The sequence below is a fragment of the Adiantum capillus-veneris genome, chromosome 21 (assembly GCF_014529385.1).
Source record: "Adiantum capillus-veneris isolate H3 chromosome 21, ASM1452938v2, whole genome shotgun sequence".
Classification (NCBI taxonomy): Eukaryota; Viridiplantae; Streptophyta; class Polypodiopsida; order Polypodiales; family Pteridaceae; genus Adiantum; species Adiantum capillus-veneris.
In genome coordinates this window covers 19388894-19533072 of record NC_140951.1, presented here as the reverse complement: position 1 = coordinate 19533072, position 144179 = coordinate 19388894, and the positions used below count along the sequence as shown (strand labels likewise).

General features: G+C 42.4%; 1 protein-coding gene across 2 annotated transcripts; it reads right to left on the bottom strand.

Moving 5' to 3' along the window:
- Positions 1-23838: 23838 nt before the first annotated feature.
- Positions 23839-83888, bottom strand: LOC147430621 (cytoplasmic 60S subunit biogenesis factor REI1 homolog 1-like). 2 transcript variants are annotated; one of them, XM_086493213.1, is made up of 5 exons: positions 83625-83888; positions 32507-33091; positions 32242-32405; positions 24387-24608; positions 23839-24286 (listed from the first exon to the last, which is right to left on the bottom strand). In XM_086493213.1, the coding sequence occupies exons 1-5, from the start codon at positions 83727-83729 to the stop codon at positions 24127-24129; spliced, it is 1236 nt and encodes a 411-aa protein (XP_086349339.1). In that variant the 5' UTR covers positions 83730-83888; the 3' UTR covers positions 23839-24126. The 2 variants fall into 2 exon arrangements, with proteins under 2 accessions (XP_086349339.1, XP_086349340.1); XM_086493214.1 differs by lacking the exon at positions 83625-83888 and having other exon boundaries at positions 32507-33109.
- Between the last annotated feature and the right edge of the window lie 60291 nt (positions 83889-144179).

Below are 144179 nucleotides of genomic sequence, written 5' to 3'. Positions count from 1 at the left end.
TGAATGCATATATTCAATGTGCAAAAAGATTGGGATACACCACAGGCAGATACATCGGAACGGGCCCTTCCATAGAAGCAATGATGGCCAGTTCCAAACGTAGAGAATCTCCAAATCCAAATCATTTTACAAGTACATTAAAAGGCTTGGTTGCTGGTAGTCCTTTGTATGAGGAGCCTATGATGGAAGGTGACAAAGAGACAGTACAACGGAAGAAGAAAACATGTGAAGTCGGTACAAGCTCACATAAACCTGGATATGTAATGGAAGCAAGACAACGAAAAACCAGAGGGAGACCACGGAGTATACATTTTGATAGAGAGGATAATGAAGAAGTATATATTGTCACTGACAGTGAAGTAGGAGATAGCATTCCAGTGCACCCTGGGGAGAATTCAACAAGGTGTATTCAAGAGGTGGGCTTTACGAAGGATGCTAGCCAATTGCATGAGGAAATGTTTTGGAATGGTAGGGAAGAAAAGTTGTGGTAACAAATTACAAAGCCGTAATGTGGGAATGGTTGCTCCTTGTTTTTGGTCAGAGAGAACTTTTAAAGACAAGACAATTGCATAGTGGATATGGTTCTGCAATTTTGAAGTAGGCCACACACAAAAAGTACAGAGGCAAGTTAAATTCTCACCTATCGTTCCTACTTTCTGGCAAGTGGATATTGGAACCAATTTATCAAAGGAAGAGAGTGACAGCTTGGTACAAAGTGGATTTCAATTTGCAGATTTTGCAACACCACTACGATGCATGAACAATACAAATGCTACTCTTACACAAGGAGGCTCCAATAGTAGCAGGAAGCGTAAGTGGAGACATGGTATTTCCAAAGAAGCGCAAAAGAGATTGGAGTCAGCTACAAGCATGGTTGCAACGTTCTTGGACGAGAAATTAGAAAGTGAACAACTTCGAATATTGACAGAGAGTTGTTATGATGTACACATTAAGGTAGAACCTAGTTGCACCTGTCCCGATTTTCAGAAGAGAGAATCTACACATAAAGCATTTTTGGCATGTAAGCACATGTACTATGTGTATGTACATATTCTAGGGCTTCAACCAAAAGAGCACATGGTCATTCATCAGCCTGCACTAACTCCCACAGACCTTGCATTTGTATTAGGGCAAAACCTCAAGATAAATCCTGTGGTGTAGTGAGCCTAAATCTTAGAGATTGCCCTGTAGAGGTATGCATTGAAGTAGATTTCTCTTTTGTATTAGATGTGGAGTAGCTTTTCTAGACATATGAGACTTTATTTCTCCTTTTAGTAAGAGAAGCATGCTTTGTGGTATCTATCTAGACAATTGTACAAGCTCAAAATTAGGGCTTTTGGAATCTTGTACATGTTTTTGGTGTGTATCGTTAAAAGGGACTCAAAATCTTAAGCCAATTTTTTGTTAGATTATAGATCTTTTTGGTCGTGTATAATATTTTGATGTCTTTGTTTTGGATTAATTTTTTGTGTCATTAGAAAAGGCTCTAAATCTAAAATCAAAAAGCTCGCAAAATTGGGTTTGATTGCAAAAGCTCGCAAATAAAACGCACTCGATTTTGTTTTAGCTTGTTTTCCATGAGTTTTGGTCTTTTTCAGGAGTTTTGGTATTTTCACATTCACATGCCTCCTTGAGGTATAGTGCTTTGTTGCTTGATATTTTTGTGTAGAATTATATGGATCTTCATCGACATGGCTGAGGACATCTGGTTTGACAAAATGAGCAACTCCATACCTCCAGGTTTACTACTTTCCATCATTCATGCTGGTGGATATTTATACTTGTTGATTGTGTTTTTCCATGGTTTGATTAAGTGAATTTAGTCATGTTTTGTTATCTGTCATTATAGCTATACAAATTTTTCTTTGCTTAGGTTGATGAACTAGAGTTTAGTCTTATGGATGATCCTTGAGGTTAGGAGGCCGTGACTTTAGGTTAACTCATTTACTTGACCACTAGTCCTAGTTGGTAAAATTATCTCGGTGTTTAAGACCTTAGGAGTGTTTAGGCATAGAGAAGCTTTCTCTCTTCAACAAAGAAAGACACTAGTGAGAATACAAAGGAAATGGAAGCAAAAAGAAAAAGTACCACAAAGGTAAAATCTCAAGCTAGAAGAGAAATCCCAGCTTGATTTGGTATTTCACTCACATGTATTGTCTATGGTACTAGAGCTCTTGAGTTATCCAGTGTGGGTGCTTTTTAAAAAAAAATAAAAAAGGCCCGGCACACACAGCAAATAATTTTGAATTAAAAAGAAAGAAAAAAGGCATTAAAAAGACTTCCATTAAGCTTAAAGTGGAAAATTCAAGCTCTTGTTTGGAGTTGTGAGAGTTAGTTGGCTGATCAAAGCTGAAAGGCACACTTAGGGACTCTTGCATTTAGATAATCTTCCCAACTTTTCTACTACTAGAGTAGTTGTTTTAACCCTAGCCATACCTACCTAATTGATAGATTCATCCATAAGTCGAAAACTCTTGATTGATTAATTTCATCAAAGTGAAATTTATTCGTCCTTAATGGCAGTGTAGAATTTCATAATTCTTTGCAATTACTCATGTCCTCATGTACTTTATATTTCCCTCATGCTTTATTGCCATATAGTTCTTCTTGCATACTCTCACTGTGAATTTGTTGTGCATACAATATGTCGAAGATGCTCTACTACATCGATGAACGAGCTTCACCTCACTAGCTTACAAGAATGAAATCTAGATAAGGAATGGGGACATGTTAACTTATGACAAAGACTCGTGTGATGATGTTTTTATGTGTCATGCGGTGGAGTCAGCACCGGGCAAATATGAGGCTCGATGTCGACCCAGTTAACATCCACAAATATCACATCGTTTTGAGTCAAGGACCGGGCTTGTAGCTCCTATAGGTGATTGCGAGATTGTCAATGAGAGGCGCACCGCAGATCTCAATGTACAATAATTTTTACTTTGGCTGACCAATGTGGACGCCTATGTGTGAATGGGCCAAACCTATGTAAAAGGGTCATTGTGACCTAAATCCCTCATTTTGAGAGGTACATGCTAAAGAGAGTGCTCTTGCCTTATCTCTATCTCCTTCTCCATTGTATGCTCACAAGTGTGTGTGTGTGTGTGTGTGTGTGTGTGTGTGTGTGTGTGTGTGTGTGTGTGTGTGTGTGTGTGTGTGTGTGTGTGAGAGAGAGGAGAGAGAGAGAGAGTGTGTGTGTGTGTGTGTGATTGAGCCTTGCGGAAGCATTGGCGGTGGCGAGATGGTTGAGCAGAAATGTCGGAGGGCTCCCTCTTCACGGGGGTAGCGCCAGATTCCTGCAATGACAGAAAAACAGAGGTGAGTGACACACTGTTTGCATTCCCAAGCTTCCCCGCTCACTAGTTGCGTATCTATAGCCTTAGTGGTTCACACGGCACAATAAGTCCCCAGCGATACAACACGGTCCAAAGGGAATCAATGATCAAATCATTAAGGAGAAGCAGCCTCAAGTTGCCACTACAATCTCGCAAGAATGACATCAGACGTCCTATACATAATCGAAAGTGTCGAGTTGCAGAATACTATGCTAGGTTCATACTCTTTTTGAATGTTAATCTACACAATCATCGGGACACATCAGAGGAGGCAGGTGTTCACCTGCCAGAGGGAGATTTGCCAACAAATGTTCTCCCTACCATCCCCATCGGTGATCATCATTATGTAATGCTCAATGACATCATAAAACTGTTTGACTTGAGAGAGGACTATTGCCTTGCTATAGTCACTCCAAATCTACAAGAGAATGGTAGTATAATTGACCCTGCTGATGACAAGTATTATGTCATGGATGCTCATGTAACAGCGGGTGAGTTTATCGAACCAACAGAGGCCCTGCAAGGATGCAGCCGCATGTGCCACGACGCTTCCAATGGAGTCAGAGTTTAGGGCCGTACAAGAAAGGCTTGGAATCACAGAGATGGGGAGAAGTGCTCCATCAATGACATTGACACCGTCCTCATCCTCTACAAACGAGAGTACACTTGACTTATGGAATGCTGCATTACTCAAAGAAGAAAAAAATTAGAAGGTATACTCCTGTATAAATATTTTTTTTGCTTCCCTGTATGAGAGTTTCATGTGTATATACCAACGATTGGCTTTTATTTCTCGTAGCTCATAGTCTCTGATGATAAGTTCATTCCTCGTCCACGGTAAAGGAGACTTGGGAAAGGATTCCTCTCTTGGTCAGTACTTGGAGAGTTTCAACGCTCCAAATTTCCTCTGCTTCCATTCCAACTTCTTCGAAGACAAGGCTGAATTTTCCATTTTTGTATTAAAAACACTCTCAAGATGTCTAGCACGGCCATCAGATGGAACGCAGACAAGGTGATGTTGCTAGACAAGCAAGCAACGGTCTCAAATTTTGGTATAGGGCCTGGCATGTATGGCCTGCGCAGTCGCTACTTTTTAACACATGTTGTGTATGGTCTAGCTTGTGGAATCACATACCCACACTAGTTACCACAATATGGAAAACATGATTTCTTGAAACAAAAGCAGCCAATCACGCAGGTTGAGGCAACTGAGGAGACCCAATTGCTTGACCTCAACGTGCTTCCGACGGATGCTGATGACGAAACACGTCATTCAAAGAGACCAAGGAATGAGGAAGAGGGTCCTTCAGATAAGGACAAGAGGCCAAAATATTTTGTATCATTTCCAAATGACTAGAAATAAATAGAATGTATTTGTTTTATGCATCAAAGCTAGATTGATTTTGTAACAATGTCTTGCAATGTATATTTTTTGTTGCAACCATCATTCACAATATGAAAAATTAAAACTATATCAATTCTTCTAGATACATTAAGTTTGATATTTGGATCTTGCTATGGCTGAGAGTTATGGCATAACTTGCAACTCTATTGTCCAAACCCTTCCAACGTGTTGTTTTTGTAGCCGCTAATCAGCATGTTGCCTAGCCTTAGACGATAACTCCCATATCTCCTTTCTTCACCATTTTTTGGCTAATCTCATCGCATGGCCAATCTGACTTTGTTTGACTTGTTCCTTGCGATGTGACATGTGCATTAGTTTTTGATACGTCCATTGGTGTAGCTCCTCTAAGCTATTTGCTTTGTCCGCACCACCTCCATGTTGAGTGTGACTGAAATAACCAGAACGAGCTTGGTAGTGTGTTTTTTCCATGCCTTGTGTAGACCAAACACCCAAGCTACCATATTGCCTTGCAAAACAAGGCATTGTGGTTACAGATAATGTGTTGCACACAAAGCATGCAGACATTATAAGAATGCGTATTTTCATTTCAAAATATTATCATGTCCTCAAACAAATTACAGTACCATGTAGTGAGTAATATGTTGAATTGTCCATGCACTTATGAATGTTTTGCGATAGGTCTCCACGGCTTCTTGGAAATTTGTATAGTCACCATCAATCCATGAATTCAATTTGTAGAACCTAAATATTGCATCCAAAGTTTTCCATACCTTCGCTTTGCGAGTCCTTGCTGCACCATTGTCTGCATGGTCAACTACAACATTGTGCAAATATTTCCACATGTTGTATCTTAATGCTTGTCTTTCTTGTGCACTTTGTCTTTTGCGTTGTCGTCAAGTTGTGGGCACTAAAAGGAAGAGTTGGGCTTTCACACCACCAATGGACAGCTTCTTTGGAACATCCCGGCCATTTTTTGATCTCTTCTAATCTTGCTCTATCTTAACATGTCCTCCGTGCAAACCCATTTCTGAGAAGGCCGTCTCTAAGGTTGAGATTGCTTTTTGCTTTGCAGAGAGAGGTTGAGTGGTCCAAGCAAGAGAAACATAAGTTTTTCTATTATTCTACAAAGTGCATGCATTGTGCATATGTGTACTCTACATAGTGGGATATCCAAAATGGGTCGAAAGTTAAGGTCGTGCAGATGCCTATCGGGAGCTCTCCTCCAAAATGTTTTGTGAAGCATGTGAACCCCTCCTATGCAATACAAGCAAGGGCTTTTACTTGTTTCTCCTTTGGAAACATTGTACATGCATTCCAAGGTTTTTAGGTCTCCAGCCATGTGCCACTAAACATTTAGGATCCCATGCCCTCCACATCCAATTTCTTTCCACTTCTCTGATCGCTTATTGTTTCTGGTATGTTTGTTTGATGAAAAATTCAATTCAATATATAAAGTTCTCAGTGGGCACCTGAAAGGATAATTTTAAACTTTTTACAATGCACATTCCAAAGCATTCAACTGAAACATAACTTCTATGAACCTTGAACGTTGCAAGAAGGAAAATGTTGTGCTCAGATTGCACACTAAAGTTTCGAGGATCATCTGGTCCAATGCTTGCATCCAAATCTCTATTCATAAGTGTGATGTAACTCGCTCAACCTTTGTCTCCTTTACAAGCTCGCACTCATCTAGCTTGATGACAAATTTCAGGACGCCGTTGCACTCTTTAGTAGTGACATCGAACAATTGCACAATGTATGACTGTAGCGCGATGATATCATAAAAAATATTGTTATAATTTTCATAGACCATTTCTTCTCCTTTTGGCGATCTGTATGTTGATTCAATGTGGAAAGGACTTCCTAGATTTTGAAGCACTTCCTCATTGACTTCCCATCTTGGTTTTTGAATAGAGAAAGGGTTTGGAAAAAGCGTGTGCTTTATGCGAAAATTGTTTACCTATCTTTGCACAAACCTGAGTAAGAGGAGTTAAGAATCAAAACCCTTTTCTAGTGGAACGGCATTGCAAATGATGCAAAACCCTTTTCTAGTGGAACAGCGCTGCAGATGATGCTACATACTTGAAAATGGCAGCATATCCCTTATTGGATATACTAGCTTCATCCAAAATTGATTGAACATCCCGTGCAGCGAGTTGGTTCTCCTTTAAAAGGTTTTCAACGATCTTACTATAACTCTTATCATCCAAGAGGCTAGCTATGTTTTTGCGATTCAATATGAGCCCTCAATGGGGGGAGGAGATGGTTGTACTATGCTCCACTTCCTTGTCAGGGTGAAGCAAAGATCTTTGCAAGCATGTTAGCAGTAAGAGATGTGAGAGTTTATGAATATAAACCTAAGAAGGATAGATGCACTCACTTGATGGCTTGCACTCTTTTCTTGATTCCTCCCAAGCCAACTTTCAAGTCCTCGATGTCTCTTAGTTTTCTTTCTCTTTGGCGAAGACCTAACGCTGTTTTTTTTTCTATGAGTTTTTGTCCAAGCTCCTTGATGGTCTCCTTGCTTCCTTCAACCTGCTAAGCATATTGCACAACTTTCTCATGTAAGCGAACATTCTTGTTGTATACAATATCTCTCTCTTGTTGCAAAACGTCATTTCTTATAGCCAACTGCTTAGTGTAGCCATACAAGCCATGGTGGCCATCTCTGACATAGTTCACTAAGGATGTAATATCCTTAAAAGGTGGAGTGGAGTTTGTGACGGGATGCTTTGGATACATTCTGTCATCCAGCCAAAGGTCCACATTTTTCATGTCCTGTGACCTTAAGTTCTCCTTCAAAGCTTCAAAAAGCGTCTGCTTTTTTTTTCTTGCAGAGGGGTTCATACTCTCGTGAGAGCTCTATGTGCATGTGATATAAATCTCTCCTATTCCTCGTAGAAGTTCTTTGTGGAGAAGCTACAAGTGTCGAGTGACACATGACTAATCAAAATCGTGTGCAGAAGGAGGTGGGGGCGATTCAAGAATGGCAATTTGAATATCGCGCGTGTGAGAGAGAACGCAGGAGGGAATGGGGGGAAGGAGGAGGCAAGGAAATAGAGCTTAGTTTTCAAAAATGCTGAAGATTGAGATATTCGGCATTGAATTCAATAGTCGTCGCGCATAGTGAAGTGTTATCATGACTAGAATACTTTTTGGGTTTTTTAATAAACGTACCTTGCATGAATAAGATATCCAAATTTTAGAAAACAGGTATGAAAAAGGGTTAAAATGAATTTTCTATTATCTCTCTCTACGCTGACATGGCATTTCTTACAAGGCCCAAATTTTACTCCAAACTTTTCCTAATGTCAAAGCAGAACTAGTCACAGCTAAAGCTGAGACTCGGCAAGCTCAGAGGGAACTTGCTGACCAAGCTCTTTGCCATTGAATTGAAGAAGCCTAGACAGCTCGGGCCATCAGTGCTTTGGAGACTAAACTTCTTAGGTTGGAATCTAAAAATAGCTAATTTTTGAAGCAAAGAAAAAAGCCCAAACTGATGCTGACAGATTTTAAAACCTGCTAAGCATGAGGCAATCTGATTATAAAGATCTACTTAAAACGCACACCATATTAAATAAATATGTACTAGAGAAGTATATTTACTAAAATATTGCTGATATAATCAATCATGAGGGTCGTCTTAGATTGAATCTTAAAGACCTTCAAGCAGTGATTGACTCCATTCAAAGTGATTTGCAGGACAAAGTAAATGATTACAACACAACACTGCAAATCAGTCCAAAACTAATTATATCAATACTCAGAATAATCCTGAAGAAGGTTTGACGAAGAGGAGGAGGAGGAAGATATAGGGGACAATCCAGATAACAATCTAGATAAACCAGATGACCATGATGATGATACTCACCCTACCCCACTATCAGGCTTGGGAGCTAGAGGGTCGGCTAAGGCTGGGGGCAATGACATTGATAAAGGCAATACTGGTGTTGCTGAAGACCAGAATCAGATTGCTACCCAGCACCATCCTAATGGAACCCAGCAAAACACTACATCTGGAGACCAACAAGAACTACATCATCAAAAAGCACTACACTCAATAAAAGAGTAAGGCATCAAGCAGCACCCATCACAAGGAGGGTTTTGGAATATGAAACTATTTTCTTTGATTTAGAATGCTTCTAGATGCTTTATGTTGGGGCTAGGCAAATGGTACAAAACTAGAAATCAGCCAATTTCCATGATCAAGAAGTTTGTTAGTTACCCCCTCATCCTAGTAGTATTCAACTGCTAGATAGAGTCCCTGAATGGACACTGACTACAAATAATAAGGTTGTTAATACATTTTTGCAAAGGAATTTAATAGTTGATTTGAAAGCTTTGGGTCTAGAACTTGATCTATTGTTAGGCAATTGGCCTACATACAAATGTATGAAAGAGATCAAAACTCGGCTCAAACAACTTTTCACTCAAATGTAGAGTACAAGGGGAATCCTGGAACAAGAGTGCAAGCTATGATTGGGGATCAGGCTACCACTAGCAAAGGACACCACACTCAGATGTCTGTAGGATCTCATGCAACTCTCTCAGAAATGTCTTCCAACTTGTAAGGATTACTAGAAAGATGATGCAACAAGAGAATCAGGTCATTCTCAATTTCCTTGAGTTTGTACATGACTCTCCAACCCTTTTATATGTTTTACGTGCTAAGGAATCAAAGCTGCCAAAAATTTTCCTAGCAATGTATCCTCAGTATCCGAAAATATTGACCAGTTCACATATCTAACAATTATAGATGAGATCCGTGACTGGTATGTCAGAGCCACTGTTGACTGGAGAGCTTGGCAATCAGTAGTAGAGATAGCACTTCAGAAAGACATTGTACCTGATTTACAAGCTTCCATCCAGCACTGCAAGCTTTGAATGGGTCAATGGCGGGTCCGGCTCCGAGGACTAACAAAGATCACAAATCAACTCCTTCAGTTAACAGTGGAATCTTCCAAAATTCAAAAAATGACATCATTGTTAGGGAAGCCTTAGGCCCCCAGTACAGAAAGATGGTTGACATCCTTTTTGAAGCCAGAGTTCAAGACTAATCATTCACTCCACAAGGATGGATACACATTGCCTCGCATTGTCATAAGCTAGCCAGAGCCCATCTCACTAAAGGCAAATGAACCTTGCATGACCCTGAAACCAAAACATACAACGCTCTCACGCCCTAAGAACATGAGATGACTACACCAAGAAAGGATCAGCTTGAACAAGAGGCCATTTACAGACTCATCTAGAAGGAAAATGTTGGTACTGGTCCTTCTGAGGCACCAAAGAGGAAAGGCAAGAGGAAGCGGGTTCACTGGAGGGATACTAGGTAGTCCACTTCTTGATATCAAAATCCAAAGGCGGGTTTTCTTGATACACACATCAAGAATGACCCTATACTTTTGAAGGTAGAAGACTTCTTTTGGCTCGTCGATGATAAATTTTGGTTCATACCAAAATTCAAGAAAGAAGGGAAGGATGTAGATGTAGCAGGCGAGAACAGTTCCTTAGGAATTACCAACGATAACTTTGAGAAGTATCCGAAGGGCAATAACTACAGTAGTTACTATAGTAACTCTACAGAATCCTATAAATAGGACCCATTACACATTCTACAAGGTTGGTTGGTTGGTTGCGTGTTGGTTGTCATGTACTGTTGTTAGCCTTTGTAATTATCTCTAAAGTTCTTGTATTAATACTGTGAACCTTTTGGGCTTGGAGACATTTGTACTTTAATGCTTAGCTTGTACTTTTTGTATTATGCATACGGATATGAATATACTATCATTTCCAGTGTTCCGATCTTCAATCTTTCCATTTCAATACTCTATCTTAGTTCAATTCTCTGTTCCAGCTCAATACTTCGGTTCCAATTGTCAGATTTGATATGCACCATCTAAATTCTTTGAACTCACAACTAGCTCTGAACTCCAACATTGGAATAGCTACCTAAGAGACCAGCTCATTCCACCTTTGCACATTCACATGCCAAACATCACTGCTTGCAACAACTCCTGGAGATTATGAAAACATGACACCGACCTACATCAAGAGTGAATATGTTGTCCATTCTTTCCTTTCCTATCAACCATCCATTCTCCTTGTATTTCTACCTTCTTTCCTTTTTCTATCAGCCATCCATTCTTCTTGTATTTCTCTACATATAGACAATTAGAATTGACTATGTCCTGCAAATACTGCTCAAACCTATGGCCAACAAAAACCAGGTTCTTTGTAATGTTAGGTACATGAAGTGTGCCAGTTTAATACTTTTATTTTTCCTCTCTCAAGGACAATCACACATTTTTTATATGCTTCGGGTAAGATTTAGTTTCGTTTGGAGCCTAATTCACCCCTTAACTATTAGTCTCAAAAATGCACGTTTGTAAGGCCCCCGTTATGAGGAGAATCCATTGTGTGTAGTTAAAATCACTCGTTGAAAACCTAAAAATTCATGTCCATCGGAATATTCCCTTTTGTCAAAATATTATGGCCTGACAGGGGTCGGAAAGTGATTGGAAAACGGCCGTTCGGTTGGTCGGTGTCCAGTAGTCAATGGCTGGTGGTTGGTGGTTGGAAATCTTTGGCCGGTGGCCAAATTCAATGGCTGGTGTTGGATGAGTTTCAGTCATACTTGTCTATGGTTGCACATGGGCAAATGGGAAATTTCTGGGTGGACTTGTCTTCTCAAGGGCAACCACACATGGGCGCATGGAAGATTTCAACTTGGACTTGTCTACACAAGGGCGGCTACACACGGCTGTCTCTCATGAGAAAGGGCATCCCTTTTGGCATATAAAAGGAGGCCTCTTCTACACACAAAGTGCATTGTGAAGTTGATAAAACAAGGTGAGTGTGAGGTGGTGAGAGGAGTGAAGCAACGCGGGACTTACATTAAGAGTATAGTCCCTTTGTAACCTACTTCTATTTTGAAGTACTAAAGCCATTGAGTAGCTTCTTTCCCCTGGACATAGCCCACATTGGGTGAACCACTTATATCATGTGCTCTCTCTCTCTCTCTCTCTCTCTCTCTCTCTCTCTCTCTCTCTCTCTCTCTCTCTCTCTCTCTCTCTCTCTCTCTCTCTCTCATCCATCTTGTGTGTGAAAATTATCTCTCTCCATTAAGTAAACTATTCTAATATCTCCTTAGCTATACCCTATTTTCTAACAAGTTTCATGAAGCATTAGAAGGTGTTGCTAGTGCATCTTCTAAAAAGTGCAACTCGAATTGTTATCATACTCTACTCTCACTCTCTATCTCTTTCAAACTATATATGGATTTGATCATGTGGATTCCTCGCATGTGATTGTTTGTAGTGATATCAAAGCACTTGAATGCAATTGCTTCCTTAATAGAGAGGTATGTAATGAGATTTGATTATGACGTATTTATACTTATTTGAGGTGGCTAACATGTGGAAAAATACATTTGGTTTATGGGTTGAGGAATAGCCTACAAATATTTTATTATTTGAGAACTGTCATTTTATGTATGAGCGGGCAATTATAATAATTTTGAGCATTGAATGAAACCTATAAATTTAAATATATGCAAGAGTAATGTCACTCGGTGCTCTGTGCCTCCCTTTGTCCTCTCTTCTCCCTCATGCATAGGTTAGCAGTCTATTCTAGGAGCCTTCCCATGCACACATTCTCATAATATTCTCCCTTTCTTTCTTGCTCTCTATCTCTTTCAGATTCTCTATCAATTTGATCATGTGGACTCCTCGCTCCCCGACTATTGTAGTAGATGCCTATAAAATCCAAATATGATTTCATAGAAGAATCTCTTTCTTATGTAGCAATTTCTTGTCCCTTGTGCACTAGTCTTGATTAGATTGATATTAAGTATATTATTAGTAATTAGGTTTTTGATCCTTAATTGGTCTTTTGCTTAGTTATTCTTAGCATTTTCATTGTCTTCCTAATAAGAGGACCTTTTGATCCTAGTTGGTTTAGTTCTCTAATTTTTATCATGGTATTAGAGCCAATATCTAATTAGCACACAAATTAGCATGTGGGAATATTCTTGAGCCATTAATATCATTGGGTGGCTACCAAGCCTCACTCTATCTTATTGTAAACATAGCAAGAACCATGAGCATAATTATCAATCCGTGGGCAGAAGCTAACATGATTAGTGCATTGAGGCTACAAGAGATTGGCAATATTTTGGAGCACTCAATCCCATTCTACTTTAGCTGCTATGATCAGTTGTATGTTAGACAACAAAAGCTAATCATCAGACAGGCAAGCAAATCATGACAATTCACTAAGATTTTGAGATCCAATACTCACCAAATGTATTGTTCCAAATTGCACTTGGGAGCTTAGTTTTGATACCCTAATACCTCTCTTGTAACCAAAATGCAATTCCAAAGTCTATTTTATGAGACATGAACTAACTAGCAAGAGGATGATTGAAAAAAATTCATACAATCATCATGAGAAACTTACGTTGTTGCAAAGAGTTTTCACATGTGGGTATGTAGAAACTAATCGTACGCCAAACAAACAATCCACGAGGGAGACATAGCATCAGAAGCAAGCAATAGAGTAATCAGAGCTTGGATATAGCAACGTGTTCTTTATTATCCAAAACTTAAAATATTTGTTTACAAAAATTGGCTTTATACCTTAGCCAAAAGGTTTATTGATTAAAAAATTAAGTAATCTCATATCTCATATATGGCTAGAGTTAGCACGTCGAAACAACTTGGAAGCAATTAGCCCCGAAACATTCAGCTCATAATTACATAAATAGACTTGAGAATTAACAAATTACATCCAAATCTCACTCTACTTCTCTTCATCAACTAATAAAGCTTTTAGTGCTACTACTTTATCATTGCTTGATTTGTTTATCATTTTTAGTTGGCATTGCCTTGGAGCCTGCCTCTAGCAAGCAAATTTATAAAAGTATTATAAGAGATTCCAAACATTGAGCTTTAAACTATTTTTTATCCATAAATTTTTCTACGAGATGAAAAAACTTTGGATTTTTTTTTTGGCTATGGATTAAACCTTTCACCTTACGCTTGTAAAAGACTTTTCAACCTAAAATTCTTTGAAAAATGAGTGCTCTTTTTGGTCCATTTCATAATATTGACACTAACACCTTTATAAAGTCATATTAGTTAGCTTTAAAGTACTATAGGACTAGATATGATGGTTTCAATATATCTTCATGCTTGTAAGGGGTTAGGGATGCTTGTATCTAAAGTTTAGGTTGGTATATGAATATATGCTATTGCTACAAATTTTGCACTTTTAAACTTTTACGAGCACATCAGATACAATACAGTTGCAAGTTTTCTTGTTCATATGGCTTTCATATCGTAAGATCAATTTTTCTAGGTTTTTATAGAACCTAATATCCCCATATAGGTAACAATACAACATTGGGATTTTTTTTTATATCAGGTTTGTTTTGAGATACAACTATAATCTCTTCGATATTGATGAACTAATTGGAGAATGTTAACTATTTATCTCATTGTAAAATGTCATGATCCTTTAAAATTTGGCTATGTATTTGGCAACTTTTAAAAGAATTGTAGAGGCTACGTTGTAGAAGCCAAGTTTTTTATGGGTGTAGTTTTAGTGCTTCATGATTGTGCTCAAAATTGTCCTAGTGTAATGTTTTACGGTGTTACAAAAACCATGATTTTTTATCAACAACCCATCTAGATTTTTGTGAAAAAGAGATCAATGATTTAGAATACATTCTATAGTATAGAGTATTGGCTTCACCTTTAAAAATTGTTATTGTTGATGGATATATGGTTGCAAGAATTCACACAAAGATGGAGAAGGTGAAGGAGAAGCTCAAAAACACACAACATAGGAAGAAGTATCATTGAGTGTTCCATTACAAAGATAAAGCTTTCCCTAGAGTGATGGGCATATATACAAAACGGGGGGGGGGGGGGGGAACTTAAAAAGGAAAAAAATGTCTCTTTCAATGGCCCTAAGTGTGTAACAAAACCCCCTAGGAGTGATGTAGTAAACATGAATTGGCACTCATGTATAGAAAAGTACTACACCCTATATGATCAATCCACAAAGGAGAGTAAACCCAAAGCTTTGTGAAAATTTTTGAGCTTCTCACAAGATAAAACCATTGTGAAAAGATTATTTGTGTAGGGACATAAGCCACGTTGATCTCTCCTGAAGAGAATCTCTCCCTAACCTAATGATAAAGTACCTTGAGCAATGTTCTTTTTGCGAGCATGGAACACTGGTTCCTCACAACTTCTAAAGCACTATGACTATTAGTGTAGATCATCATGATAGAATGATATCCAGCACCCAAGTCAATCAAAAGGCGTTTGAGTCAAATTCACTCAACCATAGATTTGAAAGCTTCCATGTACTCAGCTTCACAACCAAAAGTGGCCATTGTAAGCTTCTTCTTCTCCACCAAGCTATGCATGAGTTGTCAAGCAAGAAACAAAAACCACGAAGCTTCCCTGTACTCAGCCTCACAACCAAAAGTGGCCATTGTAGGCTGCTTCTTTCTCCACCAAGCTATGTATGAGCTATCAAGCAAGAAACAAAAACCACGAGTGGGGGACATTTGCATGTCATAGAAACTAGCCCAATTGGAGTATGAAAATGCATGTAAATTTGTCAACGATGATCCCTCCTTGGGATAAATAAACCCAAGACATATAGTGCCAATAAATTAGCAACAGATAAGCCTAATTTCCTTCCAATGCATAGAACCTAGGCTATGCATAATACTAGTCACCTATGAGAGTGCATATTGAACATCTAGCCTTGTAATACATACAGTAATGAGACAACCAAGAGCATGTTGAAAGCTTGTGACACCAAAGTAATGTCAAACATCATGAAGAATAAGGTTCAAACCTATCTCCATGGGAGTAGAAATAGACTTGTAATACTCAAGGCTAAATCTATGCAACAATGTCTCAATATACTTTGTTTGACACAAAACAACACCTTCATCAACTTGCTTAAACTATATGCCCAAATAATAATACAAAAGCCCCAAATCTGACAACTCAAAAGAGGCATTTAGGTCAACCTTAAGATCAACAATATGTCCCGCATTTCGTCTAGTGAAAAAAATATTATCCACATAGAGAAACATTATCAAAAATACATCATCCACACACCTGACATACAAAGCACATTAAGTTTGACTAATCTAAAAACCATGTGTAACAAACTAAGCATGAATCCTCCCATACCAAGCATGTGGGGCTTTCTTCAAACCATACAATGACTTTTAAAGCATGCACATGTTGTCTTCTTGCTTTTTTTAAACGAAACCATGTGGTATGCAACATTATGAGTTGCCAATGCAAAAAAGCTACTAATGATACATACAATAAGTGGAAGTAAAAGTCTCATAAAAATCAATACTCTTGTCTTGAGCATACCCTTTTGCCACAAGTCTATCCTTATAGAGAATAACACTACCATCAAGCTTAAGTTTTTAACTTGAATACCCACTTATACTAATCAACTTTTTGCGAAGAGACGAGTCACATAGAGACTGTGTGCCATTCTTTACAATAGCATAATACTTAAATTGTAATGCAGTTGTAATGTAGCCAACCAAAATTTGAAATTTTATGCTTCATCAAATGGCAGAGACTCTTTCTCATTCTACATACTAGACATAGCCAAAACATAACAATCTGATGCATAAGAGGTGTGCTAAAACTTGAGCGATTATGACCAGAAAAAGGTGCATTCAATTTACTTTCATGCAAGGTTTGCACTAGCCATCTTGGCATACCTCTAGCTTGTTCATTTTCAGCCCTATCCACATCAGTTACATTTTGCAAATCTGCATCAAAAACTAAGTTTCATTCTACGTTATACAAGGTACGTATAATACTCTCTGATCGAGCGTATTATACAACAACCCAAATTAAACGAACATTTTATATGATGCCACATTAGCAAAATCATCATTCTGTATAGTTTTTTAGCAATTTGATCAAAATAAATTGTTCTATATTAGAGTCACCTGCAAGCCCTTTACCATTGTGGCATCTTTTTTGAAAGGTTTGCCTTGAGTTCACCCCAAAGGTGAATTCTGAAACCCAAAAAATAAATAAATCCTTTTGTTCATTGAGCTCTATATTAGAAATAAATTTTGCTATAGTAAATACAAATGTTCAAAATTCAATTTAAAGTGTGATATTTAGAAATAGTGTACCTAATAGAAAATTTGGCTAATAGATCCCGTATAGAGTTTTACTCACACTTGGAAGTAAGAGTAAATTTAGTGATTGCTTACCATGCATATAAAAAATTCACACTTGGAAGTGATCTAATCTAACTTAAATTAGTAGTTAGTTCTTTGTGTAGAGCCATGCTCGCACTTAAAAGTAACTTACGTAACTTAGTTCGTGGTTGCCTGCCAAGTATAGAGCAATGCTCACACTGGAGCGATTTAGGTAGATAGAATACCAATCGCTTGCCTTGTGTAGAGTTTGACTCACATTTGGAAGTGATTTAAGTAGATTAAAGAGAAATTACCTTTAATGTATACACCTTGACTCACACTTGAAGGTCATTTAAGTAAATTTAGAAGATTGCTTGCAATTTGTAGAGTTTAGTCACACTTGAAGTCTATATAAATAAAAATTAGGTGATTCCTCGTCGTGTTAGAGTGAAAGCTCACATTGAAGATGAATTTTTAAGATTTAAATAACAATATATTATGAAATGAATTTCAAGAACAAAGATTTAAAATTTAAGAAGTTATGGAATTGTTAATTCTTATGTTTGTGGATGTTGTAAATGGTTGTTGACTTTTGAATAAGTAATGGTGATTTGATTTTTTAAAATAAGCAGCCATGATTTTGTAGAGACTAAAACTAATCTAAGCTATAATGTTGATTTTGTTGATGTTCATAGACACCTTTACAATATGGGGAAAGGATATGAGTGGAGCTACTTAGATGAATTGATAGCAGGAAAGACCTCATCGAGGTTGAGGTGTAAATCTTGTGGCCATAAATTTAGCCAAAATGCATAGGATAAAAAAACACGCGTTCAAAATACCTAGAAATGTGCTAGCTTGCAAAATTCCTCCCGAAGGTATTTAGGAGAGAAATTTCATGAATAGGTGCTCAAGGCGAAGAGAATACTTGCCAAGGAAAAAAGAAGGTTGGTCCAAAAGTATTTAGTTTCCTGATTGAGAGGGATGTGGAGATGACTTTTGAAGATAAAGTAAGCCAGCTTGCATGTGCACAAGGGGGTGAAGTATGCTCCCCCATTACTAATGCATACAATCGAGCGTCTAATGGCTCAAACCCTGCATCTGCCACTCATCATATAAAAGGATGCAGTGTAGTATCAGTTGATGGTCAACATGCACATAGTGGTTCTACTTTGCATCAAGCATTTGACAAGCAATGGATTCTTGAGCTACATCTCAAGCGGACCCAAGATTTTGTCGCTTGCAAAATCCCCTTTTTGTAATCCATAATCCTATCTTCAATGAGCGCACCGAAGAAAGGATTTGTGGCATTTGATTACAAAAAGAAGTATACATAATATCTAGATAAAGTGAAAGCTTCATTAGGGAGCATTCTAAAGAACAAAGTTCTTGAGTACTTGAGAGAGTATCGATATACAATTGATCTTGATGGATGAACGGATTGTCAAAAAAAGTCCTTGATAAATGTGATACTAATCTTTTCAAGGGGATTCATTTCCATTAGCAATGATACAAATTTGAAAGAAAAAACAAGAAATTTTCTAGCAGCATATATGAGTGTGCAATTCAAAAAGCTGGTGGGCCCAAAAATGTTATTGCTATCATCACAGACAATGCATCTAACTACAAAGGTGCAGGGAGTGCAATTGAAAACAGTATCCTGAACTTACATGGGTTCCATGTGCTACCCATACTTTGAATTTTCTTCTCAATTACTTTGGAAAAGTTTCATCAGTGAGGCAGACTATAATAGATGCTAATCATGTCGTCAAGTTCATTAGAGAGCATACTTTTACTTATGCTCTATTTAGAACTAAATCACTAGGCAAGAATCTATAGATCTTGCGTGAGATGTGGTTTGCAATTGCGTACTACATTCTTGAATTGCTGCAGTAGGTTAAGCCAGCCCTTTTTGAAACAATCGCATACAAAAGATGGGATATTGGGATTAATGAGTATCGCCACTATGAGCTTGCAACCACCAAGTGCTTTTAGTTTGTGAACTCTCTGGTGTTTTGGAGAAATGTGAAAAAAATTGTTATTTTTACACAACCTTTTGTGCATATAGTGCGCTTGGTTGATAAAGATGCGTTCATATTTGGGTGGGTCTATAGGTACATGCATGAGGATGTTTGCAAACTGAAGGAGAGTACATCCTTTGCAGCACAAGAGAAAAGATGATGGTGTCCTTTGTTGAGATACGTTGGAATCAATTACACACCCCTTTACATGGGGTAGGCTTTATGTTGGATCCAAAGTTTCAAATGCACAATCAATATGTTAATAATGATATCATCAATAATTTTAAGAAAGTGTGTGCATGATTATTAGGTGATGTAGATGACAAGGTAGCTTACAGAGAGAAGACGACCTATACCAATAGAGAAGGAATGTTCAAGGATCCATGGCACATCTATGGGATCAAGACATCGAGTGCACATGTTTGGTGGAAGGAACATGGTGGTGGGGAGAAAGTGGACCTACAACATTTGGTTGTTAGAGTCTTGACAATGACCACCTCTCGTGGAAGTTGGGAGCAAAATTGGTCATCTTTTGCTTTTGTTGACACTAAGAAAAGAAATCGATTGACTCCTAAATGGGTTGCAAATTTAGTGTACATCCTTTGCTATATGTGACCAATGCACAAGCTGGCAAGGATAGCTACACGAGCTACAAAGCAAAGCTTCGGATTTTTTTAGACGTGCAAAGCAATTACAAGTGAAGCCCAATCTGTCGATGAAATTGAGTGGGATCTGGAAGATGTGGATCTAGACTATTCAGATGTGGAGGAAGTGGATGATATGATATCTATGATTGAGTGGGTGAGAAATACAACATATTGTTAATCAATTAAAGTCCTTGGGTGTCAGACATCTCCCTCTCTCTCTCTCTCTCTCTCTCTCTCTCTCTCTCTCTCTCTCTCTCTCTCTCTCTCTCTCTCTCTCTCTCTCTCTCTCTCAGGCATCAAGCAATTTCAATAATTTGCCTATTACAAAGTGCAGGCTTTGATAGGTGAAACTAATATGTTCCCATGGACCCGCTTATCCCTACTTCCAATATATCCTCTTCCAAGGAACCAAACTTTGCCTCGTATCTTGCTAGTTTTTGCTTCAATTCCACATTCTCACCTTCTAGAGCCTTGCAATGATTGTGAAGTCTCTCCTTGGCTAGCCAATTCTATGTGTTGAGTAGCCAATTACTCAAGGATTGATGTCTCCTCGGGGAGATAGGGGAAGCCCTTCTTGCAAGAAGGATCTCCTTCATTTGTTTCTTGAGCATGAGTTCATTTTGTTGGGCGTCCCTTGCCAACCCCTCCCATGCTAGGTCGATCATTCCAATCTACTTTGCACCCCAAAACATGATAGCAATAGCATTTTTGCACAAAGTAAATGGATATCTAGTTGTTGTTTGGGTTTTTCATGTACACTTGTAAGAACCTGGCATGCATATGTTGTGTCAATATCATGTGTTGCAGATAGATATCTTTAAATGAGGGGATCCCTTTGCATTTCTAAGTGGCTTTGAAAAGTGTGTTCCACGTAAAATGGTTTGGGTACAACTTTTTGCATTCCATAAAGCTCAAAGGCTCTCCATTGTGGTCTGACTCGTCCTGTTGGAACCTTGCCAAACCTCTTAAATTTCCTTTAGCAGCACAAATCTCCTCCTGTATGTAGATTTGTTGCGCTAGGGATCTTCATTTACTTTTTGATCATGCTGAGGTGATATATCATCGTGCTCAATGGTATGTCATCATGCTGAGGTACGTTTTCCATTGGTACATAGCAAGAAGCACACACTTTAGCAACATGAAGTGCACATGCCTTCAAATCTTTGAAAGCAACCTTCACCAAGTTGGGGAGCTTGTAGGTGAAACTGAAATTTCACCAAGCAAGTGAAGGACTCAGGGGTTAGGCTTTCATTGAAAGCAATTTCCTCTGTGATAGAGGCACATGTAGAAGCTGCAATGCTACTGGAATTTGGGCTACGGATTGAACAATCGTTTCATGAACAATTGGTCCTTCCTCTTCAATTCTTCAATGTTTGGAGGAGTCTTCTTGTCCAATTTTTCCCTTGAGTCTGAATGGAGCTATGAAATAAGCTGCATTCTAGAATCTGTGGGGCAGTCTTGATCTCTAGACATTGGAGGATCTTAAATGTCTTGACAATCTCTCTCTAGAGCTACTTGATCACTATATGCATGGCTCCATCTGTCTGAGTGATTTGATCAAATTGCGTCAAAGAAAATGAGGTTTCTAGCTTGGTAAAATAGTGTCTCACAAGCTCTGTAATGAAGTCCTCAAACTTTGATGCAAGCGGATTAAATGCTCGTCGTACATGATCCTATGTAACATGATATAGATAGAGTACAAAAGCATCAATAACGAATTCACGATGAGCACACAATAATTTTGTCTCTACCATGGCTAGAATTTTGAAACGAAATTAGAGAAGCAAATCTAAATGTTAATTCATGAAAATGTCGTGATAAATATTAGTGAATAGTAAGAACAACACACTATTTAGCCCTATTTGTTTTGGATTGGGCCTCTTGGAGCAATACAAAGACAGGACCATCAAACTTCACATCATGTTCACCCTCTATCACAAGCCTAAAGGTGGAGACAAAATTCTGATAAGAATTTGAAGAGTTATGTCGAAAATAATAGTACCAATGGCAATTAACTGTTGATTCAAATCTTTGGTCCCTATCATACTTTTCAAAACTAGGCATTTAAAGTGCCTTTGATCGGCACACTGACTTCAAAATTCAACCACACGGATGTGACTTGATTTAGAAGATGACCTCATATTACACATTTCTCCATCAATCATCAAGTATACCGTACTGCTCCATTCATCATCATCAAGTACACACTACTTTTTAAAACCACGCATTTGAAGTGCCTTTGATTAGCACATTGACTTCAAAATTCAACCATACGGATGTGACTTGATCTAGAAGATGACTCATAATACACATTGCTCCATTAATCATCATTGAGTGTAGGCATAACCAGTGAATCTGAAGATCTTTGATGTTTGATCAACAGCATTCATTATTTTTAGTTTTTCTTGTTTAAAATCTCTTGAAGTTCTTCCTCCTAGAATACTCTCTTTGAATCGTAATGATTACTTGAGGATTGAGATGGAATGGTATAGACACCTAACCTTAAAACCTAATGTCAAGTGACCATAGCACCACTTGATCTTTAAAGGCTCGAAATCCCAGAGGCCAATGCAACATGTTGGCTCTCATAGCGGTACACAAATAAAAGGCTTGCCTACATAGGACATTTACATGGAGAGATCCATGTAACATCCTAGTGTGGGCACATGCTTCTGCACATACACAATCACTTAAAGCATACTTTTCCAAATAAGCATGACACTTGTGCGCAATCACAAAACCACCAGGTAGATACACCTATCCATGCATGAATCTCACACTTAAAAGCCACGAATCACTCCCAATTACACACACCATCCAGCTCCATTGTTGTAAAGCCCATAGTAATTCAAAAAAAGACACTCTCACTATTGGAATTTATGACTAAAATAGGCAATTTTCAAACATGGAAGTGAAGGGTCAACTTAACAAATATTGAGGCTTTTCATTTTCAACCAAGAAATTTACACTACAAGCTGGTTTATGTCAGCATTGGAGGTAGGTATTGGCTCAAATGTTGCACCAAAGAAAATGCAGACATAAGTTAATTACTAGGATAATTGATGAAAGCTACACACGTGAGGGGGAAAGGGATAGGGTAACCATATTAAAAGAAATTTAGGGGTACGACCAAAGTAATTGGAAAGGGCAACAATGAGTTTGGCTTTCACTTTTTGTAAATGAAAATCAATTTTCATTTTTGAGGCATATTAATCTCACAATTGGGATTCATATTATCAAAGAAACTTTAATTATCTACCATGACTCATAACTACAATGCAACATTTTTACCCTTGAAATTGAAATGCTTGTGTCCAAAATATGCCTCATAAGCATCAATCCAAGTTAAGACAATCACTAGTAGTGTTCCATTGTACACCAAGGCAAGAGAGATACACCTTGTTTAAATTCTAGCAACAAGGTCCACTAAACTCACTCGTGAGTCTTTCAATTATGTACCTCTTTGATATCAAAACTATTAGATATTTCGGAACTACATTCACAAAGGCAAGAAAAAACCATGCAGATAATAGGATATGTGAGCTAGTAAAGAGGTAGACATCAATGGCCAAGTGTGTGAGGCCTCTCATTAAGCAGTCCTTGATTCAATAAGAGCAAAATCCTGAAAGGTGATTGGTTGAGGGCCTATTTTTTTTAACCTTCTTTTGGAACAAAAATGTCTTTCTAGAGCCATAGGGTAGATGAGCTTGTAAAGAGGCACGCATCAATGGCCAAGCGTGTGAGGCCCCTCATTAAGCACTCCTTGTTCCAATAAGAGCAAAATCATAAAAGGTGATTGATTGAGAGCTTAATTTTTTTTACCTTTTGGAACAAAAATGCTTTTCTAGAGGTAGTTTTCAAAATTTTGAGACTTACACAAATTTCTTAAAAATATCAATATTGGTCTTTAAAAAAGGCCAATATTGATATGTCAATATTGGCCCATATCAATATTGGCCTTTTTTAATATGTCAAATTTTTCTTCATTTGTCAAATTTGCACTAAATGGCAAAATCTCCCCCACCCCCACCCCAAAAAAAAAAAAATTACCTTTTGTTGGTTAGGTGCACTTAAGAGTGGTCGTATAGAGGAGGTGTGTGTGTGTGTGTGTGTGTGTGTGTGTGTGTGTGTGTGTGTGTGTGTGTGTGTGCGCGCGCAAGTGAGAGAGAGAGAGAGAGAGAGAGAGAGAGAGAAAGAGAGAGTGTGTGTGTGTGAAGGCATCGTCATCAATGAAAAAGCAATTTTGGGAGATCATATGAAAGTTTGAAACCTGTGCAAATTAAATACAAAATGTGATTTACAATTTAGTGGCCTTTAACGATGTACAATGTGATTTACAATTTAGTGGCCTTTAACGATGTACAAAGTCGCTTAGTGCTGGCACAATTTGAGACAAGCTGGCAGGCTGAATGTCTAGGGGTTTTATTGTCCTAACTTATTGTCATGATACACCTTGATGATAATTTTTGCAGTGAATTTGCTGCGCCTCCCCAAAGCCAAGCAACCTGCAATTCAAACTTGCCAGCACTGCAAAGCACAGATATTATCAATACAGGACATTCCTCGGCAGGTTCTTCAAGATGTTGTTTTTTATCCCGAGCTTCATCCGCATCATGTGAGCCTGATAATGAGCAGCCTTCTTCGTCTCTTTGCGATTGCAAAACCCGTCTCGTGTTTGCTTGGTCGATAAACCCATTCTCCGATACCTGCACATCAATAGAACAACATCCATACGTTCATGCAACGCAATGTCCCAACCAAACGCAATGAAAATGTCCTTAGCAAATAAATTGTCATGATGAATACCTAGAAACCAGTGAATTGACCAGAGTACCATCATACATATCTGACGGCCGAGGCTTCTGCTTATAGTATTTTAGAAACTCTCGAGCGCCGACTGTTTTGATGCCCTGCTTTCTTCCTGCAGCATGCTTGATAATGAGCTCTTCACCGCTTGCACTCAAAGAGACAAGAGAGGCAGTAAATTCTTCCTCGGAAACAAGCTGTGCATCCTCTTCAGGAAGGTAACTGTTTCACAAAGACCATCCACTCAGCAAGATATCATAGCAGACATGACGATTCGCTAAATTTTAAAACCATTCTATTTCCTCTTTCAAAAATAGATTTAGATTCTTTTGTTTCACGAATGGGCCCTTTAACTATGCTTGCAACAGATATTTTTTCTGGGACTAACAGTAGCTACATACAAATGCATGTACTGCAAGGGGGTGACTCCTTCAGTTCCAATACTGGCTACGTCTAAGAGTAAGGCCTTAGGGCCCACCATAACCGGAGGGCATCGCATGGCAACAGGAAAGACCGACTGGAACAGACTTTAATACAACCGGAATGAATCTATAGCACTCCAAATACTTGAACTGAAAGAGAACTTAACACTTGGGACGAGACAAAATCAGGCAGACTTGCACACTTAAATGCACTGGCACCTACTAACATTTGGACTATTTTTTTTTCTTGAAGTTGAATGTACAACTGCTGATGTGAGTGGCTCACACGGGCCCTTGGCCATCTAAAGCAACTAACTGACTCCCAAAAGCTCGAGGCTTTCAATAACTGGCGCTCAAAAGTCAAAAAGTCAACTGCTTTCAGAAAATGTCACAAAAAGCTCTAGCATCCAACTGCCATGTCAGCGGCCTGCATTTTGCACCGCAAAACACGCCTCCTGTAAGAGTTAGTTTCATGTCCGGTGGTAGCTCCAGTATCTCCCACGAGCAGATTAGGGAGTGTGGGCTGTTTTGTGGCTGTGCCCAGCCGTACTTGAGGTACACGTACCTGTTTACGGCGGTGCACTTCACGATGTTGCTCACCCAGTAGGCTAGCATGAGGCAGGACCCCCGTTCATAGGGTTTCCCGGGGTCAGTCTCGAGTCTTCTGCAGTTCTGCTACTAAATATGTGTGTCAGATCATTTTTTATGAGTTAACATATTTATTAGCATTTATTAGGCCATTTATGGGATCGTGGGGTTTTCCTGCAGGTAGGGCAAATCAGAGATTTGCCAATATATGCGAAACCCCCCCCCCCCCCCCCCCCCCCCCTTCCCCCTTTTTACTTTTGGCATGTGTTATCATTGCAAAGATCCAACGTTTGGGCACACTCTCAGTGTGTGGCTACTTTCTCTTTATAGCATTTTCTCTCTTCACCATCGATCTCTCTCCCTGGCATTTTTCATCAGCCGCGCACGAAGCTTTGGTTGTTCGATTCGTTGGTCACCCCGGCATTGTTGTATGGATCCATGGTGTGGGGGCCTAGCCTCAGTACAGAGGAGTGGAGGCGTATGGAGAGACCACTAGTTACGATGATTGCACAGATGATCCGGTGCAAGGCATCAATACCACATGCTATTGTCAGAGCTGAGATGGAAACATCCTCCATAGTGACAGAGGCCATATTTCAGAGTGTGACAGGCCTACATCGCATATGGGAGCTCCCCCCAGAGAGATATTCGAGATTGGCACTAGATTCCTCCAGACAGTTAGCAGAAGATAGGGTTCATGATTGTTGGTATGCACAGATGCAGACATGGTTTGGGAGACATGGACTACAGATGGATGCGCTTCCACCCTTCCAGTATAGCTTGGACTGCCCGCACCTCCAGCTTACGCGCACTGAGCGCAACCGGGTGATCAGATCAGATATTGTGCAGCTGGAGACAAAAAGGACCTGGCAACGACCTCCAAAGCCATTAGGCACGAAGATGGCCCATTACAGGGACCACTTCTTGCATGTTTCGTTGGAGGGTTTTGTGATTCGGCCAGCATACATGGATATACATCTCTCACATGGGTTGCGCAGTGCCATTGGACAGATTCGTACCTCCTCCCATCAACTACGCATCGAGACAGGCAGATACATGCAGATGGCCCGGACAGATAGGACATGTCAGCTATGCCACCAAGAGGTGGAATCTGAGGAGCATTACATTTGCCGCTGCACAGTCTATTACGAGATCAGGGGGAGATACCATTGCCTTTTCAGAGAGGGCTTTGGACCATTACGACGGGTGATGGATTATGAGGACCAGAGATGCCTCAGACTCTTTTTACTAGAGCTGAGGAGGCACAGGGACAAACTATTACAAGACAGTTCTCCACCAACAGATCGACAACGCACTATGCGTAACTTCTTCAGTAGAGAGGGAGAGGACCTTGGCACGCAGACTCCATCTATGGATACAACCACAACCCCCAGGACCACGTCCATCGAGGCCTAGAGCAGTCCGTCTTGATCAGGCCACTGCACAGGGTCGTACTCGCCGTCCTCGACCACCCGGGCCTCGACCCGGACCCCACCATTTGCACCAAATCAGAGGCATCATCGCTCGACATCGGAGACGAGTGCCACCTTTCAGCGGCCTCTCTATACTGGATCTACCCATCTGGGATATCCTGGGATAGAGGACAGGGAGATAGAAGTTGATGGTCAGATTTGGATGGGATCAGTCATGTATTTGTACATATTCTCAGTTTTAGCTTAGTTTTAGCTTTGTAGACTCAAACATCACTATGATGTTGAGTAGATCTTTTTTCTGTTTCAGTAGACGAGAGATGTATTACCAGATGTATAGTTTCTTGTCTCATGGGCCATTTTGGCCCTTTCAAGACGTTAATATCTCTCTCTCTCTCTCTCTCTCTCTCTCTCTCTCTCTCTCTCTCTCTCTCTCTCTCTCTCTCTCTCTCTCTCTCTCTCTCTCTCTCTCTCTCTCTCATCGACCGAGCATTGGAGCTACAGAGATACAGACGACCGCGACTGAGGAGAGGATCTACACAGCATCGACGGAGACTACAACAGAAGATTCGAGCCATACTCTCTCGACATCCAGAGTGCAGATGAGGATGGATCCTCACCATTTCTTCCATCTTTGTTTCACACACTGTTACATCCAGTTTACCGGGTACCTATTGTATCAGCTGCTACACCCACGTAGTTTTAGATTGTAGTAGTAGTAGTAGTATTTTGTTCCACTTCTAGTTCTTTTCTAGTTCTTTTGTACCCAGACATGGTATTAGATTCACTATTTTGTAACTGATTGGTCTCATAGGTCATTTTGGCCTTTTGAAGACGTTAATATAACATTTCATTTCATTTCATTTCTCTCTCTCTCTCTCTCTCTCTCTCTCTCTCTCTCTCTCTCTCTCTCTCTCTCTCTCTCTCTCTCTCTCTCTCTCTCTCTCTCTCTCTCTCTCTCTCTCTCTCTCTCTCTCTCTCTCTCTCTCTCTCTCCGCCATATGCACACCTTCTCAGTGTGGCATCGCCTACAATGAGGTCCCGTGCCCGTTTGGTGGGCAATACGTGCTAGAAGCTTGATAACAAGGAGAACCATCGGGATGGATCCAAGATCTATTGGCTGCCTAGTACGGAGAGGTGGTTTGCTAGCAGTTGCAGACAAAAGTTAATCACCCGATTCACCCTTTTCCGTTGCACCTTTGACATGGTATCAGAGCCACGGCATGCTCTTGAATCGGATTAGTGATATGTGCGAGTTTTTCGTGCTCATTTTTCGCGACGAAAAGAGACAGTTTGCTGTTTTTTATGCATTTTTCAATCTTTTGGGGCTGATTTTGGCTATAGTGAGCAGATTTGTAAGGTGCAGCGGGTTGAATGTTTGCGCTTTGCTCAAGATGAGTGCTCCGAACTGTGCTCAAGGTTCCTTTTGTTCTTATGGAAGGTAGAGCCTTCCGTTCTTAGTGAGATAATGCTATGATCACAAACAAAGTTCATGGACACTGTGCGTGCAAGTGTATGAGACTGAGAGATAGAGAGAGAAGAGAGATACGACACCAGAGACGTTGTAAAACCCTCCTCCGAAGGCCCCACTCTCGTCGACGAGAGTGGTCTACATATGATTGCACAATCTGGTCCAAATGGTATGCATGAGACTGATGCAAGTCTAGGCTATGTCGACGATGACGACGGTGATGGCGACGATGCGACGACGACGCCTGAAAACGCAGATGCTGAAATCTGCGTTTTCCGGGCTGAAACTGTAAACCTTGGGGAAACTGACCGTGCGGCGAGGAATTGCTGCGGGAAGGTGAGATCTGCGAGGTTCGGGACTTGATCTGCGGTGTCTAAGTGCTGAAAACTGAAAACGCTGATGATTCTTGAGTTTCCGTCGCGGAGAATGTGCAAAACGCTAGGGTGTGAAGCAGATGCAAAAACGCTAGGGCTGAAAATCTGTACTTCTGCAAAAACGCTAGGCTTCTGCTGGGTCTTGCTGTCGCCGGGTTGGTCTGCAATGCAAAACGCTGGGGCTAATCTACAATGGAGAAAAACGCTGGCTGTCCTTGGCTGAAAACGCTAAGTCTCCTGCCCGGGGGGGGGGGGATCTTGCTGAGAAGTTGCCTGTTGAGCAAGGTGCTCCTGCTGCCTCTTCTGCCAATTAGTGCTAACTTTGGTTTGCTTATATATTTTCTTACCCAAATTGCCCTACCTACTTTTGTTGGAAAGTCACTTAAATTAATAAGTGAAAAATGCCAAAAATAGGTAAAATAGGCTAAATGCACTGGAAAATTCCCATGATGGAATCTGATGGATTCTGATGGGTATACTGATGATCATGCTGTGTGCAGCCAGAGGATATGCATCTACACTAAGTGACTGGGCATGCACGGTCTACGAATAGACTCACAAAAGTGCCCGATCACTTCTAAATCTAGATTGACTGGACTGACTGAACCTTGATCATGTTGTAGCTTGTCCACGGGCACATAGGGTTGGATGTGTCACGTGACAAGATTTGTAGATTTTCTCTTCTACCTCAACCTAGCCTTATCACATGCCTAAGTTCTCCAACACCATGGAGAAGACTGATGATTCTGAAACAAGTTCAGCTCGTGATGACGAAGTACATGAAGAAGAGACCAGCGGTGGTGAACCCGCCATCACAACGAGGAATGGGGAGATTGGTCCCAATTTTACTCCGGTGTAGGTGATCAACCAATCAAGATATCTACCCTCCCTACCTTTCCCTCGGATCGGCAGAAGATGAGCCTAATAAAAAATAAAAAGATCTAAGCTCCACATCCCCCGATTTAAGCAAAGCCCCAAGTCATCAACCCTTTTATTTAAGACTAAGCGATGTAGGCGGCCTAATCTTATATCGTCGCGTGATCAAGAAGTGATTACCGGTGATCGAAAGACTTCTTGCTTTACCGCAAGAAAGCGGTGATGAGAGTTACGTAGAGAATTTCGCCATGAAGTTGATGTAGAGCGCGTACATCGTGAAAAGAGAAGAGAATATAGTAAGCAAGTAAAGAGACATGATTCTTCTTCTTCCCACGAACGGATTCTTATGAAGATGGTGATGGAGAGCTTGCACACTCCATATAGTACGTACATAGAGTTTCATTGTAATCTATACAGCTAACGGCACTGAAAACTTAGTAATGCTCCTTTTATAACTCACCGGCAGGCTAGAGTGTTGCCCAAGGCAAAACTTGGCACCCCCTCTTTTGCCAAGAATAGCCTCTACTTTTTGGATTTTTAGCTAAAAACATAGCATAGCTTTTGGAAGTCAACACTAGCCAAAACCATTTAATTTTTCTTGTAGAAATTAACTCCGTAAACAACGTTTAGGAGACTAATGAGACCGTGAGTAAACTAAACTACAAATGTCACGTGATACATCCAACCCTAGGTGTCCGTGGACAAGCTACAGCATGACCAAGGTTCAGTTCAGTCAAGTCAATCTAGGACACTGTTGTGAGTCTGTTCGCAGACCGTGCATGTCCAGACACTTAGATTCAATGCATATCCTCTGGTTGAACAAAGCATGATCATTAGATTTCCATCAGAACCCATCAGGAGCATTTTTACAGTGCATAGACCTATTTTCCCTATTTTTGACATTTTTCACTTATTATTTTTAAGTGACTTTTGTTGGGAACTAGGTAGGGCAATTTTGCTAAGTTTGTATATAAGAAACCTAGCGCTAGCACTTTCTGGCAAAAGAGGCAGCAGGAGCACCTTACTCAATAGGCAACTTCTCAGCAAGACCGACCCCCGCGACAACGGCCTCACGCCATCTTGAGTGAATCTCATCAATCGGGCAATCCTTCAGGTGTTTCGCAAATCTCAGGTCTCTGGAGTACTTGATTAGTCTTTTCACACACGTGTCAACCTGCAATTGGCGCATGTACTCCGCTCTACCAAACTTCCCCACCGAAAATTTGCCCAATTCTTCATTCTTTTCTTCAATTCCCACGCACGCTTTCAACTTTTCTTTGCCTTCCCGCTGAGAGGTGTTATCTCTGTCGAATTCTTCGTGAGAACCCATATGTACTCTTGGGTTCTTTATGGCTTATGCCCTTTAAGATAGAGCGATGAAGACGGGAGCGTGCCCAATGCGCGATGGACGAAGGGTGGGAGTGGCTAATAAGTCCAGGGTCGGGACACAGATTCTTTCACAAAACTCTTGTTTGCTCTGTCAGATTCTCCTCCAGAACCTCTGTGTGCTACAGAAGGGATCGGATCCTCCGTAGAAGAAGAATCTTTCTGAGCTCTGATACCACTGTTACATGCATGGACACTCCAAGCGAGAAATAAATAGCAACACACGAGCAGAAACTTCAAAATCATTGAACTTAGAGAGAGAGAGAGAGAGAGAGAGAGAGAGAGTCGACACGACATGGCGGAGTTCTGCGCCAAGAAGCACTGGCCCCAAAGACTGGCGCCCCTTTCAGTGTTTCTTTATTATTGATCACATCAAGGTACAACTCCGAGGGTCCTCTGCTCTCAGACTCTTCGTCCAAATGCGATACAAAGTGAGGGCCTAGGGGCTCTTTTAAACTTACAAGGGATGCCCAAAAAGCAGAGCCCCAAAAGCGTCAGGTTCAAAAGCACAGTACCCCAAAAGCTAGCGTTGAAGGCTACAAAAGCTGCCAGCGTAATTTACAAAAATCCGTACAGTCCTACCACGTCAACACAACAGCGTTAAAACGGGAACTCTGTACAATCTTGCCACGTCAACAGTCTGTACAATCTGCCATGTCAGCATGTCAACGCATTTTACGGAAATCTCGTTCAGGGCAAGCTTTTGTCTTTTAGGGTTTCGAGCCCCCACGGCCGGTGCTTCATAAGTTCTTCAAGTTAGTCTGTTCAGTTTCTCTCGTCCACTCTTCCATTTCTCTTCTAGTTGGTCATGCCACGTCATAAACGCGTCATCATTTTTTGGTCCTAGAAGTAATCCCCTTCAATTGGCCACTTGCGGCCGCTTAAAAACAGGTCATTTTTTAGTTGGCAGGCCACATCATCACTTTGTACATTAAAGGCAGTATCAGACAAAAAAATGGATGGAACAACGACTCTCAAAAAGTAGAAACAAATTCTCATGTCGAAATGTGGCAGCCATTAGCCTCCCTTGTGAAATTATACAGCAACAGGTACCTCTGTTATGCGGACTTGGAAATCAAAGTAACCTGCCATGTCACATGAAACTCAATACTACATGATCATGGACAAAAATCCAGCAAGCAGGAAAACATTGTTGCAAGCTAATTGAGAAGATTAGCATGCAGGTGTCCTAAGTGAATGGGAAAATGTAAATGAGAAAAGAAAAACAAGCGCACACTCAGAATCTTTTTTTCAAATGTTTAACTGCACTGCCCTGTGATCTACTTCAATGATTTCATTTTTAGGCACCTGCTTGTGAAGTCGTAAAAATTATCCAGACCTTCTTCCTGATCCTCATCTCCATAACGCAACTTACAATGACTTTTGGATATCATGTGCTTTCTAACTGCCTCCAAGCTCGAGAATTGTTTGCCATGACCTTCACAATAAAGGCACATGAAGTCCTTTGTCACCTATACGTGGAAGTCAGTGTAAGAGGCAGCAAGCGCATTTCACAAATACTTGAAAATGCCTTGGCATTGTAAATGCATCATACAGAGTCAGAAATGAAAACCTTCATGCCAAGATAGCTCAGCAACCCTTGAGGATCACTGAGATATTCTGCATCCGGAAGGAAGAAACCATGTTGTTGATGCATATGCTGTACACAACCGCCTATAGATCCATCTGGAATCGAATCACAGAAAAAACACTGAGTGGCATTCCAATAATCCAGATCCTCATGATTAGATATTCCAGCTTCCACTCTTTGCCCTTGGTCTATGCCATCTAATTCATCACTGTTAAGGCTTAGTACATCGTCATCGTCATTAACCTCCTCCCATTCATCACTGCTATTCACATTACAATCACTATATGGAGCACTTGTCAGTCCTTCATCGCTGTTCTCCACAACCCCGTGTGGAACGGGCTTAGTAACTGTGATTGGACCAGAAGAGGATTTTGACCAAATTGATGCTTTCTGAATATGCAGTTTGGAACGAAGATGTTGGGCATGAGCTTTACTGCTTCGATACTCTTTATGGCAAACAGAACATGTATACACCAAATTTTCTGCTCCTAATCTTCCCCTCTCTGCTGCCAAGGTTTCAAGTCTCAAGATGAACAAAGCTTCGGAAACACCAGGTGCTCCAGCTAGCTGCAATCGCACAAGCATGTGGTCAAAAGGCAAGTTCAGAAACTGTAATTTCTTTTAGCACTTGTGCCTGTGCATAAAGACACATTACTATTTTTTACAACCTTAATGTGTGCATATATTTCTGATGTACTAACAGTCACAATCATATCTCTTTCTTCTATAAGCTTCATTGTCTTTTGACAGACTGAACTATCTGCTGATGTTTCATGCATGTAAGCACAAAGTAAGGCGAAATATAGTAGACTCCATGGCCCCTGAAATTTTAATATCACTCTTTTTTCTCACATCCATCACACACTGCAACCATACACAGGCAATACAAATTTCGCTGCAGCACAAACTGAAAGCAATCACAATTTCAAGAAACACTGCAGGCTGTGAAGGAACGTAATGTCCAGCTGGAGTTCAAGGCCTTCAAGCAAGTGCATAGCTTCGAAAACATAAACTCACATTCACTTTACAACTGACCATCCAACCTTAATTTTTAATTTTATCAAAAATACCTTTGTTTCAACATGCAAGTTCCAACTGTAAATTTGTGAAGGTGGATCCCATTTGCTAAGGTGGAGGTGCATAAAGACAAAATGTCTTGCAAATGCGATTGGCAGAAAAAGTCAAAATGGTTTGAATGCAAAGTAAACCACCCATGCTTTGTAAACAATTTGCCACTACTTGCAACACTTTATTCATCAACTAATGCTTGGTGGACCACATGTTGTGTGGTTGTTGTCACGTGCACATGGCTGTGTCCCACGTGGACATGCTTCAATCGACTTCCAAAGCCAATTATGTACCTATCCCTAGATAGGAGTACCTAGAATCTTGGGAGGATTAGTACCGGCAATCTTGTGAGCCTGTTCGCAGGACTTGCATGTCCGGGCGAGTCCATTAGATTAGGCTTTCTAGTTTTGGAACCCTCTTGCATATATGGCTTGTACATGCGTTTTGACAGATCAGAGATGTTCTTACACTTCAGTGGACATCTGATACAACGTGCATGTAGGTGTCAGTCCAGTTTGTTCATCAAATGGGTCACAAAATAGTGAGTTATCGTCGGAAACTCCCATGTACGCACATTTGCACATTTTCTCAACCTTCACAATTTTTTGAACCTGCTACCTGAAAAAGTCAATATAAAAGGAGTAGCAAACCTAGTGTTTGGGAGCACCAGAATTCAGCCCAGCGTTTTGCACCAGCAAGCCCTGGTGTTTTGTGCTCCAAGTCGCAGATCAGCCTACCGTTTTCAGTTTTCAGCCCTTCCTCTCGCCGGAAACGCTCGGATCTACTAACGCTAGCCTCTCCATTGCAGCCCAATACTTTGGCAACCCATTGAGCCTCTTCTTGGCCATTCCCTCGCCGCATCGAGTGCTCCCATTGCTGTCCATCATCGGCATCATCATCATCCCCTACTTTACGTGACCGATCGGCTGAGACAAGCTCACATCAAATCCAATTGGGCCTCGTGGCTAGCCTTGGTGTCCTCTTTTGGGTGGGGAAGCATGTTCGACCCCTCTCTGCACTTGTCGCCAAAAAGGTCATGGATTGGGGGAGTGTCCGGGTTTATGGTACCGCCCATGTCATGGCGGGTCCGGAAATTGACGTCTTTTTTTTCGTTCAACCAAGATTTGCCACGGCGGATGTGCCCATATACCTCAACTGCTTGCCACAGCCATCTGAACCCAGCCTTAGCACGAATAATGATCCCTTTTATTTCCTTGGAGAGACAGAGAGAGAGAGAGAGAGAGAGAGAGAGAGACCCGATGGGGTCCCAACCAACCCTCTCAAGGGCCCCCACACCGTTGCTAATGTGGTATTTGCTTTTGATTGCGTAAATGGAATGTACACACATACAATACCTCAATGCAAGCTCTATTGACTCGATAGGGAATGTCACCGCGGTAACTCTTCAAGATGAAGCACCTCCGGGCTGATTTGATGCACCTTTGGATTTGTCTACATGAGGGGTTGTTGATGGCCACCAAGGGGCAGATCTCTCATCTCGGGCTGATTTGCGCTCCCGATTGAGAGGAAACAAGTGCTGAAAGATTATAAACTTTGAGCTCCTCCGTGGGCAGTGTGAACTAGACGAGAGTAGGAAGGGTGAAAGGCTGCTTGGGCTCGCCAGCAGTCTAAACGTGCCCTAAGTAGCACACATTCAAGCAAGAAAAGAGGGAAGGATTTGTGGAAGTGTAAAGTCTTCACCATTTCAATTCCGCTACACCTGACATTGGTATTAGAGCTTTGTGATTTTTCCCTAATCCACTGATCTTGAAAAAAAAATTATACCTTCATGAGTTAGAAAAAGTCTGAACTCACGAATTATAAGAGGGAATAAAGCACTCATAGAACTATAAAAGCAAGGGACACAAGAAAAGAAAAGAAAAACAAAAACAAACAAACTAACTAACTAACTAAATCACTTTGTTTGCTACGAAAAAGAACTAAATAAAACAAAACATTATTAACTTAAAAATGTTTTTAGAAAAGGCATGTGTAAAATAAGTTGACGCAACTTACTTACTTAAAACAAGTACTCAACTTTAAGCAAAATAGAATAAGACATCTTAAAAAATTAATCCTAGAAATCAAACTTCACACAACAACTTCTAACGGAACACATTCTTAAGTCCTCAGGTAAGCTAAATACGAAATTGAAAAATGAATACCACTACAAACCTACGAAGAGCAAAGAACCAAACTTGACAATATGTGATCTCAACTTCGCTGCTTGTCCAAACAGGAAGAATAAGATTATCACCTTTATCATGCATAGCTTGGACAACAGCTATGACATCCCAACTCACGTCGTCAGTGCCCAAGAGTAGGTGCAGGTTTATATAGAGGTAATTCATGCTTTGAACGTACTCTACAAAACCAACGAGCTGAGTTTCTATCACCCTCCGGAGGTGATGGGCATACTCAGCAATGATAAAGGCTAGCATTTGTCAAGCTAAAGTTAAAATACTGAAGCGTTAAAGATCAAAACAACAACATAAGGTGTTATTCAGTCAAACAATAAGTGGGCTTTTTAGCTCCCCACTTCTATTGAATTTACCATTGATTATCTTGAACATTCCAAAGGAAGAAACATTAAAAATAAACTTACTACGATGCAAAAATGAAAGAACGTTTTTCATGATTCTTTTGAATGAGTATCCTTTTTCAACTAGTAAAGAAATAAGTTGGTAAGATTGAACAACAAAAGCAGATTTACTAGAACAAAGACGAGAAAATCTAAATAATTGAGAGCAAATGACACCGTACTTAGCTAAAAGAGAAATGTTCGAAGAAATGTGAGGCATACGGATGATATTTAGATTGGCATATTCTGGTTCAAGGTGCTTATCATAGATATCTACTTCTAAACCCAAGGGAGTCTGAAAACTCTTAAGGTCTAAAAAGGCACAACAATCACTATTTGTGGTACAGTTGAGTTCACAAAACGCCTTGGGATAAATTCCTCCACCTACAGAACTCGAATTCAAGTACATAAAATCTTGAAAAGAAGGAACGTCAGGGACAAAAAGATCATCTACAAAGCGTCTTACATTGCATAACTTGTGCAAAAATATTGGGCAAGTGTTAGCAAGGACGGATACACTTTTTGGGACACATTGTGTCAGCAGCAGGAGTGCAAATGGACCCGGCCAAGATAGAGACTATCCGTGATTGGCCCGATTTAAGGAATGTCCATGAAGTTAGAAGCTTCTTGGGACTGTGTTCGTACTACAGGCGGTTCATACAAAAGTTTGCAGAGGTTGCTTCCCCTTTGCATACCTTGACACAGAAAGGAGTACCTTTTTCGTGGAGACCCACAAAGGTGACTGCCTTTCGGACATTGAAAGAGAAATTGACTACGGGACCTGTTTTGACTTTGCCGGACTTGCAGAAGTCATTTGAAGTATATTGTGATGCTTGTGGTCGTAGTCTGGGTGCGGTCTTGATGCAAGAAGGCCATGTCGTAGCTTATGAGAGCCGATTGTTCTCTAGGCCGGAGATGACGGCACAGATATATGAGAAAGAGATTTTGGCAGTTATCCATGCTCTTACTCAGTGGCTGCACTACCTACTCGGAGCGGATTTTACTGTCTTTACAGACCATCAGAGTTTGCGCTACTTCTTGTCACACAAGCAGCTTTCGGAAAAGCAGATGCGGTGGGCGAACATCTTGTCACAGTTCCACTTCCAGATTGTCCATGTGCAGGGACAGAAGAATGTGGTGGCAGATGCTTTGTCTCGGAAACCGTTGGTTCTGGCTATTTCCACGATACATCATAGGAGCTTCGAGGATATGGTCGATCAGTATGCCACAGATACAGATTTTGCAAATATTTTCACACGGATACGGGATGGGGAGACAGTAGCTCGATACTCCCTTCGGGAAGGCTACTTGATGCGAAAGACTATGTTGTGCGTTACACAGCCATTGAGGGAAAAGGTTACAACTGAATACCATTGTCCACCTTTTATGGGTCACCGCGGCATTGCTACCACCATGAAAGGGGTAGAGAGATACTTCTTTGGGCCGAGACTCAAAAAGGATGTGGAAGAGTTTGTGCGCAGTTGCTTGGTATGCCAGAAGGTCAAGTCTGACAGGCATAAGGCACAGGGATTGTTACAGCCTTTACCCATACCCACCCGCCCCTGGAAAAGTATTGAAATGGATTTCATTTTTGATCTCCCGAGAACACAGAATGATCACGATGATTTTCCGATTACATGGCAGTCTGAGACGATTGTCTCCGACAGAGACGCCAGATTTATGAGTTTGTTTTGGAAGGCAATTTGGGAGAACATTGGCACGCGGTTGCAGTTCTCGTCATCGTTCCACTTGCAGACTGACGGGCAATTTGAGATTGCCAATTCAGTGATTTTAGAATTGTTGAAGTCTTGTATCTCGGATCAGAAGACTCAATGGGAAAAGAACTTACCCTTGGTGGAATTTGCCTACAGTAACACGATACACTCTTCGACGGGGAAGACGCCATGTGAGATTGTTGAAAGTGCTGCGAAGGTTCCATCCTTCCTGAGCACGAAAGATTAGATTTTTGAAGCGGATGAATATTCGCGAGATTTGGATACGGCTACTGCCAAGGTTCGCGAGACTTTGCAAGAGTCTCAAGAATGACAAAAAAAGGCAACGGATCGCCATCGTCGCGACTTGAAATTGAAGGAGGATGATTGGGTGCGGGTGCTCTTACTTTTGAGAAGGCACACCTACGAAAGAAAAAGGGAAAGGAGAGGCTTTTTCCATAGCTTAGTATGCGATACTACGGACCTTTCCAAATAACTGAAAAGATAAATGATGTCTTTTTCCGATTGAAACTGCCGGATACTTGGAGGATTCATAATGCATTGCATGTGAGTCTCTTGAAACCTGTTAAGGGTGATGTGCCTGATGATGGGGAGCCTGATGAGCAACCCGAAGTGGAAGAAAACGAGGAGATCCTTGTTCCTGAACAGATTTGGGGACATAACAATACGAAGAAAGGTAAAGTCCGAAGGCGGTTCTTGGTTAAGTTCAAGAATTTTCCTGCATTTGATGCGAAGTGGATGGAGAAGGAGGACCTAGCAGATACTCCTCGGATTGTGAAACTTTACCTCGATGTTTTGGTTTAGCATAGTCTACTCCAAACGGAACCCAGAATTCAGCTTGGCCGGAGATCTGGTGCAATGGGACGCACAAGAGGAGAGTCACTCCGCTCCCTTGTCAACAGATGCCTTGATTTTGATACTAAAGTCACTGATGTATCTTTGAGCTTCAGGGATACTGAGAGCTGACACTTTATGAAATGGAATTCCTGATAATGATACGGATTTGTTCTTGACTTCTTGTGAGTGCACGAACTAATAGCCGAAATGACTGCAGCATTTTGGTCTACTTGATCTCGAATAGACATGGTTGCAATAGGGGTTAGTCAATCGGACATTGATGAGATCCCGATTGGACCTAGATGTGATTGCTAGCTACATTGCCGATAAATCATGGTCTAAGATCCGAATGAATGTTGAATGTCATGTGATGTCTTGTGATGTCGTGTGATGTGACTGTCGATTTTGTACATGTGCTAGATGTGTACGTAGGTACTAACAGTCAGTGTCTACTAAGACGGTTTATGGCTTTTGTCGGTTTTGCAAGCGTAATCGCGGTCGATTACAATGCTTTCAAGAGGGGGGTATGTCACAAAGTGATGACGTGGCAGACAACAGAAACCCTAATTTTTGCTAGAAACCCTAAAATTCCTACAAACCCTAATTTTTGGAAACCGCGGAGGTGTTATTAAAAAATAAAAATAAATAAAAATAATAAAAAAATTGGAAAATTTTAAGCGACGCAAATCTTTGCTTTTTCCTATGATTTGGGAGAAAGAGAGAGAAAAAGAGAGCTTGCTTTTTTATTGGCTCTCATTGAGAGAGAGAGAATCTGCTTTTGCTTTTAAGCTTTTGGGGCTCTGCTTTTGGGCATCCCTTGTAACCTTTAAATTAGTGGTGAGGGCCTCACTTCTCAGAGCATCTGGACGCAGAGTCTGAGAGTGAAACCCTAGCCACTCTCTTGTACTTTGCTTTGATTAATATAAAAAGAAATACCGAAAGGGGCGCCAGTCTTTGAGGCCAATATCTCTAGGCACGGAACTCCGCCGGGCCAATGCAAATCTATTGTGATCTGTGAATTGTTTTGAAGTGGTTATTTGGTGCTGTCGCGGTTGATTCTTGACTTGGAGTGTCTAAGTTTGTTACATCACATAAAAAGAACATGTCCTAAGCTTGAATCGAATGAATCTAAAGAACCCATAGCACCCACTACATCTGTCAATGCAATGAATGATAACACGAGTGTGCCCCAAGTTTCTCAGGACCCTCCCATTGATGATTCTCATTAAATGTTATGGTCGTACCTCGGGGCACCGTTTTGTCATATTGTTTGACCCAGGTAGTATGCATGATGTGATCAGTTCCTCTCTTGTTGAGAGAGTCTGCCTCGAAGTTAGTCCGAGATCTCCTATCGAGGTCTCTGGCTTTCGTCCCGGTATGGACGGTCTCATCACGGAGGAGTGCCTTGATGTGTTGTTTGCAATTCAACAGACTGCCTTCACTAGAAGATTTGTTGTTTCTCCTCTCTCAGGATGTGATATGATTTTGGGCATTCGATGGTTTCGTGAGACAAACACTCTAATTGATTTTGAGGCTAACACTTTAACTCTCAATGCCAAAAGTGATTCTCCTACTATCTTTCATGGAGTGGACATTGCTCCTTCTCCATCTCTCAATATGCAGGACAAGGTTGAAAGGATTCGGGGATAAGGAGATTCTGTCAGTCTCTCTTTCTCCACAACATGACACACACGATTTGCATGATTATGAGAAGCATGATGATTTGAAGTATAATGATTTGCAGGATGATTTAAATGACAATGACAAGCATGATGATTTGCATGATCAAGATGTGATTTCTCACAAGCATGATGAGTTGCATGAAGAAGATGTGATTGTTCACAAGGATGAGGTGTTAGTAGATGCTTTTTCTAGCGAAGCTAACCTCGTTGCAGATTCGATCAATCACGAAGGATCGATCTTGGCTCTCGAGCCTTGGTCCAAAGAACCCTCACAGGAAGTATTGTGTGTTCGCATGATTGATACGCACGCATTGTTCGGATGTTTCATTCGTGATCGTTTCCTGTATTTTTGTCACAGAGTGATGACGTGGCGGACAGCAGAAACCCTAATTTCTGCCAGAAACCCTAATTTCCGGAAATCGCGGAGGCGGATTATTATTAAAAAAAAAAATGGAAAATGATGAGCGACGCGAATTTTGCTTTTGCTTTTTTCTATAAAAAAAAGAGAAAAGACTCTCTAAGAGAGAGAGAGAACTGATGCTTTTGATTTTAAAAGCTTTTGGGGCTCTGCTTTTGGGCATCCCTTGTAGCCTTTAAATTAGTGGTGAGGGCCTCACTTCTCAGAGCATCTGGACGCAGAGACTGAGAGTGAAACCCTAACCGCTCTCTTGGACTTTGATGATTGATTAATACAAAACGAAATACCGAAAGGGGCGCCAGTCTTTGGGGCCAATATCTCTAGGCACGGAACTCCGCCGGGCCAGTGCAAATCTATTGTGATCTGTAAATTGTTTTGAAGTGGTTATTTGGTGCTGTCGCGGTTGATTCTTGAATTGGAGGGTCCAAGTTTGTTACAGTGGTATCAGAGCCCGGCCGATTTCTCTTCTACGGGAAATCCGATCCCCGAATTTTTTTTTCCGCGGCACCTATGGCTTCAGGCAATGATCAGTCGACTCCCTCTGCATCTGGAGATGCGGGTTGGGATCACAACGAAGATTCAGGCAGAGAGTATGGCCCGCCTTGGCCTACTTAGGCGGAGCGGCGAGAGATAGAGCGTCGCCAGTTGATCAGCGATGCAACAAAGATGATGCTCAATTTTGCCAAGGACCCGAAGATGGCAAAATATATGAACCAGACCTCTTTGGAAGAGGTACAGACGGAGTGGCAGAGAACCACAACACCACTCCCGAAACCCGCTCTCAAGAAACCTTCTGCCTCCAAGAAATATACGGAGAAGGAACTGGAGAACGTGGTTGATGCACGGATTGCTCAGCTTTTTGACACGCAAAAGAAAGCCAAAAAGCACGGCAAAAAGCAGAAGAAAGGCACTGACTTCCCGGGATATTTGGGTCATCGGTCGACATTTGACAAGGCAAAGAAATTGAAGAAGCGCGTCAAGTTTGAAGACCTATCCAGTTCTTCTTCTTCTTCTTCTGACAGTTCTTCTAGCTCCTCGGATTCGAGCGAAGAAGACAGAAAAGGTAAAAAGCGAAGCAAGAAGCAACGCTTTGGAAAGGGCAAGAGAAAGGCAAAGAAGGCTAAATCTCGCCCAGAGACAGACAGTTCTACTGACGACTCGTCTACAGACAGCTCAAATTCCGATGACGGAAAGTTTTATGCGAACAAGAAGAATTTTTACAAAGCCAACCAGTATGACTTTCTCAAAGATAAAAGCAAGAAAGTCCGAGAGTTTAAGGAAGGTGGCCACTCGATCAAGTTTGATACTTTTCAGGATACTCAGATGCTTCGAAGGCTTTGTCTTTTATACAGCAGTTTGACATCCCTTTCGTGGGAGGACGCTATTCAAAGCACTCCAAGATTCGGAGAGCTGCCTCTTACTTTAAGGGGAATGCTCGTACTTGGTGGTCCACGCTTCTTTTAAACAGGACTGCGCCAGTTACATGGCTGAAATTTAAGAGGCTTTTTATTTCTTCTTGGTTGACGCAAGAGTTTGAACGAGATATACGAGCTACTTGGAACCATCTCCGGATGACCAAGAGCGATACAGTGAATTCTTACTGTGAAAGATTTTGGAACTCTTTTCTACCTGCCTCTTCATTCAAGAAGATCTCGTTCAGAGAACAGATTGAGCGGTTTACATTGGGTCTACCTACAGAGATCCGAGACCACTGCTTGGAACAGAAGTCAACTTCTATTCAGGAGTTGATGAGTCATGCGAAGCGGGGCTTTGCAATTCACTCTGGCAGTCTGACCTACCCCACAGATGAGGTCACGACACAACGAACCGGACAGACTTATGGGAATGAAAGTAGAAAAAGAAAGAGCAACCCAGAGAAAAAGGATGCACGACCCAGACTTACTCCTCAGGAGCGGACTCGCTACATCAGGGAGGGGAAATGCTTTGGATGCGGGGAAACTGGACATATCTCCGCGAAGTGCCCTAAAAAGGCACAAAAAGAACACAATGACAAGGACAACGAAAGGCCTGAGAGTTCGAGAGCAGCTGAGGACCGTGTACGAAAAGGCAAGATGAAAACAGGACTAGTTCCAGATTGTTTGGGTACTGATCCCGACACCATGGATGAGAGTACAGAACTTTGCCGAGCTTGGGGCAAAGTGAAAGATCAAGAGGCCCTCATTTTCTTTGATGGAGGAGCCAAGGCCAACTTCATTTCACCGGAATTGGCGGCGCGGCTCGAGATTACTCCCGATCAGATGGGACCACTTGCAAAGGCAGTTCTAGCAGCACCCGGCAGGGACGTAGCCATTACAACTGTCATTGGCAAACTTCGGTTGCATTGTCAGGGGTATTTGGGGCATGAGGACTTCTTCATAATGCCTTTGGAGGGTTGTGATGTTCTCTTAGGGATTCCCTGGTACCACAAGAACAACGCCGTGGTCGATTATTGGGCGAGAAAAGCGACTTGACTACAGAAAAGGGCAGAACAATTGTACTTGATATTAAACTGAAGGGCAAGTCTGTCCCTATTATATCGGCTTCGGCCATTTCAAAATTAATGAAATCCAGTCTGTTTGTTTACTCGATCTTTATGAAAGAGTTGAGTGATGATGATAGGACAAATATGTCTAAACTTGATAAAGAACGCCAAGATTTTCTACACTCTCACGCCGATTGCTTCTCAGAAGGCCTGCCAGGAGAGTTACCACCTGCTCGTCCTGAAGATCATACCATTGATCTGATACCTGGTAGTACACCACCGAACCGGCCACCCTACCGTGTGAGCCGAGCACAGAATGAAGAGATTATGAACCAAGTGAAAGACCTCTTGGAAAAGGGTCTTGTCCAGCCTAGTACTTCACCATATTGCTCTCCAGTATTGTTGGTTTTGAAGAAAGACGGATCTTGGAGAATGTGCATCGATTATAGAGCTCTCAACAAAATCACCATCAAGAACAGATTTCCGATTCCTAGGATCGATGATATACTCGACAGGTTACAGGGATCCTCATGCTTTAGCAGGATTGACTTGAAGAGTGGATATCATCAGATCAGAATAGCACCGGGAGACGTCTACAAGACAGCTTTTCGGACGACTTTTGGGTTATTTGAGTTTTTGGTGATGCCTTTTGGCTTAACCAATGCTCCTGCGACATTTAACCGGATGATGGATAGGATTTTTCGAGAGTACAGGCTATTCGTTGGCACTTTCTTTGACGACATCATTGTTTTCTCCAAGAATGAGGCAGAACACAGAGATCATCTGCTTCGGGTCTTTCAGGCATTACGAGATCACAAGTTAGTGATTAATGCAAAGAAAGGTGAATTTTTCCTACCAGAGATACACCTTTTGGGACACATTGTGTCAGCCGCAGGAGTGCAAATAGATCCGGCCAAGATAGAGACTATCCGTAATTGGCCCGACTTGAAGAATGTCCATGAAGTTAAAAGCTTCTTGGGACTGTGTTCGTACTATAGGCGGTTAATACGAAAGTTTGCAGAGGTTGCTTCCCCTTTGCATATCTTGACACAGAAAGGAGTACCTTTTTCGTGGGGACCCCCAGAGGTGACTGCCTTTCAGACGTTGAAAGAGAAATTGACTACGGGACCTATTTTGACTTTGTCGGACTTGCAGAAGTCATTTGAAGTATATTGTGATGCTTGTGGTCGTAGTCTGGGTGCGGTCTTGATGCAAGAAGGCCATGTCGTAGCTTATGAGAGCCGATTGTTCTCTAGGCCGGAGATGACGGCACAGATATATGAGAAAGAGATTTTGGCGGTTATCCATGCTCTTACTCAGTGGCTGCACTACCTACTCGGAGCGGATTTTACTGTCTTTACAGACCATCAGAGTTTGCGCTACTTCTTGTCACACAAGCAGCTTTCGGAAAAGCAGATGCGGTGGGCGAACATCTTGTCACAGTTCCACTTCCAGATTGTCCATGTGCAGGGACAGAAGAATGTGGTGGCAGATGCTTTGTCTCCGAAACCGTTGGTTCTGGCTATTTCCGCGATACATCATAGGAGCTTCGAGGATATGGTCGATCAGTATGCCGCAGATACAGATTTTGCAGATATTTTCACACGGATACGGGATGGGGAGATAGTAGCTGGATACTCCCTTCGGAAAGGCTACTTGATGAAAAAGACTATGTTGTGCGTTACACAGCCGTTGAGGGAAAAGGTTATGACTGAATGCCATTGTCCACCATTTACGGGGCACCGCGGCATTGCTACCACCATGAAAGGGGTAGAGAGATATTTCTTTTGGCCGAGACTCAAGAAAGATGTGGAAGAGTTTGTGCGCAGTTGCTTGGCATGCCAGAAGGTCAAGTTTAACAGGCATAAAGCACAGGGATTGTTACAGCCTTTACCCATACCCACCCGCCCCTGGGAAAGTATAGCGATGGATTTCATTTTTGATCTCCCGAGAACACAGAGTGGTCACGATGGTATCTGGACTGTTATTGACAGATTTAGCAAACAGGCTCATTTCATTCCAGTGAAGAAAACAGTCAAGCCGGATCACTTAGCGAGACTGTTTGTGGCCCAGATTTTCAGATTACATGGCATGCCTGAGACAATTGTCTCCGACAGAGACCCCAGATTTACGAGTTTGTTTTGGAAGGCAATTTGGGAGAACATTGGCACGCGGTTGCAGTTCTCGTCATCGTTCCACCCGCAGACTGATGGGCAATCCGAGATTGCCAATTCAGTGGTTCTAGATTTATTGAAGTCTTATATCTCAGGTCAGAAGACTCAATGGGAAAGATATTTACCTTTGGTGGAATTTGCCTACAATAACACGATACACTCGTCGACAGGGAAGGCGCCATTTGAGATTGTTGAAGGTGCTGCAAAGGTTCCACCCTTCCTGAGCACGAAAGATAAGATCTTTGAAGCGGACGAATATACGCGAGATCTAGATACGGCTTTTGCCAAGGTTCGCAAGACTTTGCAGAAGTCTCAAGAACGACAGAAAAAGGCAGCGGATCGCCATCATCACGACATGAAATTGAAGGAGGATGATTGGGTGCTCTTACGTTTTGAGAAGGCACGCCTACGAAAGAACAAGGGAAAGGAGAGGCTTTTTCCAAAGCTTAGTATGCGATACTACGGCCCTTTCCAGATTACTGAAAAGATAAATGATGTCTCCTTCCGATTGGAACTGCCAGATACTTGGAGGATTCATAATGCATTGCATGCGAGTCTCTTGAAACCTGTTAAGGGTGATGTGCCTGATGATGGGGAGCATGATGAGCAACCCAAAGTGGAAGAAAACAAGGAGATCCTTGTTCCTGAACAGATTTTGGCACATAATTATACGAAGAAAGGTAAAGTCCGAAGGTGGGTTCTTGGTTAAGTTCAAAAACTTTCCTGCATTTGATGCGAAGTGGATGGAGGAGGAGGACCTAGCAGATACTCCTCAGATTGTGAGACTTTACCTCGATGTTTTGGTTTAGCATAGTCTACTCCAAACGGAACCCAGAATTCAGCTTGGCCGGAGATCTGGTGCAGTGGGATGCACAAGAGGGGAGTTACTCCGCTCCTTTGTCAACAGATGCCTCGATTTTGATACTAAAGTCACTGATGTCTCTTTGAGCTTCAGGGATACTGAGAGCTGACAGTATTCTGCTGGATGACTTTATGAAATGGAATTCCTGATTATGATACTGATTTGTTCTTGACTTCTTGTGAGTGCAGGAACTGATAGACGAAATGACTGCAGCATTTTGGTCTACTTGATCTCAAATAGACATGGTTGCAATAGGGGTTAGTCAATCGGACATCGATGAGGTCCCGATTGGACCTAGATGTGATTGCTAGCTACATTGCCGATAAATCATGGTCTAAGATCCGAATGAATGTTGAATGTCATGTGATGTCTGGTGATGTCCTGTGATGTCGTGTGATGTGACTGTCGATTTTGTACATGTGCTAGATGTGTGTTCCTAGTACGTAGGTACTAACAGTCAGTGTCTGCTAAGACGGTTTATGGCTTTTCTCGGTTTTGCAGGCGTAATCGCGGTCGATTACAATGCTTTCAAGAGGGGGGTATGTCACAAAGTGATGACGTGGCGGACAACAGAAACCCTAATTTCTGCCAGAAACCCTAAAATTCCTGCAAACCCTAATTTTTGCCAAAAACCCTAATTTCTGGAAATCGCGGAGGCAGATTATTATTAAAATAAAATTATTTTATTTTTATTTTTTTTGGAAAATGATGAGCGACGCGAATTTTGCTTTTGCTTTTTTTTATAAAAAAAAGAGAAAAGACTCTCTAAGAGAGAGAGAGAACTGATGCTTTTGATTTTAAAAGCTTTTGGGGCTCTGCTTTTGGGCATCCCTTGTAACCTTTAAATTAGTGGTGAGGGCCTCACTTCTCAGAGCATCTGGACGCAGAGTCTGAGAGTGAAACCCTAACCGCTCTCTTGTACTTTGATGATTGATTAATACAAAAAGAAATACCGAAAGGGGCGCTAGTCTTTGGGGCCAATATCTCTAGGCACGGAACTCCGCCGGGCCAGTGCAAATCTATTGTGATCTGTAAATTGTTTTGAAGTGGTTATTTGGTGTTGTCGCGGTTGATTCTTGACTTGGAGGGTCCAAGTTTGTTACAATTTTAGTCAGCATCGTTATGTGATCCCTTTTCCTAGGCATGACATATTATATGTTGAGCACGTTTCTCTTGTGGATGAGCACGAATGTATGCAGATTTTTCGTGAAAAGCTGAAAGGTATGTATGTAAGGAAGTCACATTCCATGTCTCTTCCTTGGCATGACACAGTTTCCGAAAGATCACATGGTAGTATCAGCACCAAGCATGGGCATTTCCATTGTGATTTGCCACAGTTGATTGTTTTCGATCAAACAGAAGAGATTCGATCTCATTGTTTGCATGTGTTTGATGAACGGTTTGTCACTCCATCTATTTGTTCATCTACATTGCATACACAGTCTTTAGAGAAGACAAGATTTTTCTCCTTCACTTTACATAGAATGGGTATGTTCATGGTTTTCCGTTGGAGATGGTTTCAGGAATTTTCAGCCATGGAGATTCTTGAAGACAAAAGAAGCAGGACTCTAGACGAAGTTGAAGCATCGAAGAAGCCACAGAAGACTTTGTCGCTTTCGGCACGGCCCAAAGATGCAAGCGTTGCAGACCTTTATGAAGTTCAAGTACCGCACGACCCACACATTAGAGTGGGCCGGTGAAGAGTCCCTTCCAAGATTCCGGATGCTATTGGCGATCTCCCTCGACACCATACAATTCGGTACCAGTACCTCACTTTGAAAAGGAGGGGATGTCACGTGACACATCCCAACCCTATGTGTCCGTGGACAAGCTACACCACAGCAGGGTTCAATCAGTCCAGTTAGTTTAGATTAGCAATGATCTGGCACTTTTGTGAGTCTATTCGTAGACCGTGCATGTCCAGTCACTTAGCATAGATGCATATCCTCCGGTTGCACACAGCATGATCATCAGTATTCCCTTCAGAATCCATCAGATTCAGTCAGGGGAATTTTCCAGTGCATTTAGCCTATTTTCCCTATTTTTGGTTATTTTCACTTATTATTTTAAGTGACTTTCCAACAAAAGTAGGTAGGGCAATTTTGCTAAGTTAATATATAAGCAAACCCAAGTTAGCACTTTCTGGCACAAGAGGCAGCAGGAGCTTCCCGCTCAACAGGCAACTTCTCAGCAGTACCCCCACCTCAACACCCCCTAGCGTTTTTCAAGCAGTACCATCGCCACCCTCACCCCATCCCTAGCGTTTCCCCCACAGCATCCAGCATCGCCATCAAGTGCCATTCTCTGGCGTTTTCCCGCGACCCACATGCCTCAGCCCTTAGCGTTTTTGACCATCAGCAGCAGCCCCAAGGCCCAGCGTTTTTGGGATTGCAAACCAGCAGCAGAACCCAGCGTTTTCAGCCTATGGTAGCGTTTTTCACAACAGGTTTCCAGCCCATAAAAACGCAGCCTTACCTGCAGTCCATCAGCGTTTTTCAGATCTCGATATCCACACAAAAACGCAGCCTGTTCCCTGCCATAACCTCAGCGTTTTGTCATTAGCATGAACCCCGAGAAAGCCACCATTTTCAGCCATAAGGACAACAGTACAGCAGTCAATTTCAGCCCCGTAACAGCCATGAAATTCAGCAAATAGAAGATCCCAGATTTCAGCCCTAAGTCGTCGCCGTCATCGGCATAATCCAAGTTGCATCAGACCATTGCATACGCATTGTACACCTTTGTGCAATCAAAGTAGACCACTCTCGCCGACGAGAGTGGGGCCTTCGGAGGAGGGTTTTACAACCTCTCGGTGTCGTATATCTTCTCTCTCCTTCTCTCAGTCTCATTCACTTGCACGCACAATATCCACTCACTTTGTTCGTGATCATAGCACTCTCCATAAAGACGGAAGGCTCTCTCCTTCCCTAAGAACTAAAAGGAACCTTGAGCAATAAAGATCACTAATCTTGAGAAAATACAACATTCATTCCGCTGCACCTTACAAGGACACTTGGACTTCAGAAATTTGCCTAACAATACTCGAAGTTAAGTGCTATGAGACTCTCTTAGCTCCAAATCTTCATAAGAGTAGTTCTCTAGTATTTGAGTGTGTGTTGTAGCATTTTTCCCAAGTACACTTCTATCACTCATGGAGCTGTAGGACCTACCATTGCGTGTAGGACCGTACACCTTGAGTGTAGGAAATGCAAACACTATTCCGAGGGTTACACTTGTGGTGCACCTACAAGAGGGCAGTTGACTTTGTGTGCATGCTCCACCACCTCGACATAAGGAATCCTAGCATAGATATTTGTTGTCATGAATTCTTCGACAGGACACATCGCATCATTGAAGACATGCATTGGAAACGTGAAGATGTTGATTGTGAGTATCAGGATTTGTTAGCGACCTATGAAGATAAAGAAAGGTGCCATCCAAATCAACCCATTAGCTTTGGAGTCTTGGCATTGTTTGCAGAACCATCTCTTCCATCTGCTTAGAGAATTCCACCATTCCTGAAGAGGCATTGCAACATCACCAATCTATCCACACCTTTGGCAGCACATCGGGTCCACTCCATCTGCAATCGATGGCCATCAATCCGAAGCCAAAGGGCTCCCATCCGAGGCAACCATCGGGGGAGTTCGCAAGCCTTGTGAGCCTACATTCGCAACCACATCCGTTGCAGAGACGAGGATTCATCTAGATCTTTCATTGTGCGGCAATTTAGTCGAAGCCCCAAGAGGAACCTCTATCGTTAAGGAGTTATTTGGCGGTTTCATGAGACATCATACATAGGACTTGCCATGGTTCGATGTCACGTGCACATCTAACCCTATGTGTACGTGCACAAGCTACTTCATGACATGGGTTCAATTCAATTCAGTTAGCCTAGCATAGGAAGTGTTCTGGCACTTTTGTGAGTCTGTTCGCAGACCGTGCATGTCCAGACACTTAGATTGAATGCATATCATCTGGAACAACATGATCATCAGATTTCAGTCAGAACCCATTAGGAGCATTTTTACAGTGCATAGACCTATTTTCCCTATTTTAGCCAATTTTCACTTATTATTTTTAAGTGACTTTTGTTGGGAACTAGGTAGGGCAAATTTAGCAAGCAAGTATATAAGTAAAGCTAGCGCTAGCACTTTCTGGAAAAAGAGGCAGCAAGAACTTCGGTTCAACAGGCAACTTCTCAACAGGACCCCTAGCAGCAGACCGAGCGTTTTTGCATCAGCAAGAGGCTAGCGTTTTTGCCTTGAAAACCCATAAGAACCCAACTTCCTCGTGAACTTAAGAACCCAAGACTTCAGTGGATGGTCATCACCCAAAGCGGAATGGATACTTCGCATGGAGGTGGTGAGCATGGGAGTGGCGAAGTAGAGTTTTCCCCACCAGGAGGTTTTTCTGACCCTTCCCCATCTACGTCAAGGATTGCACTAACTCCTATGGAGCTTTTCGACAAGATGATGATAGACAGGAAGTTAGAACGCGAAGCAAGAAAAGCAGAAAGAAAGGCAGAACACAAAGAAAGAATGGCAGCCATAGATCGTGAATACCAAGAAAGAAAAGCAGAACTGGAACGCGAGCACGAAGAAAGCCGGGTAGCCTTGGAGCGTGAGCATGAGCAAGCGAACAGAGAAACCGACACATGCAAGAGTTGTTGCAACTCTTTTCTAATGTGCAGGCACAGATTGCAAAGGAACAGGAGGAGACTCTTTCAGTCTTGTCTTCTCCAAAGCATGACACACATGGTTTGCATAATAATGATAAGCATGATGATTTGCATGATCAAGATGTGATTATTCACAAACATCATGATTTACAGGATAAAGATTTGATTATTCACAAGGATGATGGTGTAGTTGATACTTTTTCTAGTGAAACTAACCTCGTTGCAGATTCAATCAATCACGAAGAGCCGAACTTGGCATTCAAGTCGAGGTCCAAAGGACCCCCACAGGAAGTATTATGTGTTCGAATGATTAGTCAGCACGCATTGTTCGAGTGTTTCATTCGTGATGCTTTCCTGTATTTTAGTCACCGTCCTTATGTGGTCCCTTTTCACAGGCATGACATATTGTATGATGAACACGGAATAAGCACGGATGTATGCGGATTATTCATGAAAAGATGAAATGTTTGCATTCAAAGAATTCACATTCCATGTCTCTTCCTTGGCATGACACAGTATCAGAAGAGCACAAGAAAGATTGAGCATCAAGCATCGGCATTTCCATTGTGTTTTGCCACAGTTGATTGATTTAGATTGGAAAGTCGAGATTCGACCCCATTCTTTGCGTGTGTTTGATGAACGGTTTGGCACTCCGTCTCTATGTTCGTCTACATTGCATGCACAGTCTTTAAAGAAGACTAGAATTTTTCCAGACACTTTACATAGAATGGGTATGTTCATGTTTTTGTGTTGGAAGTGGTTTCAGGAATTTTCATCCTCGGAGATTCTTGAAGAAGGTAGACGCATGACTATCGACGAAGTTGAAGCATCGAAGGAGCCAAAGAAGACTTTGTGTCGCTTTCAGCGCGGCCCAGACAAGCAAGCGTTGTAGACCTTTATGGAGTTCAAGTATCACATGACCCACGCATCAGAGTGGGCCGGCGAAGAGTCCTTCCCAGGATTCATCCAGACGCTGTTGGCGATCTCCCTCGACGCCATACAGTTCAGTACCAGTACCTCACTTTGAAAAGGAGGGGATGTCACGTGCACATCTAACCCTATGTGTACGTGGACAAGCTACTTCATGACATGGGTTCAGTTCAGTTCAGTTAGCCTAGCATAGAAAGTGTTCTGGCAATTTTGTGAGTCTGTTCGCAAACCGTGCATGTCCAAACACTTAGATTAGATGCATATCCTTTGGTTCCACACAGCATGATCATCAGATTTCAATCAGAACCCATCAGGAGCATTTTTACAGTGCATAGACCTATTTTCCCTATTTTAGCCAATTTTCACTTATTATTTTTAAGTGACTTTTGTTGGAAACTAGGTAGGGCAAATTTAGCAAGCAAGTATATAAGTAAAGCTAGCGCTAGCACTTTCTCGCAGAAGAGGCAGCAGAAACTCCGGTTCAACAGGCAACTTCTCAGCAGGACCCTCGAGAGCAGACCTAGCGTTTTTGCATCAGCAAGAGGCTAGCGTTTTTGCCTTGAAGACCCGCCTCGGCATTTGCATTGCAAATCAGCCCCGGTGATGGTAAGATAGCAGATTCCAACAACAGCACAGCACATCAGCCCTAGCGTTAGCACTTTTCCACAGGAAGACAGAATCAGCCCTAGCGTTTTTGGAGCAGCAAGCAAACCAGCATTTTGTAGTTCCTCCGCGACGGAATCAACAGTAGCACGAGCATTTTCAGTTTTCAGCAGTCAGACATCGCAGTAGAAGTCCCAAACCTCGCAGATCTCACCTTTCCACACTAGATTTTCGCCACATGGTCAGATCCAGCGTAGTTTGCAGATTCAGCCCGAAAAACGCAGATTTCAGCATCTGCGTTTTCAGCGCGTCGTCGTTGCATCGTCGTCATCAACATCGTCACCGACATAGATTCAGAATTCAGCAGATAGAAGATTTGCAGATTTCAACCAATAGCATTTTCAGAATTCAGCCCGTCTCGTCGTCGTCCAAGCATTGTAGAGATTTGTGCAATCAATAGTAGACCACTCTCGCCATAGAGAGTGGGGCCTTCAGAGGAGGGTTTGACAACATTCTGGTGTCGTATTCTTCTCTCTCTATCTCTCAGTCTCAGCACCTTCATTCACACTGTTCACCACTTTGTTTCTCTCCATTGCACTCTCTCACTAAAGGAACGGAAGGTTCTCCCTTCCGTAAGTAAAAAGGAACCTTGAGCACAGTTTGGAGCACTCATCTTGAGCAAAGTTCAACATTCACTTCCGATGCACCTTACATTCGAGGGCATTCCAAAGAGCACAGCCATCTTCATATCCCGTTCGGTGTTGCTCTCACCAATCTTCCTGCATAGGAAAGGCATAGGCTGACGAGTAACCTTCGTGGGCATCAGCATTTGTTTATCCAGCCATTCGCTCTACACGCATCCATCCAGTTTGCAATTTTGTTCACACCATCCAAGTTGGGCAAGCATAGGCTGGTCGTTAACCAACAACGAAATCATTGATCGAGGCCATCACCTAGAAGGCCATTTATTCAAGATCATCTTATGGACTACATGGAGTTTGGTACCCGTACCTCACCTTTAACAAGAGGGGATGTGCACATGGCTCTGTGTGCAATGTGGACATGTTGCATTGACTTCCAGATTACCTATCCCTAGATAGGAGTGTCTAGAATCCTAGGAGCATTAGTACCAGCAATCTTGTGAGCCTATTCGCAGAACTTGCATGTCCGGATGTCACGAGACAGGCACCACGTGCCAATAGAAAAGAACAGACTGAACAAACTTTTAGCACTTCAATTGAACACAGAGAGAGAGAGAGAGAGAGAGAGAGAGAGAGAGAGAGCACTGCGACACGAAGTGACGAAATTCCACCCCAGAGAGTACTGATCCCAAATGTTGGCACCCCTTTAAGAATTTCTTTATATTGCTTCAGCTGAATACAATGCCGGTACTCCAATCCCTCACCTTCACATTGAAGCATGCCAGAGAATACGCCCTTTGCACAAATTTAAAGGCCCTTGGCCTTGAAAAGCAATCAAACTCAAAAGCAATTGGTCCCAAAAGCACTTGCACAAAAAGCTGCCAGCACGTTTTGCGGAATCCGTACAGCTACCACATCAGCATGTCAACGCGAATTGCAGACGTCTGTACAGCTGCCACGGCAGCATGCCAACGCAAAATCCTGGATTCCGTACAGGCTGCCACGTCATCAGCTTTTACGATTTGTGTTTTTGTGTGTGTGTGTGTGTGTGTATGTGTGTGTGCCCCGGTTTAATTTTTAATGCCTTTAGCTCACTTAAGCCCCATCAGTAGGGGTCCCAAAAGTTGGTGGGAACTCTTCTTTAAAAATAGGCCACTCGGTAAGACTTTGTAGGTCGGTAAACTTCTGCTGCTGCTTCTCCTTCTTTACTTAGGGTTAGGCTTCTCGGTCGAGATCAGTAGGTTGGCTCCGTTCTTCAACCGCTTGACACGTCAGCAGTTTGTGATATCCCCCCTTCTTGAAAGAAAGTAAAAATATGCAAAGGGGAAGCAACCTCTACAAACTTTCGAATGAGCCGCCTATAGTACGAACACAGTCCCAAGAAGCTTCTAACTTCATGGACATTCATCAAATCGGGCCAATCACGGATAGTCTCTATCTTGGCCGGATCCAATAGCACTCCTGGTGCTGAGACAGTGTGTCCCAAAAAGCGTATCTCTAGTAGGAAATATTCACTTTTCTTTGCATTAATCACTAACTTGTGATCTCGTAATGCCTGAAAGACCTGAAGCAGATAATCTCTGTGTTCTGCCTCATTCTTGGAGAAAACAATGATGTCGTCAAAGAAAGTGTCAACAAATAGCCTGTACTCTCAAAAAATCATGTCCATCATCCGGTTAAATGTCGCAGGAGCATTGGTTAAGCCAAAAGGCATCACCAAAAACTCAAATAATCCAAAAATCGTCCAAAAAGCTGTCTTGTAGACGTCGGCGCAATTCTGATCTGATGATATCCACTCTTCAGATCAATCCTGTTAAAGCACGAGGATCCCTTTAATTTATCAAGTATATCATCGATCCTAGGAATCGGAAATTTGTTCTTGATGGTGATTTTGTTGAGAGCTCTATAATCGATACACATTCTCCAAGATCCGTCTTTCTTCAAAACCAACAACACTGGAGAGCAATACGATGAAGTACTAGGCTGGACAAGACCCTTTTCCAAGAGGTCTTTCACTTGGTTCATAATCTCTTCATTCTGTGCTCGGCTCACACGGTAAGGTGGCCGGTTCGGTAGTGTGCTTCTAGGTATCAGATCAATGGTATGATCTTCAGGACGAGTAGGTGGTAACTCGCCTAGTACGCCCTCTAGGAAGCAATCGGCATGAGAGTGGAGAAAATCTTGGCGTTCTTTATCAAGTTTAGACATATTTGTCCTATCCTTATCGCTCAATTCTTTCATAAAGATCGAGTAAACAAACAGACTGGATTTCATTAATTTAGAAATGGCCGAAGCCGATACAATAGGGACAGACTCGCCCTTCAGTTTAATGTCAAGTACAATGGTTCTGCCCTTTTCTGTAGTCAATGTCACTTTCCTTGCCCGATAATCGACCACGGCGTTGTTCTTGTGGTACCAGGGAATCCCTAAGAGAACATCACAACCCTCCAAAGGCATTATGAAAAAGTCCTCATGTCCCAAATACCCCTGACAATGCAACCGAAGTTTGCCAATGACAGGTGTAATGGCTACGTCCATGCCGGGTGCCGCTAGAACTGCCTCCGCAAGTGGTCCCATCCGATAAGGAGTGATCTCGAGCCGCGCCGCCGATTCTGGTGAAATGAAGTTGGCCTTGGCTCCTCCATCAAAGAAGATCAGGGCCTCTTGATCTTTCACTTTGCCCCAAGCTCGGCAAAGTTCTGTACTCTCGTCCATGGTGTTGGAATCGATACCCACACAATCTGGAACCAGTCCTGTTTTCATCTTGCCTTTTCTTCCACGTTCCTCAGCTGCTCTCGAACTCTCAGCCCTATCGTCGTCCTTGTCATCCTGTTCTTTTTGTGCCTTTTTCGGGCACTTTGCGGAGATATGTCCATGTTCCCCGCATCCAAAGCACTTCCCCTCCCTGATGAAGCGAGTTCTCTCCTGAGGAGTAAGCTTGGGTCGTGCATCCTTCTTTTCTGGGTTGCTCTTTCTCTTTCTACTTTCATTCGTTGAAGTCTGTTCGGCTCGTTGTGTCATGACCTCATCGGTAGGTTAGGTCAAACTACCAGAGTGAATGGCAAAGCCCCGTTTCGCACGACTCATCAACTCCTGAATAGAAGCTGACTTCTGTTCCAAGTAGTGATCTCAGATCTCTGTAGGTAGACCCAAGGTGAACCGCTCAATCTGTTCTCTGAACGAGATCTTCTTGAATGAAGAGGCGGGTAGAAAAGAGCTCCAGAATCTCTCACAATAAGCATCCATTGTATCTCTCTTGGTCATCCGAAGATGGTTCCAAGCAGCTTGTACATCGCGTTCATACTCTTGCCTCAACCAAGAAGAAATAAAAAGCTTCTTAAATTTCAGCCATTTAACTAGCGCAGTCTTGTTTAAAAGAAGCGTGGACCACCAAGTTCGAGCATTCCCCTTAAAGTAAGAGGCAGCTCTCCGAATCTTGGAGTGCTCTGAGTAGCGTCCTCTTGCGAAAGCGATGTCAAACTGCTGTATAAAAGACAAAGCCTTCGAAGCATCTTTGTAACCTGAAAAAGTGTCAAATTTGATCGACTGTCCACCTTCTTTACACTCTCAAACTTTCTTGCTTTTATCTTCCAGAAAGTCATACTGGTTGGCTTTATAAAAATTCTTCTTGTTCCCATAAAATTTTCCGTCATCGGAGTCTGAACTGTCTGTAGACGAGTCCTCTGTAGAATTGTCAGTCACTGGGCGAGATTTAGACTTCTTTGTCCTTTTCTTGCCCTTTCCGAAGCGTTGTTTCTTGCTTCGCTTTTTGCCTTTTCTGTCTTCTTCGCTCGAATCTAAAGAGCTAAAAGAACTGTCAGAAGAAGAAGAAGAAGAAGAATTGGGTACTCCTTCAGAGCGAACACGCTTCTTCTGTTTCTTTGCTTTGTCAAATGTTGACTGACAACCCAAATAACCCGAGAAGTCAGTGCCTTTCTTCTGCTTTTTGCCGTGCTTTTTGGCTTTCTTTTGCGCGTCGAAAAGCTGAGCAATCCATGCATCAACCACCTCTTCTAATTCCTTGTCTGAATATTGTTTGTGATCACAAGGTTTCTTGAGAGCGGGTTTCGGGGGTGGTGTTGTGGTTTTCTGCCACTGCGCATACACTTCCTGAAAAGAAGTCTCGCTCATATATTTTGCCAACTTCGCAAAACTGAGCATCATCTTTGTTGCATTGCCGATCAATTGACGACGCTTCATCTCTCATTGCTCCGCCTGAGTAGGCCGAGGCGGGCCATACTCTTTGCCGGAATCTTCATTGTGATCCCTGCCCGCATCTTCGGATGCAAAGGGAGTTGACTGATCCTTGCTCAGCCACAGGTGCCGCGGGAAAAAAATTGGGGATCAGATTTCCCGTAGAAGAGAAATCGGTAGTGCTATGATACCACTATAACAGACTTGGACACTCCAAGTCAAGAATCAATCACGACAGCACCAAATAACCACTTCAAAACAATTCACAGATCACAATAGATTTGCACTGGCCCGGCGGAATTCAGTGCCTAGAGATATTGGCCCCAAAGACTAGCGCCCCTTTCGGTATTTCTTTATGTATTGATCAGATCAAAGTACAAGAGAGTGGTTAGGGTTTCACTCTCAGACTCTGCGTCCAGATGCCCTGCAAAGTGAGCCCAAACCGCTTATTATTGTTTACAAGGGATGCCAAAAGCAGAGCCCCAAAAGCTTCAGAAATAAAGCAAACTCTCTTTTTCTCTCACAGACTCACTTGAGTTTTGTTAAAAAATAAAGCAAGGGAATTCTTTCTCTCTCTCACACAAATTGCATAGCCAAAAGCTGAAAATCACTTTTTAGAGCTTTACGTACGATGCCACATCATCATGCAAGCACATTTCACGAAAATATAAGCTGCTGCTTTTTAGGGTTAGGGTTAGGGTTTAGGACAGGTTAGGGTTAGGGTTAGGGTTAGGATTAGGTTTTCTGGCAGATTTTAGGATTTGCAGGTTTTAGGGTTAGGGTTTGCAGAATTAGGGTTTTCAGCAGCTCGGCTCCCGAGCACACATCATCACTTTGTGACAATGTACTTGTGTGTGGAGGTAATTGCAAACACTCTACGACAAGAGTGAGAGGGACCCTCATTAGCCTTGCTCCACACTGGCTAAACCAAACTCCTTGAGTTCCTAGACCATGTTGTATCCCATGTGACATGTGCCAAATAAACCCTACAAGTGGGTCTATAACTGCATAATGCGGAAACTGATTTTGGACAATATAGCCCAAATGGCTTGGCTCTTACATGACCTTGTCGTTTCTTTGAAGAGCAAAATTGAATGATAACATAGCGTGCATACGACGTGGAAAAAAGAAACAAAACCAAATTAGATACGTACCTGAAGATTGAACTTAAAGTTCACTTACCCGTGTTCAAATGCATAAGAGTACTAATGGAAAAATGAAAAATAAGCAACATTGCAATGGAAAGCCTGGGTGTTACCTTCACAATCCAAACCCGTTGGTTAGAATCTCTATAGTCAAACCCCTTAGCCTGACCCGTGAGAGAAACTGCACAAATAGCAGTTAATGGTAACTCACATAGTCGACCGTGTACAAAAATGATTGGATCTATCCACTACCCCGTGGTAGATTGCGGACGTCTTTCCTTGAAAGTACAACTGTGATAGATCAAAATGGGATCCTGAATGCCGATGGTGTGATTTAGTAATCACCCGCCGGGTCTTACCCTAAAACTGTGCTTCCATAGACACTTGTTGTGCTATAGTGAGAGCAGGAGATACACACAAGTGAAATGTCTAGCTCCTATGGATAGCCATGCTGTCCTAACTGTTTGCAGCATCTAAACCACATGGTATAGAGCAGCTTATGTGAGTTTGAAATTATCAAACACTCAACTCGAGCATCACACTAAAAACATGTAGTGCAAAAATGACACCCAAAACATCCGTAATGGCAAGACGCTTGCTTGGCCATTCACAGCGATGGGTACTCCACTGGATAGATTTGTTCGATCTTGAGAACAATCGCCCAAGCAATGCCAACAGTTGGGGCTTAGCCTTGGTCTGACATTGGCTCTTAGCCTTTGTGGCTCATAGCCCTTATGCCAATAACAAATTAGTGTGCAATCGACGAATCGATGAAGACTAATTTGGGTGGCGTCTTGGCCACTTTCTAGCGGAGAGTTAGAGCACCTTGGCTCAGGCTGACTCACGAGCAAAACATGTATCAAAATCTTCTTAGAAAGTTTTCATTATTCTTCGAGAGAAATAAGAAAAAGAGAGAAGGAGAGCATGCTGGGCTGAGGAACTTTCCTTAAGTTTCTAGAGTGTGTACCCAATCTGTGTGCTCTTACGCATCTTATGTCTGGCTTGCAGCTTATTCTATAAGCATACCACAGTTTGCTGGTACGACTATCTCATCGAGAGAGGTAACAGAAAAACACAAAACACATCCTGACCCACCTACCTTGCAGGGGTCGTGATTGTACGAGGATGACTTGAATATGGCACTTTGCCTGTGACAGCATCCAGAAATAATGTAAAACAATCCAGAAAATATCTTGTCCTTGATAGAGGTTCCGGTGTTATAGCGGAAGCGTAATCCATAGGGTAACATACCTTGCATGCAAAACTGTAAGCCCTTGGCTACAGTGACGGGCTCAAACATAAAAGCCAAAATCATAAGTGCCTTGCACCGTCGGTACTGGTAGGGATGCTGTGAGGTGATATCCCAATGTTTGCTAGTGCCCCAAACTTGTGTGCCAATTCCCTTGACGTCTAGTCAAGAGGAAGTATCTTAGCACGAGGTAGAAGCCTTGCTTCACGTGTAACTGGCAACGCTCTTTGCTTTGCATAACTAACAATCCTTTACAACAGAAATGCATAAGCATGAAAAATCAAGAATCTTAACATAGTTTAGGGTTAAGATGGCAAGGAGAAACTTGCTCGAATCCGACTCATAGCCAATTCGAACGAGCGAGAGAGAGTTGTCACGTGTATCATATACACTCTCATATGGCATTTTTTTGTTTTTGTTTTCGGAGTCGGGTAGGGCACGCCCGGCCGCTCCCCTCATACACCAAAAAAGTATACAAGAAGAACGACCAGGACTATGCACCCAGAAACCGAAGGCAGACGCTTTTGTCACTAGTTTCCTCTGGACTACGAGAGTCCAGAATTATCTACACTCTTAGGGCCATGACTAATCCCTTGAGAGACCCACTCGCCACTTGGATTTGGGCGTGACAGCGACCAAGTACCTCCGTTCAGAGGCCCAGGTACTGCGGGACTTGCTTCGGTCTTCCCCTTGGAGTTGCCTCCTCTAGGTAACTTATCGCTCACCTCACTAAACTGCCTTTGAAACCCGACGGTTTTCCCCTGGGAAATGCCATACCCGCTCTCATATGGCATTCACGCCCATCTGGTATGCAATGAAATATCATGCAAGCATAGTGTCAAATCCCTTATATGCTCATAGCATATGCCAAACATGGGAAGTCTCAATACAAAATTTATCAATTATGAAAGCCGTGCTTCACATAAGTACTTCTATGCTCATAGCGAACAGATATTCTCGGCAATTTACAGAGCAAAAGAAAGTCGACCTTGTCAAATTGACAATGTAGTGAAAAACAGAAAAAATACTTGCAAGGAATGTACCTCATACCAGCTTGGCTTGCTTACTGTATTCCGGAAGTTTGTGGAGACGGAGCCGTGCTCCTGTGATGTCTTAGAAAACTCATCGGATCATGCTTGTCAACAATGAGTGGATCATATCCGTATCTGAATGCATCATGGGCAGACAACTTGCCGAGAAGTCAAGCCCGAGAAACTTGTTGAACAACTACTTGAAAGTGTAGTTAATGGTCGGCCGTACCGAGTATCTGCGCCTACTTCTTGGTCGTCAAACCAATCATTGATCTTTGGATAGCCAAAGTTTGTTAAACACAAACCTTGACATGAGCCAACCGTGCCGGGTTGTGATGCCATGGATAAACCATGCTTAAATTTGATAACAACACGGTTTGCACAAGCCTTGCTTGTTTCTTGATGCAATACGTTTTGAAGGAAAGTAACAAACAAAATTGAAAGCTATTTGTTACCTCCAAAATGCCCTCCAGTAACTTGTCGTGGTGGCCACATTGCCTGCGTGTTCGAGCATCCTTGAACCTAGAACCATTTCCCATCTTGAGTCAAAGCCGTGCTCGAATAGGGAAGATCATATCCTTGCCGTGTCAATACCTGCATACAGAAAGTGCTCCATACCAAAAGATATGGCTTTAGCATCGGCAAGTTTTCGGACATCCTTGAGCTGGTGTGTAGCCTTACATGCCTTGCAGGTTGTGCTTTGCATGTCGTGCATGGTTGTGGATACTCCGCATGGTCCTTGCTATTAGCCATGCTGGTCGTAGATCATGCCTTGCCGACCCTAGTCATGGGCTTCAACCCTTAATTGGTGGGGGTACCCCAAAATTACGGTGGCCATTCACAAGAAATTAAAAAAATCGAGCTTTGTTTCTTTTCAGCCATGGCGGCAATACAGGCAACGCGCGAGGCAGAAAAGGCGAGGCCGAGCAGATGGTTGCATGCCGGGCTCCGAGCCTGTGTCGAAACACCCTCCTACTGCCCCTGCCACCCTGTTGAGCCCGCCCGCGATGGTTTTCCTGCACCTCGACCTTGCGAGCTTCTCCTTCCAAAGCCCCTGTGCACACGGGTTAGCCCTTGCTTCGTTTTCGGCCCCGACTAAGCGGCCATGCCCGCAGCGCCCTGCTTTCATGTCCACCTCAACCTCGACTTTGCATGGCTTTGCAAGAATTTATGCAAGATCTGAGGGACCATGCCCCTTTGCTGCCATGGAACCTTGACAAGCCAGCCAAAAAAAAGAGCAAGGATCCGTGCCAAGGAAGTTAGGGGAGAGAGAGAGAGAGAGAGAGAGAGAGAGAGAGAGAGACCATGCTTCCTCCCCTCCTCCCCTGGCTCTGATACCAGTATAATTCCCAGGGAACTGCCTGGCTTGGATTCACCGCCCAACCTCCCTTATATAGCCCCTGGCTACTGAATCCCCTGTTGTTCCACACTCACAGCCGGCCACTTACTAGCCCAGGTCTGTGACCTCCCTTGGGTATGCCCTTGGCATGACAAGCCAAAAATAAAAGGCCATCCATTTTGATAAGTTGTACCAACTTATGGGGTCCTATCCGCTCATGGGGCCCAAAAGAGACAAAGACTGAAAAGATGCATAAAAGAGGGATAACGTGGTAGATGTACGAACTCCAGCGATTTGCGCGGCTGACGTAGCTGTTGTATGGACCTCCAGGATTTGCGTTGCTGACGTGGCACCTGTACAGATTTTCGCAAATTGCGCCAGTAGCCTAGCGCTAGCTTTTTTGGGAACCAGATGCTTTTAGACCTAAAGCTTTTCATGTACACTGCTTTTAGAAGGCCCAAGGCCTATAAATAAAATACCAGGGCCTCAATCTCATGCAGACAAGCTCGGAGAGCACTGCTAAGACAAGGACCCTTGGACATCGTACTTTTTGAATCATTGAGATACCAAAAGGGACGTCCGTCTTTGGGACCAATCTCTCTAGGCCAAGAACTTCCCCTTGCCATATTGTCTCTCTCAGTTTTGTTCAATTCTTTTAGTTTTCTCATGTGTGTTGTGGTAGAGTCGCGACTTGGAGTGTCCAAGTCTGTTACAGTGATAACAAAGCTGTAAGGTGCAGCGGAATGAATGTTTTACTTTGCTCAAGATGAGTGCTCCGAACTGTGCTCAAGGGTTCCTTTTACTTACGGAAGGGAGAGCCTTCCGTTCATTTAGTGAGAGAGTGCAATGGACACAAACAAAGTGAATGGACACTGTGAATGGATGTGCATGAGACTGAGAGATAGAGAGAGAAGAGAATATGACACCAGAGACGTTGTAAAACCCTCCTCCGAAGGCCCCACTCTCTATGGCGAGAGCGGTCTACTTATGATTGCACCAATCTCTACAATGCTTGGACTTGCCGACGATGTCGACGATGATGAGGACGACGACGAGACGGGCTGAAATCTGAAAGTGCTAATGGCTGAAATCTGCAAATCTTTATCTGTTGAATTCTGACTCTATGTCGATGACGATGTCGATGGCGACGATGCGATGACGACGCGCTGAAAACGCAGATGCTGAAATCTGCGTTTTCCGGGCTGAATTTGCAAACCTTGCGGAATCTGACCGTGTGGCAAGGAATTGCTGCGGGAAGGTGAGATCTGCGAGGTTCGGGGGTTCTACTGTGGAGTCTGACTGCTGAAAACTGAAAACGCTGATGCTTGTGGGGATTCTGTCGCGAAGATCTGCAAAAATGCTAAAGTGTCTTGCAGATGCAAAAACGCTAGGGCTGAAAATAGTCTTGCTGTGGAGAATCTACCGCTGGGGAGTCTGGTGCTTCTTGCTGTCGCCAAGCTGTTGTCAAAGCAAAAACGCTGGCTGATCTGAGGTTTTGTCCAAAAATGCTAACCCATCTGCCAGGGAACAAAAACGCTAGGGTTCTTGGGGGTTCTGCTGAGAAGTTGCCTGTTGAGAGAGTGCTCCTGCTGCCTCTTCTGCCAGGAAGTGCTAGCGCTAGGTTTCTACTTATACAAACTTAGTAAATTTGACCTACCTACTTTCCAACAAAAGTCACTTCAAAATAATAAGTGAAAAATATCAAAAATAGGGAAAATAGGTCTATGCACTGTAAAAAAGCTCCTGATGGAATCTGATGGGTACTGATGTTCATGTTGTGTGCAACCAGAGGATATGCATCTAATCTAAGTGTCTGGACAAGCACAGTCTACGAACAGACTCAGAAAGTGCCAGATCACTTCCTATTCTAGACTGACTTGATTGAACTCGACCCTGGTCATGCTGTAGCTTGTCACGTACACATAGGGTTAGATGTGTCACGTGACAAAAGCTCATTCGATTCAGCCGACGAATCCCGCCGGGAGGAAACTATGGTGTCCGACCATTCCGGCCCCGGCAAGAACAATGAAGATTCGAATGGACATCATCAATCTGAGATTCATAGCAATATGGGCCATCTCCTCCTACTGAGTACGAAAGGATGGAGATGCAGCGACAACAGCAAGTTGACGCCTGTGCCCAACAGATGCTTTGGTATTCCAAAAATCCACATTATGCGAAATTTTTGGCTAAGTATCCCCTTGACGAGATGCATTCAAGATGGCGTTCAATTATCAAATCACCTGTGAAAACGACAATGAAGAAGTCGACTACACCTAGGTCTCCTACCCAAAGGGTGTATTCAGAGGATGAGTTTGAAGCAGTAGCACAACGAGTCACCAGACTCATGAAGACCAAGAAGTTGCCCGGAAGGCAGAGTCGAGCAGCTGTTCATGAGGTTCGTAGCTTTATAAGTTTGTGTTCTTAGTACTTACTCTCGGCAGTTCATTCAAAGTTTGCAAAGATTGCTTCTCCTCTACATGCTTTGACTCAGAAAGGGTTCCTTTCAAGTAGGAACCATCTGAGATTGCAGCCTTCAAGCCTCTTGAGGAGAAGTTGACGACTAGCCCAGTATTGGTTTTGTCATACTTGCAAAAGCCATTTGAGGTATACTATGATACATGTGGCCGCAGTCTAGGAGCGGTCTTGATGCAAGAAGGCCATGTTGTAGCCTATTGGAGTAGAATGTTTTCTACACCAAAATGGGTCGCACAAATTTATGAGGAGTTGTTGGCAGTTATCCATGCTCTTGCTCAGTGGCGACACTTTCTACTCGGAGCCGATTTTACAATGTTCACCGATGACCAGAGTTTACACTATTTCCTATGTCCAAAGCAGCTTTCGGACAAGCGGATGCGGTGGGCAAACATTTTGTCACAATTTCACTTTCAGATTGTGCATGTTCAAGGACAGAAGAATGTGGTGGCAGATGCAATGTCTCGCACGCCTTTGGTTTTGGCTTTTTTGGCAGTTCATCGTCACACCTTCAATGATATGGTAGATCAATACGCCACAAATCCAAATTTTGTAGACATCTTTGACCGATTGCAAAGTGGGGAAGTAGTTACGAGCTATTTACTCAAGGAAGCCTAATTGATGTAGAAGAACTTGTGTGTTACACAAGAACTGAGAAATAAGGTTTTGACACAGTGCCTTTGTCCACCTTTTTTGGGCCACCTCGGAATAGAGTGTTGCTAAATTGGCTTTATCTGACAGAAAAATAATTCTAAATAAATTATTGGATTTATAAGTGAAGAGGGTTTTCTCGCTTGGAACACCAAGGAAAAATAATTCTAAACGAATTATTGAAATTTTTTGTGAGAGGGTTTTTCTCACTGGAAACATCCGAGTATAGAGTATTCCTAGTGCGTCATTCAAAGTAATGACGGGAGCACTGTGAACGGGAATATCTGTAAGGCCACCAGGAACGGGTACTTCTGATGCGTCACATCGGATGGGTGACAAGGAGCATCGGGAAGAAGTATCCGACCATCCAACGGACATCTCTGATGCGTCATAGGATGGGTGAGATAGAGTATCGTGAAGGAGATTGTACCGTAAGTTCGGTAGAAAAGGACTAGGTGACGGATACTCCTGATGCGTCACAAGGTGGGTGACGGGTGCATCGGAAAGGGGATATCCATAGTCGAGAGGAAATCCGAACTGGAAAAGAGGAATACGCGTAAAGACGCAAGCACAAGAATAAAGATGGGTTCTTAGAAGCTTTTCTTAAAAAAGCGGAATATTTTAACGAGTTTTCCGCGAAGAGCAGACGCTTTCCCGCGAGGAATCTATGTTTGCATTGCATTCGTGCATGTGGTTGCATCCAGGTACGCCTAGGAAGTGTTGTGAAAGGCATTGTTTTTAACTTATAAGGTTTTATTGAGTTTTTGGGCAGGTTCGGACCAATTTTAAAATATGCCGGCCGCCCACTTAATAAGTGGACAACCACTTAGCAAACAAAGAAACAAAACCAGCCAGCGAATTCTCTCTCCCTATTTCGGGTAGAACAGCACAAAAGAAAAAAAGAAAAAAACGGCCGCGATCTCTACGCGAGCAGCTATTCGTGTCGTGGCCAAGGAGTTATAAAAGCACCACATGCCCTCATTGAAAGGGAGTTACGAACGTCAACAAGAGAAGACTCTGCCGCCAGATAACGCAAGAGATCACGAGACTACGAAGCACGGAAGTCGCTTTTCCGCGCAAGAGCGACAGGTATCTATTGTGGATTCGCCATACGAATTGTTGTCGTGTGTTTGCATGTGTTTGCAGGTACTTCATCACAAAGGAGAAGCGAGAAGGCTTTGGCCTACGCTTGGGAGTTCCGGGAACGGAATTCGGAAATTGTCTGCGGAATCTCGACTCCGAGTACAGACGGGAAAAGGATTGAGAGCTCGTCTCTCGGATTTCCCTTACGCGAAGGAACGACTATCGAGTCAGAGAATAAGGTTTTGTTTTTAACTTATAAGGTTTTATTGAGTTTTTGGGCAGGTTCGGACCAATTTTAAAATATGCCGGCCGCCCACTTAATAAGTGGACAGCCACTTAGCAAACAAAGCAACAAAACCAGCCAGCGAATTCTCTCTCCCTATTTCGGGTAGAACAGCACAAAAGAAAAAAAGAAAAAAACGGCCTCGATCTCTAAGCGAGCAGCTATTCGTGTCGTGGCCAAGGAGTTATAAAAGCACCACATGCCCTCATTGAAAGGGAGTTACGAACGTCAACAAAGAAGACTCTGCCGCCAGATAACGCAAGAGATCGCGAAACTACGAAGCACGGAAGTCGCTTTTCCGCGCAAGAGCGACAGGTATCTATTGTGGATTCGCCATACAAATTGTTGTCGTGTGTTTGCATGTGTTTGTAGGTACTTCATCACAAAGGAGAAGCGAGAAGGCTTTGGCCTACGCTTGGGAGTTCCGGGAACGGAATTCGGAAATTGTCTGCGGAATCTCGACTCCGAGTACAGACGGGAAAAGGATTGAGAGCTCGTTTCTCGGATTTCCCTTACGCGAAGGAACGACTATCGAGTCAGAGAATTAGAACAGAGAGGTTTTCTCCGGTTCTTGTGCTTGTAAAAAGATTCTCCTTAATAAAGGATTCTCTGTAAAAGGGGGGGGACCAGCCCATCTTCTAGTCCCCAGTACTGTGTCGATCTTCTCACTCTCTCTCTCTCTCTATTTATTTCTCTCTATATCCTTTGGCTTCAGTATTAAGTGATAAATTCTATTTATCCGAGAATATTTTATATTGTTATGCGCTCCCGTTTATGACGGTGGTATCAGAGCATGGTCTCCTCTCTTTCTCTATAAAGGAGGACGACTCTGGGAAGATACGGGAAGAAGCCATGAGAAGCCAAGAGAGAAATAAGCAGGCGGAACCCTATGTCCTGCAAGGAAAAGCTCGCAGAGTTGGGGAATTTTTTTCTCTCTACAAGAAGTCGACACAAGACTTGGGATTCTCTACGAAGGTGACAAGAGCATGATGCTCAAGAACCTAGAGAATCCAAGGAGTAGAATGCTCAAGATCCTTCAGAACCCAAAAGATATCCATGAACATCAATCCAGAACCATAGCCAAGAAATCCCATCATTTCGGGAAGGATAGAAAGGTGGTCTCTAGACCTAGGAACACTGCAGTCAAGTTTGATACTTTTGACGAAAGGGAAGATGTCCCAAAAGCTATTCGACAGTTTGAAGTTGCCTTTGCAAATGGCAATTTCTCAGAAGCGTCGAAGGTGAGACATGTGACCAAATACCTCAAGGGGGATTGCAAGTACTTGGTGGTATACCAAAGCTCTGCAAGGAACGTATATCAAGACTTGGATTTAATTCAAGGCTGAATTTTTCAACAAATTTTTTTCCTCTAAGCTTTGAGGAAGGCATCAAAGAAGATTGGGATCGGTTTGGCCAATAGGAATACGAGCGAGACAAAGCAAGTAATGGTTCACTCTTCCCAAGGTAGCTCCACTCTCGACCCTCTCTGAGGAAGGAAAGATGAAGAAATTCAACAAAGGACTTTTGCCCGAATTTTGTAGATGCATCTGTAAAATACTTTGCAGCAGATGGTAAAGTCAGCAATAAAAGCTAAAAGTGAACACCTTAGTGTACATAGAATCCAATCCCCATAGTGGGACGGAAACCATTGAACACTGAAAGTTTGGAGTAAGGGAATTCAATCTAACTCCTGAGTTCTTGAACAAAAGACCCTCGAACTTTAAGTGAGAGGACAGGTCTTTGATCAAAGTTAAATCTTTGAGGGATTTGAAAACTACGTATTGCTTTTATGCACGGGATATGCATGTATCTAACCAGGACAATCACTCTCAAGTGTTTATGAGAGTAGGGTTGAGTCAGAACATTGTTTTATATGATGAATTGCTTTGCTTAACCATCCGGAAGGTCCATGATTGATCTGGTATCCGGTAATTCTCGAGCAGATTGCTTGCTACTGCGTGTAGGAAATTATGAAGGAACCATTCTGAGCTTTCCAGCAAAGAAAAGCTTTCATTAAGCTTGAATATTCTTTAAGCCACACCCCCTACCCGGTAAGGGAAGATTTGGTAGTGCTTTTCGCACAAGTGAATGAACACTCTCTTTACGAGGGAAGGAACAAGCAACGACTACGGCCTGTGCTTGAGGAATCCAAGGATTGAAATCCTAGATTATTTGATGAGCGGGTTTTGCTCTAAGATTGAGCCAAGTGATCATTAGGTTGAGCGTCTTCACTCTAAGGATCTTACCAAGGGAAGGTAATTTCCATGGCTCACTGAAACTTATGTACACCTTTGGGTGCATGAATAACACACGAAGATGCAGACCTATGCCAAGGAACTGGATGAGAGTTTGTTATACTCTCTTGAGCGCCTTTTTGCGCGCAAGGATATTCCGACACGAGAATCTCTATTTGAGATGTGTTCGGTAGAAGGAATTTGAGTTTCTCTACGGAGAAGAGGTTTTTTTGATGGTCGTTGATCATTGAGTACGCTATGTGCTTTTCCCATTACAATAGCAACTTTTGGTTGCGGTATATGTTTCTCCATGAGCAGGTCAAGTAGCATTTACACGCTGCTGGAATTCGAACTAATCTGTTCGTAAGAATATAATTCGCCAACCGTTTCAAAATGGTAAGAATTACATATGGGAGAACATCCCTAAGAATCAAAGAGGGTTCGCTCTATTGTGAACTGGGTTTGAACGTACGTTAAGAAAATGCTATGGTTAGAATTCTATCTACCTGAGATTTTGCAAGGAAGAAAGTAATAAAGATTGGAAGGAAGTGCCGCCGTGCACAAGGAATCTTTGGATTGGAACCGTCCGCCTACGTTGAGCGACGGCCCGGAACAAGAACCTTCTCTAAGGTGATCGCAAATTGTGAAAGAAAGACATCGAGCTTAATGCTCTACGACTTGGGCATTCCCTATGTGGGAGGACACAAGAGGTTTAATACCCTCTGGACTAACAGCGCAGGATTATGCGCAAGGACAAATACCTAGATTGATTTCTAGGAAGATTATTCTTCTCGAATTTGAGAAGAGGGAATCAAGTTAACAGAGTCTTGGATAAGGAAACTTTGGATCAGAACAATTGGCCTACCCAAAGCAAAGGCCCGGAATAAGAACTTACTTTGGTAAGATGACACACTTTGTCTGCCACAGGAAGATTCACATGAGCTTAATGCTCTCGACATGCCCTATGCGGGAGGACAGAAGAAGTTTAATATCCTCAGGACTAATAGCGCAAGGTTATATATACGCAAGGACATAGACCTAAATTGATTTTTAGGAGGATTATTTTTCTCGGGATTGAGAAGGTGGAATTGAGTTAACAAATTCTCGAAAAGACGCGAATGACGAGTTCTTACATGGCTCGTAAGTTTAATGAATGGTGAAGGATATCCTCGAGGTACTAGAGGAAGGACATGAACTGGTAAGGTAAGTATTGAATTATTGAATTATTGAATTTTTGTTTAATTTAATTTCTAAGTTCTCTTTTGAGAAAGGACTAGCTCAACTCACCATTGAGCAAGATTTGAAATTTTCCGGTTTCTCCCCGGCAGTTCAGTTGGACCTCTACAGTTGAGGACAACTTTTTATAAGTGAGAGGGATGTTGCTAAATTGGCTTTATCTGACAGAAAAATAATTCTAAATAAATTATTGGATTTATAAGTGAGAGGCTTTTCTCGCTTGGAACACCAAGGAAAAATAATTCTAAATGAATTATTGGACTTTTAAGTGAGAGGGTTTTTCTCACTAGAGACATCCGAGTACAGAGTATTCCTAGTGCGTCATTCAAAGTAATGACGGGAACACTGTGAACGGGAATATCTGTAAGGCCACCAAGAACAGGTACTTCTGATGCATCACATCGGATGGGTGACAGGGAGCATCGGGAAGAAGTATCCGACTGGAACCGGCCTGTTCAATCCAAAAAGGGCGGTAGACTTTACTTTAAACCTTGATTTAGCTTTCACCCATTATTAGTCGTCTATTTTACCTGTACTTTCAAGACACAACAAAGGGGAGAGGGATACAGGCTGCTAGATTGCACCTGTATGAGTAGACGGACACCAGATTGGCCCCTAACTTAGGCGCCCCTTTCGGTATTTCTTTATTGTTCAAAAGAGGGAATAAACGCTGTGGTTCCTACAAGCTGCCCCGCACAAACTCGGCTGAATTTCCACTGTTCCAGCCTGATTTCGGTAGCATAACTGTACTAGAACCCTTCACAGTCAGTATTCCCACGCATTGAATGACTTTCCCGACGCATACGGGCACTTCGCAAAACCTGGCGAGAATCTGCAGCACGCTGAATTCTCTGTTTTCAGCCCTGAAAATGCGCCAGATCGCCTGTACAGCGGTCCCCTTGCGTCCCCGAACCTCCTGGGGGTATTAGGGTCCGTTTAGGGCCAAAACCCTAAACCTGCAAAAATACACAGCAGGCTGTAATTTACTGTTTCGGGCTCCGTTTCGCGTGCCGGTCGCATCCTTAGCAAGTCCTCGAGCTCCCGCACCTGTAGGGCTACTTGCCCTTTGAATCGGACGAGATTTCTGGCGTGAAACCTCTCTGAATTCACCTGTACCTGCGGGGGGATTAGCCGCTAGCTAATCCAGTACCTGTGCAAGAGGCTCTTGCCTCGGCAATCGCGCATGAACCCACACAACTGTACATTGGTCAAATGAAAAGCCCACTAGAGGGGCATAACATACTGCCAAAGGGGAGAGAGAGGGCAGTGCGTAGCGTGCAGGGCATCACTCCTGGCACCGCACTGTGCATAAGAGGGAAAGCAAGCACTCCATAGCTCTTAACCTGTGACAGAGACTTGCAAAATGAGCCTCCCAACTATAAATCACGTTTTTGCCTTCTCTATAAGTAGTAAACTGGCCTCAAAGTGCCAAGTGTCACTCATTTGTGCATTTTCCCGCTTTAGACCCTCGGGTCTAAAAATATCTCACCTGCAGCCTCTGTTGACTTGGCCACAGAGTAACAAAATGATCCCCATGTCAAACTGCACGTAATGACGCGAAGGCATTTTCAGGTCCCAAAATAGCAGTTCCCTAAATTTTAGGAGATGCTGCCATTGTATCTTTCTAGGTCATCCGACCCTCTTTGTACACTGCGGCCACATCCAGAACTGAAATGTAGCCTCTGTAGCAAAGGATTCCACTTTGGCTAGTCAATGACCCCACTTGGCTAACCATAGTCCTTGTCCAACCTTAGTGCTCTCTTGCCCTCAGGCCCGGACTCCCTCTGGACAGTTCCACACTAGCTATGCAATGCAGGGCAGTTAGATTTCCCGAGGGGTGTTTCCAAAAAGTGAAAGTAAATAGATAATAAGAAAGAAATCAACAAAAAGGATAGATAGTAGTCACACGCTGGTGACACCGACCATCCAGGAACGGACATCTCTGATGCGTCATAGGATGGGTGACATAAGAGCATCGTGAAGGAGATTGTATCGTAAGTTCGGTAGGAAAGGACTAGGTGACGGGTATTCCTGATGCGTCACAAGGTGGGTGACGGGTGCATCGGAAAGGGATATCCATAGTCGAGAGGAAATCCGAACTGGAAAAGAGGAATACGCGTAAAGACGAAAGCAAAAGAATAAAGATGGGTTCTTAGAAGCTTTTCTTAAAAAAGCGGAATATTTTAACGAGTTTTCCGCGAAGAGCAGACGCTTTCCCGCGAGGAATCTATGTTTGCATTGCATTCGTGCATGTGGTTGCATCCAGGTACGCCTGGGAAGTGTTGTGAAAGGCATTGTTTTTAACTTATAAGGTTTTATTGAGTTTTTGGGCAAGTTCAGACCAATTTTAAAATATGCCGGCCGCCCACTTAATAAGTGGACAGCCACTTAGAAAATAAAGCAACAAAACCAACCAGCGAATTCTCTCTCTATTTCGGGTAGAACAACACAAAAGAAAAAAAGAAAAAAACGGCCACGATCTCTACGCGAGCAGCTATTCGTGTCGTGGCCAAGGAGCTATAAAAGCACCACATGCCCTCACTGAAAGGGAGTTATGAACGTCAACAAGAGAAGACTTTGCCGCCAGATAACGCAAGAGATCGCGAGACTACGAAGCACGGAAGTCGCTTTTCCGCGCAAGAGCGACAAGTATCTATTGTGGATTCGCCATACGAATTGTTGTCGTGTGTTTGCAGGTACTTCATCACAAAGGAGAAGCGAGAAGGCTTCAGCCTACGCTTGGGAGTTCCGAGAACGGAATTCGAAAATTGTCTGCGGTATCTCGACTCCGAGTACATACGGGAAAAGGATTGAGAGCTCGTCTCTCGGATTTCCCTTACGCGAAGGAACGACTATCGAGTCAGAGAATTAGAACAGAGAGGTTTTCTCCGGTTCTTGTGCTTATAAATAGATTCTCCCTAATAAAGGATTCTCTGTAAAAGGGGGGGGGACCAACCCATCTTTTGGTCCCCAGTACTGTGTCGATCTTCTCACTCTCTCTCTCTCTATTTATTTCTCTCTATATCCTTTGGCTTCAGTATTAAGCGATAAATTATATTTATCCAAGAATATTTTATATTGTTATGCGCTCCCGTTTGTGACATAGAGACCACCTTGAAAGGTGTGGAACGGTTTTACTACTGCCTGAGGCTCAAAAGATGTGGATGAGGTTGTTCATAGTTGTTTGATATGCCAAAAGGTCAAGTTCAGCATGCATAAGGCACCAGGTCTTTTGCAACCTTTACCTATACCTAGCCAACCTTGGGAAGTATAGTAAGGGCACGATGGCGTCTAGAGTCTAGACATTCATCAACAGATTTAGCAAGCAGGTTCACTTTATTTGTCACGTGACGCATCCAACCCTATGTGTCCATGGACAAGCTACAACATGACCAAGGTTCAATTCAATCAAGTCAGACTAGAATAGGAAGTGATCTGGTACTTTTGCGAGTCTGTTCGCAGACCGTGCATGACCAGTCACTTCGATTAGATGCATATCCTCCGGTTGCACACAGCATGATCATCAGAATCCATCAAGGGAATTTTCCAGTGCATTAAACCTATTTTCCCTATTTTTGACATTTTTCACTTATTATTTTTAAGTGACTTTTGTTGGAAAGTAGGTAGGGCAATTTTGCTAAGATAATATATAAGCAAACCAGAGTTAGCACTTTCTGATAGAAGAGGCAACAGGAACCAAGTCTTCAGCAGGCACCTTCTCAGCAAGACCCTCCCATCGGAGACTGATCAGCCCTAGTGTTTTTGCATGGTGCAAGTCTGCTAGCGTTTTTCAGTTTTCAGCCCTACGACTTCGCAGTATAGCCATTGTGGTAGCAGATCCTTACCGCCTTGACTTGCCCACGATAGACAGACCCTAGCGACAGCAGAACAACAGGAGAGCCAGTGTTTTTGCATCAGCACAAAGATCAGCCCTAGCGTTTTTGGATCTGCCAGACAACTCAGCGTTTTTGCAGATCTTCTCAACGGAACCTCATTAAGCACCAGTGTTTTCAGTTTTCAGCAGTCAGTACCCGCAATAGAACCCCTGAACCTCGCAAATCTCACCTTCCCGCAGCAGATCCTCGCCGCACGGTCAGATTCTGCGAAGTTTGCAGTTTCAGCCCGGAAAACGCGATTTCAGCATCTGCGTTTTCAGCGAGTCATCGTCGCATCGGGGCCATCGACATCGTCACCGACATAGAGTCAGAATTCAGCAGATAAAGATTTGCAGATTTCAGCCATTAGAGTTTTCATATTTCAGCCCGTCTCGTCATCCTCATCGTCGTCGACATCGTCGGCAAGTCCAAGCATTGTAGAGATTTGTGCAATCATAAGTAGACCACTCTCGCCATAGAGAGTGGGGCCTTCGGAGGAGGGTTTTACAACGTCTCTGGTGTCGTATTCTCTTCTCTATCTCTCAGTCTCATGCACTTCCATTCACTGTGTCCATTCACTTTGTTTGTGTTTATTGCACTCTCACTAAAAGAACGGAAGGCTCTCCCTTCCACAAGAAAAAGGAACCTTGAGCACAGTTCGGAGCACTCATCTTTGCTAAACTATTTGTCTCGCATATATTTCAACTTCATGGCATGCCTCAGTCTATAGTTTCAAATAGAGATCCCCGTTTTACTAGCTTGTTTTGGAGGGTAACCTGGGAGAATATTGGTACGCGGTTACAATTCTCGTCCTCTTTCCACCCGCAGACTGATGGACAATCGGAGATTGCAAATTCAATAGTTCTGAACTTGTTAAAGTCTTACTGTTAGGTGCAGCGGAATGATAATGTATTTTCTCAAGATTAGTGATCTTTATTCCTCAAGGTTCCTTTTAGTTCTTAGGGAAGGAGAGAGCCTTCCGTCTTATGGAGAGTGCTATGATCACGAACAAAGTGAGTGGATATTGTGCGTGCAAGTGAATGAGACTCAGAGAAGGAGAGAGAAGAGATACGACACCCGAGAGGTTGTAAAACCCTCCTCCGAAGGCCCCACTCTTGTCGGCGAGAGTGATCTACTTTGATTGCACAAAGGTGTACAATGCGTATGCAATGGACTGATGCAACTTGGACTATGCCGATGACAACGACGGTGATGATGACGACGACTTCATGGCTGAAATCTGTGGTCTTCTATTTGCTGAATTTCGGCGCTGTTTTGGTGGCTGAAAATGACTTTTGGCTGCGTTTTTCGAGGCTAAAATTGGGGGAACTTCTACAACCAATCTGGGATGTATCTGCTACCTTGCTAAAGGCTAAAACTTGTGTTTTTAACTGCTGAATTCCTGCGTTTTGCTACTGCTGAAGTTGCATTTTTATATGGCTGAAAAACGCTGGTTGATGATGCTGGAAATCGCTGATCTGCAGCAGGTGCCTAGCGTTAGTAAAAACGTTGAATGGGGCAGGTGGTTGGCGAGCAAAAACGCCAAGGATGGGGCTGCCTGTAGGGGGAACAAACGCCAGGAAAGGGAAGCTTTGATGGCAATGTGCTGATGCTTGAGAAACGCCAAGGGAGGGTCGGAGATGGCGATCAAAAAGTGCTAGGGTGCTGAGGGGGTACTACTGAGAAGTTGCCTGTTGAGCGGGAAGCTCCTGTTGCCTCTTCTGCCAGAAAGTGCTAACTTGGGTTTGCTTATATATTAACTTAGCAAAATTGCCCTACCTACTTTTGTTGGAAAGTCACTTAAAAATAATAAGTGAAAATAACCAAAAATAGGGAAAATAGGCTAAATGCACTGGAGAATTCCCCTAACTGAATCTGTTGAATTCTGAAGGGAATACTGATGATCATGCTGTGTGCAACCAGAGGATATGCATCCATGCTAAGTGACTGGGCATGCACGGTCTACGAATAGGCTCATAAAAGTGCCAGATCACTGCTAATCTAGACTTGACTGAACTGACTGAACCCTACTGTGGTGTAGCTTGTCCACGAACACATAAGGTTGGGATGTGTCACATGACATCCCCTCCTTTTCAAAGTGAGGTACTGGTACCGAACTGTATGGCGCCGAGGGAGATCGCCAACAGCATCCGGAATCCTAGAAGGGACTCTTCGCCGGCCCACTCTGATGTGTGGGTCGTGCAGTACTTGAACTTCATAAAGGTCTGCAACGCTTGCTTCTTTGGGCCGCGCGGAAAGCGACACAAAGTCTTCTGTGGCTCCTTCGATGCTTCAACTTCGTATAGAATCCTGCTTCTTTCGTCTTCAAGAATCTCCATGGCTGAAAATTCCTAAAACCATCTCCAACACAAAACCATGAACATACCTATTCCATGTAAAGTGAAGGAAAAACATCTTGTCTTCCTCAAAGACTGTGCATGCAATGTAGATGAACCAATAGACGGAATGCCAAACCGTTCACCACATACACGCAAACAATAAGATCGAATCTTTCTCTTTTGATCTAGAGCAATCAATTGTGGCAATTGTCACCAGCATGTGACTACTATCTATCCTTTTTGTTGATTTCTTTCTTATTATTTATTTACTTTCACTTTTTGGAAACACCCCTCGGGAAATCTAACTGCCCTGCATTGCATAGCTAGTGTGGAACTGTCCAGAGGGAGTCCAGGCCTGAGGGCAAGAGAGCACTAAGGTTGGACAAAGACTATGGTTAGCCAAAGTGGGGTCATTGACTAGCCAAAGTGGAATCCTTTGCTACAGAGGCTACATTTCAGTTCTGGGTGTGGCTGCAGTGTACAAAGGGGGTCAGATGACCTAGAAAGATACAATGGCAGCATCTCCTAAAATTTAGGGAACTGCTATTTTGGGACCTGAAAATGTGTTTGCGTCATTACCTCCGGAATGACAAGGAGAATATTTTCTTACTCTACCGTGAAGTCAACTGGGCAACCGGTTGGGAGATTTTTAGGCGGCAACCCCGAAACGGGAAAATGCTTGTAAATACGCCAAGTGGCACATTCTGGTGCACTTTCCTCATGCAAGAGAAGGCGGCGCTGAATTTGAAGGGAGAAGAGCCTCATTTGCTGATTTTGTCACAGGTTAAGAGCTATGCAGTGCTTCCTTTCCCTCCTATGTACAGTGCAGTGCCAGGAGTGATGCCCTGCACGCTACGCACTGCCCTCTCTCTCCCCTATGGCAGTATGTTATGCCCCTCTAGTGGGCTTTTCATGCGCGATTGCCGAGGCAAGAGCCTCTTGCACAGGTCCTGGAATAGCTAGCGGCTAATCCCCCGCAAGTACAGGTGATTCGGAGAGGTTTCACGCCCGAAATCTCGTCCGATTCAAAGGGCAAGTAGCCCTACAGGTGCGGGAGCTCGAGGACTTGCTACGGATGCGACCGGCACGCGAAACAAAGCCCGAAACAGTAAATTACAGCCTGCTGTGTATTTTTGCAAGTTTAGGGTTTTGGCCCTAAACGGTCCCTAATACCCCCAGGAGGGTCGGAGACGCGAGGGGACTGCTGTACAGCTGATCTGGCGCATTTTCGGGGCTGAAAACAGAGAATTCAGCGTGCTGCAGATTCTCACCAGGTTTTGCAAAGTGCCCGTATGCGTCGGGAAAGTCAGTCAATGCGTGGGAATACTGACTGTGAAGTGTCCTAGTACAGTTATGCTGCCGAAATCGGGCCGGAACAATTGAAATTCAGCCGAGTTTGTGCGGGGCAGCTTGTAGGGAACCACAGCGTTTATTCCCTCTTTTGAACAATAAAAAAAAACCGAAAGGGGCGCCTAAGTTAGGGGCCAATCTGGTGTCGGTCTACTTATACACGTGCAATCTAGCAGCCTATATCCCTCTCCCCTTTGTTCTGTCTTGAAAGTACAGATAAAGTGGGCGACAAATTAATTGGGTGAAAGCAAATAAGGTTAAAGTCTAAAGTCTACCTACCGCCCTTCTTGAAAGTACGGGCCGGTTTCAGCAATTCACAATGGAAATGCCGACGCTTGGTGTTCATACTTTCATGTGTTCTTTCTACCACTGTGTCGTGCCAAGGAAGAGACATGGGATGTGACTTCCTTACATACATATCTTTCAGCTTTTCATGAACAATCCGCATACATTCGTGCTCATCCATGAGAGAAACGTGCTCAACATACAATATGTCATGCCTAGGAAAAGGGATCACATAACGATACTGACTAAAATATAGGAAACAATCACGAATGAAACATTCAAACAATGCGTGCGTATCAATCATGCGAACACATAATACTTCCTGTGCGGGTTCTTTGGACCAAGGCTCGATAGCCGAGATCGATTCTTCCTGAATGATCGAATCGTCCTGTGGGGGTTCTTTGGACCTCGACGCGAAAGCCAAGATCGGATCTTCGTGATTGATCGAATCTACAACGAGGTTAGCTTCGCTAGGAAAAGCATCCACTAACACATCATCCTGTGAACAATCACACCATCTTCATGCAATTCATCATGCTTGTCTTTATCATCCAAATCATCATGCTTCTCATAATCATGCAAATCCTGTGTGTCATGCTGTGGAGAAAAAGAGACTGAGAGAGTCTCCTTATCCTGAATCCTTTCAACCTTGTCCTGCATATTAGCAAGAGAGATGGAGAAGGAGCAATGTCCTCTCCATAAAAGACAGTAGGAGAATCACTTTTGGCATTGAGAGTTAAAGTGTTAGCCTCAAAATCAATGAGAGCGTTAGTCTCACAAAACCATCGAATGCCCAAAATCATATCACATCCTAAGAGAGGAGAAACAACAAATCTTCTAGGGAAGGCAGTCTGTTGAATTGCAAACAACACATCAAGGCACTCCTCCGTGATGAGAGCGCCCATACCAGGACGTAAGCCAGAGACCTCGATAGGAGATCTCGGACTAACTTCGAGGCGGGCTCTCTCAACAAGAGAGAAACTAATCACATCCTGCATACTAACCGGGTCAAACAATATGACAAAACGGTGCCTCGACATACGACCATAACATTTAATGAGAGATTCATCAATGGGAGGGTCCTGAGAAACTTAGGGCACACTCGTGTTATCATTCATTGCATTGACAGAGGAAGTGGGTGCTGTGGGTTCTTTAGATTCATTCGATTCAAACTTAGGACATGTTCTTTTTATGTGACCCTTAGTGTGACAATGAAAACAACGACCTTCCTTAGAATAAGTGCTTCGTTCTTCCGAAGTGATGTATCCTCCTACAATTCCTTGTGCTACCTTTTCATCTGGAGTAAGCTTAGGTTTAGCAATTGTGTTAGCCTTACCCTTAGATTCATTGGAAGAATTCTTTGTTGAGAGACTATTGGAAAATTGGTTAGACAAGTTATCATTCTTACCATTCTTACCGTTCTTACCGTTTTGAGGGTTCTGAGAAGTCTGCAAGGTACTTGTGGAAGTCTTGTCCTCCTTAGGCTTTCCCTTGTTGTGCTTCATCTCCTGCGCGAGAGCAATCGCTACCGCCTTGTTGAGATCGATTGGATCGAGTACCTCGACATCGTACTTGATATACTCGTCCAATCCAAAGAGAAAAGCCTCTTTTCGCTCATCATCCGATTTGCGTAACTGAGTACCTAGTTGCAAAACACGACTAGAAAAAGACATGACTGGCATACCATTTTGCTTTAGAGAGCGCCAATCGTTTTTCAATCGTGCGAGATACTAAGGTGGCATAAACCACGCCTTGAGCTTGTCTTAGAAATCAGCCCAATCGAAGGGAAGGGACGTGAATCCGTCGGCTGTCTCTAGGTGCGCGGCTAGCTGTGCCTCTTGCCATGCATTGTACCAATTGATGGCATCACCGGCAAGGTACATAGCTATCGTCAAAACTTTGCTATTTCCTGTCTTCTTAGTTGTCGCAAAATAAGCATTAAATTGATGCAACCAAGAATGAAAAACTGTAGCATCCATCTTACCGTCGTACTTACTGAAAGTCAACTTTTCGGTGACTGGATGGTTGGAATCCTCATCGTGGCTTGCGCCACTTGACGAACTCCCACGATCTTTGGGTGGTTCGGTCTTCGAGGCTAGCACGTGGAAAATAAATTCTTGAGTGCATAGCTCCCTTTGAGCTTCACGCTCGGCGTCCCTTTTTGCTTTTCGTTCATCACGCTCGCGTTCGAAAGCAAGGCGATTGGTTTCTTGTTGTGCCAATGCAACACAATTCGCTTCCAAAGTGACGCGAGTCGCTTCTTGTTGTGCCAACATCATGTCCATCATTGACTTGCCCATCATCTCCATAGGAGTTAAAACAACTCGTGGCGTAGATGGCGAAGGGGAGGGTTGAAAAAGTCTCCTGGTGGGGAAAAATCTTCGCCGCCTCTCTTATGCTCATCACAGATATGCAAAGTATCCATTCCGCTTCGGGTGACGACCATGCACTAGGATCTTTGGTTCTTAAGTTCATGAGGAACTTGGTTCTTGAGGGTCTTCGTTCTTGGGTTCTTGAGGATCTTGAGGTTCTTGAGGTGTGCGTTCGCTTGCAAATCGCGTTGGAGAAGGATCTTCTCTTCACCCGAGTTCTACTCCTTTCTGCGGGCGCACCCCTTGACGGCCTTGCGCTCACACCAAGGTTGCTTTTTCCCACCTCACGTCGATTGGCCGGCCGCTAAGTGCACGGTCCGCTCTCAATGAGTGAAAAGAGACACAAGGGGAGGCTGGACAAGCCCTTCTTTCTTGGGATTCCTATCACTCTTCAACAAAACACGATTAGGCATTGCCACGCCCAAGTAAACTTGGGTTCGTGCGACCGCAACAAGCAAAAAAAATGCTTGTGGTTCTTGTGGTTCTTCCCTTGAGTAATGCAGAACACTTCCAAACCTCTGATACCAATTTAGGTGCAGCGGAATGAATGTTGTATTTTCTCAAGATTAGTGATCTTTATTGCTCAAGGTTCCTTTTAGTTCTTAGGGAAGGAGAGAGCCTTCCGTCTTATGGAGAGTGCTATGATCACGAACAAAGTGAGTGGATATTGTGAGTGCAAGCGAATGAGACTGAGAGAAGGAGAGAGAAGAGATACGACACCCGAGAGGTTGTAAAACCCTCCTCTGAAGGCCCCACTCTCGTCGGCGAGAGTGATCTACTTTGATTGCACAAAGGTGTACAATGCGTATGCAATGGACTGATGCAACTTGGAATATGCCGATGACAACGACTTGATGGCTGAAATCTGTGATCTTCTATTTGTTGAATTTCGGGGCTGTTTTGGTGGCTGAAAATGACTGTTTTCGTTGCGTTTTTCGAGGCTAAAATTGGGGGAACTTCTGCAACCAATCTGGGATGTATCTGCTACCTTGCTAAAGGCTGAAACCTGCGTTTTTAACTGCTGAATTCCTGCGTTTTGCTACTGCTGAAGTTGCATTTTTATATGGCTGAAAAACGTTGGTTGATGATGCTGGAAATCGCTGATCTACAGCAGGTGCCTAGCGTTAGTAAAAACGTTGAATGGGGCAGGTGGTTGGCGAGCAAAAACGCCAAGGATGGGGCTGCCTGTAGGGGGAAAAAACGCCAGGAAAGGGAAGCTTTGATGGCGATGTGCTGATGCTTGAGAAACGCCAAGGGAGGGTGGGAGATGGCGATCAAAAAGTGCTAGGGTGTTGAGGGGGTACTGTTGAGAAGTTGCTTGTTGAGCGGGAAGCTCCTGATAGCAGCCTCTTCTGCCAGAAAGTGCTAACTTGGGTTTGCTTATATATTAACTTAGCAAAATTGCCCTACCTACTTTTGTTGGAAAGTCACTTAAAAATAATAAGTGAAAATAACCAAAAATAGGGAAAATAGGCTAAATACACTGGAAAATTTCCCTAACTGAACCTGTTGAATTCTGAAGGGAATACTGATGATCATGATGTGTGCAACCAGAGGATATGCATCTATGCTAAGTGACTGGGCATGCATGGTCTACGAATAGACTCACAAAAGTGCCAGATCACTGCTAATCTAGACTTGACTGAACTGACTGAACCCTGCTGTGGTGTAGCTTGTCCACGGACACATAGGGTTGGGATGTGTCACATGACACTTACATCACTAATTAGAAAGCTTAGTGGGAGAAGTTTTTGCCCTTGGTGGAGTTTGCCTACAACAACACAGTACATACGTCTACGGAGAAGGCATCATTTGAGATCATTGAGGGTGCTAAGAAGGTTCCACCTATTCTAAGCACCAAGGATAAGATTGAAAGCAGATCAATATGTTCAAGATCTGGAGACTGCTTTTGCAAAAGTGTGTGAGGCTCTTGAGAAGTCTCAAGCAAGGCATAAGAAGGCAGCAGACAAGCATCGACGTGACTTGCAGTTGAAGGAAGATGATTGGGTGCTTCTACTGTTTGAGAAGGCACGCCTACAGAAACAAAAGAGGAAGGAGCGACTTTTTCCAAAGTTGAGTATGAGATACTATGGCCCTTTCCATATTCACGAAAAGATAAATGATGTATCCTCAGACCGAAGTTACCATATACTTGGACGATTCACAATGCATTTCATGTGAGTGTTGAAACCTTTCAAAGGTGAGATGCTAGTGGACAGGGAGCCTGAAGTGGAAAAGACAGAGAAGCTTCTCGTTCTAGAACGTATACTGGCTCACAAGGAAAGGAAAGTGAAAGGTGAGCTGACGATGTAGGGCCTATAAATAAAGTGCCAGAGCCTCAATCTCAAGCAAACAAGCTGAGAGAGCATTGCTAAGACGAGGACCCTCCTTTGTGAAGCATTAATAATAAAGAAATACCGAAAGGGGCACCAATCTTTGGGACCAATCTATATGGCGCGGAACTTTGCCGTGCCGAGTGGTCTCTCTCTCGGTTTTGTTCAGTTCTTTCAATTTTCTCACGTGTTGTGGTAGATTCCCGACTTGGAGTGTCCAAGTCTGTTACAGGCGAAGCGACCCCCAACGATGATGTCAACAATGGAAGGCTGGAACGGGATCACTGGAGGTGACATTGCAGGGGTAAGGGCTGCACCGCAGTAAGGCTTCGCATAGCCGGCAGGCTGCCCTGCAGCAGCAGACAACGCAAGCCTATGCCCACATTATAGCAAATGATGCTCTCTCTCTCTCTCTCTCTCTCTCACACACACACACACACACACACACACACACAACATCATAGCATGTTAGAGATAGGATGGCTGAGTGCAGGGTTTTGATACTGTGCAATGGCACATGATTTTTCCACTTTTCGATTATCCATGAAACACAATTCTACATTGTCATGTCTAATAGGCCAATTTGGCCTTTTACAGACATGGACATAATAATTTCTGTGTCTTTCTACAGGAAGGAACATTAATTTAAGTCCTTGGTTTTGCTGCGTTCCTTAAATGATTATCCAGAGAAGTTTATCTGTATTTGCTAGCCCTTGTCAACCTACCAAGCTTGGCTGGAGCCAAAAGCACATTTCTATCCATTGACCACAAGTAGAAGTGCATAGAATGCACATGCACGTGCACATCTGGACTCTCAACAGATATATGATATAATGAATACAACCCGTCAATGGACCACCTTACGGGGACCTTAACAATCTCTCTCTCTCTCTCTCTCTCTCTCTCTCTCTCTCTCTCTCTCTCACACACACACCTTCCTCTTGAGATTGTACTGATGCCAGTCCGAGCGATAATGCGACTTCTGAGTTTTCTCATCGGAGAATTCAGTGTGGCAGGTGTTGCATACCAAGGTCGGCATAGCCGCGTTCTTCTTCTTCTTGCTTTCCCGCGTCGATTAAGTGAGCAACCGAAGGAGCTTGCAGTTTGTGTGACCGCTTCACGCTCAAGCTCAAGCTCTCTGGCTCTCTCTCTCTCTCTCTCTCTGTCTCGTTAAGGCAAAGTTGTTGGACGCGTTAAATTTGAAACCCCCCAATGTGTATTTTTTTTATAGACGGCTAAAATTGCCTTAAAAGTAAAATTTACTAGGACAGGCCTACCTTGGTTATGTGTTTCTTGAGTTTAGTTTTGAACGTTCTAGACCAAAGAGTCCACGTGCTTTTCCTCGAAAGGTAAGTCACTTAAGGCCTACCTTGAGTGTCCTCTCAACCTACCCAAGTAACCAAAGGTTGGTGTGAATTGTCATAGACAATGGTAAAAAAAACAGCGCTAAAAATGGCACAAGAGCACATGCACACGCCTATTTCGCACGGCACAATTGCCAAGGAACAGCAAAAACAAGATTTTGTTGTATGCAGGGCAACGCTATCCTGAAAACGGGCAGGGCAAATAAGATCTTCACTGGTTCGAACATATGCAAAGCATGTAGTTGCTCCATAGGTGATAGAGTTGTATAAGGCCAGCACGATGCAATCGGCTATTGTGGGTTGTTTGAGGTTAGTGGGGCAGCATGCAAGCAAGTTCAAGCAGCTACTCACAAGGGTGGATCACACTGATGCTCTGCAAATGTTAAGGCAGAGCGGCACGAAAGGGGCTCAACAAAGGTCATTAGTAGAGGACACATGTAGGAGATGGTGAGCAAAATGTTTGTTGAGAAGACAAAGGGTTTGATTGATTCACCCTTAATCAAGGTCTTCTCTTTGTATGCATCCTCAAAGCATGTGCTATGCTTGGAAGAAGGGAAAGAAAAATTTACAATGGGACTTAAACTTGAGGGTCTTTTGGAAGCGTGATGTGCTTTATAATGCTCTTTGCTTTGTTGTGTGCATCCTCAAAGCTTGTGTTATGATTGGAGCCATCAAAAATATTTGTAAAATACATGGCGAGATTTTGAGACAAGGGATGTTGAAGCATCATGTTGTGTTGGATGGTGCTCTCGTGGATATGTATGCCAATTGCATTGGGTAATGCCAAGTGTGGCCCCTTTGTTAGGCACAACATCCTAGAGAAAATTCCTTCTCTCAAATTGGTTCATGGAATGCTCAATATCTAGTTGCAAATGTCATGTGTATACATCCTCAAATCATGCTCTGCGATTTGGAAATATTGATAAAGGAAAGAAAATTCATCATGAGATCTTGAGACGGGGGACGTTCGAGCATCATGTTGTTTTAGTGGTCAAAATATTTGCAACAGCTGGCATGCTGGAGAGACCAATGGCATTAACGACAGGAGAATAAAGACCAAAGCATGAAAGTTGATTGGTCGAAGTTATTTTTAAATAGATCCTAGGAATAGAAAATGTGCACACGTCAAAAAAATTAATTTGAAGCTTAGGATGTCACTCTTAAAATGCTACCAAACGAGATGGAGTCGGGTGTAGGAGACATTCTAATGTTCAATTGCTTTTTCCATATATATTGACAAGCTAGCCCATTGATACACCTTTGAGGAGATGATTGCACACTTTAGCATTGATCTCATAAGTTCTCTTGCATTAGAAGACCTCTCTGCTATGGTCTTCATAACTTATTGTCTTGTGCTTCCTACCTTTGTGACAGCATTTGTCCCTGATGCAGATGGAATTCACTCAGGAAGACAACTTAAATGTGCCCATGGAAGAAAACTTAAAGGAAGACGTTCCATTTCACAAAGACACAGCTCCAAAGCATTAACTCTCAACATGCTCTATATGGATGCATGATCCTCCTCTTTAACCGAAATTTCTACCCTACAAAGGTGCTCCAAAGGTGAAGCATGTTCCATTCGTGTGTGCCAAGTTGATGAGTGTGGTTCACTAACCATGCAACATGAATATTGTGGTTGAAGCATTGTAGCCTTTCAAATTTAAGGACAACAACAACAACACAACTCCAAGAACAAAACAATCCTCAGGTAATGCTTTTTCTTTTCAACAATAAAAAATGCATTCTCAAAAAGAATATATTTATATCTATCATTCTAATCTTCTTCTACATAGAGGGCGGGATAGTTGTTGGCTTTTTGGAATATATGCTTGTTGGATTGCCCTAAATCTTCGCTTCAAAGAGAAATTTTTTCTCTATGCACCTTGAAATGAGGGTTGCGGCCATACCCTCAAACATTGGAGGAGAAGCATAAGCCCCCTTCCAACATGGGAGGGATAAAAGTGGTGGGGCAAGGCTACATTGTCATGCCACTTTGTGTGCATGAGATAAAACACAACATTTAAGTTCCATTTATGGGTTTTGGCCCCTTTTGGTACAAACTAGATTGATATCGGGAATCAAGATTGACAATGGTTTGCTAAAGTGTATGCCAAATCATGTGATTGGATGAAGTTTTGTCTAGATTTGCACTTAAAATGATATATTTCCTAGAGTGGATGTGGTGCAATGATTGATATGTATGTTGAATGCGGTTGAAAACGATGCATCAAAAGGAATTTATGATGAAAATGATGATGGTTGGGTAAAGTTGACTCTAAGGTCAAGCCATATGTTTTAGGCCTCCAATCAGTTTCAAACCGGCTTGGATACGGCCAAAACAGCTTTATTAATGAGTATTTTTGGGCTTTTGGGAGATCACAAGTGATTACTAGATTTGATGCTAACAACACAAAGATTGATGGTTGACGGCATGGAACTAGTGTTAGCATTGTGCGTAGTGAGTTCAAGAGTCGATCGAATGTTTTTGGAGCCCATTCGGATCCAACATGCCTTTGGCATTGTGGGTAAAGAGTTCAAGAATCAATTTTTTGGAGCCCATTCAGGTCCAAGAGGCCTTTAAATTCAATGGTTTTTTAAAACCCTATTTTTCCTTTATGATTGTATAGGTTTTTGGAGGTCAAGGGGGTTGGGGGGGGGGATTGTGGGGGTGCTACTGATGTGCCTATATGGTGAGTGCAAGAGAGGGAAGGAGAAGGGGAAAGGGGATGCAGGAACAAGTTTGGTGGAGCTTGAGAGAGAAAAATCTCTCTCCTCCTTATTTGCTATATGAACCAAAGAATAAGTGGGTGGCCGCCCGCCCGCCGGCCATAACTGGCCACCACAGGCCTGAAACCCAACAATCTCCCACTTGAAGGCCAACATGGCCCAAGTGGCTAAAGAATGTGGGGGCTATTATGTACAAATGTACAAAACCGTGAAGCATGACTTTAGCTTCACCCTACGCCCATCATCTCTATGCAATATGTTGAGGCTAGGCTCTTTGTTAGAGCATCCGTTGGGTTTTCATCCGTGTGAATTTTGACTAACTCAATGCGTTTGCTAGCTAAAATATCCCGTACCACATGATACTTGACATGTATGTGTTTTGACTTGGAGTGAAACACGGGGTTCTTTGCTAACGCAATCGCACTCTGACTATCACAGTCTGGTGTATACCACAATCTCCCACTAGATGAGATAACCACACAGCTTCCTTACTGGAACTAGAAACTGCAACATACTCTCCCTCATTGGTGGAAGACGAAGTGCAATTCTGGATACATGACCTCCAAGAAACTGCAACTTCAGCGAACAAGAAAACGTAGCCAAATGTGGATCGCCTAGTGTCCACACAACCCACATAATCCAAACCACTGTATCCAACTATGGATGCATCACTCTTCCCAAAGCGTAAGCACTTGCCAGCTGAGTCCTTGACATATCTCAAGATGTGCTTCACTGTTTCCCAATGGTTCCTGCCTAGATTTTCCATAAACTTGTTGAACACTCCCACTGCATATGCAATGTCCGGCCGTGTGCTAACCATGGCGAACATAAGATTGCCAACTACCGAAGAATATGGTACCTTTTCCATCTCTACCTTTTCAACATCTAATTTGGGACAATCATGCTTGCTAAGTTTTTCGTATGCAGACATAGGGGTACTCAATGCTTTCCCCCTTGCATATTAAAACGTTGCAATCCTTGTGAATATACTCTTCCTGCGAAAGTTCAACTATACCACATTTGCGATCTCTCTTAGTACGCATACCAAGAAAGTGATGTGCATCGCCCAAGTCTTTCATAGCAAACTGCTTGTTTAAGGCATCCTTGAGAAGTGCAATCTCATCTTTTGACTTCCCGACTATGAGCATATCATCCATGTACAAAATGAGAATGATGAGGGAACCATCATGCAACCTCTTTGTGTACAAGCAATGATCCTCTTGGCTCCGTATGTGACCGTGGGAGTGAATGTACTTATCAAACTTGATGTACCATTGCCTTGAGCCTTTGTTTAATCCATAGAAAGCTTTCTTGAGACTACACACCAGCTCAGCCCTTGTTGGCTTCTCAAGATTTATTGCAAAACCCTCTGGCTCTTTCATGTAAACATCTTCTTCAAGATCCCCATGAAGAAACATTGTCTTCATGTGGGACGCATGTCTAACCTCAATATCCTATCTTATTGCAGTATTAGCGAGAACCACGATTAAATTGTCAATCCGTGGGATGAAGCTGACTCGACTAGTGCATAAAGGCTACAAGAGGTTGTCAATCTCTTGAAAAACAACTAACAACTCGCATCTAACTCAAGCTACACTCAAGTGACTGAAATCACCAAAAGCCAATCGATCATCAGCAAACAAATCACATCCATTACAACATCAAATGAAATCCAAACGTAACGAAACTTCGAGGACATGTTTATACGACCTAAGCACACATGCTTATGGTCTCAAACCCCACTTTAGGTCAAGTGCCAAAATCGCGATTATTAACAGCAGTGGATTTTTGACCTAGTTGTTTTCGACCAAGAATGCATCTATATGCTTAGCAGTGATGCCCCAATACCCCGCCTATGCTTAGTTTTTTATTTGAAAGTGTAAATTCCTAGCTATGATGAAATTTGGCCGCGGGTCGGCGACGCCAAAAGCTACGAAATATCGTGATGTGTTTACGTCAATGCGTAGAGCTCTTACCTGTGGTTGCAATGCAACAAACACGACTGCAATGTGACAACCAGGGAGGGAGTAGGAAGCGCGAGAAGGAGAGGAGTGAGCGCCGTTAGCTCACACTGTGTATTTCATTATCCAAAAACTTAACAATAACTTACAAAAATTGGCTTTTATACCTTAGCCAAGGTTTTTGGTGGTCAATTACAGAGTTTATCCGAGAAAATAAGAGTTACAATATTCTCGGTTTATCAAAATAATAAGTGTTTTACAATGAGAACTCCGAAAAATGGTATCTGTGTTAGCTTGCTGCTAACATTCCCCCCCTCCTCGCCTGTGTCGTCCCTTGACACAGCTTTATGGGTTGAAGTAGTCTTCGGGCTGGCGACTGGCGAGGCGGTCTTTAAGAGCACTTAGTGCCTTTTGGTATCTGATCTTCCTTTCTTTATCTGGCACTTGCAAAAACTGCATAGTTACTCTGTTTCGGAGCTCCACCGCTGAGTAGCCTACAAACCTTGATGTGAGGTTGCTCATCACTGGTGCAAATATCTTCGTTCGCCAAGTGAAGAATCCCGTGTAGAATGCTTCCTCGAACGCCAGCATATTCTGTGAAGGTAGAAACATGCATCTGGCGTAGAAGCCATAGAGGACTTCTTCGGAAGGTTGGCCACTGAGATCATAGCACAACCTTTGTTACCCTCGAGGAATGACATCCAAGGGATGCCTTCTTGCTCTAGCTCATTGAACACTTCGATGCATGTGAGCAGCATTCGACAGATCTTATATAACATAGCACATGACAAATCTGGTAGACTTTTAAAGAATGACATGGTGCCCTTTAGGGTTTTCACCATGTATTCTTCAGTCGACTGGTCCCTTTTCTGGGTCTGGCAATCTAAGGTAGTTTAGCCAAGTTGGTCGCTTCTTGAGTAGTGCCTCATGTGCTATCCAGGTCCTTACTCTTGGTACAGAACAGAAAGTCGGATCTTTTTGCAAGGCCGCGGGTGCTCTCGTGAACAAAATCAAGTACCTTGGGTTCTTGTTCAACCAGCTCAACCTCCACTTCGGGTGGTCTTTATCTGCGCCCTTGACTTGCATGTCTGTGTAAAGTCTTTCTTTTACCTATAGTAACTCAACTTTTATCAGAGGGTAGGGCAGGGACTGTTGGTGCCATTGCACATTTATTTGATTGGGAGTGAGTTGTGTGACATTGTCAGAATGAAGTACTCTCAGCTCCCAATCCATTGCTGCCTTCCACTGCTCATCTACCTCTTGTGTAACTTTTTCTTTTAGTGCATCTTCTTCAGCCTTTGAGAGCTGTTGGACCATGGGCATTGTGTCTTCTTCTGTAATGGGTACCTAAAAATCTTCCTCGCCACTCAGCTCTACTGTGGACTGTGTCTCCATTTCAGCAAATGATACTGAGGGTATTTCTGTCTGAGGCTGCTCCGAAGTGCCTGCCTCTTCTTGCGTTTTCGGCCTTCCCTCTTTCAGTAGCTGGTTGACTCTTTTGAGTTCAACTATCTCCTTCAACAATTCATCTTCTCTTTGGACCGCATCAAGGTGAGGTCTCTGCACTGAGATTGCTCTAACTTCAGCTCCAACTCAAGGTCTTTATTTTTCTTTTCTAATGCCTTGTAGACCTCGTCAGTTCCCTTGATCGAGGTGACGGCTGGATTTTCTTGTATTTGCTTCAAGAATATCTCTTGATCATTGATTCTTTGTTCTGAGTATTGTAGGGAAGCATTAGCTACATCTAACTGTATCTGGATTTTTTGATATGAGAGGGTGGTAGTGAGAAGTTCATTTGTAACTTCCGTCAGCTGATCATCCTTGGCTTTGCATGCATTTGACAGTTTGGTAAGCAGCTCACCCAGCTCCTCCATTTCTTTTTGTTGCTTATCTCTGGTGAGCTGATGTTGTTCAACTTTCGCTCTCAACTCCTGCACTTGCCTCTATAGATCGATGATGACATTAAGTCTGTCGTCTAACTCCCCTCGGAGTGCGTCGATCACCATCTCTAACTCTTTTGCCCGTGTGCTATGGCCAAGTGCTGCTGAGCGAAGCCTTTCTGTCATCTCTTGCATTTTCTTAGCATATTCATTCACTTGCAGGATGACTTCATCATTCAATTGCGAGTTTTCATGTCGTGTCAACTAAGTTGATGTTTTTGCAGCCTCTTGTGTGTATTTTGGCTTTGTTAGGATGGCTGGTTGTTGTTGTTCTTGTAGCCATGGCTGTTCTTTTTTTGTGGAGGTAGAGGGTGGTGCCTCGGCCTTCTCTTGCTGTGCTGAGGTGGAGGGTGTTTCCTCAGCCTCTTGTTCTCTTGTGTGCTCAACTTTTACGGAGTCCTCTTCTGGTGTAGGACTGGGTGCTTTTTCTGTCTCTGGCTCTCTCTCTATTAGCTTCTCTTGAGTAGAGGCATAGGCTTGTTGTGTTGTTTCCTCTGCTTCTTGTTGTTCAGATTCTTGTGTAGATTCATCTACCTTTTCATGTTCAACTTCTGCTTCTTTTGTTGGCTCATTTGTTGTGTCTTTAACTGTTGGTGATGGTGGTGGGCTTGGCATTGGTTGATCTTGGTGTTCAGAGACAGGAGAAGAGATGCGGGGAGACACATCACCTTAGGCATGTTGTGCTTTTCCTTGTGTAGTGGTCTCCTCTGCATGCTCTTAATGTTCTTTCGCCTCTTTTTCCTTGTTTGCCGCTTCTTTGGATTCCTTTACCTTTAAAGCTTCTGCTTCTTGGTACATCCGTTCCAGTACTTCAAAGGGTTCTTTTTAGGCTGCTTCCTGGTGTGATGCTTGGTCCTTGGTCCCTTAAGTCCACTAGGCACCCATTTTTCTGGGTCCTTTCCTTGTGCTTGTCGGCTGCGTTGGTATGCATGTTTCTCTCTTTCAAACCGAGCTTGCTTTTGCATAGGCTCTTCTTGGTGTGCTGCCACGGCTCTTCTCTTCATTTCCTCCCTTCGTGCTCTCTTTTCTTCATTATCCGAGCTTTCACTGTTGTGCCTTTCCGGCGAGCTTTCAGCCATTTCTTCATCAGATTTGTAGGATCTCTTGGCTGATCTTGTAGCTCGAGGAGATGGTTGAGCTGACACTATTAAGTGTTTTGGTTTGGGCAGGTGGTAGGTAATCGGCAATGCCGATGGCATGGTATGCAATTCTTGTAAATACCTTTGGTACACCTAGGTAAGTAATCTTTCCTTCTTTCTTTGTGCCTTTCAAAGTGGTCAAGACATATTGTGCGTGGTCCACCGGTTCCCTAGTTGTTGACTTAAGAACTTGTGTGAAGGTGGTGGCAACCTCATGATTGGGCGTGGTATACCTTGGTGGCCTTTTAGCAAGGAAATGAAAGTGTTGGTGGTATAACCTGGCTGGCTCTTCAACCTGTTTGTGAATAAGGTGAGCAAAGGTGGCTGTGGCGGTTTCTTTGGTGAAAGTACCTGCCGTTTTCCTATCCCTTGCCCTCATTGTCATTCCTTCTGTGGGCAGTCTGAGTGCTTCTGCCACTATTTCTTTGGTTATCACCACTTCAACTTTATTCCCCTGAGGGTCAGAAATCTGTGCAGTTCCATCTTCTTTGATCGTGGATAAAAGCTCGTAAGCTTTTTGGAAATCCACACCGCAAGGCTCCTGTTCATAGAAATCTTTGAGTCCTGGCCTGCGGTTGGCTTCTTTGGTCTCAGGCTTCGTGGCGACATCATACACTTCTTTTGGTAGGAGTTGCAACTCTACCTGATGTCCCTCCTCACCCTTGAATCTGTCGGTGAACACTGTGGTGTGATGCAACTTTTCTTTCTGGTTGAGCTTCTTCTTGGCCCGCCCTGCTGCTTGCATGGCTCTTGTTCAGTGAATAGAGTGTCAAATTAGCAGATTTGTCGGATTTTTCTCTGAAGTGTCCTTTAGTCTAAAATGCTGACAATTTTAGTCCAATTTGCTTCAAATCAATTTTTGAACAAGCATAGATGCATAAAAACATGCAAGGAACAAAAATGTCAAGTTCAAACAAAAATTTGCAACCAAAGTAAATAATTGCGATTATTTACAGCTGAGTAATTTCTCCAACTTTTTGCAAACTTGGCATCACAGGCTTGAAGTATATACCAAATACATGTTCTGTGTGAAATATAGGCTCATTTGGATGCCTCCGGTGAAAATGGTACCAGATTTTGGCTTTAGGTTTCTGAAACAGTAGATATAATGGAAATTTGAGATTTTGACCTCCAAATTGGTTCAAACTTGGTTAGTGGGCTTAACACATCATGTACTTTGGATGTATGATGGAAAAATATCAAAATTCGCCAATTTTGGCTAGAAAGTAAATAATCGCGATTATTAACATTTCTACCAAAATCAACATTTTTTGGTATAAATTGGTTCTAGGCATTGTATAGACTCTGTGTATGAGATATGAAGTGATTTGAATCAAGAATGTGGTCCATAACCCAAAAATTGGCTTGCAAAGGCTTCTTTGCGTTTTCTGGCAATTTTCCAAGTTATAGGTGCTCATTTTGGCTCATACTTGATTTTTGGCATGTAATAGGTGTGTACACATGATAGGTGAGGTGATGATATAATTTCCAAGCAAAAATAGTGCAAAAGTAAATAATCGCAATTATTTACATCAGTCACAATTTTCTTGCTAAACGTAAAAATTTTGACCTAAACACATTCTATACACCTAAAACAAGTCCTAAATTGAATTTGGTCAAGTTTGGTCTTGCTGGCATCCCTTTGTGCTTTGTCGACTCTGAAATCTCTGATTTTCGTGACTATACTGCCTGTTGAGTTGGTCAGTCAATTTTGAAAGGCTGTGGACTTGTCTGCAACATAGTCGTGAAGCAACTCATCCAATTCTGGCTCATTTGGAGTCAGTTTGACCTCATATGTCGAATTTGACGCTTTGTAACCTTCGAGCCGTTTTCTGCTTTTCGAGGGCTTTGCTTGATTAATTTCACGAAACCAATCATATACATTGTTTATAAACCTCGTAGGCAAGCTGTCTATGGAGTCAGAACCAAATTCTGGCATCTGCCAAAAACCTAGCTTTCCTACTGGGGATCCCCTCGACCCCTGCCGAATGGTCAATTGATGATTTAGAAAGGTTTAGGGCATGCTACAGTTCAAATCTCATCCGATTTGGTCGAGCTGACAGGCCGCTATGGTCAGTTTTTGGTCGTAGATCTTCGTGCACTGCTCGGTTTCTAGGGGTTTAGACTAGCTACCGGCCGTACAAAATGGATCATTGATGAGTAAAGAACTTACCCCTCATGTATCGTGTGAAACGGCGCTGAAAACGGGCAACTGTAGACTATCTTCTGATTTCATTGAGAATGTTTGTGCTTGTCCGCCTTGTCTTTTTGATCACCATCGTGTCTTCCATTTTTCCATTTGAGCTTCTTTGCTATTTATTATTAATTTTTGACCTGTTTATTGGAAAAAAAATAACAAAATGCGCTAAAAAAGTAAAGTGAGCATCCAATAATTAAGAAAATCCATTGAAAAACACAGCTTTATTGTTTTTTGTTGGATTTCTCCATTTTGAAGTCTCAATATTAAGAGAAATGATGAAAAATAACAAAAACATGACTATTTTTTATGATTTTTTGATAATATATACACTATTTAAACTCATGGGGAAGATTTATCAGTGAATTTTTTTGATGATGAATTATAAGGGCATTATTAGATAATTTTGCAAAAAATCACACGTTAACATCGAACTTTTTCCTCCCTCTTCAAACATTGCCCTTCCACCCCTCTTAAATGGCGTACTCCGGGACGACTATGTGCATGGGTTGAACAATCGTATGCATAACCGTGGTTGGCTCTACCATGCTTTGAAGATCAATGCAATTCAAACCACTATACTGTGCAAGAGCTGGGTCTTGAGTAATTAACCCAAGGGTTTTTGATGTCGAGGCTTTCTGATGCTGTCTTCCAAATAGCAAATCTGGTAGCTTGTGTGCTCTCTGTTTGATTGTACCATCAGGATGCTTCAGCACGCTTATCGGCTTATCATTAAGCTGTGCTTTTGGTACCCAAATTTTCCTGACTCCTTGCATGCTACTTGTAGCATTTGCTTGTCAAGGGGATGGATAAGATTGATTACTTCGTGGTTTGGTCTGCTAATTGCTTCCTTTCCATTCCTCCTTGCTTGGTGCAATTGGAACAATGAGTTGCACACCTTTAGGTGATACCTTGAGTTGATTTGTATCCCAATCTGGTACTGCTTTGTATGTCCGCATCTAGGGAATTCCAAGAATCATCGTCTCATTCATGTGTTCATCTGGTAAGCATACAAACTGATGAGGACATGAACATCCATGTACTATCACGTTAAAGTTGACTACTCTCAATGTTGGAGTTGGGTTCTTGTTGCATCCTTTGATTGTCGCTATTCCTGCTCTGTCAATGCTTGACTTGTTGCCTTCTTGTACGTGGAATAACTGACTACATTTACTCTAACTCCTGTGTCGACCAAAGCATTGGTGCTATGATTGTTGAGTTGTACTTTGATGCGTAGGTCCATTCCGTCTAACCAGTCATCATCTGTTGAAACTGCATCTTTAGGTAATTCCCATTGTCGGTCATCTATTTCCAGAGTGTTGATGGGAATCGGTATCTGTTGATTCTTGAGAGTAGCTTTCCATTTGAGTACCCGAAGCCGAGCTTCCTCTTGGGCTTCATCAATAACCTGTTGTCGTTTAATCCTCCTTTGTGTGCCTGCATGCATTCTTTCTAACAATTCATTGGTTAGCGGTAAATTGTATTTATTTAAACGGCATCCACTAATCCAATTAGCCATTGGTTCACCATCTAGGGTGGACAATTTTACTGCTCCACTTGGAGATACATCTTCAATGATAAACGGTTTGTTTTCCTTTTTCTTAAACTTGGGAATGTGTTGCTTAAGGGAATAGACTAAAACTAAGTCCCCTTTCTTGAAGATTTTTGTTATTAGATGGGAATCAAAAAACTGTTTTTGTTTCCGCTTTTGTGCATAGATGTGAGCTACAGCAGTTAGCCTTTGCTCATCTAGCTTTTCTAAATCTTCAAGTCTTTCTGACAATTCATGTCCAGTCCACTCAAGATCCTTAGCTACCCTTCATGTCGGCACTAGAAATTCTATTGGCAGTATGGCATCAAGACCATAAACAAGGTTAAAGGATGTAGCATTTAAAGTTGTTTTGAATGAAACTCGATAAGCCCATAGAGCAGCGTGGAGATTCCTTTCCCAATCTGTCCTTCCTGAACTAACCACTTTAGTCAGCACCGAGCTAAGAATTTTGTTCGTATGCTCAGCTTGTCTGTTTGCTTGTGGGTGATAGGGAGCTGATTTGTTATGGATCACCATAAACTCATTAATCAAATACTCGATTACCTCATTGAGGAAATGAGTTCTCCGATCACTGCCAATTTCTATTGGCAATTCATATCTCGTGAATACATACTCATATAAGAATGCGGCAGTGGTTTGGCATCATTCTTTTGAGTTGCTTTAGCCTCGGCCCACTTGGTCAAATAGTCAGTAACTACAATGATATATTGAGCCTGGGTTCTATAAGCAGGTGGTTGTATCGGCCCCACAAAATCTATATCCCATTTCGAAAAAATCTCTAGACTCCATCATTGGTCTTAAGGGCATGGTGTCTACACGTGTTGGCATTTTTGCTCGTTGACAAGCATCACACCTTCGAATATATTCTTTGGTATCTACAAAAAGTTTTGGCCACCATATACCTACCATCAAGATTTCTCTTGCTCTTGTGGTGGTCTCACTAGAAAAGTGACCTCCAACTAATCCAGTATGTGCTTGTTCTATAATCGGAATATACTCGTCTTCATTTTCACAAAGATGAAAATATTGATCTTTACCTCTCCGTTACAATTGGTTCCCAATAAGAGCAGAGTTTCTTGCTTCAATTTCAATTGCTCTTTGACGGGGTTTACTCATATCTTCAGGAAATGTTCGGCTTAATAAGTAAGTAACCAGATAGTTACTCCACTTAGGAACATGTGACATTTGAAACAGTGTTACGTGAGGTATGGGTGTTTTTTTTTGACATTGAGGACAATCCTTTACAAAAGATCGAACATCACTCCTCATAGTCGGCCAAAATACTCCAAGTCTCAAGATTCTTTTCATAGTTTGGTCTTCCGCAAAGTGAAGTCCTACTATGGTAACATGTGCTTGACTTAGGTACTGTTTTTTTCTTCAGGATTAATGCATAAGAGCAATATTCTATCTCGATTTCTTTTGTATAGCCTACCAACTAGTAATTGATACATACCCGATTGCTTGATTAATCCGACCGTAATAGGAAGTGGTATTTGTGAATCCACTTGAGATATTGTCACCAAAGACACCATGTTTTCCGACCATCGAGGTATGGTTTCCACGAAGAACAAATAGGCATTTGGTAGATCATCATCTACCCCTTTAGGTGATTCTCTTGAAACAATCCTTAACAAACGATCTACTCGTTGATGTGTAGTGCCCTTTTTTACAACCACAGTGAAATCAAATTTGAGAAGAATGATGAACCATCTCACAATTCTTCCTGTGCTGCATGGCTTGTTGACCAAGTACAACAAAGCTTGGTGGTCCACAAAGAACACAAACTTGTTGGCTAATAGGTAATGTCTATACTTTTTAACGGCATAGATCATTCCTAATCCTTCCCTTTCGGTGGTGGTGTAATTATTTTCTGTCAACTAGCATAAGAAATAGGAAAGTCAATTTTCTCGTCTCCTGGTTGAGCTAGTATACAATCGATAGCAAAATTGGAAGCATCTACATGTATGTGGAATATCTGATTCCAATCTGGTGCTTCAATATTGGAGCTGAGGTGAGAGCTTGCTTAAGCTTCATGAAGGATTCTTCACATGCCTCGGTCCATTCAAAGTGTGTAATCAAGCTATACATGGGTTTTGCAATTATAGCATGCATGTAAATGAACCGTTTGTAATATCCACAATGTCCCATGAAGACTTGAACCCCCTTGCTTGTTGTTGGTCTTGGCAAATCAACAATGACATGAATTTTTTCAATATCAGCAGCTATGCCATTTTTAGACACTATACGTCCAAGAATTTTTCCTTGTCTACCCATGAATGTGCACTTTTCAGGATTTAGGCAAATCCTATAAAGTCTACATTTTTCGAATACCTTTTTGAGGTGTTCAAAATGATCAGCTCGGATTGATGAATATACGCATAGACCATCCATATATACTTCTAAGAATTCCCTAAGATATTCTTTAAAAGCATGGCTCATCAACCTTTAAAATGTGGCTGGAGCATTAGTAAACCCAAACGCCATAACCTGATAGGCAAAATTACCCCATTCTGTTGCAAAAGTAGTTTTATGCTGATCCTTTGGGTCAACCAAAAGTTGATTGTATCCCAAAAAGCCATCTATGAAGCTGTAAGCTTCTTTTCCTGCAACTCGTTCTAAAACATGCTCAGTGATTGGAAGAGGAAAGTTGTCTCTAATGGTAGCTACATTCACTTTTTTGAGATTGACACACACTTGTAATTTTCCATTCTTCTTGGGTACTATCACAATTGGAAACTCAATTTCATAAATGAATTTGGCTTCCTTTAGTTTCTCAATCTCTTCTTTGATATTCCTGGCAAATGTTTCATTATACGTGTATGGCCTTTGTCTACTTGGTTTCGCATCATCTCTCATGGGTATGGTATGTTGATAGATTTTTGGATCAACACCCTTAACACTAGGTTGGTAACCTAACAGAACATAAAAGTGTCCTTTCAGGGTTTTGAAAAAAACCTCCAAAACCATAGTAGATCCACTCATTTTGTAAAATCCTTTCATGAGGTTATAGTTCAAGGCCTACTACACATGGAAAAAATAAGAAACTTGTAAAATTTCTCATCTTTTGGTCACACCAAGCCTCCAAAGTTGATGGACCAGTACATTTTCATCAAAACAGTCATTTCTTACGTTTTGTTGCATAAAAATAAGATTAGGGATTTTTGTAGGACTTGAGATAAATTCCCTAGTTAACTTCAATGGGTTGGTGATCAGAACATATGATTGCTTCTCCCTCACTATTTTTTGTTTTGCCAAAAGAAATAGGTACAAAAAAGTTGAATTTTTACCATTCTGCAAACCTATCATCAAAGTTTCTATAGCCACGCTCAATACAAATAATATATGCATGTTTTCTTAGTTCCCTATTGTCCTTTAGGTTCATAAGGAGCCATGGAGCATGTCAAAAGAATAATACATCTCTTACTAAGGGGAATCTTGGGGACAAAGATGAAGTGCTAGATACAGCAAACATGAAAAAGCTGGGTTCAACATTATGAGTTGTAGAATCCCATAGAAACTATTCAATATCTAGCCAAATTTGATCCTTATGACTAGATATGGTTATTACCTACAAAATGCATGTAGTTGTCACAAGAAACTAACAATATTGAAAAAGCTATACTTGATATACTAGAATGTTTCATTTTCTTCTATGATTGAAAAAATCAACCATCGTTGTCTACTATGCAAAATAGGGTATTAGGTGCCCCAAAACTCAAGGAATATTAGCTTTATGTTACAATATGTGACATAGAAAATCAAAACTGCATTTGGATATCATGAAAGCCACCAAAAAAATCATAGAAGAGCAAAAATTGGCTAAAAAACAAGATTTGACAATTTTTGTAATTTGGTCATAACTTACAACTTTAACATTTATTTCTCCCAAGAATCATTTGGACATGTTGAGGACTACTAAAGATAGTTCTCTAGCATTATAGACCTCACAAACATGAATTCTAGAGTGGTATAGTTGCAAAAAGTTGAAAGCTTTCAAAAACAGGACCCGTTTTTTCACACAGTTTAGGTTGTGAAATGTTGTGCAAGGACAAGGTTAAAGATGGAATTGATATTCCAAAAAAATGTCAAGTTTTTTTCAGCTCATGAGACAACTTTCTAGACAGATAGCACCGCCAAATCCATTTTGAAACTCTTGACATAATTCAAGGAAAATGGTCACTTCACAGGACATAAAAGTGTCGCATTACCAACCTAGTGTTAAGATCCTTATAAGACCAAGCAAAGATATCACGATATTCTTTTAGTAAGCTTAGCAAGAGCTCTTCTTCTTTCTCTGTTAGGTTGTTTGCAATGTAGGCAGGCCTAGGTTCTTTCCCTGGTTCAACCAAGTCTATCTTTTTCGTGTTCTCGGGCCCTTCATAGGACTCGCCTTGTTTCCGTAATTCCCTAACAGGTTGTTCGACTATGATTTTAGATCTTGGGGAGTATACTTTTTGTAATGGGATGGAACACTCATTACATCCTTACCATCCTCTTCCGTGGTTTCCATTTCAGTCGTATATATCGCCTTTAGAGCTTTTTTCAACTCTTGATATTTCTTTTTCCGCTCAACTCATGTCATGATTGGCTCCTTATCTTGTTTGTTTGCTTGAGTATTCTTAATGTTTTAGACATTTCTGGATTTTTGTTTGAAGGATATCTGCCAATGATTTTGTCCTTGACACAATCATTTGCATCTATCTGCATCAGGAATTGTGTTCTACTGGAGACTGATGACATAGGTCGTGTTTTCACATTTCCGGTGTCTCTTTTTCGTCTATACCATTTTTGTCTTCTCAATTTCTGGTTAGGAAAGTCAAAAAACTTTTTCTCCCCTCCTTGCAAGAGTAGCTTAGCTCTCACATGTTCTTTTTTTGACCCCGCATCTTCTGAGGTAGCTGAGTGTTCATCTTACTCATCTGTTGCATCGTAGTAGAGGTCTGAAAAGACTTGTTGAGCTTTCATCAAGTCCTTGGGTTCTTCCATTTCATCTTCAATGTTGAGGGTTGAAATCATTTGGATGGGAATTATGTCGTAGCTATCCTCATTGCAAAATTGAGTAGGCATAGACGTATTCACACATACATCCATTGTCGCTAAAATTTGACTCCGCTCAAATGGCTCAAACAAATTCTCTGGAAAGGGTTCAAGTACGTAGGCTTCGTCTGTGTAATCCCTTTGTAGAATACATTCTTCTCTTTTTAAACTCCCATTTTTTGAGGCTCCACACATCCAAATAGGAGTGTCCTTGTTTAACCAGGATGGAAGCTTTGTTTTAGCCGAAGAGAATGAATCAGACTCTTATATGGGTGTTTTCAAGACATCTCTATAAGTGTGATCTTTTAGATTAACTCTTGTTATAGATCCCACCAGCTTCAAGTACAGATAATTGTTTTCCCAATCTTAGATAAGCTGTACTTGTCACATGAAAGGTTTTCCCAATATGATTTTGTAATTGAGTTTTTTTCCAAAGTCTACTATGGAAAACGTGTGTTGATATTCAATCCCGTAGGAATTCACTATCACTTTTTGAAGCAGCCCTAACGGTCCCTCAATGTGTTCATCAACCAATTGCAATTTCATTCGAGTTTGTTTAATGGCTGGTTGTCCCAGGATTCCCATACTGTTTTTGTGGCTATGGCTACGCCTGCCCCACTATCTAGTATTGCCATGGTTTCAATGTCATTATATTTCACTGGAAGGGTGGTGTTTCCTTCTTCCCCTTCATAATATTCTCCGACTTTGCTCATTGGAACAGATCGAATCTCTTTGATGTCCATGTCGTTTTTCAATTTTCCCAATTTTTTTGAGATTAACCCCTTTATCCCCACCTTCTCTAGGGTTTTCTGTAGATCATTCCATAAATATGGTATGAGTTTTAACAGTTCTCCCAGGGTAAGAGTGCATTGGATGGGTATAGACATGATTGAATGAATGTTGTCTACTTTTAGGGTCTGTTCCACTCTTTTTACTTGAGTGGTCTAACACACTATGGATTCATCTTCATTATCTCCGAAGTAAGAGGGTAATGTTTTCAAGGTCAATGGTTTCGACCTTCCTGAAGCTTCAGATCCGCAATCCCCATACAAGGATTGTACATCCATATTCAAATCACAAGGTAGGTTATCCAACCAAACTTCCTCTATAGGAGCTGCCTTTAGAGTTAGGCTCCCATCATTGATCTCTCTAACTTTTTCCCATAAGTGTTCTGGCCAATCTTCCTCTACGAATGGAATTCCGTCTAAGGCATCTTCGTTGTCCGGTACTATAAATTCTGGTTCTTTCAGTGTATCGAACTATGGATGCATCACTCTTCCCAAAGCGTAAGCACTTGTCAACTGAGTCCTTGACGTATCTCAAGATGTGCTTCATTGCTTCCCAATGGTTCCTGCCTAGATTTGCCATAAACCTGCTGACCACTCCCACTGCATATGCAATGTCCGGCCGTGTGCTAACCATGGCGAACATAAGATTGTCAACTACCAAAGAATATGGTACCTTTTCCATCTCTGCCTTTTCAACATCTAATTTGGGACAATCATGCTTGCTAAGTTTTTCGTATGCAGACATAGGGGTACTCAATGCTTTCTCCCCTTGCATATTAAAACGTTACAATCCTTGTGAATATACTCTTCCTGCGAAAGTTCAACTATACCACGTTTGCGATCTCTCTTAGTACGCATACCAAGAAAGTGATGTGCATCACCCAAATCTTTCATAGCAAACTGCTTGTTTAAGGCATCCTTGAGAAGTGCAATCTCATCTTTTGACTTCCTAGCTATGAGCATATCATCCATGTACAAAATGAGAATGATAAGGGAGTTCCATCATTCAACCTCTTTGTGTACAAGCATTGATCCTCTTGGATCCATATGTGACCGTGGGAGTGAATGTACTTATCAAACTTGATGTACCATTGCCTTGAGCCTTTCTTTAATCCATACAAAGCTTTCTTGAGACTACACACCAACTCAGTCCTTGTTGGCTTCTCAAGATTTATTGCAAAACCCTCTGGCTCTTTCATGTAAACATCTTCTTCAAGATCCCCATGAAGAAACACTGTCTTCATGTGGGACGCATGTCTAACCTCACTATCCTATCTTATTGCAGTATTAGCGAGAACCACGATTAAATTGTCAATCCGTGGGATGAATCTGACTCGACTAGTGCATAAAGGCTACAAGAGGTTGTCAATCTCTTGAAAAACAACTAACAACTCGCATCTAACTCAAGCTACACTCAGGTGACTGAAATCACCAAAAGCCAATCGATCATCGGCAAAAAAATCACATCCATTACAACATCAAATGAAATCCAAACGTAACGAAACTTCGAGGACATGTTTATACGACCTAAGCACACATGCTTATGGTCTCAAACCCCACTTTAGGTCAAGTGCCAAAATCGCGATTATTAACAGCAGTGGATTTTTGACCTAGTTGTTTTCGACCAAGAATGCATCTATATGCTTAGCAGTGATGCCCCAATACCCCGCCTATGCTTAGTTTTTGATTTGAAAGTGTAAATTCCTAGCTATGATGAAATTTGGCCGCGGGTCGGCGACGCCAAAAGCTACGAAATATCGTGATGTGTTTACGTCAATGCGTAGAGCTCTTACCTGTGGTTGCAATGCAACAAACACGACTGCAATGTGACAACCAGGGAGGGAGTAGGAAGCGCGAAAAGGAGAGGAGTGAGCGCCGTTAGCTCACACTGTGTATTTCATTATCCAAAAACTTAACAATAACTTACAAAAATTGGCTTTTATACCTTAGCCAAGGTTTTTGGTGGTCAAAACTAATAATCTGGGAGTTCTACCAAAGATGGGTAATGACAGGTTGATACAATCTGGAAGCTTGTAGCCCCGGCTCATTAATTACAGATTTTATCCGAGAAAATAGGAGTTACAATATTCTTGATTTATCAAAACAATAAGTGTTTTGCAATGAGAACTCCGAAAAATGGTATCCGTGTTAGCTTGCTGCTAACACTTCACATCCATTTGGACTAATTCCAAGTCGTAGATGGCTACTAGACCAAGCACAAGATGCAATGTAATCATCTTAAATACTGAAGAAAATATTTCATCGAAATCCACGTCTTTCATTTGCTTGAAGCCTTTAGCAACCAATCTGGCCTTATACTTAGGCTCGGGGTCATGTGTGATATACTTCTTCTTGTACACCCATTTGCATGGCAATGCCTGTTTACCCGTAGGTAACTCTATCAATTCCCAAGTTTCATGTGCTAAAATCGAGTTATACTTAGATTGCCTAGCCTCTTCCCACTTTACGCTGTTGTCCAATGAATGGCCTCTTTGTAGCAAGTGGTTCACCGGAATCAGTGACTAGTAAGTAGTCTAATCCTGGCTCAAAACTCTCAGGTGCACGAGATGTACGAGTAGATATCCAAAGTGCTTGACTGTTGGATTCCACTCTCTCTAGAGAAACATGTGTGTGTGTACTAGTGGAAGGTACATCACTAGCACGTCCAGCATTCTGTGTAACTAGTGGTGAGGAGACATCCTCAAATTGTACCCTGCGATACTCAATGTCTTTCATTGGATTTTTATGCATCTTTTTCGCGATGAATATTACCTATGAGCTGCGTATGACCTTCTTAGATTCTGGGTGCCAGAGATGATAACCCATCTCTTGATCTACACCATATTCAATGAAGATGCACTTGTGTGATTTGGGGTCCAGCTTTTGTCTAAGCACTTTTGACACATATGAGAATGCCTCACAGCCAAATACACGTAATCTATCATAATTGGGCTCTTTGCTCGTCCACATCTCCTCCGGAACCTTGTACTTTAGTGCTGTACTAGGTGATCGATTGATCAAGTAGCAGCTGTCGCAATAGCTTCTCCTCAAAATTCTTGAGGTAAGTTGGGCATAGACAACATAGAAGTGACCCATTCTTGAATGGTTCTATTCATTCTCTCAGTCACACCGTTTTGGGTGGGTGTGTAAGGTGTGGTAAATTGTCCTTTAATGCCTCTTTTTGTTACCATATACATGTGCTAGTGATGTGTGTGAACACACTAGGACCGTTGGGGCATTTTACCTCTTTAGGAGGTTTTTTCCCCCGTGCATTGTATATACACCCATCACTCTAGGGCTATCTATCTTTCCATTGCACACTAAGTAATACACTCTCTATAGTGTGCCTTGAGCTTCCCTTGTCTTCTCTGCAACCCTAATTCGAACAATTGGTATCAGAGCGAGTTACATCCTCCCGGGCTTAGTCGCCAGCAGCTCCAGCACACGCCTACTCATTTTCTCCGATTTTAGTGAGCTTTGGTGAGCGTTCACAGGTCGACAAAAATTTTGGGTAAGCTCGTTGAGGTTCGTTTGCTCAGATTGATGATTCGACTCATTTTGGCCTTCGTTTCCACTACAGGCACAATGCTGCACAGGCTATTTCGTGATTTTGTGCAAAATTTTTGTCAGTGCCATTTTTTGCATAACAGGTCCTTATAGTCTTCTACGGTTTGTGCCATATAGCCCGTGTTGTTCTTGCTTCGTTTATCCTCTTTTCGGGCAGTTTTCACATCAGATGCAACATTTACCATGGTTGACAACAACACAGATGTGTTCAAGATATTTGCTGATGAGGACAGGTTGTATGGGGACAATTACCCTATGTGGGCTCACATGATGCAACATGTTCTTGTGTCAAAGGGCGTCTGGAATATTGTGCAAGGCATTGATGTACGTCCGGACTCTGAGGATGTAGGCGATGTTGAGGATGTCGCAGGTCTTGCTGCAAGGATTGCTGCTATTAGAGCTGTTTTGCCTACGGTAGAACTAGCTCGTTGGGATGTAAAGGATGCGCAGGCTCATGTGTTGATTGTGTTGTCTGTGAATCACACCATTACTACTCACATTCGTTCAGCGAAATCTGCAAAACAGGCTTGGGATATTCTTGTTGGTCTTTATGCAAGCCGCAATGAGGCAAAACTTGCTTTGCTGCGTAAAGAGCTAGATTCAAACATTATGTATGAGGAAGATGATATGGACACTTTCCATACCGGTGTCAAGATTCCAATGAGGCAACTGCACAGCCTGTGGGGGTTTCTGAAAATGTTATAGATCAACCTATTACTGATGCAGATGTACATGATGTACTTGATGAGGAAAGGGCTGAAAATGAGCAGGCTAGAGGTATGCCAAAATGGCTAGTGCATACATTGCGTGACAATAAATTGGATGCACCTTTGTCTAGTCGTACTTGTTTAGACTCTAGCCATGCATCTTATTCATAAGATTGTTATGCTTTGGCCGTGTCTAGCTTACATGATCTTGAGGAACCTCTGTCTTTTGATAAAGCACAAAATTCAAAAAATTGGATGGCTGCCATGCAATCATAGTATGATGCACTTATAGAAAATGACACATGGACTTTATGTGATTTGACTCTTGGCAAAAAGGCTATTGGTACGAAGTGGGCTTACAAGTTGAAATGCAAGCCGGATGGTGAGATCGATCGCCATAAGGCTCAACTTGTTGCAAAGGGTTATGCACAACAAAAAGACATAGATTATGAAGAGACTTTTGCTCCCACTTGTCGTATGACTACTGTGCATTTTCTATGTGCATTGGCAGCTCATTTCGGCTAGGATGTACATCAATCAGACATTGTTACTACTTTCTTGAATGGTACATATTTGAGGAAGTTTATATAACGCAACCTCACAGTTTTGTCAAGAAAGGACAAGAGGACAAAGTGTGCAGATGTAAGAAGGCTTTGTATGGTTTGAAGCAATCTCCTTGTGCTTGGTATGAGAAAGCTGACACTCATTTGGTTAAACGAGGTTTTTGTAACAGTCCAATAGAAAGCACGTTGTACGACAAGCGTGAGGGCAATGTACTTCTCATTGTTTGTTCTTTATGTGGATGATTTGCTGATCACTGGTCTCAATGAGGCACATATTGTTGAATTTAAGGCTGATTTGAATGCTACTTTCAAGATGAAAGATTTGGGGCTGTTGCATCATTACTTGGGCACACAGTTTAAGCAGTGTGATGGCGGTATTGGCTTGTGTTAGAAAAGTTACATAGAGACATTGCTATGTAAGTTTGGACTTGAGGATTGCAAACCTATTGCCACTCCCATTTGAAGTTGAGTCTAGATGATGCTGGTGATCCTACTGATGTCACTCTTTATCAAATTGTTGTTGGCTGCCTCATTTATGTATACAACAGGAGGCTGAATATTTAGTTTGCAGTCTCAGAGGTCAGCAAATTTATGCATAGCCCAAGGTCTAAGCATTGGCAGGCTGTCAATAGGATTTTCCGCTACCTTAGTGGCACTTTACATCTTGGCTTGTTTTATTCCAAAGGGGGATCATTGTCGCGAGACTTACATGCTTTTTTGGACTGAGATTGGGCTGGTTGTTTTGACACGCGAGTTTCCACAAGTGGTTTTTGTTTCATGCTTGGCAGTTCATGTATATCATGGTTGAGCAAGAAGCAACCTACTGTGGCCACTTCTAGTTGTGAGGCTGAGTACCATTCAGTCTTCACAGCTACGGTTGAGTGTGTATGGCTCAAACCCCTTATGGCTGATTTGGGTGTTGGACAGGACACTGCCAACACTATCTACACTGACAATTAGAGCGCATTGGCAATTGTGACGAACCTAGTTTTTCGTTTTCTACGTACACTGCCACACATGGCACAATGAAGCTAGGCAATTCTAATGAGCTAAATGTATGCAATGTGGGTAGCATCAAGTTTTTTATGCGTAATGGCAGTAAGTTTATGCTACATCATGTTAGACATGTACCCAAATTGACAAAGAGTTTGATGTCAGTTGGACAACTGGATGATTTGGGTTACACTACCATATTTGCTCATGGTTCTTGGTTTATCAAGAAGGGAAATCTGGTCATGTTTAAAGGACAAAAATTTGGCTTGTTCTACTCACTTTATGCCTCTTCTGTGAAAGATAATTCTATTTGTGTAGTCGAGCTGATTTGTGTAGTTGAGCTGCCGTCTAGAGAGTTGTGGCATAGCCGGCTAGGACATATGAGTCAGAAGGGAATGAAAGCCTTGCAGCATTCTGGTTATATCCCTATGGTAGATTACTCTAACTGCTCTTTATGTGAGCATTCTATCTATGGCAAACAAACTAGGTTGACATCAGCACCTGTAGACAAAGAGTTAGGGAATCCTCTAAATCTCATACATAGCGACTTGTGCGGACCTATCCCAATCAAGTCTCTATGGAGAGCCTTATACTTCCTAACATTCATAGATGACTCTACTAAAAAGGTGTGGGTTTATCTCTTGAAGCAAAAGAGCGACGTCTTTAGTGTCTTTCAAAAGTCCTTAGCATTGGTAGAGAATCAATCGGGTAGAAAGCTTAAAGCTTTGCGCAATGACAATGGAGGCGAGTACATCTCCTCCGAGGTTCAAGGACTTTTGCAACAAAAGTGTTGGAATTAGGGTTGCAAAGAAACACACACAGCTTGGAGAAGACAAAGGAAGCTCAAGTCACACAATAGAGAGTGTATTACTTAGTGTGCAATGGAAAGATAGATAGCCCTAGAGTGACGGGCGTGTATACAATGCACGGGGGGAAAAACCTCCTAAAGAGGAAAAAAATGCCCCAGGGGTCCTAGTGTGTTCACACACATCACTACCACATGTATATGGTAACAAATTCCCCCTGGAGTGATGCGGTGAACAAGGGGCTGGCACATGAGTAAAGGGAAGTGCCATGCCCTGAGGACATGATCAATCCACAAAGGGGAGTATGCCCAAAGCTTTGCAGAAAGCTTCAAGCTTCTCACGAGACAATACCTTTGTGAAAAGATCTGCAAGGTTGTCCTATGTTGGTACATAAGCTAAACTGATCTCTCCTACCGAGAGTCTCTCCCTGACATAGTGGTAATGCACCTCAATGTGCTTTGTCCACTCCTTGTGAGGAGTCACATGAAAGCTAGCATCTGAGTCCACAATCTAGTTCTGTGCATAACACTCATCATGAGCTAACAATGCATCAGGACTCAAATCCGATGTGAAAATCAACACATCAATTGACACTTCATAAACTTTTTCAATGGCTGGAGACTCAACCACATTAAGTTCTTCAATCTTCACGCTGCTTTTAGGTTTGTCTGACTTTGCTTTCTCTTTGCCCTTATCATGCTGCATTGTGCGAGAATCTTTCTCAGGTGTCCCTTTTTATGGTAGTAGTAACACTCTACATTTCGCATGTCTTTGTCGCGACTCTTGCTACGACCTTGCTTGCGATCTTGTGAACCACCGCGGCTATGACCACGCAGCCTTTGAACTTCGATTTTGTCACGATTTCCACTAGCCACATATGCGTCACCATGCCCACTTGCATCAAGATATTGACGTCAAATCTTCTCAGTGAGCAATGCACCATTAACACTACTAAAATCTAGTTTTCCATTGGGTGCATAATTACTTATGATTGTATTGAAAGTATCCCATGAATATGGTAGCGAACATAGCAAGAAAATGGCCTTCATTTTATCATCGAAATCCAGGCGTTTTGAAATAAGCTATGAAAACACGTTGTTGATCTCGTTCAAATGAGAACTAACATTATTGCCTTATTTCATGTTCATGTGCATCAATTTCTTCATCAAGAGAACCTTGTTTGAGGCGTTGTTGCCATCCCAAGCCTGACATAGAGCATCCCACAAATCTTTGGTGTTGGTCTTATCCATTATGGGAAAGTTAATGGATTCACCAAGGTGCAGGCGAATGGTTGCCATAGCACGCTCATTCAAGCCATCCCACTCATCATTAGTATCAACATTTTCTCTTCTTTCACGCAAGGATACGATCAAGCCTTTGTTGATCAAAACATCTTGCATACGCTACTGCCAAATGACAAAGTTTGAGCCATCAAACTTTTTGATGTAGTACTCTTCTCTTTCGCAAGCACTACTTGCAGCCATGACTAAGAGAATGTAGCCAAAAACTTATGGAGAATTGCCTGGGACAATTTCAATCAAAAACTCAAACCAAAATGTAGTACAATCACTGTGTAAGAATAGCTAGAATTGCCAAGAACGCATAAGTCGGACTTGCGGGAAAAATTTGACAGAGTCTCCTTTGTAGGGGGATATTTCTAGGCGAGAAATTTTTGGTGAGTGCTTTTTAGGAATCAAGCGAGCAAATTGCTAAAAAGATTCTCTCTTCCTCCGTCTCTATCTCTCTCGTGCAATTTTGCTAGTCTCCACTCCTTCTTCTTTTTCTTCTCTCTATCTCTCTCTCTCTCTCTCTCTCTCTCTCTCTCTCTCTCTCTCTCTCTCTGTTGATAGGCAATGAGGTAAATAGGGAGGTTGAGACATAGACAAAGATATGCCACCTTTCAAATTGTTTCAAAAACATAGGCAAGAAGTGTTCATCTTTTGGAAGGCCCGAGAGTCATAGTAGTGTTGCCCTCAAGTGGCAAAAGAAGATTCACCACATTCCCTAGCTGTTGCGTCAGCCGCTCCTCATCCTCCTCTGTGATGAGCCCAATCTTCTTCCAACAAGAGAAAGCGAATTGTCCCTTCTCGTTCAAGTTGAGCAAGGACCGCATATTGAGGTTTTTGCGGCACTGATAGAGGCAATACACGTTGATTGTTGCCTTCAAAGCCTCCTTAAACCATTCGGCTCCATACAATGCCTCTTTGTTGGGAATGGCTTCCATGGCATCCCACGCAGACTTGATTCTATTCTCAAGTTCGTCTGTCATCGTGAAAAGAAAGAGAAATGTGCTATGGTAGCTAGTGAATGGTTTCACAAAAATAATATAAGCAATACCAATTTATAGCAACTGTGGGAATATTTAATTATTTCTTTATTCATGATGTGACACATAAACAACCACCTTCCAAATTTGAAAATTGTTTGAAAAAAACTGCAAAACAATGCACCAAAATGTGGCCGTCATAAGATAAAATTAGAACCTAGTAGTATTGTCCATTTTGTGAACTGACATACAAAAAATTGGAAATGGCAAATGCTATGCATCCATGAGTGGATAGGTCCTGCCTCGGCTCAGTGCCATGAAATTCCCTCGTTGATGTTACTGCGAAGAAGCGTTGATGTCTACCACTGGGCCTTAGGGAAATGTGTGGCCCTTGGGCCACACGCCACCCAATGCCACGCATTGCCCAATGGCCCTTGGTGCATGTGGCAACGTGTGGCCCTGTGGCAAGCGCACGATGCGCACACACACACACACACACGTACACGCGGGTGTGTGTTTGTGTGTTGTGTCTACACAACACACACACACACACACACACACACATGCGCGTCGATTGTGTATGTGTGTGTGGGGGGGAGGGGTGTGGGGGTGGCCTGCGTGGGCCACATGGTGACACGCAGGGGGCGTGTGGCAACATGTGGCCCATGCACGCTTGGCACCCAGTGCTATTGGAGGGCCACGTGTCGCCCAATGATCCTTGGCGCATGGGCACGTGCTCATGCGTCAAGGGACCACGCGTGGCAACACACACACATGCGCACGCATCACACACACTCCACACATGTGCACGCGTGTGTGTGTTGTGTCACACACACACACCCGCGCGGGTGTGTGTGTGTGTGCGCTTGCCACAGACGCACACACACACACACACACGCACAGATCCGCATGTGCGTCACACACCGTGTGTGCACACACACACACACATATCCACCACACACACACACACAAACACACTTGTATTATTAAAAATAAAAAATTTATTTTTTATTTGAAACTTTTTAAATAGCTTGCCACAGTACTCTCCATCTCTACTTCTCTATCTTAAGTTCATTTCTCTCCATCCTTCCATCTCTATTTCTCGATCTTAAACTGTGTTTGCGCTTGCCACACACACACACATATCCACGCACGCGTCACACATCGTGTGTGCACACATACACATATCCACCACACACACACACACTCTTGTATTACTAAAAGTTTTTAAAAAAATTATTTGAAATTTTTTAAATAGCTTGCCACAGTTCTCTCCATCTCTACTTCTCTATCTTAAGCTCATTTCTCTCCATCCATCCATCTCTATTTCTCTATCTTAAACTCATTTCTGTGTCAAGCTTTCACTTGATCTCATTTTCTTTCCCTCAAGCTCTTAACTTTTCATCTCTTTTCCTTATTCAATTTCTCATAAGCCATAACTTTCTCTATTTCTCTCTATTTCTTTAGCTAAATTATGAGGACAAGAAATCATTCAAAAAACAATGGTGTCGTAGATGAAGTTTATGCTACTACATCGCAAGAAGTCCCTCCATGATGCACTCAAGAGAGCGAACAATCTCAAGCTGTAAGCTCTCTAGATTGGATTGTGTCCGTCGTAACCGGTGGGGGTGGAACAACGCAATCAAGTGGAGAATTGAGCCATCATGTGGAAACTGCTACCACAATAGAAGACACCGGAAATGAAGCGTTTAGAAATGTGGTCGACAAGCATATTTCTTTGGGTTGGGTGGATTCTCATAGAGCTCCCTATGATGCAAACTTCTGCGCTTACCTCTATGTCGACTTGTTTCGAACCCCTGCATCCGCACGCATGATGACCATGTGGTGTATTTGCAACTGTCCATTGCAAATAAATGCTACAAACCAACCATGGCAAGATTTATTGTAAGTGAGCATATTCCTGGGGACGATCATAAGCAATTCTCTCATTGTGGTCACACTTTGAGAGATCTTGCGATGTCATATGACGTGGACGAGGAGCTTCGTCTAATCCCCAAGCTTAGTCACATGGTCAAGAGGTACTTTGTGATTTTGGATGGAAATCATAGATTGGGGGCATGGATGAACAAGAACAACATCCCCATTGAGGAGGCACCGCGGGTGGAGTGCATGCTTGTTGATTTTCAACCCCATGAGACAATGGAGTTTCTATCGGTTTTGGGAATGATAAACAGGTAAATCCAATTGTTTCTTGTGAATGTAAATGCATCTTATTGTTTTTAACAATGTGTATTACATCTAAGTGTTAAACAGGGCCACAAGGGTTTCAGTCCCTCACATCACTGCGCATGATATATTCATGATGAGAAAGCTGAGGCTGGTGGACCCAACTTCACTCCTGCAGAAATTTTCAGAAAAGAGCACAACTGGCAGCAGAGAGGGCTTTGAACTTTAGGGGTCCAAATAAATCAAAGTGGCTAAAATTGCCAATGGTTGTCCTTACTCAACTCATTTGGAAGGTATACTTGAAGCAATGCTAAATGAGCGTGTGATTTGATTATGATTTTTTATTATATATGTTTTGATTGTGTCCTTTTGAAATGATAGGAAGAGTTCGATGCTATGTACAATAGTAAAATTGAAGGGCCACCATCAAAAGGGAGCTTAGACTATGACTTGGCACCTGACGCACACGAGCAAAGTATTGTCTTTGCGCTATCTTAAACAGAGTAGTATTTCATGTGCAAAGGGCTTGAGATAGCAAGAATTGCAAATCCAAAAAATGGCAACGACTTTTGCAAAAATGTATATAATTTATAGGCTGGGACGAGAAGACCACCAAAATGACACCATCTAGAGTGACAGAGGTTGCACGGGCACACATTAGCCCACAAGAGTAAGTAAATGTTTGTGAGTCATTTGATATCTTTCTCTTTTGATTATGTCTTAATGAAAAAGAAGACTCCCTTTTTCATATGCTAGGAAGTGCCGCTGAATCAACTTGCTCCAAAGTGGTGATGCAATCTTGAAAGAGAATGGCATAGGGTTGACGGAGAAGGCATTTATCCAATGGCTTCGCTATCACGTGTATTGGTGGCAATTTGAAAGGTGGATCAAGTGATTATGTCCTCAAATCAATATGTTGGTGATCTAATTTGTGTCCTTTTATTTGTACAAGAGAGTGCTTGAGATGGTCGAGGAAATGGAGGGCGAAAATCAACATGTTGCAGACCTACACGAGAAGGTTGAAGAGAGGCATGGTTGCACACTCACACACACATTGCAAAAATACAGATGGAACCACTTTGGCAAAGCCTTCAAGAAGTGGAGTGCACGAATCAAGTCGACATAAGATCTAAAAGAGCAACGCCACTTCACTTGCATGCCACGATGCATGTTCTACAGGTTGGATATCTTTGCTAGACACATTATGTATGTTTTCTAGCACACACTAATCTTATCATGGTCACAAAACATTATTTGTTGTCTTGTAGATGGTGGAGAGATGCTCTAGTCTTCTCCATTCTCGAGCACCCCATTGATGCATGGTGCATGTTGGAGAGAGAGGAGACAGGCTTATATCCGGGCGCATGGATAGATGACTTGTGGCCAAAGGGAGCATGGGGAAAGTGTCCTTGGTGGCTAGATTACCCGGATAAGGAGTACCCACCCAAAGAGAAAGCACTTTACATAGGTATTGTACTATGTAGATTTTGCCTTTGCCATGCAATACAACATGGGTACAGTAACCTTCATTTTTAAATTAATAGCGGAGCATACTGCTTCACAAAATAAATCCGTTGTGATAGAAGATGCACTCTCTCCAAACAAAACAAAGAAATCGACCTCAAAGAAAGACCCAAAGATTGGCTCCGCATCGGTCCCGCCAGCCCCGTTGGCTAATCAGTAATGTGGGAAGAGAAGGAAGAGAGCTGTGGCCTCCATTTTGATAGTGAGAGCGACCATGTAATTGAGGAGCATTCTATAGAGGTTAGCAATAGTGCTCAGAGCCTTGGTGCTATGAGCCACAATGTCCCAACACTTTCCTGCACTCCGAGACTAGTAGGGGGCACCCAAGAGTCATCTCCATCTTCACCATCACAGGGCAGGGCTGCAGAGGACCTATCAGACATGGACAAAGTGGTCGAAGAAAACCCTCCAGGTATGTGAAAATGGTTAATGTTGAGTTGTTCTCTTTAGCATTGCATGCAATATATATTTAATCTTATGTTGAGCATACATATATGCTTGTAGAGCCACGCCACCTTGCAATGCGTGCTAGTATCAAGTGTTTGGCAAACGCTATTCCTGATGTGTTGTGCAATGAAAGGTAAGCCACACTATTTTGCCTTCCTAGTTATGGACACAATTTTAGTGTTAACAAAGATTTTGTGTAGATCTATGCAATCACTACGTAGATTCTTGGGCTCTCTAGCAGAATCATGGCAGATGACCCCCAACTTGAGTTTGGGTGGCGTACGTTTGATGTACATGGCCTTTCCCCTATATACTAGCCCACATGCAGCTAGCATAGGTGGAGTTCCTTTATGGAACCAGTAGGATAGCGAGCTTGTGGATGCTGCATTCCTTCTCGCAACCGAGTTTCTTTGGGTTGATGGCATGGTTGTGGTGACATGTCATGCAGAACAACTGCCTATTGTCACTTCGAAGACAGATGGAGCTCATTTCTAGTTGTTGAGGATATTGTACATACGCCTGTCAGAGTCTAGATGCACGATTGTTCAAGACTATGTAGAGGGGGTATGTTGATTTTTGTTTTAATTTTGATGAGTATATGTGGTGTTCACATTTCAAAATATCTTATGGTTAATGTTATTTGTAGGTTGGTACTTTGTTGCTAGTCATTTTTTCACCTCCTAGAGAGGGCGGGTGTCGGCTTTTGAGGTATGATCGAGCGGATGGAGAGATTGCAACAAATGTATGTGGCTTCTCTGCAGATGAAGACATGTTGTGAGAGAAGCTATCGGGTGTGGATCCCACACAGTGGACGCTTGATCGTATGGACAAGCCTTATCGTAGAGGTGTTGAGAGGAGTCCAGCGTTTGCTAGGTGCTAGAATCTTATTGGATGTTTTGACTTTATGTTCCAAAAAAATTGGAGGTATAAAAAATCTAAGGATTTTTGTTGCTTTGTAGGTGGCTACTAGGTACCTTCATAAACATGGGAGATGTTGTGTTTGATTGTTTTGCAGGAGTGGGGACATTGGTAGCACAATGTTTACTGCTACGTAGGCATTGCATCAGTTATGAGAAAGATTGGTTAGTTTTCAGTGCTTCTCTAGGGCCAGTTCAGTGCCTACCTTTCGATCTAGGCTCGACATTGATGTTCTGTAGGAAAGATAGAGCTCATGTAACTGAGCATCTGGAGCAGGTGATAGAGCACATTCGTCCATTGGAGCCACCTTTGCCGAGACCACTCAATAGTCGGGGGAAGGGGGAAATAGCAGCTCCACATACGACTTTCATGGCCCCAGTCTTGGCATGGCCTGCAACTAGACCATCCCCCAATGCATTCAGTGCCTCCACATCAGAGGCCGTGCCCGGAGTTGATCCATTGCCTCGCACACTACCTACAGGCCTCCCCACATATGGTTTGTACCCTCTGCCATTCGGAGGAGTTCCCCCATCATTTGGTGCACCACCCCCGTTGGCATGACCTTTGTTTCCTCCAGGAGCATATGACCCTCCACCGCCCTTCTTTCATCCACCTCACTCATGATGTATCCCCCCCCCCCCCCCCCCTCCCATGTATTTACTTTTGATGCAATGGAACTAATAGTTTTGGAGTTTTCTATATCAAATATACCATAATTGTGTGTAAGGCACTTCTCTTTGTCTTATCAATAGTGTATTGAATGCAACCATGGTGGTAAATCATGTTTTTGTTTGAATGTAAGTTGGCTAATGGTTATGACTATGGAATACCTGTGAGAGAGAGAGATAGAAAGAGAGAGAGAGAGAGAGAGAGAGATATAAAGAATCTTTTGGGTATCTGCTCGTCTGATTCTTTAAAAACGCTCGCCAAAAATTACTTGCCCAAAAATTGCACCCTCCTTTGTATGAGGAGTACAAAGGAGGAGTCAGAACTCAACTCAAAAATGCATAAACTGTCGATGTGCTCGATACCGATGTCGGGTGTCACTCCTCTATGGTAGAGGCACCTCACCCGTGCGTGTGGCAAGCACAGCTGTCGATCGCGGGAAAAAGTCGTCCACCTGAAACTGGTGTCGGGTCGGATGTCAAAAATCTGCCTGTAATGGAAGTCATGTTGAGCCGATGCCAAAACATGAGAATCAGTGTCAAAACGGCTCTAATCGTCAATGTCGATGTCGCCCCCCACCGTCGAATGGGAGTGGCTAGGCGAATAGCCATAGACGTGCCAAGGTTGAGGTCGTCGATACTCAAAGCCACCCGGTGCACTCTCTCTCGTTCAATTCCTGAGAATGGTGTCGATGTCAGAGATGTCCATACACTCAATCACTCTCCCTCAGCTGCTGCCTCAAGCTTGTCTCTCTACTCAAGCTGCCCGTGTGTGAGCGAGGTTGAGAAGTCAAGATTGTCAAACACAATTCAAAAAAAAAAAATGGCCGATCTTTCTCTTTCACACAAGTTCAAACTTGGGGTTAGTGTGGGGGCGGGGTCAGAGATGGAGTGCAAGGGAGAGAGGACGAGGGAGTTGTTGAGGCCCGTTTGGTGGGATGCAACTCTTGCACACACTATAGTTATGTGTGGTTAAAAAAATTGATTACTCGCTTTGTCGATCGAGCAGTGCAGAACAAGCCAAAGAACGATTGAGGGTGTGTGGGTGTACGTTTTGCCTGCTGTGAGCCAGTTATGTCCAGTTATGTGATAATCTATCTCTCTCTTCTCTCGATTACTACTTGGCACTACCGACCCACTCACCTTCTTCAAGGCTTTTGATTAAGCTCAATTCTGCCCTGCTTCTACTTGCCATCTACTGTTCAACGGCTGTCAACTCCCTCTCTCTCAATTCCCCCAACTTGCTTGTCTCTATCTGCTCGCAGCTCTCGGGCTGCTCCAATTGGCTTTGCCCCCGACCCGCTTCTCCTACACCAGCCGTGTCAAGCCTAGCTACCCGCGTGCATCAAATGAGTGTGTGTGTGTGTGCTCCTCGATGCTCCTCTACTCGACTCCGTGTTGCAGCCCGTTGCACTACAGTCTTCTAAGCTTTCAAAATCTTCAAGGTCCCGACATGCTGCATCCAGGAGCTCCCAAGGTTGACAAGGATGGCTGCACGTGCGGGGTGGGAGTCGTGTCGAGAGACTACCTGTGCTCTTATACAAATTGGTATGCCTAGATGGTGAGTGCAAGAGAGGGAAGGACAAGGGGGAAGGGGATGCAGGAGCAGGTTTGGTGGAGCTTGAGAGAGCAATATCTCGCTCCTCCTTATTTGCTATATGAACTAAAGAATAAGGGGGCGGTCGCCCGCCCACGGGCCTGAAACCCAACAACTACGTGGCACCCTATAATCCCATAAAGCATTTCAAAGTCAACAAAGCTTGAGTTTATAATGAGAAAGTGATACACTACATTGGCATCAAAAGGGAAACCCCCTGTTTGCAGGAACTCCTTGGAGTGTTTCCCAGGTTGTAGAGGGGTTGTCACACAATAGAGGAGGGTTGTGAAATGGCTTAAAATACTCCACCTTTTGCTAAAATATAGGTAAAACGACCAAGGGAAGAGAGATTTTTGGGCATCTTTTAGAGACACTTATAAGCTTTTTGGGAGGAGGAGGAAGGGAATGAGAGCTTGGTAATGAGGAAGAAGGAGGAGGAGAAGGAGGAGGAGCCAATATATTCTCACTCTCACTCTCTTTCTTGTGCTCTTTGATGATCAAGACATCTTCTACTACCGATCGAATCAAGAAATTGTTAGATCTTATTGTGCAAATATACAACGATTGACCAAAGATCTTGGATTGGGTTTAGTGCTAATCAATCAATTTGGTTTTGGTTTATGGTTGTGATTGAACAATCAAACTATATACCATCCGATTATTGAGTTACGATTGTCTGTTATAATTGGGATTTTGGATTCATAAATTGGAGTTAATCATTGTTGTTGGCTTAAATTCTTATCTATCTCTCTCTTATATTCATCACATTGCTCTTTTGCAGATGGCCCCCCCTTTGGATCCCTATTTTCCCTCCTTTGGATCCCTACTATGGCTAGTCTGCCAGCTTTACCAATATTCTAGCTTTTTCTTCCCTCGTACTTCCCCATATTAAATGATCATTTGAACATGAGAAAATAATTTAGGAGAATTTGATATTAGTTATTATGACATTACCTCTCTCCTAAATCATAATCATCCTCGACTATGGGGTAGAGAAGATAAAGCCTATTCATTACTTCTTATTCTAGCGGGTAGAGGATCCCTAAGACATCGTTCTAGAATGGATGACTAATCCATTTGGCGCTTGAGAGTCTAAGTTGCCACAAGCATGTCTGCGCATTAGTCCTATCAATCTTCCATAGTAGAGTGACAAGCTCTACTTGGTGTTTGGAAGAAGTTGTCTCCACAAACTTGATCTTAAGCATGCATACTTACTTAACATTTGTGCACAATAAAGAAAAAGAGAGTCTTATAAGACAAAAACTTTGGTCATTTTAACCATTTGTACATTTGCTTACTCTAGGAAGCATTGTAAGCATTGACAAGGTTTAGGTTATCCTTTAATTGTATGCCTTCCATCCAGCATCTTCAAAATGATAATTCTTAAACTGAATAAGATACCATCAGATAGTCTTACCGCCTCTTAATACCTTGTCTTCATGTCGGAGAATGGACTCGGTCTGCAGCACCTCTTCTTGGTCCTCGATCTCCGGTGGGTCTTCAATAGTTGGTTCTTGAGGTGGCTCTCCTTTGTAAGGCTTTAGTAGGCTCACATGGAAAGCATTGTGTATGAGCCAATGATTGGGCAACTTAAGTTGATAGGCCATCTCATTGATTGGTCTAAGAATCTGGAAGGGACCATAGTACCTTTTTGCTAACTTAGCATAGTACTTTTGGTGTCCCGTAGGATTCTTGCCCGTGGTGTGCCTTAATCGAGCCTTGGGAAATTTAAGCAAGACCCAATCATTTTCTTTAAAGGGTTGGGCTCTTCTGTGCTTATCAGCAGCATCCTTTTGCCTTTTTTGTGAGATAGAGATAGGATCCTTAATCTTTTGGAAAGATTCTTGTAGGTCTCAGCTATACTCATCTGCAACGAAGATCTTCCCGTGTACTTTAAGTAGCATGAGACTTTTTTATCTTCCGTCAATTACCTCAAAAGGTGATTTTCCCGTGGAGATATGCATAGTATTATTGTAGGCACACTCCACTAAGGGTAAGTACTTCTCCCATTGGGACCTTTGATCTACTTCCATTACATAGGCTTTTAGTAGATCAAGAATTGTTAGGTTAGCTATTTCACTTTGGCCATCCGTTTGGGGGTGATAGGCTGAAGAGAAGTTTAGCCTTGTCCCTAAATTCTCAAAGAGACCCTTCCAAAAATTAATGGTCATTCTAGGATCTCTATCCGACACTATGGACATCAACAGGCCATGGTACTTGAAGGTTTGTGATATGAAGAGGGTTGCCATTTGATGGGCTTTGATAGTCTTTTCCACAGGTATAAAATGAGCTTGTTTACTGAATCTGTCTACTATCGTCCATATTCCCGTATTCCCATGGATAGACTTAGGCAATCCAAAGATAAAATCCATGGATATGCTCTCCCATGGTGAATTAGGGATTGGCAAAGGTTGAAGCAATCCAGGTTGCTTTCCTTTATCAAACTTTGTCTTTTGGCATACCACACATTTAGAAACATACTCTTGTATGGTTTCTTTCATGGAAGGCCAATAGAAATATGCTTGAATCTCTTTTAGGGTAGACTCAATCCCTATAAGGAGGAGCATGAGATTCATACATTACTTTCTCACGTAGTGAGTTAGTAATGCATAGTCTATTGCCATAGAGAAGATAACCATTTTGTAAAGTAAATGGTTTCTCTTTCTTTCCTAGTGCAAGGGCTAAAATCACATCTCTAAAATCAGGATCAATAGCGTACTCATCTATCATAGAAGATAGAGCTTTGTGAGTTTCTATGGAAACCGCATTCACTCTCGGCCGTCTTGACAATGCATCGGCTACTTGCTTATGCTTGCCAGCAATGTGAGCAATATGAAAATGAAATTGCAAAAGGAAATTTTTCCACCTCATTTGTTTGTCGGAGAGCTTGGCATGCGTCATGAAGTACTTAAGGCTTTGGTGATCCGTCCACACAATGAAAGGAGTCCCCAGTAAATAGTGCTTCCACTAGTCTAAGGCATGTAGAACTGTGAGGAGTTCCTTTTCATACATGCCTAGACCTTGCTCAACAGGGTCAAGCCTTTGACTTTCATAGGCTATGACGTGCCTTTCTTGGAGCAAAACAGCTCCAAGGCAATCACCACAAGCGTCACATTGGACCTCAAATGGTTTTGAGAGATCCGTCAGTGTAAGCACAGGTTGAGAGATAAGCTTTTCTTTAAGATTTGAAAGCATTGTTCTCTTTGGTAGACCATACGTTGTCGTGTTGTGACACGTACATAGTGGGAACGCATTCTACAAGAGTTATCTTGTAACTTTTTAGATACATAGTTATATTTTCTATAATGTACATATGCATATTTATGTATAATAATATGCTTTCTATCTCATTCTATTATTTTTCTCAAGGGTAACCTATTCTTACTTTACCATCAGAAAATACTATGGGAAAAGCATCAATAGCTCCGTCTCTTTAACTTGGGGCAAAAAGCATTGATTCTTTATTTCTACTATCTCATTATCATCTCACACCCTAGCTAAATCCTATATCTAGGGTAAACTCCAATATATATATATTCTATGTATTTTTCATATTTTTCTTATATTTCCTTTTAAATAGCTACTAGGAGGGAATCAAATCCTAGTGGGACACTAGGTGGTATGATTTCAAAGATACACTTATTTTAATGCATTATTGCAAGCATGAATACAAAACTTTGTCAAGGAGCAATGTCATGCTTTCATATGGCATGAGGTGTCCTTTGGAATCAAATGAAAGTCTAGGCTAAGGGGACCACAGGAAGACTTTTGCTGCCAGAAATGGACCCTATTTTGATGAATTTTTTACACAAGGTTCCAATCCGAATTGGAAAACGATTTTAAAATAAAAATCGTAGCTAATGAGCTGAATTTTCTGCCCATATTTTTACTTTTTTATTGAGAGCCATAGTTGAGTAGATATGATCAAAATACTGGACCCCAATCTGCCCACATCATGCAGGGACAGCTCATTTCCAACTTTTCCAATTCCTGTTCACACTGGCTCCTCTCTTCTTGTGTAAACCCTTGGGGGTTCCCTTTACCTATAAAAGGGGACCTTTTCTTCCTTGAAAACTACTCAAGCATTCAAGCCATTGATGAGAGGAATTCATGAGGGAGTGAGTAGTAATGCCAAATTGTACTTAGCCATTAACATAAGCCTAAGCCTACACTTTCTCCTAGAAGAAGACTAGCCATTCTTGCAACAAGCTAACCTTGGAAGATCAACTCTAATCAAAGAAGGTCTTGTACTTGACGTATCAATCAAAGTGGAGTTCTCCCCTCTTCTTCTCTCTCCATCAATAATGGTGCCAAAGGGTTTGTCAAGTAAGATGTGTTCTACATTGATGTTTTCTTGATTTCTTGTTGTTTTCTTTTTCATCTCTAATCCTACGTATATATATATATATATATATATATATATATATATATATATATATATATATATATATATATATATATCTAATCTCATCTCCTTAACCAAACCTATCTCTCTCACTCTTAGTAATTCATCCTCTCTACAAATTCTAGGCTCTCTTTGCTACAAGTACATCTCTCCCCCAAGTATCCTTATTGCCTACGGGCAAGAATAGGGCTTGGGAGGGAAACTTCTCATTTCTTCACTTCTCTCATATCTACATTTCTCACATACTATCCTAGATGAATAATCCACATGATGATAATTTATATCGCTTTCACTCTGTACGATCTATTAGAATTAACGTATGGATTAGCCGTAAAATACACTTTCAACAACGTATAGTGTTTCTCTTTGGCCCAGAAAGGCTCAATGAAATACTTCTATCATCGGATCCCATTATACTACCTCTCATAGACTATAACTTTTCTTTTGACGTAAGCGTAGTTATCTTGCTATGAACCAAGAGGATTTGTACACACAATTAATCCCCATCACTAGACAAAACATATATATTTGGTCAGCCAAGATTGAATGCCGTTAACACAGATATTGACCCTTTCATATTACCCATGATACGATATGACCATAGCCTTGATGTTTTCACCTTTGTGTTGTTTTGACACTCTCTTTTGTGTTCTTTCTTTGTGTGTGTGAGTGCAAGAGAGAAAGAGTGGAACTTCTTTGATTGCACTTCCTTCCAAACCCTAGTCTTCATGGCATCTATGGTTTAACTCCTTCATATAGTTTTTTTGAGTTCTCTCACAAAATCTCATAGCCATAAGCCCGGTGCTTTCCCGGCAAGACCGCAAATTTCTCGACAACGTTTTTCTTTGTTAGGTCATGTAATGGTCCTGCTATTAGTGAGAACTTTTCTATGAAGCATCTATAGTATGCACACATACGTATAAAGCTTTCTAGTTTATGAAGATTCCTTGGATTAGGCCATCCATTTATTATCTCTAGCTTTGATGGATCCATTTGGATGCCATCTTGAGAGATAATGTGACCTAAATATTGAATCTCTTGTAAGAAAAACTCACTTTTCTTTCGGTTAATATAAAGTTTATTCTCTCGTAAGACTTGAAATATTACCTGGAGGTGTTGCTTGTGTTCGTCTAATAAATTAGAGTAGATGATAATATCATCAAAGAACACTCTAGTAAAGGTTTGGTGAAACCTGAATAGCTTCTCCATCAAGCGGTTGAATGTGGCCGGTGCATTGATCAAGCCAAAAGGCATGACAATGTATTCGTAAAGACCAAACGTAGTGCAAAATGTGGTCTTTACAATGTCTTGATCAACTATCTTTATTTGATGGTAGCCACTTTTTAGGTCAATTCTACTGAAGTAGGTTGGCCCTTGTAGCTTATCAAATAGGTCTTCTACCCGTGGAACGGGAAACCTATTTTTGATAGTGATCCTATTTAGTGCTCTATAGTCGACACACATACGATATGTGCCGTCTTTCTTTTGCACTAATAACACGAGCGAGAAAAATGGAGATGAGCTAGGCCTAACCATGCCCTTCTCAACTAACTCATGCACTTGCCGCATAATCTCCTCTTGTTGACCTTGAGAAACTCTATAAGAAGGTTTACTAGGCGGTGAACTTCTTGGAAGAAGTTCAATTGCATGGTCTCATCATTGCCTCATTTAGAAGGTACACAAGGGATGTCGTCAATAAAAACATCTTGAGAAAATTGGATAACTCTAGTTCCTTGTGATTATTTATATTTTATTTTGCTAAAGCATTAGGTTCATTTTGAGAATCTTTGACAAAAAGCATGTACACGGTAATAGAGCTCTTTATCAACTTATTGGAAGCTTGCATATGTACAATGGGTATGGTGTTACCCAACTCTTTGGCATCTATGTACATATCTTTTTCCCTGAACCTAAAGTAGATTTTCCTTTCAAGGAATTGAACATTGGCAGTCATGCAATCAAATCATGGTGCCCCTAGGATTACATCCTCATGCTTGAGAGGAGAGATAAAGAAGTCCTCTTTGTCCGCATAGTTTTGGACATGGAGCCTCAATTTCCCAATTAAGGGAGTGACTGAAGCTTCTTGCCCCTTGAAAGCACCATCAGCGGGTATGACATCTCCCATCTCATAGGCTTGTATGCCTAATTTGGTGGCTAATTCTGTGGATATGAAATTGTGAGTAGAACCAGGGTCAAAGAGAATAAAAGCATCATGTTCTCTTATCGTTCCCAAGCGTGGCATAGAGGAGATCCTTTGTGGTGAGCTTCCCCTTCTTGTATTTTGACCAAGGTAGCTCTAGGAGGCTCATGGAGGGTGTTCTTTTGGGGGCAAGGATGGTACGCATGCCCTTGCTCGCCGCATTTAAAACGACGGTTATCCTTGCAATATCACTCAAGCTCTTCAAGAGAGAGTTTTTTTTGCCTTTGTAAACTCCCTTCTCCTTAGCTTTATTGTTATTGGAATTGCCGTTAGGAGACTTTTGGACAATGTCCTTCCCCTTAGGCTCATTGGAACCGTTGTTTTCCGTGGGATTAAGATTTCTCTTAGCCCCTATTTGGAAATTGATTCGTGAAGCCACCATGGTAATGTGTATGACCGCAGATATGGTACGTGGCCTTTGGGAGTTGACATACTTCGTCATATATTCAGTTAAGCCCGCACAAAATTGTTGTTTTTGCTCTCCAAACTCCATCTTTTTGAAGACGATGGCTTTGAGATGTAAGTCCCAAAACTTGTCTACATATTTGTGAATGGATTCGTAGGGAGTGTTATTGAGGCATACAGGGAGTGGGAATTACAACTAAATCAACCATTAAAACATTACATCATCACCTCACAGAATCAGAACATTTTCAGTACTCGTACCGGTTTCGAACAGAATCAGGGTACTGAATGGAAACTGAAGACAGAATACACAGAGAAACATAGAATCTTCATAGCCATAGCCTTTCATTCATTGTCCTTCTCTCATACAACACCCTACCATCAAGTGCAAGGCCAACTACTAGGAAGAATGAAGAGGCCAAAAGCTCTTCACTAATTACAAACTGAAAAGTAAACTACTAAGGTTCAATAACATTTTACTAAAAGAATATGCAAGGCTAACACTTGGCACAGCCTGGTGGCAAAAAGTTTTTGAAAGCCAAAAAACTTTTGACTTGTTTCCCATAAATCCCTTGTTAATCAAAATCTAGTGCTCACAAGATAAAGTAAAACAAAGTGCAGTGCCTGGAAACAAATCCAAGGTACACAAATGCATTACTATACCCAATGAAACGCTACGCTTTCCCACTTAGTGTTGAAAAACACTATTGAACATTTAGACATCAATTTCCCTTGGCAACTCCCCACTAGGTTGCTCCAGGGTTACTGTCTCCTGATTGAAATCTGCAGGAACTGTTGTATTTGTAATGCCTTTTGCCACCTTTTGCTCATCATCAAGCAATGCCTCCTCTTTGTGGAAACCTGGAAATTTCTCATTGAACTCCTTGGTGCTCATGATCTCCTCCACAATTTCTGTCACTGCACATGTCTCAATTTGTTCAGATTGCAAATTCTGAAATGAGTCATTTTTACCTACAGGTACAGGATCTCCCATATGCATTGCCTCATGAGTTTCCACAACACTAATTAAGGTATGAAAATCAGTACTAGATTTAGGATTAATTGCATGATCTGTGACCATCTTTTCACTACTGCCTTGTTCATTTTACATCCCTGAGTAAATTCTGAACTTTGCTGCATTTTCAACTGCTCAAAATCTTTCTTCAAGTCATCAAATTTCTTTTGCAAAAGAACATAATTTGCTTTTTGCTCCTCCTTTGCATAACTTTGATAGGGAATGTTCACAAGGGAAAACATTTTTGTTTTCAAGTCTAACCACAGCTAGTCACCCTGCTTTTTGACTTCATTCTTCAAAATTTCTACATCATGTGGTAAGAGGTACCAGCCATTCAATTCTAGGTCCTCCTCAGACATGTCCCTGATCTTTGCTTCTAGCTCTTGACAGGCTTGGACTCTACTCAAGAGTACACTATTCTCTGACTGCGGTTTGGAATAGTCATGAGCTAAGACTTCCAAATGAGTATTCAAACTGGACTGCTCTTTCCAAATTTGAATCTGTTCTTAGGATTTCTCTTTTCTCTCCAACTGTGATCTGTAGAAGTCAACAGAGTTTCTAGCAGCAACTAAATCATCTTTGAGTTCATGGATTATTCCCTCTTGCTCCTCAATCAACCTGCTATCTTCTTGACTCCTCTTTGAAACACTTTGTAACTGAACTACCTAAGTTTGCAACTGAAATTTTTCCCTTTGTAGTACTGAATTGTTGAGCTAGGATGCAAGTTTCTCACCAGATCAAGAGCTTTATAAACATCAAAATTTCCAATTTGTTCACCAAATTTACTGAATTGTACTCCCTGTTGCAAGTCTGGTTTGACTTCTGCTACTGGGCTACTAAGCTTCCGTCTTTTGAGTTTCAAAGAAGGCTTAGGGGAAAATATTGTAGCAGCATCAACTTTCAGTGTAGTCTTAGGAGTTTCAATGAAAGAATTGATGTGCGTGCCTGCTGACTCTCGTGCATGGAAGCACATAGAAGAACAATGGCCTACATTCGCAGAGGAGCCTCATTCACTCCGTTTTGGGTTAGCAATGGATGGAGTAAACCCATTTGGATTACGCAGTTCATCATGGAGCACATGGCCTATTTGCTTGGTGAATTATAATCTTCCTCCATGGCTGGCTATCAAGAAAGGCCATCTATTACTGTCACTCATTGTCCAGGAAAGTACAAAGCAAAGAACATGGACGTATGTCTAGCACCACTTATAGAAGAGCTTCAAATATTGTGGTCAGGGATTGATGTGGTTGACATGTCCCAACTGATTGGACGGCGACATGCCCATGTGCAAGGCATTCTTATGTGGACCATACACGATTGGCCAGGTTTTGGTGAGTGTTCAGGTTAGTATCATGAAACCTTAACTTATATACAAATCTTCATCATCGCTAATTGTGCCCTGCTAATTTCTTTCTTTACTGTTTACAAGCTTGAGCTACTCTGGGAATCATGCATGTCCAAAATGTGGTCCTCAACTTGGCTTTCGCCGCTCTGATTACCTAGGCAAGACAGTCTACGAAGAGCATGGTCGATTTTTGCCTGAAGGGCATGAGGTACGTGGGCCAAACATATGTAAACACGACATGCATCCACTAAAGGCGAGTGACTGGAAGAACATGTGGCTACAAAGTGGATATTTTAACCCACCCGGCATGAAGAGATTGTCTATTTTTTACGAACTACCGTACTGGAGTGATTTGCTTATTAATCATCTGCTTGACCTAATGCACATTTTTAAGAATGTGGGAGAGATCATATGGAAGACCATTACTGGAAAAAGGGAGAGCAAAGTCAGAGAGATGACCTACAGGCTGTGGGTCGAATGCCAGAGATGTGGCCTCGACTAAAGTCCAATGGAGCGTATGCTATTCCAAAGGTCCATGGGTTTTGAGTTGTGTTGAAGAGCAACAAGTGAAGAAGACCATATCTTCTTTCCAGACTCCTACTTGGTGCATGCGATGTTTGAAAACGGCCTTTACTAGAGATGACAATCTTAGTGGTCTTAAGTCGCATGATTGGCACAAATTTTTACAGTTTATCTTACCAATTGCCATAAAAGATTGTCTGACAGTTGACATCAGATGTACCATTTATAAAATTAGTGAGCTAGTGCATTGGATCTCATCAAAAGAGATAAGAAAAGACAGCATAGATGCAGCTCGCTTGAATGCAATTGAAGCAGTGTGTATGGTGGAGAAGCATTTTCCAACGAACATTCTTACCATCCAAATGCATTTGCTTGTGCATGTGGTCGATGAAGTTGCAGTTGCTGGAACCGTCAATAGCAGATGGATGTTCTTCTTGGAGAGATTCATGAAGACTTTAATGTAAGACCAGCGGGTAGACAGACATGCGAATAACCTCCCAACCATCCTATATATAGGCCCCTGGCCCTCTTCTATATATAGACCCCTTTACTGCATGTGTGTCCGACACATTGCCTGGGCCGTGCCCGTCTAGTCCTACCCTTGGCATGACATTACTTCCCCCTTGGAGAAGCGTTTTCGTCCTCAAAAACACAAGTGGTGGTATCTTCATAAGAACACTAATGTTTTCCACCGTGGCATCCCTCATGGATCCAACGGTTCGTTGAATCGGTACCCGGTTCATTGGGAGGTTCAATGAAATCAAGAGTAACATCTTGATTTTCCACATTGTTGTCCCTGTGCAACCGTCTTGGTTAACTGACCCATAATCAAAAGAGCGTGAAGGCTCCATTTAGAACTCACTTGAGAATGCTAAACGAGTTATCACAACTAAGAGGTGTCTAAATGCATACCCAGGTTTCAGAATTTCTGAAGGTACTGGAATGTGCAATATAACCTCGGCTCATCTTTCCATGAAAGTACTATGCTGACATACTCATCAGCAACAACCAAGTCCTTGACTTGTTGTGGTTTCTTGCCAATAGTCAACCTCATCCAAACTGATGATTAAGGTTGATGACTTGAGAATAACATGCAGAGACTAAAACTAGCCGTAACATGCCTTTCATCATATGAAGCAAACTCCAAACCAGAAAGGTAGCCGATCCAGTTGTTTCACTTCTTGCTAACGTATGCACTTTGCATATCCTTTAGTACTAAATAGAATGCTTGTAATATGCACTTAGCATATCCTTTAGCGTGGTTTACTAACGTATGCACTTTGCATATCCTTTAGTACTAAATAGAATGCTTGTAAGCTACCCATCCTACGCGGAATGAATAGCAGCAGTAAGAGTGAGGTGCTTTCCTCCAACCACTTACAGACAGTCGCCCACGACTAACGACAAACTATGACTCAATCATTGAGTATCCAGCCATAAACTCGATATGGAATGGAGACAACCAACTAGGTTGAAAGCTGATTGGAGTTTCAAGTAGCCAATCATGAACACCTATACTCAGCCATCACCTTATATGGCAGGGTGTCAACTCATACTAAATCTGCAAGAGAGATTGCGCTGGCAGTGCAAAAGGGTGCAGAAAGAATAATCATCCGTGGATCTAGTGTTGGTATGCCACGTCATCAAAGATGCTATAGACTTGCTCCTAAACATGCTCTTTATTCTTGGAATGATAGGAAAGTGTCTCAGAACCTTTGCAGGGACAGATTTGCCTTGTGTGTCCTCTCTATATCTGTTTGATCCACACTTGGGACACTGTACTAGATCTGCGTACTCATTTCGAAAGAGTATACAATCCTTAGGACATGCATGGATTTTATGATAATCCATGCCCAAGCTGGTAAGAATCTTCTTGGCAGTAGGTCGGGAGAGAGGCATGTGATTGCCTTCAGGCAAAATTTGCTCGTTTAGCAACCTGTCAATACATCAACACATCAAAAGCCATGATTATTGGTTTGAATTTTGTGTCCATACTAAGCATACAGTACATTTACCTGAAAAACTCTGAGACACTCGTGTCAGACTATCCATAAATAGACTGTAGATTAAGCAGTGCCAAAGATGTACGAAGAACTGAAATGTTTGCACCATTGTAAAGCGACGTTCGTGCAAGTCTCCACATCATCTCACCTTCTGGCTCAACGTCACTCTCATGTCGTCAATGTGGACGTGATGATTGAGGTTGATCGACATTGTTTCCTTAGATGGTTTCTCCACCTTGGTTTTCAATAACCAGATCCATGTCAAAAAACGCATCCAATATTTGATCCATCTCAACTTCTTGGAATGTGACATTCTCTGTTGGTGGGGTAGATTCCACTAGTGGTGGTTCGTTTGACATTCGTTTTCTCTGTGATGAAGTTGGAACAATATCTATTTGTGGGGATTGATCGACTGCATCATGACCATGAGATCGAAAACGCAAATCTTGTAGTTGCTCTGTAGGGAAGAGACCGTTGTTGCGTATGTGCTGTTCACATATCTTTCATTTTTGAAAGATCTGGTACTTGCATCGCACACAAGGACACGCCATCCTATCGTCCATAATTGATTTGTGTCTGTCGTACAATAAATTAACAGTAAGGAGCATAGATTCTTTTTAACCTTGTATATATAAATAGTGTAAACTACCTCACATTCTCTAGTCATGCCCGATCTCCGCACACCTCGGTCTAGAGGTGCACGGAGATCTGGACCACCGGGTAAATCATGTCTTTATTGGTCAAATTAAAGCCTATATTTGTGGGTGCAACATACGTATACACACACACACATGTGCTCTTCAGACAATACATGTAAACAGTCTGAAGATGGATTGTCTTATCTTCGGATCCATCTTCTTCGTCTCCACAGTGTAAACTACCTCACATTCTCTAGTCATGCCCCCAATCTCCGCACACCTCGGTCTAGAGGTGCACGGAGATCAGGACCACCGGGTAAATCGTGTCTTTATTGGTCAAATTAAAGCCTATATTTGTGGGTGTAACATACGTACACACACACACACGTGCTCTTCATACAATCCATGTAAACGGTCTCAAGAGTTCTCGTTTTATCTTCGGATCCGGATTTGACCTACGACTTATGTATTTGGCGTTTTTTCTGTCCGTTTGACTTACGGCTTGCCATATGTGCTCTTGACATTGCCTAAAGACTACCTAATCGACTACGGATGGTTTCGGTAACCGTAGAATCAGTTTTCGAAGTCCGTTTGCATTTTTTCATAGAAAAACATAATCGGATCTGACCTACGGCTTGTGTATTTGGTGTTTCTTCTGTCCGTTTGATCTACAGCTTTCCATACACGCTCTTGACATTTCTTTAAGACTACCTAATGGACTAGGGATGGTTTCAGTAGGCATAGAAGTCATTTCCGAAATCCGTTTGCGTTATTTCGTAGAAAAACGCAACCGGATTTGATCTACGGCTTGTGTATTTGGCGTTAATTCAAACCCATTGACCTACTGCTTGCCATACACACTCTTGACATTGCTTTAAGACTACTTAATGGACTATGGATGGTTTCGGTAGGCATAGAAGCCATTTCCGAAGTCCGTTTGCGTTTTTTCGTAGAAAAACGCAACTCGATTTGACCTACGGCTTGTGTATTTTGCGTTTTTTCTATCCGTTTGACCTAGGGCTTGCCATACACGCTCTTGACATTGCTTAAAGACTACCTAATCGACTACGGATGGTTTTCGTAACCGTAGAATCAGTTTACGAAGTCCGTTTGCGTTTTATCGTAAAAAAACGCAATCGGACTTGACCTACGGCTTGTGTATTTGGCGTTTCTTCCGTCCGTTTGATCTATGGCTTACCATACACACTCTTGACATTGCCTTAAAACTACTTAATGGACTACGGGTAGGCGTAGAATTAGTTTCTGAAGTCCGTTTGTGTTTTTTCGGTGAAAAACGTAACCGGATTTGACCTACGGCTTGTGTATTTGGCGTTTCTTCTGTCTGTTTGACCTACGGCTTGTCATATGCGCTCTTGACATTGTCTAAAGACTACCTAATCGTCTACGGATGGTTTCAGTAGGCATAGTAGCCATTTCCGAAGTCCGTTTGCGTTTTTCCGTAGAAAAACGCAATCAGATTTGACCTACAGCTTGTGTATTTGACGTTTTTTCTGTCCGTTTAACCTACGGCTTGCCATACACGGTCTTGACATTGCCTTAAGACTACTTAATAGACTACGGATGGTTTCGCTAGACGTAGAATCAGTTTCTGAAGTCCGTCTGCGTTTTTCCGTAGAAAAACGCAATCGGATTTGACTTACGGCTTGTGTATTTGGCGTTTCTTCTATCTGTTTGATCTACAGCTTGCCATACGCGCTCTTGACATTGCCTAAAGACTATCTAATGGACTACGGATGGTTTCGGTAGGCATAGAATCAGTTTCCGAAGACCGTCTGCATTTTTCCATAGAAAAACGCACCCGGATTTGACCTACGGCTTGTGTATTTGACGTTTCTTCTGTCCGTTTGACCTACGGCTTGCCATACATGCTCTTGACATTGCCTTAAGACTACCTAATTGACTACGGATAGTTTCGGTAGGCATAGAAGCCATTTCCGAAGTCCGTTTGAGTTTTTCCGTAGAAAAACACAACCGAATTTGACCTACGGCGTAGAAGCCGTTTATGAAGTCCGTTTGCATTTTTCCGTAGGAAAACCCAACCGGACTTAAAAAAACGGCTTGTATTTTGGGCGTTTCTTCTATCCGTTTGACCTACAGCTTGTTATATACCCCCGCCCAACCTTTTTTGAGGAGGAAGCTTGTCTCTAAGAGCAACGACCGCGCTGTTGTTGCTCCCTAGAGGACTTTCATGTGTAAAGGTGAGAGTTGAGCTTCGAATGTATTTTGAGCTGGTCAAATGAAGTCAAAGAAGCTCAAGAGGAGTGCCACATGTCGGCCGGTTATTAAAAATGCTAGAGGAGAGTGAGAGAGAAGCTCTGTGGAGCGTTGTGATGGTCTTTTGAGCAAGCAATGAGCCACCATCTTTGCCTTTTGTGTTTTGTCGCTCCTCCCTTCCCCTTTTCCTCTTCTACTCTCGTACTAGCCGCGGCGCCGACGGAGCGTGTGTACGCCCGGGCCGTTGGTTCTTTGCACACACACACACACACATACACACACACACACACACACACACACACACAAAGAGAGAGAGAGAGAGAGAGAGAGAGAGAGAGAGAGAGAGATTGTGTGCTTTACATTTTGTCACTAAGAATGCCGAATGATGACAGTAAGATGCAAACGTTTCCGTTGGTCATGCAGGGCAAGGCCAAAGTGTGGTTCGAAGCACTGGAAGGCGAGCCAAAGTAAATGTGGCCGGCATTACGCACAAGGTTTCTGCATGACTTTCGCAAGGAAGTGTCCCCACTCGACATGGACACCAAGCTGAAGGCTTTGAAGCAGGATGTGGGCGAAGATTTCAATGTGTTCTTGGATCATTTCGAAGCTTGTCTTTATTCTCTCTCTTTCCCTCTCTACCTCTCTTTCTCTCTCCCTCTATATCTATCTCTCTTTCTCTCTACCTCTATCTTTCCCTCCTTCCTTCTGCCTCTCTCTTTCCCTCCATCTTCTTCTTTACCTCTTTTTCTCTTTCCCGCTATCTATCTCTCTTTCTCTCTTTACCTCTAGCTCTCTCTCTCTATCTTTTTTTCTCTCCCTCTATCTTTCTCTACTCTCTCCTTCTCTCTATTTCTCTTTCTTTCTCTCTTTTGCCCTCTCCCTTTTTTTATGTTTAATTTTGTTTCTACTCTATTTTTTTAACTACTTTTTGTTAATGTATTTAAAGCTTTTTTTTTCTATTTTTGGATATACAAAACCCTAAAACTAATTAACTTTAACTCTAAAATTTATTTCAAGAAACCCTAAAATACAATTAACAATAAAAAATTTGAATATAAAATTAAATAACAATAACAAATTAAAATTAAACAACAATAACAATTTGAATTTTAAAATTAAATAACAAATTTAAATATAAAATTAAACCAAAATTAAAATTAATTTGTGTGTGTGTGTGTGTGTGAGAGCAATGAGATTGTGCACTCACATACACTCGTATGTGTGCACAAAGCTTCCGAAGTAGCTTCCAAATCAGCAAAAAAAAAAAAAACACACACACACACACAAAAATAACCAAAAAACAAGGACAATAGGCTTACCTGCAGCAAGTAGAGAAGATGTGATGGTGTTTGGCCAAGCCCGTAGTAGTCCAAAGGTGCAGATCTGGCCGCGAGTTGAGCGAAGAGAGAGAGAGAGAGAGAGAGAGAGAGAGAGAGAGAGAGAGAATGAGTTTTTGGAAACGTGCAGAAAATAAGCCTGCGGTTTCGTTTTTACTAGTCGGCGTCGGTACACGCTGCTGGAGCGTGAGTATACACTGCTGGATACGCGTCGGTATACGCGACAAAAATTGAAAATTGATTTTTTTAAAAAATATGAGCTCCCTCCAGTATTGCCGATGCACATACCGACGCCCGCCAATGACGTCGGTAAGTTGGCGTCGGTATTCAAGTGATCTCTAGTAGTGCGTGGGGCCCACATGTTTACAGGTAGGACAAAGTGTACGTAGTACATTGATTTTCATCATCACCAGTATCAGTGTGTTTTTCTATAATAATGAGGAGTTGGTAGAGCGTAAAACTTCTCGAGAAAGCTATCAGCGGGCTGACGCCATGAGGTAAGCAGGTGCGTTAGGTGGCATCCAATGGCGTCAGGAGGACGAATGGGATCAAGACTTGCACGTGGAGAAGTGAGGATACTACATGGGTGTTTTCTTGTGATGAAGTATGCAAAAAGTTCATCATGAGAACTATATTTGGGGGCCACTTCACGTGATTGTGGGATGCATTATTGGGAAAAGTTGGGTGCCAGGTGTGCGGATGGATATAGAAAGGTAACAAAAACGCAATACGTGGCCATTTTTTGGCCTGTTCGGGGTCCGTTTGAGGTCAATCAAAAGGCCAAAGGTGCCCAAGGGATAAAGTGAAGTGTGGGTACTGAAAAACCAGAAAAAACGTGGAGAGAGGAGGAGGAACAATAGCAACTCCATTTTTGCTGTTTTGGAGCCTGTTTTGGCCATAAACTACTCATCCGAGGTCAAATTTGTGCACTTTGATATTGTAGGCTGGGGTTTTGGGCCGTTCCGAACACAATGGCATTGTTCATTTTGCTAAATTCCTCATTATTTTTCTACTATTTTGGCTGTGTAAGCTTCTCCTGTTGAGCGAAACCTCAGCTCAAATTTGTAATTGTATCTAGCATATTTCATCCAAATTGTGTGAGCTATTTGCACCATTGTTGGTGTTGACCCAAGCTCAATTGTATCTAAACATCAGAAATCTTCCTGTTTTGAGCTGAGTTTTTTGGGTGTGTGTGCGTGTGTCTCTGTGTTGAGTGGGCAAATGGATAGTCTCTTTTCTCTCACTCCATCGGTGTGTTCCCTATCTTGGCCAAGTGGGTTGTGTAAGCCGAGTGGTGCCCCGTAGTGTGTGTGTGTGTATTATCCCCAAGAGTGTGTGTCGGGTGATTATAGAGGCGTTGTGTGTGTTTTCATCTCGCTCACAACGTCAGATCTCAACTTAGGCATGTATATTCAGATTGTATAGCAAGTCATTGATGAATTTTGCAGACAAAGAGCCAGGAACAAGAGTGTGTTGCAGCTTGTTTTTGCTATTTTTTGCATATCTCCGTCACACAGAGTCGGATGGATATGATCCAGGAGTCTAGGTTGGGGTTTGGGACATGTTGAACACGATGGTGATGTCCATTTTCTGAAATTTTGATCAAAATTATAGCAAGTGCAACAACAACAAGTTTATGCTGCGTTTTTTGAGTCTACCGTGGGGTTTTGGCATGTTTTTGGGGGATTTGTGTTTGCAAAGTGGACCGAGAAGGCTTGGGGCCTCTGGCTGTGAGAGGTGGTTAAGAGAAACAAGTAGATCCAGAGAGATAAAAGCCAATAAGATATCCAAATGAGCACCATATCATCATAGATAATATTCCTTTTGGGATTAGTTCAAGCGGCTTGATTAGCAGATGGCCTCGTAGAGAGAAAACTCGAAGCTTGTGCTAGCATGTTATGGAGCTTTAAGCAAAAGACAGTGAGATATGTGATAAATCTGGGGCTTGATAGGGAACAAGAGAAACAATCGGCTTAATTAAGAAATAGAAAGATAATCGGACATAATCAAGGGCGATAATAAGGCTTTTGAGGCTTGCTTCAAAGAAATAGAGAAATGATTACCACTTAATGATAATCAACCAAATGAGCTTGACTTAACGAATGCTAGAGAGATATGGCTTAATTAAAATCAAACTAATGATCTTGGCGAAGATGAGACCAAAGATAATGATAGAATTTAATCAAATAGTAGGGAGATTATGACGATGTTGATCGGCTTCAATTCGACCTTGTACAATAGGTGATAAGGAGTCTTTGTTTTTTTCTCGAGAGAGCTTTGCCGACACCATAGCCGATTGACAAAGCAAGTCGCCTTTGTCTTCCTTGCAACTAGCGGCCTTCCTCAGTCCACCAAGGCCTAACTGTATTCAAGCTGCACCCCAGCCAGACCCGGCCATGGAAAACCTCCTCTTACCTGCTCAAGGCCCCTCTACATGCCCTTGGCATCCTTAACTGCTGCATGCAGCCCTTCTTCTCAGCTTGCAGTCTCCCTCCACTCCCTGCTTTGCTTGTAGTCATGAAAATCGGATTATATATCTCCAATAGAGCATCCACGATAGCTGAATATTACAGAGCTTTATCTCCTCCTTCAACCTCCCTACAACTCTCAACCCTCCTGGAAACGCCAACCCTTGGTACCCTTTTTGCATCTTGCAGTCACCTGCAGCTCCTTAGACTCAACACCGCTTGGCCCCTGTCCTCTCACGGCCCCTCACCAGCCCTCTCTTGTAGTTATCGCCTTTGCCAAGTCCTGCCCCTCTTTTGCATAGCCTACAGCCAATTCTACTCCTCCTCATGCATCTGACGGCCCTCACTGACTCTGCATGTCGATGGCTCACCCCACCAAGCCCTGGCGGCTCCCTTCAGCTCACTCTCCTCCATTTGGCGCCTCTCGGCCCTCCAATGTACAACGATCCTTTCTATGCACATTGGAGAGCACTTCAGTAGTGCCCTTCTTTCCTATGCATAATGTAGAGATCCTTTGCATGAATCCTCAGCTGGCGGCCCTCCTTTGTAAGTTCTTGGCGGCGCCCTTTCTTCCACTCACCATGCATGACGGCGTTGATATTTCCATAGCCGTATAAAAAAAAAATCTCATTTTGACAGTTTTAAGAAAAACTCCAAGTCTTTGTTCCCACAAGGCGTTCCAAATGATGACATTTCGGATCCAAAGTCCACCAAGAATATAATTTCACGAGAGCACCATATTAGACATCCATTTTGACCAAAGCTTTGCATAGCACAATATCTTCCTTCAATAGCCCCCGTCGAGCCGGAAAATTCCTCGCTTGTCCATGTACTGATCGGCTTCATAAAGCCGCTTGCCTTCAAGATGCAAATGTAGATTATAGCTTTTGGAGAAATTCCTTCCCTTCAAACCCGATATATACCTCAATCAAGGCATTACGAGTGATGACATTTGCTTTGATAATAGCATCGCATTAGGCATTTATGCTGATTAGCATTGTCGAGCACAACATTTTGGATCAAAGCATTGCTAAGCATAATCTATTAGCATATCATGTTGTTAATGCACTGCTAAGCTTATCCTTCAAATAGGCCCGATCTGCATCTTGCTCTTCTTTTTTTGATCGTGGAAGCAGAGCAACACGACAACGTTCTAGACGCGCTAGTCATATCAAACTTTTGAAATTCTTAGTGCTGAATTTCCTGCAACAGCCTGTCAACAATCTCGAGATATCAAGGTTTTGCAGTTTGATTCCTAGATTGTAGAGAGTGATACGGTTTGCATCTTTGGATGTGCATGGAACATTGTGATGCTATTTAAGAGAGAATTCATCTTGTTTTTACGGCGCATATAAGTGATGCTTTGGGATGTGACTTTCAGATCTTTACACATCCAAATGCGGTTTTATGCGCATTGTTTGATTGTGTGGGGCATTTCAGAGAAATTTTTTAGCACGGTTTTGTGCAGTTTCATGCTATGTACGCATTTTGTGGATATCACTTGAGATAGGGATAGCTTGCATGTAGAAAATTTACAGGTTTGCAACATTTTTGGACAGGTATATGTCCATAGAGCCACTCTGAGCTGTTTTGTCAGGCTTTTGGCAGTGCTATGTATGCCATTTTGTGGATCTGTTTACTGAGACACTTAGTGTTCGTCGTTATGAGATTTGGTTAGATTTTTTTAGTTTTTGCTCAGTTTTCAGGGAAAACTCTGTAGGATTTTTCCCAGATTCTCGCCATGGTTCATGCGTATTTGCAGTTTGCTCTCTGATGGTATAATGGACGATATATTCCCACTTTGACTGAGTGATCGAGTGTTTACTCTCACTTTTGACAGGCTTTTTGTCAGTTTGGACACGGTTTGGTGTTCTTGTACCCACTCTCATAGGAGTGAGGATTTGCATATGCTTGTGTGGCTACAGTATAGGCACTGACAAGTTTCAAAGGTTTTTACATATTTTTATAGGTAGTTTCTCTTGTGGGATGCGTATTGAGCTAGTTTTCTCTCTACTTACGTATATAATTATGCGCTTTATACTCGATTGAGTAGTTTGTCCCAAATTGTTTGCTTGCAAATTTTGTAGATTGTGGAGTTGGTATTATGCATATGTGAGCATTGGTTTTGATGCGTTTGATCATGCTTTTGATGATTGTGTAGTGGTCAAGTTACCTCCCACTTTGTTGCTAGTTTTTGGCATGGTTTATGGTTGAGATTGTACTTGAGGTTTTGCTCAGTTTACAGGGGATATTTTTCTAGATTTCTTGCCATACTTTGGTTCTTAGCCATTCACTCATGGTTGCCACCACAATGACTTTTGAGAGACGGCGATCTCGTTCTTGCCTATACTTGTGTTGTTGGCATTGTGGTCACATAGGGCACATTATACGCCGTTGTTTTAGACGTATGAGACAACAACGGAGATGTATGCGAGATGTAGATACCGTTTTGATACAAGTTAGAGAGGCAATTCCAGTGGCAGTCTATGCCAATGACGGTGTTGTCATGCTTGCCTCGAGTGTACCTCTTGCAGGTTTGTCTATGGATAGCACACTTTCTCCACAGTGGTTACTAGAAAGCGATGCTGCTTTCCACATCACACTATGTTGTGAGTGGTTTAGCATATTTTCTAGTGGGATACTTGACTGTATGCACTTGGCCGATGGTTCGGCGTTTGACATACTGGGTGCAGGAGACGTTTGTTTATCTTTGCCCAGAGATGTGCCATACACGCTACAACATGTGCACTATGTTCCTCAGTTGAGACAAAGCTTGATCTCAGTGAGACAGTTGGCAGCTTTTGGTTGTCAGGTACTGCTTAGAGAGTAGTCTTTCCATATGCATTGCGGTTCACTAGTGATTGTCAAAGGAGCTCGTAGCGGCCTGGTATATCCTATGCATGTGTCTAAGGTTCGAGACGACGTAGTCTTGGTGTTTCTGCTGGCATGCTTTGAGCGAGAGATGAGACGTGTCTCTTTCCCATGTGAGCTTCTCCATGCTCATAAGACAGAGAATTTAGTTGTGTAGGACATGCCAGTAGACTCTGTAGAGACAGAGGTAGAGCCGCAATGATCTAGTGAGACATAGCAGCGATTGTTTTCAGACTTTGTGCATGCAGAGGTAGAGCAGGTCTTCTCCCTAGACACACAGACAAAGTTGATTGACATGGAGTTTTTTTATATGCTCATGTTAGAGGCTGATGAGTTGGTGCTAGGACACACAATTTCGCCTATGAGTGAGAGGGACGTAGCTTCCCTAGTGTCGGCATTGACACATCCATACGCGACGCGTAGTCCTGATGATGCAGTGATTGCAGATATCGTATGGGAGGTGAGTAAAACCAGGTTTGCAAAGATTTCATTAATGTTCGAGCATCTCATGCTCGACTTGTTAGTGTCGAGGCCCGATCTCATAGCTGTAGTGGGAGCATTTGCAGCAGGGGATGTTGACACATTCACCTTTAAGTGGGAGATTGTTGGGGTAAAGGCGCTCTGCCTTTTGCCTGGCCCGGACGTTCAGTGTTCGGCCAACCACTATGTATACACACTTCCTTATTCTTTTTATAGATAAGAATAAGGAGTATCTCACTCATATACCGAGTCTACTTCTTGAGGTTGCTCCACCCACACTGTTCTTGTGCTCTTTCCCTTCCTCGCACGCACGCATCCATGCACACGTGCACTCACATATATCCCTACTTGAAGTCAAAGTGTTGGGTTTCCGGTATATATAAAGACATAGTATAGTGCGGACGAAAAAGAATTGCCTCAAATTTCCAGATCAAGAACTAGTGTAGCCTCCCTTGCTGTGGTTGTAAAGGATGAACTTAGCTTCAATTTCCCTAAATCGTTGTAATTTGCTGATAGAGAATGACATACTTGCATTTTGCAATTACCTTGGTGATTTTGGAAGCTCAAAGAAATATGAATTATGCAAGCATGTGTATGAAAGTAGTGATTTAAAGAGATTGAAGCAAAATCTTTAAGTACTTGGTGAAAAAAATCGATCGAACAGTGATCACTTTGATCACCAAAAAATGCTATACCTTGAATTTGTTGCAATTAAGTTTTGTAGATCTTGAAATTCTAAAAATTTAGTACAAGAGGTGGCCAACCTATCGTATGTTGGTTTGTATTAATTTGATGCTTTATATCACTCCCTCTAGTGAGAATGGTCCCTTAGGGTGATGGCACCCAAATTGAAAAGAGTATGAGACAAACTCTGTAGAATTATAGTGACACACGGGCTGCTTGGACGATGGAGAGAAGATAATGATGTGCTACAAGTTTTGTTGCTGCAATGGCTATGGGCCAAAAACAAATGTTGGTTGCCTCCCTTTGATGCTAGAGTAGAGGCTATGAGTGGCAAATTTTGTGCAAGTCACCATGTAGCAATGTAGGTCTTTTGAGGGTGTGCATGTCCATGGTGGCTCATGCTGCTCATCGGGTAAGAATGAAGGAAGACGCGTCCTTTAGACCCACCTATAGTTGGTGGGCAGCAAAACCCCCAATTGCCGTTGCTACGTTTGAACTCAACCTAATAGGCTGTTACCATATACATCTGGTAGTGATATGTGTGAACACACTAGGACCGGCGGGGCATTTTTTCCCTCTTTAGGAGGTTTTTCCCTTCGTGCATTGTATATACGCCCATCACTCTAGGGCTATCTATCTTTCCATTGCACACTAAGTAACACACTCTCTATTGTGTCTTGAGCTTCCTTCATCTTCTCCAAGTTGTGTGCGTTTCTCTGCAACCCTAATTCTAACAATTGGTATCAGAGCACGTTGCATCCTCCCGGGCTTAGTTGCCAACAGCTCCAGCACACGCCTGCTCACTTTCTCCAATTTTTGTGAGCTTTGACGAGCGTTTGCATGTCGATAAAATAATTTGGGTTAGCTCGTAGAGCTGAGTTTGCTCATATTTTTTATTCGGGCTCATTTCGGCCTCCGTTTCTACTACAATAGGTCTACGCAGGCAATTTCGTCATTTTGTGTAGAATTTATGTCAGTGCCAAATACTGCATAACAGGTCCCATACAATCTACTACGGGTTGTGCTGTATAACACGTGTTGGTCTCCCTCAGTTTCTCCTCATTTCGGGCAGTTTTCACATGAGGTGAAGGCATTTTCCATGGCTGACAACAACACAGATGTGTTCAAGATGTTTGCTACTGAGGACAGATTGGATGGGGACAATTACCCTATGTAGGCTTACATGATGCAACATGTTCTTGTGTCAAAGGGCGTCTAGAATATTGTGCAGGCATTGATGTACGTCCTGGTTCTGAGGATGTAGGCAATGTTGAGGATGTTGCAGGTCTTGCTGCTAATAGAGTTGTTTTGCCAACGACAGAACAAGCTCGTTGGGATGTAAAGGATGCACAGGCTCATGCATTGATTGCATTGTCTGTGAAGTGCACCATTGTTCCTTACATTCGTTCAACAAAATCTTCAAAACAGGCTTGGAATATTCTAGCAGGTCTTTATGCAAGCCGCAATGAGGCTAAAATTGCTTTGCTGCGTAAAGAGCTGGAATCAAAGATTATGCATGAGGAAGATGATATGGACACTTTCCTTGCTGGCGTCAAGGATATCAATGAGCAACTTATTTCTGCAGGTGAAGTCATTTCAGGCAGTTCCCTTGTGCAGATTGTTCTTGATGCCTTACCAGACTTTTGTTAGTACTTGGAGACTTATGACCCAAGTATATCCTGAAGTTGTCAAGTTTGATGCATTATGCACATTGCTGTTGCAAGAGTCACTTTCCATGAAAAACAGGACTAGGCAGCGTGCACTTGAACAGGCTTTTATTGCTTCTCAAAGAAAGGGTGGTATCAGCAATGCAACCACTTCTTATGGTTCTACTGCGAGTGGAAAAAATTCTGTTCCTAATGCTTCTGTTGGCAGCAATTCGTCTGGAAATTCTGGTGATAAGGGCAAAAAGAAGATGCGTTGCCATTATTGTAAAGCAAATGATCACTTGATCAAACAGTGTCCTAAGTTGAAGGCCAAAGAGGCTAAGAAGAAAGAGGGCAGTTCCACTGAAAATGCTGGTTCCACTACAAATGCAGCCATTGTTGAGTCTTCTGTGAAAGGAGATTGTGATGTTGATGTTGATGCAGAATGGACTTTTAGCGCAGAGTGCACTTACAATCCTAATGTCCATGATGCATGCTTGTCAGTTGTTGCAGTTTCACATGTGTGGTGTTTTGACAGTGGTGCTACAAAGCACATTACCTCACATCGTGAATTGTTCACCTCTCTCGAGTCTGTCCCTCCTGGGAATTCAGTCACTTGTGCCAACAATGCCTCTTATTTGGTTCAGGGAGCTGGAAAGATTGTGCTTATTGCTGCAAATGGCAGTTCTTTCACACTTGTTGATGCACTTTATGTACCTGGGATCAAGAAGAATCTTTTGTATGTATCCGCACTTGCAAGACTTGGACTTATAGTCAAATTTGTGGATGACAGATGTACAGTTCATGATCTTAGTTTTGGTGATGAAATTCTTGCATCTGGCCTTTTGTGTCGTGGGCTGTATAAGCTCACTTTGTATGACAAGTGTGGACAAAATTTTGCAAATGCAGTTGCAGATTCAAGGGCTATTTCAGATGCAAAACATTGGCATGCATGTTTTGGTCATCTGAAGTTTGCCAGTTTGCTGCGTTTGCAGAAATCTGATATGGTTGCTTCTTTGCCTCCTCTTGAAGCACCTCTCAAACATGTTAGTGAAGGCTATATTCTGGGTAAAATGCAGCGTTCTAAGTTTCCAAAGGATGGTCCAGTTAGGGCCACATGCAGGTTGCAGCTTGTGCATAGTGATGTTTGTGGGCCCATGCAAGCTCTGTCCTTGGGCAATTATCTTTACTTTGTGACTTTCATTGATGATTATTCCATGCATGCATGGGTATTTCCGCCTAAAGCGAAGTCCGAAGTTTTTATGTGCTTCAAACAATTTTTGGCTATGGTTGGAAATGTATCGAAAAGTACTATGGGCACCCTCCGTTTGTATTGAGGGGGGGAGTATTGTTACCATATACATGTGGTAGTGATGTGTGTGAACACACTAGGACCGCCGGGGCATTTTTTCCCTCTTTAGGAGGTTTTTTCCCCCGTGCATTGTATATACGCCCATCACTCTAGGGCTATCTATCTTTCCATTGCACACTAAGGAATACACTCTCTATTGTGTGCCTTGAGCTTCCTTCGTCTTCTCCAAGCTGTGTGTGTTTCTCTGCAACCCTAATTCCAACAATTGGTATCAGAGCAGGTCACGTCCTCCCGGGCTTAGTCGCCAGCTGCTCCAGCACACGCCTGCTCACTTTCTCCGATTTCAGTGAGCTTTGGCAAGCGTTCGCAGGTCGACAAATATTTTGGGATAGCTCGAAGAGCTTGGTCTGCTCAGAATTTTGATTTGGGCTCATTTCGGCCTCCGTTTCCACTACGGGCAGTACTGCACAGGCTATTTCGTCATTTTGTGCAGATTTTCTGTCAGTGCCGTTTTCTGCATAACAGGTGCCTTATAGTCTTCTACGGTTTGTGCTATATAGCACAAGTTGTTCCCGCTCCATTTCTCCTATTTTCGGGCAGTTTTCACATCAGGTGCAGCATTTACCATGGCTGACAACAACAACACAGATGTGTTCAAGATGTTTGCTGCTGAGGACAGGTTGGATGGGGACAACTACCCTATGTGGGCTTATATGATGCAACACGTTCTTGTGTCAAAAGGTGTCTGGAACATTGTGCAGGGCATTGATGTACGTCCTGGTTCTGAAGATGTAGGCGATATTGAGGATGTTGCAGGTCTTGCTGCAAGGATTGCAGCTGTTAGAGTTGTTTTGCCTACAGCAGAACAAGCTCGTTGGGATGTTAAGGATGCGCAGGCTCATGCATTGATTGCGTTGTCTGTGAAGCGCACCATTATTCCTCACATCCGTTCAGCAAAATCTGCAAAACAGGCTTGGG

What these genes read in the sequence shown, in the direction of transcription:
- LOC147430621 (XM_086493213.1), bottom strand. Translation starts at nt 83,729, where the DNA reads ATGCCGACCTTGGTATGCAACACCTGCCACACTGAATTCTCCGATGAG. An exon ending in AGTACAATCTCAAGAGGAAG is followed by an intron (nt 33,092 to 83,624) that starts GTGTGTGTGTGA and finishes GTGCGATTGCAG; the next exon opens with CTAGCTGGAGCACCTGGTGT. An exon ending in TTTTACGACTTCACAAGCAG is followed by an intron (nt 24,609 to 32,241) that starts GTGCCTAAAAAT and finishes TTTGTGAAACAG; the next exon opens with TTACCTTCCTGAAGAGGATG.